This window comes from Myripristis murdjan, chromosome 5 (assembly GCF_902150065.1).
Source record: "Myripristis murdjan chromosome 5, fMyrMur1.1, whole genome shotgun sequence".
Lineage (NCBI taxonomy): Eukaryota > Metazoa > Chordata > Actinopteri > Holocentriformes > Holocentridae > Myripristis > Myripristis murdjan.
In genome coordinates, this window is record NC_043984.1 from 13,488,362 (window position 1) to 13,630,995 (window position 142,634).

Consider the following 142,634-nt stretch of genomic DNA (forward strand, 5'->3'; position numbering starts at 1 on the left):
TGAAATAACAGCACAAGATCGTAATATATTGAGCCTGGAGAGAAATATGTTAGGCATTGAGGTGTATTGATTTCCCCTCTGCAGTGGCTCCTCAATGTGCAAATCGCATTTAGGCTACATATTAAGGCTTTAGGTTCAATAATAAACATGAGAAGGGATCGTTATGTTTCATGGAGCAATGAGCAATTTCAAAGAGTTGGAAGACTCGTGCATGGTTATCCTTCGCAATTAAGCCTAAATTGGCTGTGAAGCAAGTCGAGCCCTTCGGGATATTCATAGTGCAGACATGTTTCCATCCCAGTTACCCTGAGGAACAGTAAACAGCGTTAACTAACTAACACCAACTCTCCCGCCCTCTCTGAGTGTTTACAAGCCAGCTGGCTAGTGGCCACTACACCTTGAAAGAGATCCCAGAGAACAACACAAGTGGGTGTGACTGTGTACATGCACATGTGTGTGGATGGATACAGTTTTCACTTCCTCCTTGGCCAACTCCCTGTCCTCACTCCACAACAATAGCATCACAGCCCAAGGACAGAGCTGAAACTGGCCATTCAGCTTTACTGTTAGCATATCAATTCCACCTCAATTACAGAGAGGGGATTAGGTCTGTAGAATATTCAGAGGTTTGTATTTATTTATTTAGTCATTTATTTATATATTTATTTCAGTAATGCTTAACTTCATAATGGCCTGGTCCCAGTTATTAACCCATGGGAAAGTGTTATTACTGATGAACTCCCTATGTTATGTGCTCACAATGGTGAAATAACACTTTTAATAAAGCCATTCAAATTGAGTGTCACACCACTGTAGGTGCATATGTATTACCTATGCATTAATTACAAGTAAGTGGTTGTAATTGTAAGTACACAGTAATATTGCGTAGTTATAATGCTACAGTATCTAGTTATTGTGTATTTAGTTAATACACAAGTTTGTTCATTGGGATAAGGCTACTATTAAGTTTGCTTTTTTAGTATTTGAAGACATTCATTCTAAAAAGGAGACAATCCACCATCATATGAAGAAACTGATAGTTTCACCTTCAAAGTGATTCAACAAATTATGGTATTTTTTTTTAAAGGATAATAAAAATCTTTGTTTGAGGAAAAGACAACACATTACCAGACTGTCTGTATTTTAAAACACAAAATAAAACCTCACAAAATGTTTTATATGCTTTGCTTTTGCCTTTGCTTGTTGGTCACTGGCTCTTTTCTTTTGTTTCCTTGGCGATCCGCTGCTTTTGTAAGCCATATGACCTCTGTCTGTGTTTATTTGCATTTCTGTTTTATGTGCATTTCTTCGAAATTGTATTTGGAACTTGAACACATTTCACTAATAATATTGCTATAACTTTATAAAGGGGACTCACACTTTTATGATAACACCAGTCTGTACATCTGTGTTCAAATCTGCTTCATCATGGCCTCCACTCCAGTGGTACTTTGAACGCAAAATATCACATATTCCCAGGACAGTGAAAATATGGATGTTTAAGAGGTCCCAAACAAAGAGTGATGTGATGGTTCAACTGCGGTAACATCATTTTCAAGGAATGATGTTACCGCAAGGAAAACTAGATGGAAAATTTACTGAGAAAAGCTTGCAAGTGAGTTTTGAATCATATTAAGACTACATGATGTTAAATCCATGTGATATCCAATCCAATATGCCAAACAAGATACATCACTTAAAAAATGGATTTCACTTCAATGGATTTCACTCATTTCATCATAACACACAATGTTTGGATATTAAAATATTTAAACAATATTAAATATCAACATCAGTTCACCGATACACTGACATGTTATAGTTGTTTAGCTGCTGTGACGTGCGTCAAAGTAAACTCTTGTTTTCTTCTGGAATACTTCTTGTCTACAGTTGTTTGCATCTATTCCTCTAGAATGAATGGATATTGTCCTCTGGTATTTTTCTCCCTCGATCCTCAGCCTTCATTGTTTCTTTCTTTGGCCTCCGTTGCTACTTCATCTCACAGAAATATGTGAAATGACCACAGCTTTCTTAGCAATGCATTACATGGTGGTGGCACGAAATGAGTTAAAATTATGTGCCGGTGCCACAAAAAAAAAATGTCATTGCAAAGTCAGTTAGGTCGTACTACATAACTACAAAACACCTCCAGCGAATGCTAGCAAGCTAACAGAGTTATGTTCAGGCACCAAAACTACTTGGTTAAGGTTAAGCAAAGGTCATGTTTCATTTTAGTAAGTTACCATTAGAAAACTAATGTTTAAGGCAGGAGTTTGGTCAGGGTTAGGCACCAAAACTACTTGGTTAATGCTACTCGTGTTTTACTCCTTCCCTATGCTGATCTGTGTTTCATCTGCCCTCACCTTGTCGATAAGATAATAATAATAATACAATAACAATATGTGAGCCATACCCATCTTTGGAAGGGTACACTGTTTTTGACAGAATTCATTCAGCATTACGTTTGCCAGCTCAGTGGGTCATAAAGTTTGGTAAATTAATGGTAATGAGTGGCAATGAGTTGGTATTACATATAATGTCAGGAAAAGATGTTTTGAAATGCAAGGATTACAACTCACTTGCACTAGCTAACTTAGCCAGCTTGTGTGAGAGTATCAGAATGAACGTTTTAGTTGGTAAACCAACACATAAACCTAATTCACTTATTTATTATTATCATACAAACTGGAGGAGTATTGTCTTTAAGTTAAACTTTACTAAAATGTCCTATTTTTATTTTTATTTTTTGGCCTTAGGCTGCATTTGTTAGCCCCTTGCAGGGTGTGGCTTAAAGGGAGATTCTGATTGGACGTCACTGTAAAAACCCAATATTATGATTTAACAGGAAGTGCAACCTCGTAGTGTCATGTTGAAGTGCAGTTTTTAGACAATATTTACCCCCACAGAGCTTTATTTCAAAGGCAAGCAAAGTAACAAGGAAAAGTAGAATTTGGTTATTTGAATGAAAAGACAGATATAACTTAATATTCCATGCGGTTGGAGCAGAGAGGTAGTGTGAAAAGGTTGGGCGAGCACAAGGGCCATTTCCAAGGCCACTGATGGCATGACTAATCATAGGAGTATTAGTTTACTGGTCATATCTGGTCTTTGGTCTCTCTCCTTTTTCTCACACTTCTCCTTTTTCTGTGGTCCTCACGGATTTCCCTTTTGCCCCCGTTTTTTTCAGACGCACCAAAGGTTTGGCTGTTTTTTATGATGGTGTAGTTATTGTGATGATGATGATTTATGTCCTAATACTCTTCTCTCTCATTTATTTCTGCTCCCTGGGTTCCCATAAATCAGAGCAGATAGAGCCAAGCTTGGCTTCATGCCACTCGTGCCACAGCAGACGCTCCTCTGGGGAAATGGAAGGGCCAAAAAGCACAGGGACATAAAAGGCAAATCAAAGATATCTGAATATTATCAGCATCGAGTCATTTCCCTCTACATTTAGTTCAGAGACATTGACTGATGATCCAAGATATTTCATGCTCCTCTCTGTAATCATGAACTATAACATAGAAAAATAACCAAAGAAGAAGAAATCTGCAACTATTTATTGCCTGCTTGGCAAAGGGGAAGCTGTCACTTAAGTTTCTGCAGTGAGATTTTTGGGACTAGAATAAGCCCTGTTAACACCACAGAGACCAGTATGACTGAGCTGTCTGAGCGCTTCTGTCAGAAGTCTGTTTACTGGAGCCAGATGGCAGCCAGGGACGGAGAGAGAGAGAGAGAGAGAGAGAGAGAGAGAGAGAGAGAGAGAGAGAGAGAGAGAGGGGAGAGAGAGAGAGAGAGAGAGAGAGAGAGAGAGAGAGAGAGAGAGAGATGAATAGGAGAGGATGAAAAAGTGGGTGGTTTGGGGGTTCCCCTGGCATTCTGAATTAAGTTTAACACAAACACACACACACACACATATACACACACAGAGAATGCACAGATGCTGAAGTATTCAGGGCCGACTCCAAGTCCAATTCCTGGCCCCGCTCCAACGTTAACATGGTACAGTCCACAGCCACGTGTGGCACCATAGCGTAAAGTCCTCCTGCCAACTTTCTTCCTCTGTGGTAAAGCTGGTGTGTGGCACCGTAGAGCCAAGCCAGCATCATACCATCCCTGCCAGCTCCGTCTCTTCTTCTGCTGAGGTGTGGTGACAAGGCCAGTCTGGGACGCAGGAGGGCCCCTCACTTGACTGAATTATCTCATCAGGGTCCCTTTATTAGGAACTCAGCAGGCTTATTATTTTTATTATTAACGGCCTGTGTTTTCATCCTCAGGATGCCAGGCTTCAGCGCACACAGCTGTTTCTCCTCAACTCTCGTGTTTTCTTAACTTAAGAGGTGCTTTTGCAAAATGCCGTTCAGATATTTTTCTTCAGCATCCCCCCTCTCTGCCTATCTTTTCAACGGTCTGGCTTTCTCTTTTTTTGCCTCGTTAGGCTGGATTAGGCCAAGTTTAACAACCATGTCTCCAGGCTGGACTGACAGGCTGGTAAAATTATGTGAAGTACAACGAGCCAGATAATCATTAAAGTATGAAATAATAAATCCAAGTTAGTCTGCTTTGTTTCAAGCAACTTATTAGTTCTAAAGGGAAATCAATGGGGTTGAACATTCAAAGTGACATTAAGAAAGCATACCTTTCCCACTCGTATATTAGTGGAAGCCTTTGTCTCTGAACTCTCTCTCGAACTAGACAGACATTAATTACATCACGATGATAAAATATACACTGTGATTAAAACAATAAATGGTCATCTGAGCGAGGAGGTAAAAGAATGTATGGGTTATGAGCAATAAAGTATTTTAAATAGACACGCTTTCTTTCTCAGTGCATGTGAATTTGGTCGGATCGCACTGGCAAGATTTGGCCAGCATTCTTTTGCCTGTGATTCACACAACCCGAGTGTTTTTTAGGAGGGGGTCATCACGTGTATAGACATCAGGCAGTGAGCTAATAACCCTGCAGTGAAAGTGTGATCAATAGCACAGCTCAGGTTTCCCAGCTCTATCACATAGAGAGAGTGTGGCGGCGGCAGCAGCTGTTTAGAGGCACATCGATTGATATGAAGTGCGAGAGTGGAGAGGCATTCCTTAGTGAAGTTTCAAACATGGCCGTGAAATGTCACTTCTCATAGTTTATCTTTATGGCCGCTCTGGTCAAGGACAGAGGGAAACAATTTATTTTTCTTGAAATAAGACTGGGCACTCCACCATCAGCAGAAAATGTTGTTTTTTTATATATTTTTCGACCCATAAGAGCTGAGGGGTTGTGACAGCATGGGCCAAAATTGTCACAATATAACTGAGAGAGCAACAGATCCATCCAGGGTCCCCCCACAGGAACTGAGACCAAAAAAAAGAGCTCTGATTATTTTTATTTAAACCAGAAGGAGTTTATTTTATAGAACTGAACAGGCCTAAAGCAACATCTGAGGCATTCATTGTCGATTTCTTCTAACTTAAACAGTCCCTTTTGTGATCCACAAACAGTACTTCATCATCAAAATCTCTAAATGCTGTTTACGATGTTATAATCATTTAGCTGTTGCATGTTCGTGAAAACATGTTGGGATTATTATTGGGATAATATGAGTACGCTGAAATACAAGTCCAATACATTTTAAGTAGCTTTATAGTTAGAAAACACATTGTCCCACATTGTAGGACAATGTCACATATTCTGTATCTGCTGGTTGCAACACTGCTTGTGCTGTGCTTGTGCATCATTTTATTCACATTTCCCCATAATTTAGCTGAACATATTTGGTATCTCTGGAAACCTTGGGCTCTCCACTAGAATTTGAAATAGAGTTCTGTGGGTTTGAACCAAGCTTTGTCGCACAGCATGCATTTGTAATGATGAACCCTCTGATGGGCCCAGCGGGGCTGAAGATGTTAGACAGGTAAGGTGCTGTTCAAAAACACAGTGAAAAAATTTATAAGACATGCCACATCATTTTTGACATTTTCAGATGTACAGCACAGCCCAGTCGAGCGTCCCAGGTCCATGAGCTGACTGACAGTATGTGCAGATCACAGTAAAGACAGACATAAGCTGAAACATTTCTCACAAATTCAGACCATGAAGTGGAGCTCAATCTGGGGTCCCATGTTCAGGAGCAGAAAACATGATTCACACATTGAGACACGCAGACACTCTTGAAGCAAGGCAGACACTTTTATGGCTCCCAAAAGTCCTATTATCACAATCCTCCAGCCTGAATAGGCTTATACTCTCCTATAGCTTTGTCACCGAGCCCAGTGAGTCAGGGCACTATCAGCTATTCCACCATGCTTACATCGCTCCCAAATGTTCCAGCTTGTCAAAATCACCATGTGGTGGTTTCGATGGAGGAAGGTTTCACTACCAGCTTAGCCCATATGCGAACGGATCAGTTTTTCCTGTAGCCAGAGCTAAAATTGCAAGGGTGAAAACAGAGGATGACAACCATTTCTGGTGCAGGGAGATGAAAGGGAGATAAGAAAAGACAGATTGGCTCAGTACAACTCAGTGATGGTTGGAGAAACGTTCTGTTTTGCTCTAGTGAAAAAGAGTTGTTGTACTCTTCTGTAAATAAGCTGCAGCTGTCTAAAACTAACTGTTGCAACTTACGCAGCTGAACTTACAGCAGAATTCATACTGACAATTATATGACTTTGCCCCAAATTGTATCAGCATGTTTAATAAAGTATTTTAACTTCTGATACACGGAGTTGTGTGTCTTGGATGTTTTTCAGAATGAGACAGACTTTAACCATTGAGTCATGCATTACTTTTTGCTCACCACAGCTTAATTGTAAGATTAGACTTGGTAAAACCAGAAAGGGGGATGGTCAAAATGGACAAGAAAAAAAAACACTCATCATCCATCAGGCTAGGTCCCAAGGCAGTTAACTTGCTTCCCATCCTGGCAGTTTATCAATAAAGTGATCACCTCAATAGAAAGGACCCCACTTTTTAAGAGCCTCTTTACTTGTCAGATAATTAAATCAGCCAATAGAATCTGCTCCTGATCGGACACTTGAATTATTGATAAGCTACTGGAATCTTGGGAGGGACTCTGGGGGTTATCAATAATAGATACACTCCATCTGGATTTGGGATGTGCACATGTGTGTGTGTTCAAGAGGTCTGTGGTCTTATTAAAATGAAAAGAGTTTAACTGAGCATTCATCATTCTTACCATCCATCCATCCATCCATCTATGAATCCACGCTCTTGGGGCCTTCAGTATTCCCAGAGTGGCAGTGAAGATCACTTCAAGAAGAGCGGCAGCCATGACTGTCAACGCAGTCTGACTTTGATTCCTTTGAATTTTTTACTCAGTTGTGCGCCGACTTATTAAAACCGAGCCTCGTGCCCCTCACTACCCAGCCTGAGTAATAACAGGGTAATGCAGTAAGTCAAACAGTCTTGTTCTAATTAGGTGTGGTTGTGAGCAGCGTTCCAGCGCCTGTCGACTGCTCACAGACATGACCATAAACACGTTGGGGCTCGGCGCTCGGCGAATTCGCGGCGCAGCCCACGGGACAGGGATGGATCCAATAAGGCCTATTCTCTCGCCACCACTGAGAAGAGGGAGAGGGAAAGCGCCAACAATCACAAGGGAAGGTCAGCTCGAAAACAAAAGAGAGGGAGACAACGCAGAGGGAGGTGGAGACATGGACGGTGCAGAGGGACAAAGCAGTACGTCTGCTGGGTACATTTTGTTTTTTAATACTCCTGATGAGGGCAAAGGTGATATTTGCTCGATATCTGACGCCCCTGGACGAAACCTAACACTTTGAGAGCCCTCTTCTGCAGGTGGCGTAATACACAGAGATGACAGAAACTGCAGCGAGTTCGGTGTAAACGGAGCTCAGTTTTGGCCACCGACTACAGAACCTGTGGTATCTTGTTGACTGTTGTGGTTTTGGTTTTCATGTGGTCTGCAGATTGACAAAATGATGTACTGGCCTCAAACCTTGAACTGACAAGATGATAAACTGTCCTCAGCCAATGTATGGCTTATAACCATAAACATTTGTCATAAAGTTACATCCTTGTATTACAGTGCTTGAAGGAAGTATCGAGTCTTCTGTACGGCAAATAAAGACGTCTTAATTATCTCCGTATAAGCTAAACATCGACACCCGTGAGAGTAACTTTATTCAGATTTTCAAGCAGCCAAAGTTCAGGTAAGACGCGGGTAAAATCGATAACTGTTCAGTCAAAACCTAAAGAGGAACACCTAACTTTTTGTGCCCTAATATAACCCCAGAATAACATCTGAGCTGCTACTTGGCCATGGGAAAGAAACGCCTTCAATTTTAAAACTTTGCAGAGGAGACTAGCTGAGTCCTTAGAGGTTGTTGATGACTGAGACTTCCTTGCTTCCTTCTCCTCAGCACTCAAGTCTTTGTGGGAGGAGTTTTCACACACTTCACCCTGACAAGACAATGTGCAACAAGATGAGGCCATAGTGAAAATCCACTGCCTGCAGCTACCAAGCTGACGGGAGAGGAAATGAACACATCGCTTGTTTTTTTTCACACCTTTACCTTTACCCCCGTGCAACCCACCCCTGCCTCCACTCTCTCTGTCTCTGTCTCTCTCTCTCTCTCTTTCTCTCTTATTCATGCACCCCAGGCATCGAGCAGCTAATCCAAAAAGGTCACCTGTGTTGTAGCCTCACTCTCTCGCCCCTCCCTTCTCTTTTCTCTCTCTAAAATCAGAAAAAAAGAGAAAACAAGCCTAGGGGAGTTTCATTCCTGATCACCTGGGGGCAGAAAACTCTCAGGGAGTCAAACAGGTGTCTAGTTTTCTCATCACAGTTTTCTCCCACATTATTTCCTCATTAGGTGAGCACCTTTCATTCACACAACAAGGTGAAAGGGCAAAAGGGCTGTTGGAATGGCTGAAAAATGTAGGCCTTTGTTTATACTTTAAAAGCCTGATCTTCTTGTGAAATCTTGTGGAATGAGCATAATGTCTTAAAATGCAAATTCCTTTGGACCAAAAGGTGTATCCACCCAGCCAGTCTGTTTGAGTCTCGCTCAGTGAGGGACTTTCTCACTGCTGTTTAAATGGCAGTTTGTATTTTGCCTATTCATTTTGATAAATCAGTTCCTGTGACAAGAGAAGCTTGCCTACTAAAGACAACACCAGAAATTAATTTGGGCAAACTGAGCACATCATGATATCAGTCAGAGGGATGGGACAGTCTTACCTATAGATCATTTTTCACAGCAGCCATATGAATAGCAGGGTGTTATTAATTGCATTAATTGAGGTTCTATTCAGTTTAAGTGCACCACAGTGTTTCCAATGAGTGAGCACAACAATGACCCCTGGCTCTGTTAGACCTAAATGGAGGAGAACTTAATTAATGCCATTAGTAAAACCTGCCATTCGTGTGATAATGGCTGGCGTGAAGAAGGTCTGTAACAGCCCTACTTTGTGATTTTTTTTTTTTTTTTTTTTTTTCATCTTCCAGACTTCCAAGTTGACTTCATTAAGCCATGGACCCCATTTGAAGTGATTTTGGCCTTACAGGACCCTGATATTTATATTTCTCATTTTGGTGAGGGCCCTCTGGAAGCCACTCAAGGACCCCTGGCAGATAAAAAAAATATATATATTGTTGCATAAAAACCTTGTCTAGGGAAGCTTTTAGTCAAGCACATCCTCCAATAATAAAGATCTGAACCTTCCTCCATTTGTGTGTTATCCAGCTATCGGCTTACATCATTCCTCTCAAATCATTGATTTGCACTGATCAATTCTGTGGCTTTGTGTAAGCTTTGGATGGCAAGGACTAAAGGTCAGAGGTTATGGCACAGAGGAAGCCACACTCCCCCCATTTTATGCACAATTAATCAATGTTAAAGACTGGACCAGAGCTAGACCAGACTGGTAAAGCAGCAACAGCAATTTGTCCTATTAGGCTTTGCTATCAATAATCAATGAAAAGATGTGTTCCTAATAATGCATATTGATCAGCTATTCTCCACTGCTTCAAGACTATTACACCTACAATAGTTTTGTCTATACAGTGAAGAAGAAAATTCATGTCTCAAAAAATGAGCTCTCAGGGTGTGTCTCATCCTTTGAAAAAAACAAAAACAAACCAAAAAATACAGGATGTGTTTAACACCCTTGTTAAAAATGTGTATTTTCATAGTTTTTCAGACAGAAGTACAATGCAGCATAACAGCATGACTTCAATTAGCCAATGGGACATGATCATAAATTCATCTGAAGCAATTTTTTGGGGATTGTTTATTTCAAAACAACATGTGGGTGAAATTGTGCAAACTTTCAGCCACAAGTCAGATATAGATTGTGAAGGGCAGAACATGACAGAAAACAATATTTTCACATTTAAACCTCAAAATGCTGACTGGGAAATAAGCCACACATAGCAGCCTGTTGGATTTAAACTTATCAACATCCCCGTGTAAATGAAGTGTGTCTCATGGTAGTGTACATGAACTTCTATATTGATATTATTTTTGACAGATCCCCCACTCGTGGAGCCATTTTGTTGTCCTTTGACCTAAGTACAGTATGACCTGCTGGAGTGATGAAACGAGTCCAGAGCAGTTGCTCCATTGTATTTGTGTGGTTTTCCCTCATTCTGAGACCCAAATCTGTTTCAGATTGAGAGGCAGCGGGGTTTCTGTAACTCGGGACGGCAGGAGAAGGTATCTGAGATTCTTCCCTTTCATAAAAAAACAATACAACCCAACTCCTCCTGCTTAAAATCTCGAGAACCCCTCACTCCTATTCTCTCCCGCTCTCGCCCATTCTCTCTCGCAGGCTCTGTTACCTATACTTCCTTTTACTCTCCCGTCTTTCGCCCCGTCTTTGTCTGGTGGAGATGTGCCGTGTAATAAAAGCAGCTCTTGAAGGACAGGAACAGGCCAGGAGCTGCTGGAGGGAGATTTTGAGACGTGTCTCCGGTGACGAGGACGATCTGACAGTCTTGCCAAGAGCAGGTGAAATCCAGAGAAGAGCTTCCCTGGGTTTTTTTTTTCTTTTTAACCTCAATGTCTCCCTAATTCTCTCATACATGATTCCCATTTCACATACCTGAAAATGAATTTCCATTTCTTTCCTTCTATCTGTCTTTCTTTCCTTCTTTTCTTTTCTTTTCTTTCTGTCTTCCTCCCCCCGATCATCTTACTCTTTATCCCCCTACAAGTAATTTCCTTTCTCTGCCAAAGAATCTATGATTAAATCTCTCTTGCCTTCCACTACAAAACTAAAAATCACACAGACATGCACATACAGGTCATGTAATGAACTCGGCTTCCTCCACTCTTCCAGCCATGGGAATCCAGCACAATATAGACAGTGATGACATCATCTATATTACCCTCGCAGGTCAAGTACAATCCCTTATCATTATAACAGCGGACACATAAACCAACAATAAATCTTTTTATAGCTCTGGGGTGAAGTGGTCATGAACTCTTGCAACATAAACCACATCAAAAAAAAAAAAAAAAAAGAAAAGAAAAAGAAATGACAAAATGAAAAACTTGTTTGAAAATACAACAACAAATAATAGAAGTTATTTAATTGAGCTAATGACAGTTGTGTTTTGAATAGCGAGACAGGGAATCCCCTAATCTGACTGCTTCATGTTGCCACAACATAAAACAGACAGTCGGTTGTGTTTGTGAATAAGGGCTGTTTTTGTTTTGTTTTGTTTTGTTTTGTTTTGTTTTTCCCAGAAGCAGATGCTATGCGATTTTTTTTTTTTTTTAACTTGGCAATACTTTACACTGTTTTATGGTATGTTGATCAAGATGGTATCAAATAGAGGAATAGCCGCTTCTTCACACACAGCCCAACTGCCACAGGGTAGTATCTAAGCGTAATTATAAAATGGTGCATATTTGTGGAAACTGAATCTTTGTGAGAAAAAATTATTTTCACCGATATAAACGATGAGAACCATGGAAGAAAATGTGACTGAAATCGTTACACTATTTTTATATTCAGTGCTGTGAGGGCATAAGGGAACTTTCCTTTTGGCACCTGGAGCCTTCCTTTATTTTATTACCACAGTAATTCTCCTGAATTACTCACGGTGATTGCAAAGTCATAAATCTGCTTTTTCGGTGCCCAGGAGTTGACTGCACTGATTATGTTTTAAGGTGGCGAATACACTGTTACCTTATTATATAAAGTTTTGTTCCCTTACTGCAAAAGGATTTTTTGGTTTTGGTTTGTTTTATATTAAATTTTTGCATCATTGTCATGTCTGCATTTTTCCATTGGCAACATCACTGCAAAGCCATGATGCACAATTTCAGCAGAGTGGACGCTTGGTAGCAGTCCGCTTGAACCTGGAAACCTGGACAGCTTCTCTAATCACCACAGGCCACCTGCCAAAATAGGTGGGGCATGTGACATTTGATGAAAAGTCATATTTTAGTTGAATTCCAATATTACATTTCTGCTTATTTTCACCAGCACCAGCTTTTAAAACAAACCAAATGCTCCTCATTGAACACTGTTGTCCAACCTAAAAAAAATGATGTGCCATTGGCCAGAGGCTGGACCTTTCCCCTGTTATTCTCACAAATCATCACCTCGAGGAAGAGCATTCAGAGACACATCATCATCATCTTCATCAGCAGCAGCAGCAGCAATAGAACCAGCAGTAGCAGCAGCAGCATCCAGCTATATTGTTTTATTTCTGACCAGCACGTACTGTCAAACATAACAATAGGCCGTGCTGTTGTGAAACTATTTCGCATTATTTCCCGAGTCTCACGGAGAGTTCAGAAATGCAATACTTTTGACACGCCTCGTCCCTTTAAAAGAGAGCGAGAGACAAAACCAAAGAGAGAGAGAAAAAAAACAAACAAAACAATAAAACTGATGCACTCTGCCACGCCGTGGGAACTTGTAAAGCTATGTGTGAACGTATCTCTCTCACCTCTAGGCCTGCATGCAGGAAATGGAAGTTGAAAATGTGTGTATGTGGTGGTTGGGGGAGGGGGGTGGGGCAGAAAGCAAAAGGTTGTGGAATTCTCTCAGGAGATCATCCATCATATGAGAGTTGGAGAATGGATGAGGGTTTGCTTTATTTGCATTCATAAGGGGATTATAAATCTCCTGAGGTGAGAACAAGTGCCAATCATGTGAGCCGTGCAGCTGGGATTCAGGCTCCTTGTAGTTCTGTGTTTTGAAGACAGACAAGGGGTTTATGGCGCTCACCGACTTCCATATTTTTGCACATTTTGTTTTAAGTGCCATGTTGTCACAGATAACAATTCGCACTGATGTAACAGACACGACCCTGTTTTGTTGTTGCAGTGCTGTCCAACTGTTTCTGACTCACCTACCGTGTAAAACAGGGGGCAGAAATGTGAACTATTTTTCACACCGGGTTGACACAGGCACTGTTGTGTTTGTATGCATGGGAAAACAAGCAAAAGTATTAAATGAATACCTGCCCTGAGGACATTTAGTTTGCCATATCCGCAAAGACATTCCTGTAAATTTTTAATGCTGTATCAGGGTGTCAGTAGACCACACTTTCTCACGATTTAACACTGAACCCAAAGGCTGACACAGAGGATAAATTTGATAGGCTTGTACATTTCATAAACAAAACAGAGGATGGTGATGCCTTATGTGATGACAGCTGCTATGTGAATAAAACTTGTCTACTGTATTAATGACTACTGTCTACTTATGCAATACAGTGGCTTATGTATTATGTTGAAGTCCATAATATGCCCATAATCCAGGTGGGCAGCAGGATGAGTGAATGTACTGAAGGTCGAATGAAAAATATTTGCAGTGGGGCAAATTGGAATGTAATCTTTTTGCATAAAAAGCTAAGAAAAAGTAATGGAAAAACAAGTTCGGTATTTTTTAGTTGAGCTACATTATTCAATTCTTGTTTCCTTATCTAAATGCAGCCATTGTGGAAATTCCATTTCATCCATGATGGCAAATCCTGCGTGCTAATACTGGGTTAGGGGACTTCTCCGTTGTATCATTACATGTAGAGTCTCTAATGCTGTTGCTCATGCTGTACAAACATTAGCAGTCATTTTATACAGTATATCAAACCTGTGGGGCAGCTTCTGCAGGCTGGGGTTTCATCCCGCTGTGGAATCAGCCCTGTCTGAGGCTTATGGCCTCAAACATCTGTTGTAATTTCTGTCAAATCGAACTTTTATTACCTGGTCATTAAAGCTGCAGCAATGGCAAAAACAGATGGGTTCTTGCTGACCTTACAACTGCTTCTTTTTTATGGTGTTGGTGAAAATTGAACCAAAGGAAGCCGTGCGCTTTATAAAATTAAGGCAATCATTCCCACATTCCTGAGACATGGGGGGCACAGAGGAGGGCGAAGAGGAGTCCAGTGCAGCGGTGAAGGAGGGATATGTATGTGTGTGTGTGTGTGTGTGTGTGTGTGTGTGTGTGTGCGCGCGTATGTGCATGCAAGTGTTTATGTCTTCATGTATGTGTGAAGACACGTCTTCCAGGAGTAAACACATGTACAGGATTGTGGAATGGATTGCATGTAACAGCTTTACAACAGCTTGAATACAAAAAGTCACCATTGCTTTAAAAATACAGTAATCACATTACAGGCTGTACATTTGAAATATTAGGCGATTACTTACATATTTGAAAAGAGCAAAGCAATTAGACTGGACACAAAAATGAGTACTGACGGTGGTGAGTCAGCGGTCGAACGTTTTTGTGTTTGTTTGTCTGTTTGATTTTCTATGAATTTTGACAGGAAAAGTCAACAAAACTAAATGAAAGTAATCCAGTTACATTCCAGCAAATGACACTGCTTGTTACATATTTATGCAACTAATCAGTGATCTGTAATACATTACATTTGGAAAATAACCCTCCCGCTCCTTTGCATTTGTGTGTTTCTGAGAGGCCTCTTAGCTGTGAGGTTAGGGGCCAGGGTCAGTTAACACACGGCATATACCCACCCGGGTGGGAGCCGTCTCCCCAGGAGGGAGGGCTGCTCCACCACTGGTCCCAGTGGGGAGGAGTGGAGGGATGCTGGGTTTGTTTATTAGAAATGGAGAGAGGGAAGAATGGCCTGAATAAGACTGGAAAACTGGTTAGAACTATTCAGCTTATTATTACACTTATAATTCTCCTGAAGCCTCAGCTTTCATTTTACTGGAGTACGTCCTTTGGTTTACACTATTAACTTTTATTTCAAGACATGAGAGAAGTGAGTGTATCCAAATCTGGAATTTATGTCAAAGCATACACTCTGGTTTCACCTCCGGAGGCGAATACTGTAGCTTTTAAGTCAATTAGAAGGGTCATTTGTTAATCATCCCCAACTTTGAGTTCCCAGCTAATTATTTTGTAAGGGCTGGGTCAAAACAGGCATTCAGGAAGTTTTTTTTTTTTGTTTTTTTTGTTTTGTTTTTTTTTGGGGGGGGCAGAAAAATGTAACATGAAAAAAATTCCATTATGACATTAAAAGAAAAATCCACCCCTGGATATTCTGACACTGATGTCCACCGCATTCCAGAGTTATTTTCTAAAGAGGCGTTGCAGTGTACTTTTCTGGTGTAGTCACTTTCCGAGCACATGTTTGTAGCCACATCTGAACCTGTTTCAGGTTGTTATTTCCCAGAATGACTTTGAACAACCTCCAGAAAAGGGACATGAATGCTGCATTCATGTCCCTTTGAACTCATTAAAAATGAAACCCACCTTGAACTGAACAGTCATCCGACTTGGATTGCAAAGTTGGAAACTTGAGTCTTATTTCACAGTTCTGGGTTCTCTGATTTCAGTTCACGTGATGTCAGATTATGCAAACATGTAAGAACTATTATTTATTGATCATTTGTATCTCCATTAATTGTTACCTTGGCTACTAATCTTCCTCGGGTTAACATCAAAACATTAATATAAGCTACAAATGCCTACCTTTACACTATTCTTACTGGATATGATGCAATTAAAGTAACAGACGAATATTTGGCACTAATAATAGCAAATAATAGTGATATACTTGCTCTGTACTTGTGAGATGTGCAATGACAATAAAGTTCAGTCTAATCTAATTTAATCTAATCTAATCTAATGCAGTATTTATTCTACTTGCAGACATCCATTTTCCCATACTGACACTGTGAACACAATGTTGTCACAGGGTGGAAATTATGGAGAAATAATGTAGTTAATTAATATGATCATGGCTGTTCCCCTTACCCCAAACACTAATGGCTTTTTAAGGAAAATGCATCACTTTACAACAAAATGGGCCCAGAAATGTGTGGTACTGTATATCACCAATTAAATGTTTTTAATTATAGGTAAATTATACTGAGGTGGATTTTTCCTTCAATGATTTATGCTTAGATTTTTTTTTTTCTAGTGGGCTAATGAAAGCCAATGTCATACTTGTTAACTAATGTTAGCTACCAAAACTACTTGGTTAAGCTTTGGGAAAGGTTGTGGTTAAGGTTAAGAAGAGGTTGTGGTTAAGGTTAAGAAGGTTATCGGTAAGGTTAGGGAATGTTATCCTGTAAGCTGACGTGAGCAGGTTCATGTTAGTTTGCTAATGAGGTTACAAACACTAGTCTCTTGGACACTTGGACTTGAAGTCTGTGGGTCTCACCTGTCCAGCACCCGACCTACCTCCCTACGTGAACTCTGTTGCTCCCTTTGGACTACGTTACTGCTTCCTCAGACAACGGTGTTCTTTTCACGCGTAGGCAAGGCAAAACGTGACACTGAAACGGTTTGCTATGGTGTACCGGCGGGTCTGTTACACACTTTGGGCTGATGCTGGGCTGGCTAGTGTTACTTTTACCTTAGTAATGTTGCTGACAAGAACTGTAACTTGAATAAATTTTAGCTGATGTTGCTTCACTTTGACTTTAGGAAAACATTCCAGTCCTCACCCCACTTCTTAAGAAAAAGGGAAGTATCGGGGGAAGTGATTAGCTGAAATAGAAAGTAAAGTGTGAAAGAAAGAGAAAATAAAAGGGTGAATGTGGATGGAGCTGTTGAGTTTTGTCTGGTACTGGGGTTAAGGCTTGAGGGACGCAGGCTTATATGTTTTTTGGGGGGATGGCTGGGGAGCAAGGTGTGTGATTGTGAAGGTATGTGTTGACTGGAGGTGAAACCACGGGGCAGATGGGGTGTGTAGGCTTAGGCAATCTAAGGCTTAGTTTTTGGGGGCTGGAGGGGGGAGGGCATCCAAACGCAGATGTGGTGGTTATTGCACCCTTGCTTCCTTTCACATGCCGTTAAGGCCCTGCAAGGTGTAACATTACATTCATCTTGCCTTGTGTTTATGTTCTCTCTCCTCCCTTTTCCGAGTTCTCTCAATATCGCCCAGCATGGGACTAATAATGCTTATGTGAGACTCAAATTCAATATCTGACACACAACAAATGTTCAGCCTAAAACTAAGCGGTACTTCGCATGGTGTTTTCCGTTGATGGAGTTACAGTTGCTGATCGTTCCTCCTCCTGTCAGCTAAAAAAAAGCTCAACTGATTTAAGTTCCCTCAAATCAGAACCTTTAAGAAGCAAAACCAGAAACAACATTTTCCCGTATAAAGTAAGGAGATATGTCAATGAGACAGTGTGACAGCGACTGTGTCAGTGGGTACCGCCAGCTGGCAAGAGGGTAGACAGACAGCCAACTGAGGCCATCAGAGGAAGACAGAGACAATGGCAGCTTTTATTTCTCCACCGCACATTCCAACGGAAGAATGGAGCTGGCGTTTGAACCAGAGGCAGACTAGCTGATCGTGTCTGGGTCACGGTACTTCCCACAACCATTGTCATTTAGTACTAGAATGCTGTAACGTCACTGCGAGGGATTTTTCCGACAGGTCTGTGTCCCTTAATGCTATTTGCCTTCTCCGTGCCTCCTTTTGTTTTGAGAGCCATTGACTGAAAAGTGCAGGGGAGGAATCAATAACACATGACCACATTGCTGGGATATGTTACAATGAGCCTCATTTCATTGGCAAGGTGTGGGGCTGAACAGTTTTACCCAGATGGTGTTGTCAGTTTTTGAGGGGTGGAGAACAGTGGGATTAATAACTTTCTCTTCACGTGTGCCGACCCTGTTTATCATCAATAACCATGTCATAGAAACTGACCATCCAGTTAGAGTTCATAGTTCTCGATATAAAATGTGACACATAAAAACAAACTGCCTATATTATTAGTAACATTTGAAATTCTTGTCTTTTGTGGGTTCCAAGGAAGTTGCATAAAACTTTAAAACTGTAAAAAGAAACTATTGGCAGTGTAACTTGCATTTCTGGATGCATTTTCTTGTTTGGTGGTGTATCAGTATTATTCTGCACTTTTTCCTACTCGGGTAACTGGCCAAACATATGACATGATAGAATGTTGAAATATTTCCAGGCCAGCTACAATGGAGTTGGATAGCAGGACATTTTTCGACTATCTAAAAAATGCTACATGAAAGAAAAAGGTTTTTTTGTTGTTTTTTTTTTTGTGAGTGTCAGTCCCTCTGAATCAAAGAGCAAGGGCTTCTTCCAAGATTCACTATTTTGCAACAATCATAAGGCAGAAATCCACTGCAGAGGAGGAATGGATGCCAATTTTTCCACTGGCAGTGGCTTCAGTAGATCATAATGTACTGCAGCCACAAAACATGTCGCGCTTTGCGTAAAGGGCACAAAAGGTTTTTTTTTTTTTTTTTTTTTTTCATTCATTTACTGGAAAACTCTCTTGCTGCTTACATGCTATCACCATCACTACTGCTATTTCTCTCACCACTGACATGCAATCCAAGTTCAGGCCCTTCTCCGGGTTGTTGAAAGTCATTCTGGGAAATGTAGGGAAGGGAACTGGAAGTAGACATAGATGAAGCAAATTGAGGCAAAATGTGTGCACCAAAAAAAAAGTGAATTACCACAGTTGATTGTAATTTAACTAGAGTGATGCACTGAAATCACATGCTGAGAATATATAATAATTTATGGATTACAGAGTGTTAGAGGATGGAACTAAATTCAGAAGCACCCTATTACATTTGGTTGCAGTTGCAACCAAACGACACAGTTGGTGAAATAGATGCTACAAGCATACTTGACTGTATAAGCCATTTTAAGATCCCCATTAGCTACATACAAGGGTATGCCAGTTAATCCTCCAAGGGTCAAGACATAAAATGCACGCAGTAAAAATAAACACTAGGGTATGTCCAAAAAAAAAGAAAAAAATAATTTTAAAAAATGCAGTCATGCAATTTTAGGCACAAAAATGAAGTGGCGACCTATATACAAGCACAGACACATAGCATGATGGAGGTTGGAGTCCCTATCCCATCACTTATAAGCTTGTATAAGCCTGTAGTTTGTTGTGAATTATGGATCACAGCTAAGTGAACTGTTGGCAGCTGGGAGGTGATTTACCCCATCCTTTTTGACTTGACTATGTTAACTTTATGATACATTAAAAAAAATCTTTTCACATTTTTATGTGAATGCCATATGAAGAACAAATAATTTATTTTATCTAATTATTTATTTATCTTTACTTTTGTGCATGCAGGGATGCAGCCTCTAGCAGCACTTGTGGCTCCCAGCGCCCTCACATATCTATGTGTGCGTGGCAGAGCAGGTGCTGAGGTGGTTAGGGACAGCATCCTGTTGGCCCTGCACCAGAGGACCTGCTTCCTCCTGAACCTGGGTCCTAGTTCCAGCACACTCTTTCTCAAGTTACTGAACACACACAGACACAATGAAACTTACAATTGCAGTCACATAAATGCTTATTGCTCTAAACAAACAGACAGGGAGTGGACATGTCACCTGGGAATATCCCACTAAGGAAATGGTTATGTCTGCTCTGGGATAGGCCTACATATCAAATATTGTCTATCTTTAGTTTCATGCAAGTTTGGCAACTGTTAGACCACACAGCCTAATGAGCTGCTTTGGTAACCTTTTAACAACTTCCTCTTACACACCATAGCAGGTGATCTGCTCTAGGCACTGGGTTAACAGTAAGAATATGAAAATATCTGGATTTATTCATGACACTTTATAGTGGCCATATTCCAGTGTATTCATGTGAAAATAACCTACTGTAAGTACACAGTATACCTGTGGAAATGTTTGGTGAAACTCCCTAATACATGCTTAAAAATATGGAATGGCTTCATTAAAATGATGCTGCTATGATCAAGCACCTATGCAGTAATATTAGGTGCACAGAGTAGGTTACACCGCATCTATAGGCTAATATACACTGGAATAAGGCCATAGAGAAGTACCGTATATTTTAATTCCAGATTATATTTTAGCATAATGTAGCTAGAATTGTCAGATTGTCAGATAAATGGCACCTGCCACATAAAAACACGGTATAAAGGTCAATAGGAACTTATGAATCCACTCAAATAAGACGTCTTCATTTAGAGAAAAAGGAAAAAGGAGGGGGTGTTTTGAATTTGATTTGTAGAGACATATGAAAAGGATCATGCCCCATCTCAGTCACACACACACACACACACACACACACACACACGAGCCAACACAAGCAGCCATGATTCTTGATCAAACTGTCAATAGCCCGGGGTTATTTATCACTGAATGATAAATCCTCGTATCTGAAGTGCAGAAAGAGTCGACACCTACAGAGGGCCGGGCTCAATAGTGGATGGGTCGTTGTGTAAACAGGCGGAGAGAGAAAACCCCTTGGCCAAACAAAGATCTCAAGGGGAGATAGGGAGATAAAGTGGGGGATTCAGATAAGCTTCAGTAGTTCTGTTAAGTGAATAATGGAGGAGCGGCTAAGATAAAGGCTCTCGAGGAAGAAGGCGCACACACGCACGCACGCACGTACGCACGCACATACACACATTGTGAACACCCTCAGGAGGAGGAACCAGAAATTTTCGGTCATTTACTTAACATCACTTCCCCACCGCCGTGAAAGCAAACAGGCTGCTGAAGGTGCGGGAGGCAGCTCGGCTGACTGTCTGCAGAAAGCTGTCACCACTCGGAGCGCCACGGCTGATCCGTCCGCAGGAGCCGCGCTGAGCACCGCGCACTGAGCACGGCGCCCGGCCACACATGTCCCGGGACACTTTCTGAAGCCTGCGGAGACACTTCTTGGCATGGAGACACCACTGTTCTGACTGTTCTGATATTCGGATTTTTTTTCGCATCTTCTTCACCCTAAATAATGGTAAGTGCAATCTCTGCGCTCTCCTCCTCGACTTGGTTTCTGAAGTCTTGTTGCAAATTGTTTTGTCCCGTTCGCAATCGCTGAACTCACAAGGCTGCCTATGATGAAGTTGGCGAAATTTGCACCATTTAGGCCACCAAACTGCCTGCAGTTCATTATTAGCAATGTGAAGAGAAATATTTGCATTTCAATGGACTTCAAATGGGAAATTGTCAAACAGCAGGCTACCAATTCACTTGAGATACTATTAAAGGAATACACGTCAGCTCTAATGAACATTTAGATTGTATTCGTCACCGTTTTCAGTTTCATCAGGTTACCTCTGCATCTACTTTGATGTGTCAGTCAAGATGAGTCTATAATGAAAAATGCATAAATAAACAAATGAAGCCTGTATTTGTTTTAGAGTAGATGATCTCAACCGAGGACAAACAAGCATTAATTCAGCGAGTGGGCCAAATACTGTTTAAATGTCTTTTAGTTTTGTTTAATTATCAAAACCACGATTGCCATGGGCTAAAATTATTTAATTATTAAGCTAAGACCATACATAAAGACTTAAAAAGCCTATCATACAGAAACACAATGTTTTTCTTTATTAAATTACTTTGTTAATCAATACGCAAACTACAGTAGCCTTTTCATGAGCGAGCTGAATTCGCAGTCATCCGCCTTGTTTTTTTCTATCACCACTGTCATATAGACTAAAGAAAACCATCTAGTTGACTGAGGATTATATCTGTCATTTCCCACTGCACCATTCAGCTCATTTGCATTTCATTAGGTTATCCGTTATTATTATTATTATTATTATTATAAGTGGTTATATGCATGCAGCTTTAGATGGCATCTTCCTCTTAGGCTTATCAAATTCACAGGCCTTCAAAGAGCAGCAAATCAGTTATCCATGTCCATGTGAGCACTGCATCTGTATAGTGTGTTGGGGGGAGAGTGTGTGAAGCACCTTTACCATTTTGAGTTTCTCTAAGATTGAGGCCTTTTGTTTTTCTTGGTGCTGCTTGAGTCCTTTCTACACTTTTGCTTGGCTTAAGTACAGAAGATTACACCCAAAATCACTGAGACCCCCTTAGCAGCTATAGGAGCCCTAATTAAGTAATTTAAGCAAGCCCAGCTAAGCATTTTTCAAAGGCTGGTATTCATATTTTTCAAGGACCCCTTCATGGCTCCAGACTAGAAACGAACTCCTGTGTTTAGCCAGCCATTTGAATGACCTTTAAACACTTCTGTCATTACAGCTTCACAGTTGGAGGAGCAAGGCTGAATCAATCACTCTCATTTTGCCAAAATACTAACATAAATAAGCAGAAAATATTATTAATTAATTTTATTTTTTTTTTTAAATCTGACACCAGACATCATAAGACATGTGGTTATAATTATGATTATATGGTTAGATTTTAGTCATGATATTTAAAACAGTGTGAAATATTTGAAAGCTTTACCACCAATGCTTATTTTTCCGTTTTAACTTAAATTAGCATTAAATGGATGAGTAAATTATGATTTTTCCACCTTTACCAGTGAATGGACCTGACTAAATGAGTTGGGTAGGTGCACTTTTTTTTCCATTTTAATTCAGCCATAGTATCATCATTGTTGCCCAGGCATAGAAGCTGTATTCCTCCATTTTGAAACTGAACTGCACCTAAATGTGTTTCCCATATCCCAGCTCTCAAAATGTCACGCTCATTTCTGCCTTTCAGAAAAGGAATTGAATGTATATCTCTCTTTGTCAGTGTCAATTTTCTGAAATAAACCTGCAAGGGAAACAGCCAGCCAAAATGGCATTCTTATTTTAGATAGTTGCTGTATCAGATTCTTGTCTGTGACAGATTGTAAATCTTCATAAATCTCCTTTATACCTGTATTTTAACCCCCACAAATAACATCCAGTGGTTTTGAGAGGTGGGGAGGGAGGGGGGGCAGTGGAGGGGTCAGACCACATACCGAAGGCCGTGTGTGCTTGGGCGTGTTTGATTTAACACTCTGTTTCGTCTCCTAATAACATTAGGCCCCATTTCTGGACTCCCTCTCCGCGGCTGGCCCAGGACCCTCTCTCCCTCTCCTCAGCCTTCATGGTTCCTATTACTGGCTCTAATAAATTGTGAATAAGCGGCAGCCCAAAAAGTCCCGGGCTGTGGAGAATTCCCCATCCTGTAGCGCAAGGCACCCCCTCTTAAGAAAACACAAATTAATTCCAAACCCCTCTGTAGCCAAAAGTTTGTGGAATGATAAATATTTTCATAGGAAGCTCTGCTCTTCCTGACTTTATCTGCACCAATTTCATTATATTTCTTGCCTGACTTTAAACCCTTGGTGACTTTGCTCACTCCCATCTCACCCTCTCTCTCCCATGTCCCTCTTTCCTTCTCTCTCTCTCTGTCTCTCTGGGCGTCAGCATTGACCTCAAGGCTGCAGAAGGCCTGTGTCCACCCATCCCTCATCTGTATGATGAAAATGTAGTCAAATATCTTTTAAGTCTAAAATGACAATATAGTCCTATCACCAAGAGCTACAGTGTATGCAGTGCAGTGTGTTGTTCCCAGTTTCATTTAAAAAGTAATTTAAATCAGTTTTATTTATTGAATTGACGTGAACTATAAGTAGCAAAGTAAGTAAGTTTTAGTTCAACGCAGTCCGAAGGCGACTGTTTATTTGATGGCATTTACACAATGTCTGCTCTTGGCTACAAGTTATGATAAAGCAGCTATGTGCAGAGCAAATTATACAGTGGACTGCAACTCAAACCAAAGCCAAATAAATTCACAAATTTCCGCTTCTGAGGCTAGTTTAAGCTTTTCTTGCTCATGGAGCTGGTTCTGTGCACTGTGTACAACTTCAGAAGCAGCAATCATGAAAGTAGCCTAATAGCCGCAGCTGTCTGCCCAAAAGAGAGACTCAACCAAACCAAACCCCCCAGAGATTCTTCAACTATTCTTTGAACATTTTTCTTTGTTGAAGTTTTTAGCAAGAGGGTAACAGTGCAGCGAAGACAATAGAGCAAGGAAAAGTAGTTTTTTGCAGTGAGTGGCAAGTGGTGACAGTTTTACTGATTTAGGATTATTAACTTAGAAATATTGTTTTGCTTCCTCTCTTGCTGCTGATTTTTTTTTTTTTTTATTGCATTCGCTCTAACTGCAAACTTTGTCATCCCCCGTGAACTTTTAGTCTACCCTCCCACACAATTACCTGTAAACTCATAGTTGTGTTTCAGAGGTCTAATTGTCATAAAGGCCCATTCTAATCCACTGATACCAGAGGCAATGGGGCTATTGTGTTGCGAGACCAAGGAAGTGCGAGTCAGGAAAAACAGTGTTTGTAATGCGTGTGTGTGTGTGTGTGTGTCTGAGTCTGTGCCTGTGTCTGAGCATGTGTGTGCTTGCATCTGTCTAGTGGAACGCATGCGTGTGTGTGTGTGTGTGTGTGTGAGAGAGAGTCTGTTTATGCATATTAGATCAGGACTTGGGGGGGGATGGCAGTGGGTCTCTTGGTGTCTTGGCTCTATCTGCTTGACCAGTTTGAGGCTGAAGTTATCACACTTCCCCCAAATGCTAAACACCCCTCCCCGCAAGCCCTAGAGATCACCCATGGAGGCCTAGTCGTGATCCAGTTCTCCTTACTACTGTGTGTGTGTGAGCGCGAGTGTGTGTGAGTGTGTGTGTAGGTGTGTGCACGTCTGTTAAACCCTGGGCCGTCAGCAGACAACAGCTGTCTCTCTGCCTATATCCGCTTTCCTTATCTCATCTTGAGAGCACTGAAGCCACACACATAGTAGCATATAGCCTACAGTGACCATATTTCATTTTTCCCCCCTTTCTCTTAATAACAGTTTGGGTACTTTCCACCAAAAAGAGAATTTAATCATTCTCAATGGCTTTGGGAGTATTTTTGTAGGTGTTGAAGTTTTTCTCCCAGCATCCGCTTCGTCTTTGAACCCGTTTCTGTGTGTGAAACGTATTTCCATTACATTTCCATCTTTTAACGCCAAGTCATATTTCATAATAATATCTCGTTTCATGTCTCTCACATTGCACATTCTTATCTCTCCAAAAAGATATAAATCACTCTTTCTCTTGGTCTTTCTTCTCCCTCTCTCTCCTTCTCTCTCTCTCTCTCTCTCTCTCTCTTTCTCTCTCTCACAGACACACACACACACACACACACACACACACACACACAGACAGTTAATACCAGTAAAGACGTAATTGGACCTCGATCTGTCTGTAACGTGTGTGAGCTACTAGTGGGCTCTGTCTGGCCAGCTGTTAGCAGCTAGGGCGTCCATTCACTGTCATCCGCTGGGGAGACGGATGGAGGGCAAACCTTTTTGTCCTAATGACCAATAAAGAAGCAAGACTGAGTGTGTGTATGTGTGTGTATGAATGCAGGCGCATGTGTGAGTTCATTAGAGAAGGTATGTGCACTCATGCAGTAAGGCGTGGGTCTGTGGGTGTGTGTGCAAGCGTGTGTGCAGCCACCCTCCCCATCCATGGACCAGATGTTTTTACCTGGGAAACAGACCACCATCTGACTGGGGTCAGCCCAGTCCTCCAACCCCACAGCCGCTGCTCCAGGCTGCTGGGAGGTCTGCCAGCTGTCCCTCTGACCCCCGTCCCGGGCACTGCAACTGGGGGAGACAGGGTCTGAGCATGGGGGTAGGTGGTCCCGCTACCAGAGTGGAATCTGGCAATATTATTGGGGGGGGGGGGGGGGGGGATTAATGGGGATATGATGAGAGTTTGAGTGCAGGGATAACTATGAAAGCAAGTCAGGAGGAAAGATATGGAAAGCATGAAGAGCTGACTGAGATAAAAAAAAAAAAAATGCAGATTGTTGCAGAGAAGTCATTCAGAAGGGGTGGGCAAGAGAGCGTGTGCTAGTGCAAAAACAGAGAGATAGAGACTGGTGTGATTGAATGAAGAGGTTTTGATTACTGAGGGATGGGGCTGGTGGGAGTATTAGTGAGGTGGGGGGCATCTGGCATAAAAGCAGCCTTGTTGCCGGGAGTCAGTCAAGTGGAAAGGAAAGGCCACCAAGTCCGGGGGCTAAAGTTACACCACACAGAGACAGCAACAGGTTCACAGCTTCTACAGCTTCAGACTGTCGGAGATTCTCTTATAATTTCTTATGTATTTTTTAATGATTTTGTTTTTGTGGTGCCACTGAAAAGTCACATGTTCTTAGATTGGACATCATTTTTAAGCATAAGATATGTGTTTTCTTTTATTTATGAGTAAGAAGTTGCAGACACTCATTCTCTATAGTGGAATTTAAACCTCCCAACCTTCTTCTTCTTCTTCTTCTTCTTCTTCTTCTTCTTCTTCTTCTTCTTCTTCTTCTTCACCACATGCTTTACTGAAATACATTTTTATCACAGATTCTTCTTTGGTCTTACCCATGTATTTGGATATTTCCTAAGCCCTAGGCTTTGTTTACAAGTTCCTAGTGGCTGGATAACTGGAATCAATGCCGATTTTTACTGTACAAGCACAAACACAAGCATATTTCTTAACCTGGTTACTCAAGTAACCTGGATTTGATATCAAACACATTACTGTCATGTTGAAACATCTGATATTTGGTTCTAACCCTCTGGGCAAATGTGTGACTTACACAGAGACTTATTATATTAGAAGTAACCCACAACTGTTCAGTCATTTTTGGCTGAGGGATCATTCTACCTGTGGACAGGAATCTTCGGCTACTGGTTTACTTGTGGCAACAGGCCTCAGCTGTTGGAAATCAGAGGTGCATGTAAACAGCGAACAAGACCATAACCACGGTGTTGCCAGCAGCTTACTTTGCATGCAGACATGATTGGCATTTTCAAGGCACATTAGCTAAATTCTGCTTGCATAGTATCATCCTGTCTCATACTGAATTTCACTGCATGAGTATGTGGAGACTGGACAAAGACACCCCCCCTTACACACACATGCATTCAAACACCCACACACACACACAAAACGTGCACACACACACATTAGCACTGTGCTTCCCTCTTAATGAATTTCCTGGTTGCTGAGGTCATGATGGGTTGTGATTATCAGTCCTGAACATCTGTTACCAGACCACCGGCACGTCTCCACACAGCTCCAGCTGTATTCCTCTCTCTTATAATACTTTCTGCTTTCCTACCTATCTCTTGTTATGTAGACACTTTTCTCTGTGATGCCTTGTATTTATTAAAGCCATGTTGATAGGTAGGGCTGATGATGACTGACATTGTACCCAAACAACAGATGATGGCAATTTTACTTAACATTGCAAGTTTCAGCTCTGCACACAGCTGGGAAATTTTGTCAGTCAGCATTTATGAGCTGCACGGTGCAAACAGGGTGAAGCTTTGATCTGTAAGTGAGTGTGTATGTGTGTGATGTGGTTTAACCATGCTAGTGTCGGTGTCAATAGTTAAGTCTACATTTGATAACAGTATTGTGCTAGACACTAAGCTTTTGGATAGCATTTGTGGGGCCAATAGGACTGTCACATTTGCTTTATAATTAAGTTAAAGAGGGAAATTAACCCTATAAAGACATTTGTATCATACATGATACACGTTATCAAATAACACATTCCATTTCAGTTTAATCAATACTTGACCAAAATACTGTTGTATACCTTTGGACACTTCCCCTGTTCACCCTGGACCATACCGTTGGCACTTCAAGTATTGTCATATATGATACAACAGAAAAATCGTATGTAATAACATATTTTTTGAAAAATCTTTTCCTTTTTTTTACATTTTGTTATAGGACTAAATAAAGGGTTCAATTTCAAAAAATTGGAATTTTCTGCCAATTCTTTCATAGTTCAGGCTTTATAGGGTTAAGGGCAACAACAATAATTAACCTGCTCACCTGCTTGAATTCAAGCCAGTCATCCATTTGGTACGTTAGAATATTAACATGGGGAAAAAGACACAACATATGAAAATTCAGTGGTTATATACAGAGACCTATATCTGTCCTACTGAGTTGACATGCTGTGTTTCAAAGGCAGCCAAGCAGTGGCTGGCAGATGGCACTGATTTCCACCATGAAGCCCCTGATAGTGACACACAAACTCAAATACTGGGCCCTTGTTCTGTGGTCTTTGTTAGGGACTGAGAGGGTTTGTGCGCAGCAGTGAATCCCACCCTCCTCCCCTGCCCCATGCACTTAGGCCCAAATTGAGGGCTCCAGGTGGGCTTCCATATGGCTCTATTAGTGAGTAGCAAGTCACCTCGTCAAGCCCGGCCATCAGTCACCGACTGAGAACCAAAATGTTACAATGAGAGGTCAAACCGTCGGAGGGTCGCTGCAGTGTGTAACCAGACTCTGACAGACAGCCTCAGACACACAAAGATGCACACGCAGCACTCCTATTGATACTGTAAACACACATGTAGGCATATGGGCAGGTGCACATCAACACACGCACACACATACACACACACACACACATACCTCAGCTACATTCAAATGTTGTTGAAAAATGTAAATGAGATGAAACATTAAACAAAACAGCACATTCAGCAAACCTGTGGCCAGCACATTCAGTACCAGGCAGCACCTGCATTTGAAAAGGAGCTTGTCTATTGTCTGTATCAATCTAAGGCAGAACACATTCACCAAAAAGTCCATATGTTTTTGATCATTTGCTCTTATTCTCTATGCTAACTCTTTACATTTCACCATGTTGACGTATAGTAGTTGACTTATAGTAGCAGTAGTCATAAATATTAAAAAAAGACTTAAAAATAATTCAAGATCATATATCCAAGTTTGTTTGTTTGTTTGTTTGTTTTTTGTTTGTTTGTTTGTTTGTTTTTTTCATAATTTCATCATCCACCATCTTCACTTTATTTGTAAACTGGCAAACCTGACCCTAAATAGCTCAAAACAATGTGATATTTTCATATTTATTTATATCATTTTGTGTAAATTTTACCCAAATCTCACACAAAACCACCAGACCTGGCCAGTTATCGTTTAAGATTGCTTAGTATTTATCTGTAAGGTGCTACAAGTTCTCATTTTCTCATTTTGAAGGTAGTACCAGAAACACATGGATCAGTTTGGTGTCTATGTGCTCATCACTCAACAGGTACGCTGAGTGATGGTCCGTTCTCCCCCAAACTCGGTGTATTCCTTCAACTATCAAATGACAGTGCAACTTTAAGCGCAAAACTCAGCGCAGTGACGCAAACCGTCAGCACAAAGAGGAGAATCTGATACCCGTGAAAGAAACAGTGGGCTAGCAGAACCGCGGGACCCAGGTGATGCTGGTGGGACTGGCCTTGTGGCCTTGCTGCCCCTGTGGCCCTGCTGGGTTTGTTTTAGCTTCAGTTACAGCCCTCAGCCCTCCACATCTCTGCCGCGCTGCGCTCATCTTCCCTCCGGTGTCCTGCGGTTCCCATGGCCTTGTGCACCCTCCTCCCAGGCCTCACCCTGAACCAGGAAGTGCCTTCACTATCACAGCTAGTGTTTGTGTTTGTGTGTGTGTGTATGTGTGTAACTGTGTGTGTGTGTGTGTGTGTGTGTGTGTGTGTGTGTGTGTGTGTGTGTGTGTGTGCCGGACTGTCACAGGGATGCAGCTGAAGTCAGGAAGACTCTGATCCCTGGGAAGTAGGAGGCAAAGCAAAGCACAGCGCTGCCTCAGCCCTCTGTTTCCTCTGTGCTGAGGGATCACCGCCGCTCTCTGCAGCATCACAGCCGGCCTGTGATGAAGGTCACATGAGGCTCCCTGATGGGAAAAAAAGGCCTTCAGGCAGGTTTAAGGGTCAGGTCTGAAGTGGAAAATGTCTTAGGAAAGCCCATAACGAACAGGAATGCTAGTAACACCATTTTATACTAGGAGTTCATATTTCAAATTCAGCTCAAGCAAATAAAGAAGTGTTTCAGAAGAGTACGATTTGGGATTAGTTCAACAATGAAGTTTGGAATATATATCTTCACAAGGCAGAGATTCCTCATTATTAAAGGTGTTTTATGCAAAATTGTGGGGCAAGTGATGTGAGGACTGTTTAGACTCAGCTGACGTAAACGTGACACAAACAATAAAATTACCAGGGAGTCTGGCTGACATTGAGAACCATGTAGATTCAACCATCAAATTGTGCTTATTCCATGTTTTCTCTCAGTTAAGTCTAAAGTTGCTTTTCAGTTTTTTTCTTTGCTTGTTTTGTTCTCTTTTTTCTTTCTTTCTTTCTCTCTTTATTTTGGCAGTTGAGCCTGAGCAGTCCTCACTTCAAATGACCCTCAGCAATCTTGCAGAGTGCACCTTTAATTCATTTTTTTACTGCTGTGTCATTCCCTCTCCATTTACATGACATGTGCCTGTTGGTGACCATAGATCACCTCTTAAATGTCACACTGACAGTTCCTCCTGTTTGTGTTTACTTTGCGGCCTTTAACAAAGACACGTGAGCAGGTTCTCTTGGCTGGAACACATAGGCTAAGAACACATGCATAAATTCAATTCCAAAAAAAAAAAGAAAAACAAACAATTCAGCCGGTTTTGGAAAACCAGTAGAGCAGCTGGTGGCGAGGTGACATAATAAGCGATGTGTGTCCTCCGCCGTGTGGTGCCGTGTCGCTCAAAGACTCTGCTGTTACACGACACAGGAGCAGTATGTAAAATACCATACGTGGAGTCAGGTTTTATGGCCTGTGACAGCCGTGATGGGAAAGACAGGCTGTCACAATCACAGGCACTTCACTCTCTCTTTCTCCCTCCCAGACAGCTTTTTCTTTTCCCCAATCACCTTCATCTCCCCACTGCTGTAAACCCTGTTGCCCCAATAATTCATGACTGTCGTCTGTCTCTGTCGTCATGTTGTCAGCGAGGTCAGGGGTCAAGCAGTTAGCTGCAGCACTGCCAGATTGGGATTGCCAGAGGCACAAATGAGAGAGAGAGAGAGAGGGAGAGAGAGAGAGAGAGAGAGAGAGAGAGAGAGAGAGAGAGAGAGAGAGAGAGAGAGAGAGATTAATGCAATTGTTTTGTTGTGGTAATTTATTGTCTTAATGTGGTAGAAGTGTGAGTCATGACTTTTTTCCTACTTTTATTTATTTGGAATAGGCTACATTTGAAATGCTTTGAATCGACTGACTTACAATTTTTCAAAGAAAGATTTTTTTCAATGATGTGTGTTTAGAATGAATTCTATCATGTGTGTTTTTCTGCTTTTCAGAAGAAAAAGGATAGTCTTACATTATTGCATATGTGTTTATTTAATGAATATAAAGTAAAGTACTGGGTTGAATTGTTGTCTCAAATCGCTGTCTACAAACTTAAATCGAAAGGAATTGTTTCAAAAGAGAAAAATTGTCCTTAAATAAGATCGCCCGCTAGTGAATCTAAGTGAATCTCTGTCAAGCCAAAGCTTCACATCTGCAGTTGGAGAGACTGACCACGTCCAGCTGCCTGCTCAGACTGATTCATATAACATTGACCTTTTGACCTCCGGCCTAATGACCTGCCACTGCCTTTTCTCTCTTTCCTGCTCACTCTTTTCCTTTCTCATGTTTTAGCTCCCATTCTCTCTCTGTATATTTTTTAAACATTTATATTCTTGTTTTCACCCCTCCCACTCATCTTGCTTTTCTGATACCTGCATGCATTGTGCAAACTTGTGAAATCTGTACGCTGAATAACCCACGCACCATTGCCATTGTGATTTCAGATTCCATGGTACTAAGAGTTGGAAATCGAATTGCAACATCTTCTCACCATTCTTTAAAGGATTGATTCCTCCAAGCAGCCAGATACAATCTGACATTGTTTATCTATCTAACTCGATGGGTGACGTTTTCTGTGGAACAATGTCACCCATCGAGTTCCTACTAACAGGCAGTTGACGTGTGTCTGTCAGCAAGTTCATAATGATCACCCTCTTACATAAACCTCATTGCGTATCTATCCAACATTTACCCTGCTCTCTCTCCCTCTCTCCCCCTCTCTCTGTGTGTCTTTCTCTCTGCTTCCCTCTCTCCCCTTAAACCCATTTAACTCCTCTTCAACTGTGTGTGGAGAGATTATCCACTCCCTCTCTCCCCATCCTGCTGCAACAGGACCTGCGGCATGTCACCATGTGTCAGTCACCTGCATACCTCTGTCCTGATGCAGTGTATCCGCTATTGTTTCCACAGGAGAGCTGACGGCTTGAGAGGAACCTGACTAACAGCACTGTCACAGGATAAAGAGGATATAGCTCTCTCCACAGAGGCAGGTGAGAGCACAGACCTTCGAGTAGAGAGAGGGAAGTGCTTCAGAGGTCAAGACTTTTGCACTACAGACAGAAAAGTGGCGGTTACCTTAGCTAAATCTTGGGGATTAAGGGATAATGTTAAATAAACAAGCCAAAAACCATTATAGTAGAAATATGTGATACCAACCTGAACGCTGTGGTAATGCAGGCTGCCAGGATTGTGCATCCACACGCGGGGAGTGAAGGCTATTTACTGTCAAGTTGACTATGATACATTCTAGACATTTTGTCTCTCATGTCAAGAAAAAATATCAAAACTTGAAATGAGACAGTCGGTAATCCGGTGCTGCATTATAGCAGTTTTCACACATAAAGGCCATTCAGGTGATCAGGTTGATCAGTCTGAAATGTGAACGAGACAGCAGTGAGCCTCCCACAGAAGATTAGATACATTTTGTCATTTAATGATGTGTCAGTACTGGAGAAGCAGCTCTTTCTGATTGATTTGCATGACTAAATGACACTTTTTAACTGGTTTGACTGTTCAAGTTATCATATTTTCTGACAATGACCTTTTGTTGCTTCATTCACAGGGCGCCTTTGTCTCTTTCTCATTTTCACCTTAGCTACAGCAGGTGAGCTTTTGCATGTCACTGAAACTGATACTGGACTGCATGTACTTGTCATTGTATAGTAATCAAATGATGAAATCAATATTTAGGCAGCGCTGATGCCTGTTGATCAAAATCTTGAGGGAACTGCAACATCTCTTAAGGTCATTGTGACTGACCGAGAGCCATTCATTTTGTGAAGATAAAAGTTTGTTGTTTTGTGCATGGCATAAACCAGCGAAGAACCAAACCATGCAACCTCATTTCACCAGATTCATCATTTGTATGGACCTTGCACTGTTAGTTTATTATTACTGATATATCTATGTAAGAGACATGTTTCCACGTCTCCAACAGCACTGCGAGCTGAGCATTTTTTTTTCTCTTGTGCTCAGAGCCTTAAGCTAAAATGTTGTAACAAGGTTATTTTTCTTTGCTACAAATATTATTTCTTTGAGCAAAATGGTACCACAATTCAAACAGGGTTTGTACTGTCAAGCAGTAAAAATCCACAATATCACAGATTGCTTTTATTATTGCATAAAAATGGAAGAATCTTGGCTTTGGTTTGATTGCCTTTTTAAGTAACTCTTGACATTTATTTTAACCTCTTTAGAGCAGTGGCGTATTGGGATAGGTCCTATAAGAGTTTACTAAGTGTTAGTAAGTGTTAAAGACTTCCTCACCTCAAAGCTTGTCATTTTCTTGCTTCCCTCCTCAAGATCAGCTGACAGGAGAAGTGTCATGGCTGCGCACGGACAGACTCAGTACAGCCCTGCCCTGCAGCCCGCAGGACCATACACACCTTACACTCACCACACACAGGGCTACAGCATGCCATCATACAGTAAGTATACACACATGTACATGTCATTTTGAAAGTTGTTTTATGCATTGTTTTATGTTATGCAGTTCACATCAATTTTGCATTGTGTGGAAAAAAAGTGGGATGAGATAATCCCTCTTGTTTCCAATGCTAATCAACTTGTTTCCCACAGCAAGTGTCATTTTCCTGATGCTGATGGTCTGATCTGCATTATTCTGCCATGTTTCAACATTTTTCCAGGAAAAAAAAAAAGTGACACTGCATTGGAACAAGTTGGATTATCTTATCCCACTGACAAAATTTTGCACTTGGTTTAATAAAAACAAGTTTTAAAACTGAATATGTGGCTAAATTACCTCTTAAAATGGAGATCTTCTCAAGGTGCAGAGCTAGAGTTCAGCCTAAATTATGGCTGAAAGATCAGTTATGTCAGATTCAGGAGAGTGCTATCCACAGTGACTCATACATTCTGCCCTCTTTCTGCATATCCAGACATTAAAACAGAGGAAGGTCTGGGTCACTCTCTGGGATACTCGAACTTCAGCAGCACTCCTCCCAGCCAGGCTCTCTACAGCTACTCCACACACGGTCAGTCTCAAACACAACATCTCTCACACACCATTTTTAACTTTGTCTTTCCTGAGGAGTTTAGGAGCATCCTCTTCTCTCCTCTCCTCCTCTCTCCTTCTTTCTTCTCCTCTCCCCTCCTCTCCTCCACACCTGTTCTCTATTAGCTGCGGTCTGGACTCCTGGCGTCAGACGTCTCCCCACCCCTCCCCTTTTCTGGGGGTCAGGCCCCCTTTCTCCTCTCAGACCAACAACACAGCATGCGTGCATATGCGTGTATGAGAAAGAGAAGGATAGAGGGAGCAAACATATAACACACAGACAGAGAGAAGAAGAGACAGAGAGATGGCAGAAGAGAGAGAAGACAAGATTAAGGGAGAGAACAAGAGCCAAAGATGGGCAAGGGGTCTCGCCGAAAAACAAATGCTTCGCGCATGATGTGGTATGCTTGTGAGTGTGTGCAGCTTGCTGCCCACGCATGGCTGTGTGTGTGTGTGTGTGTGTGTGTGTGTGTGTGTGTTTCTGCAATACACATTCCTCAGTCGTTCGGCGCCCAAAGCATGACTCGCTCAGTGTGACTTTATGGCTTTCAAAGCAGCGTGAAATTGACCTTCTGTGCGAGAGGGGAGAGGTTAAGGTGCGTTTTAAGGAGGGTAGTGGGTTTAATGTTTGGGGAGGAGGGAACTGTTTCTACTACAGGGATGAGAAAGACGAGAAAAACTGCAGTGAGTGTGTTTACATGTAAAGGAGAGGTAGCTCAGAGTATTTTAGTGAATATAATTTATACTGGCTGCAGTACAGAATAGGTATTTACATGTCCTAGCATCCCATCTGGTATGTGTTAATCGCAACTATTATAATCACCAATAATTCTATCATTTTGGCAATAATCAGAATACAAGCTTTATCTCTTATTTATTGTAAAGGGTTATTGCATCTAAATCCTGTCTGCTCACTGTTAAACACACTCACTATGAGTCTAACTCTTCCAAGTGGAAAGCCTTCAGTGATCCCACTCACATCTGCTAAACCAATGAGAAGTTTTTCACAGAGTGTAGTTTGAGCCTTAAAGACATTGTTCCCAACCGAAAAAATAATTTGTTTGAATTTTTTATGCATAAATCGTTAAGCTTTACATCCTGCGAACTTCAAACGGCAACAAACTGCCACAACAACCAAATGTTTGTAGGATTTGAGAATGTTTCCATCTCATCCATTTGTACTGTACACAGTGCGCACGCACCACAATAAAACGCTGAAACACATCCACCGTATGTACAACTGAAACCAAATGGGCGGCTATGGGAGCCCGTTGGTGTTTACTTGAAAGACCTTCTGTATTTTTTTCCCTCGTTGCTTTGAAGATTGTTGTGTTGTCCTGGGAGATTTCAGTGTGGTTCCTCTGTTGAGTCATTATTCTCCTGTTTGTCATTCACTGTGGAATGGAGGGCCACGGAGACGAGGGGAGGACTCCGAAGAGGAGTGAGGGAGCAGTTAGAGTGCAGAGAGATGAAGTAACTGATAGAGACAGGATATAAATCCAAACTTTACAGATTATAGCTCAGCAGGGCGCTAACACTGCACTTGAATAGAGTGCAATTGTATGCACACATGGTTTTTGTAATGCACCACCACTGTGCTCTCGATATTAGAAAAGTAACAGAGGGACATATGGATCAATGGCCAGGGAAACAACTTGGACCCGAATTTGAATGTTGAAGAAAGTGCATGTAGGGTAGATATGGGTAATGCAAAGTAAGGTCAGTCCCAGAAAAGCATGCTGAATTTAATTTCCATCAACTGTCTGTAAATTATCAGAATTTTACAGCACTAATTGTTTTGTCATATGCAGTAAAATACACTCAATGGGAAACTGTTTTTTTTTTCTTTTTCTTTTTTTGCAAATGCTGGTTAACCCAGATTTGATTGAAGAATGGTGAAGAAACAACAAATAAATTAAATACATTTTAAAATTCAGTTTCCCTTTTTTAAATATTTTTTAATTTATTTTATGTGAGTACACTTTTATTTTATAGGAATACTATTCTAATAATTATTATTTTATTTTTTAATTTAGTTGTTATTTTATCATCTTAATTATTTTATTTTATTTTATTTCATTTCATGTTATTTTGCTTTATTTTGTTTTATTTTAGTTGACCAAGAACAAAAAAGAGCAAAACCTAGAGCAAAAATCATGTTTGCAATGACAGCTTGGCTAAAAAGCAAGAAATAACTTTTATAGGTAAGAGGATAAGGGGCTTGATGATTAAAAACAAATAAACGCTAAAAGGGAGCTAATTCAACAGACAGACGAGCCGTGCGCAGAGACATTAGAGCAAGATGAAGAGTGAGACAGGCGCTCTGCAGGGAGAAAGCGCCTGGAGGAAGACATTCCTGCCTTGGCTTGATAAGACTGAGAAGTTTCCCTGAAAGCCACGGCAGCAGCGGCAGCAGACTTTTCCCACCTGTATTGTTGTTTCAGCCATAAATCAGAGCCCGAGCTCCTGCAGCACTGCCCTGCCACAGAGGGGGGAGGCAGGGTTCACTGCCCATTAACTTCTCACATACAACTTCACAGATAGTGAAATCAGATGTGGAAATGTTGTGAAATTGCATTAGTTATGCCTGAGGTTGATTTCTCAATACAAGACAGATTTCATAGTCCTCAGTCTTTACAATTGTTTTTAACCGTGTTCATGTGATCGTGCCTTTAGGTGTAACATTTGCCCGCTTGTCATTTCTCAGGTGGAGGAATTTCATCTGGAATTTTTCAAGGCAGCAACGCAATCACCAGTTCGACCCCATTCAACCCAACTCAACAAGTCAGTATCCCACCCTCAGCTGGAAGGCTCACTGCAGCGATGTAAACAATCTATGGCTCAATCTAGACAGAGCGCTTTCATTCGGAAACCTGTTGCTTTAGTGCGATGTGATGTGCATCCTGTTACACACCCCGCTCGCATGATCTTGAAATATCACTTTTTCTGCCGTTGTGCTTTTGTTGCCGTGTTTGTGTTGAACGTAGATTTTTCTACATGCCTGTCTTAATTTAATCAAGAATTTTCAGTGTAGTCCAGCTGTTTCTTAATATGTGAATAGTTGCCAAAATAGGATAACCAATTCTGGAAAGAAAAATCTGTCATTCATCATTCGGTATCTTAAAATATTGAGTATCCAGTCTGTGGAGCTGAAATCATCTTGTAATTTAGCTACTATCCTTTAGAGAGGATCACAATTTAATCGTATCAGCCATATCTCAAGGGAAGCTTTTTCTCAGATGGTTCATATCTCATTTTGGAACGAGGCTCTTCATATTTCGGTATGACTGATAACTAACACAGCGCTCACCCTTCTTGTCGTCAGGACTTTTCAGCGTATTCCAGCTACAGCCCGACTCAGTATTCACCGTATTACAACTCCCATCACTACAACAGCCCCTACCTTACCAGTAGCAACATCAGCCCTGCCGCCATCACCGCTCCCTTAGCCTATCAGCACCCAGAATACCCGGCCATGCTGCCCAATCACAGCCCAGAGTCACACACAGGTAAAAAAAAAAAAATGGCACAGTTGCCTTTGCTTATTGCTCAGAAAGTATTTGAAAGCATATTTCATTAGCAGCTGGAATTTATGTGCGTGTGTGTGTGTGTGTGTGTGTGTCCTAGGAGAATACCATCCACCCCCTAGCCCCCCCACACCAGGTAAAGAGGAGGGAGTCCCAGCCCGAAGGGGGTCAGATGGGAAGCTGAGGGGGAGGAAAAGAGTCAGCGACCCTGCCCCACCTCTGGATTCTGATATAGAGGTACACACACACACACACACACACGCACACATACACACAGGCATACACACACACACACAGTTTTGAAATTATCACTATTTCTTTCTTAAATATACACTAATTATTTTCCTCTGTCTGCCTCCCACACACACGCACACACACACACACACACACACACACAAAGTCTCATAAGATTAACAATGACATATGTGTTATTTCACTGCAGCGAGTGTTTATCTGGGACCTGGATGAAACCATCATCATTTTCCATTCTCTCCTCACGGGAACTTTCTCCACACGATTTGGCAAGGTACGCTGTTGAAGCCTCTCCCTTTTGTCATTTACTGTACGAGTAGGTGCAGTATGTCAGCACACACACACACACACACACACACACACACACACACACAAATAACTTGCAATATGGTAGGTATAACGAGCACCATTCGGATAACCCTTGATCGCGGCTGGTCGAGTGCTTATTTGACTAACAGTCACAGGGTTGACTCTCTGAGCTGCGTTCATGACCTTTGGGTCTCCTCCGCCAGCATTTTCACACGCTGGCTGTTTTGCCTTCCTGCCCTCTTGTTTCTTTATATAATGCACCGGGGTTGTTTGGCTACCCCGGCGTCCCGCGGCGTGATTGACAGCCGACTGGACCTTTACGTAACGGGCAAGCGGCTGACAAGGGAAGGACAGCGGTGCATTTCTTGTTTTTGGCTCGGCTCCGTGTTTTGAATTCTCACGGTCCCCCCGGTGGGTTGACACAAGGCTGATGGGAGTTTGAGAGCTGTAACCCTCCGTTTCTGATCGGTTCAGCTCCACCAGGCCATGCATGCCGTTGTTTCTTTTTCTTTCTGTTCTGCCGTGGAGGGGCAAGTTAGGGAACGACTGAGACAGAGAGAGAGAGAGAGAGAGACTGAGAAAGAGAGAGAGAGAGACTGAGAAAGAGAATGGATGTGTTGAAATGTGACTGACGTGCCAAAATTCCTGATTCCTCCCACCACCCAAACACCCCGCTGCTGGAACCGAGCAGCTCCGTCGGACAGACTCTGACTTCAAAACTCAGACACGCAGCTGAGGAGTTGAATGAGTGACAGCAGAAAAACAGATTAAAACTCTAAAGCGTCAAGACTTCTTACAAGCTGGCAATGTTTTTTTTCCCACTCCCTCTCAAGTTTGCAGCTAATTCGTTGACATCCTAGTGTAACAACCTTAATTCTGATTGTAACTCTATATTTTTTTTTTTTCTGGCAAAGGGTGTTTTGGCAAAGGTTTCGTTTTCCAATCAATCTTCTCTTCACCTCTCTCTTTTTTCTCCATCTCGCTCTCTCTTTGCTCTGGTCTAGTTTCAACAATCCTCGGTCTTCCCGTGACAGCCTGCCTGCTAAGCTTTTGTCGTAAACAAATGTTTGGACCTATAGGTAAAGGCAAGTCTGGGCCCAGGGAGCAGGAAAGACTAATGGCCGTGTTGAAAGACAGTTGTTTTCACCGGCTTGAGGAGCCAGAGGTGAACGGAGATCCACATGAGGAGTTGATTCCCCCTGTAACAGCTCTTCCATTATCTCATCTATCATACTGTAGGCTTCAGCACCCTGCTCTCTCTTCTCGTGTTGTGAATTTTGTTCGCTGGCTCAACCGTTCATACCAAACTTCCCCTGCATACGGTTAAAATTGGGAATTGAATGGCTTGGGTGTGTTTTCTGTTTTGTTTTCCTTCCTCTTTTTTGCCATTCTTCTCTAATTCCTCACGGGGGATTATCATAAAGCTGCCGGACCTTTGCTTTTATCAGTCTGTGTAGAAATGAGGAAGGTGATTACACATAATTATCTCAATTATTAGACAAGGAGAGCTTCCCCTTTTCAGAACTCCACCCCGCCTTAAGCTTTTAACCATTCCCTCCCCCTCGCTACTTGCGCCTCTTTTCTTCTTGCCCCTTTGTTTTTGCTTCATTACCTAATTGCCATCATTTACCCTCCTCAGTGTGTCATCAAATCCATTTCTGCCATTCTGAGCGAGCAGTTGCCGCTGGAGAGGACGGGCAGGCTTGTCATTTCAGATGCACTCACTCAACATTCACCTTTGGCTGACACCTCCGCTTCTCCTGTCTCCCTGCCAAAGAAAAGCCAGCCCTGCCATCAAAACAATACACAACACACACTGTATATAAGCACACACACCTGCCTTTGTACTCAGAACAACAACAACATTACACCCGCTCTGGTCTGCAGATTATGATTTAGGATCCACATAGTGATGATTTATAATTTGATTATTAAAAAAAGAGTGTAAATAAAGTCGGTTAGAGGTGATGCAATCCAATACCTGGGTATTTGTTTGGTTTTTGGGAATGAGAGATAAAAGGAGAGAGGAAAAGGGGTAGGGTGGCATGCGGTGTAGAGAGAAACTAACAGGGAAAAAAACACTGGAAAAAAGAAGGAACAAGTATAAGGATGAGGACGAGTGCAAAATACTGGAGATATCTTTCTCTTTATGCAATTAATCAGGTGAAATGAGGTGAAAGCACTCATTTATCAGTTTCAGCTGAAGTGTGTGTAGCTCAGGCTGTTCCTAATACTTTGTCCCCTGGGTTTAATTTAAGAGTAGAGAGGGAAGAAAAACAAGAGTTGATGTGGAGAGAGATTAGTAAAATGGCAGGCAAGCAAATGAGCAAAAAAGAAAAAAAAAAGTTAAAAAAAAAAAAAAAAAACTGACAGGATAAGGCATTGCAGAAGTTATGAGTGAGAGATAAGAAATCAGACTTCCCTCTACCTGGAACCTGTTTGTGTCAATCCAGTTGATGAGTTGGCAGAGGAGCTGAATGGGAGGCTGTTCATGCAGACAGGCAGGCAGACACACTGACAGCATGAAAATAACGACATGAATAATGATGTTCAATAATAAACTCTTGGTTTGAAATACCAAACGTCTTGGGCCATCACTCTCAGCCCTCATACTGTACATTTCATTTTTTTTTTTTTTTTTTTTTTTTTTTTTGCCTGTAATCGCCTGAAGGTGCACCCCTGAAGTGATGGAGCTGTTTTTATTACATAATCTTTATTAACTAGGTCAGACTGTTGTTTTTCTTTAATATTTCATGTTTACGAGCATCATGTTGGTTGCGGAGATTTAAATTGTATCACTGAAGATCAACAGTTTCTGTATTCAAATGTAGATGTGTTTCATTAGGACAGACTTGTAAACATGCAAATACAGAGTAGCGCGCTGCAGACACAGGCGCGAATTAGACAATATTTAACCCTCAGAGAAAAGCTGATGTTCATTCCCTGTTCTTGAATTACAGTGTAATTTCATGTTGTCTCCAAAAGGTTGTCATACTGACAATCTTCTTCTGTCCATGAAAGATAATATAATAACTGTGTGTTGTGGTTTTAAAAGCAAGTTATTCATGCCATGGTGTGTTTCGTGTGTTAGGACTCTTCAAAGGCGGTGTCTCTGGGTCTGTGGATGGAGGAGATGATCTTCAATCTGGCCGACTCCAGACTCTTCTTCAATGACCTGGAGGTGAGGCTTTTGAAATTTCTCTGATTACGTTTGCAAGGGGAGTTTCAAAAGATGTAAAGAAAAAGGCCATTTTAAAATGTGTTGTGGTCATTGTTGCCACTGAAACAATTCATAGTACATTCTGCTTGTAGCCCACTGAGCCTCTTCCATCTCATTTTTTGTTGTAATTGTGAAACTTTGCATCCAAATTTTTTTTTCCACCGAGGTGAAAATATCAGCAACGAGGGCCTATCCAATAGTGTAAGTTGGCAGATATTTGACCAAAAACCTTCCCCACAGCAGCCCAGCAAGAGGCTTGACATTTTGAGGCTGGCATGAGGCACAGTGGTAGCCATTGTAGAAATCCCCTCACCCTGCATCTATCATGCATTAGTTCTTAGTCCAGCATTTTCCAAACAATTTGTCTTGGGCCTTGAGCAATGGTGCTATTAAAAGAAGGGTTTGTTGGCTACTGGCATCTGCACTCATATACTATTAGACCCAACTTGCGGCTTAATAATCCTCCGTAGTTTAACACAGATGCGACGCCCAAAAAGTGATGACTCTTCGAAGAAAATCCAAAGGGGTGATTATTAAAAAGCAGTTTTACTACCTGTCAGTGATCAAACAATGCATACGTTTTTCATCCTGCATTCCTCGGCCTTGTTCTGACAAAGGAAAGGATTATAGACAGACTGAGAGAGAGAACAAGTACACTTTGTGCCGTAATTATAGGTGTGTGTCTGAGTCTCAGAGAGGAAAATTAGTCAAATGGGCGGAGGAACAGTCGGAGAGGAGGGAAAGAGGCCAACAAAGCCATTTGCAAACCCGGCTTTATCCCCTCTTTTGTTGTCAGGGCTCAGTAAATCTCCAAAGCAGGAGGCCACAACGGGCTGACAACTCATGTTAAGTCTTGCGGTACAATTATCTTGTCCTTGCCATGTCAGTAGCTACATCGGTGGCTGTGAGTGTTATCGTTGCCGTCATTACTGTAATACCACCAGAAGATCACATAATTATATTGTAATTGCCATGCATGACCGCCAGATTGATCTAAGTCAGAATTTCCAGTGGAAACTTTCCTGTTTCAAAGGCCCTGATATAAGCATATTTACCACGGCTGTATTCCACTTCATTGCCAGCCCTTAGAATTAAATTACTGTAACCGAGGATAGGCGCTGAGTGGGACCGCTGCGAGAAGCGCTGCACTAACGGGGCCAGTTGCATCGTGGGGGCAATAGTTACGGCTCTGAAGGGGCTAGATGGCACCTGAGTGGGCGGCGGGTCACAGCCTTTGGGAATTGAGATATGCAAGGATGGAGGGATATAAAGACGGAGGAATGATGAGGTAGCGTCTCTCTCTGTCTCAAAACGGCTGAAAGGTGATAGTCGGGCCTGTCTGTCCCAGGCCGCTGTGTGACAAGCAGCGTGAGTTATAGCGGGATTCAGTGTTTGCACATGTATGTGTGTGTGCGTGAGTATGTGTGTGTGTGTGTTTGTGGGTTGTAGGATTTAGAGGCTTGAAGCTGGGCTCGGTGGATGGAGATGGAGAAGGAGAGAAATGAGACTAACAGATATAGAGATCAAAGTCTTGTTTTTTTTTTTTTTTTCAGGAGGCAGTGACCTTTGTTGAATTAGTAATATTCATTTAACATTTATTTATCATCAAAAATCATAGAAGTTGCCCTCATTCGCAATGATATTGCTACAGTCAAAGCAAGTAACAAGAAAAGAAAGAAAGAAAGGGAAACAAACAAAGACAAACACTAACTGAAACAGAGCAATTTGAGATCATGGTTTTAAACTGCCCAGTGGCTATTTAAGTGTCTTCAGGTTGTATGTATCACCTTAAAACAGCATTTTTACACCGTATGTGCAGTTTGCCGTTTTTCTTTTACTCCCCACAATATCCAGTTGTAGCATATTTGTTTTCATGTTTCTGATCTCACTGCATATTGCTGAAGGTGTTTTGGCTGTAGCCACATGCTTAAGCTGCAGTGCGGTTGAAATCCCTGTGGTTGGATTGCTTGCATTACCATCCAGCAGAGAGGAATAACACGCACACCACTGTGCATGTCAAAGGACAATTCTCAACACAAAGGACCTTTCTTGGGAGGATTTTTTTAAAAACTAAAACGTCAGACACGTTATAAAAAATGAAGAAATACTATGCATCTTTAATTTTTCCATATGGTTACACTGGCACTACCGAGCCGTGGTACCTGGTTTACTATATCCTCTCCTCCCTGGCGCCTTTCTGTCGCATGTCCTGACACCTTATTTCCTCCTTTCCTTGTCTTATTTTAGCTGTGTTTTTTAAATTTCCTCAGCTGCTATCATTCCCGGAGGCTTCCTTAAAGCGAGGAAACCTGCCTGCACAGGGCTCCGCTCTGAAATGGATCTCCCTGCGCTGCTTGATATATCCGCTTTCCTTTTCATTTCCCAGGAATGTGACCAGGTTCATATTGATGACGTGGCATCAGACGACAACGGGCAGGACCTGAGGTAAGGCCTCTACTGTTTTACTGTACTTCGAGCTCGGCAGAGAGAGTCTGACAGTTCTATTATGCCTCGTGAACCAGACTTGCCCCTGGGTTTTAGTGTAGAGGATAAAGCGGGGAGATGAGACTGAACAAAGCGGGAACCCTGTGTGTGTGTGTGTGTGTGTGTGTGTGTGTGTGTGTGTGTGTGTGTGTGTGTGTGCGTGTGTGTGTGTGTGTGTGTGTGTGTGTGTGTGTGTTTGTGTGTGTGTGTGTGTGTGTGTGTATAAGCATGTCTTTTTTCACTCACCTCCCCCACCCATATAATATGTCATAGAATTACCCATAACTCCTTCATTTCTCATCAAAATATCTCTTTATCATTCTCCCTGGCTCCCGCAGTCCAGACATTTTATTGCACAAACTTGTTGAAGCACTTTAGGATCCTTTTAAGAGTGATTTGAGAAAGAGCCAGATTTTGTACCAAAGAACCTTTGTGAGTCTTTATTTTATTGCTCTTTACTTTGGCCTTTTTCATTCTCAAAAGATATTTTTACATTTATGCTACGGGAATGCTCCGTGATTTTTCATTGACAAAGCTACATACTTTCACAGCTCAAAAGCAGTGGTATGACTTTCAGTCCCACAGTGTTGCTTGTCCATGGCATTTTTGTGGTTGCACTGGCACGACTCCCTAGCTTTTTCATTAATGGCTTGAGCGCTGTTTTCTTGCGTTCTGAAAATGCTGCCCGCAGCTCTTCCTGGTTCACATGAATGAGCCAAAAAATGTATACATAGATGAAAGCCTCGTATTTCGTATTTCAGTATTTATTCCCTTCCACATCGCTGAAACACGGTTGATTCTCGTGCTAAGAAGAGGAACAGAATAGGAAACATGTATTAATGCCCTCATGTTTTGATCCATATCCTGATTATTTTTTGTGTTGTGACTCTGCAGCACCTACAACTTCGGGACGGACGGGTTCCAGAGCCCAGCGGGTGCCGGCTCCCTGTGCCTGGGGTCAGGGGTCCACGGGGGAGTGGACTGGATGAGGAAACTGGCTTTCCGATATCGCAGAGTAAAGGAGATCTACAACACATACAAGAATAACGTTGGGGGTAGGCCATCTTTTCATTTCATTCCACTCCATACAGACAATTATTTTGATTAGCCTAGACATCAGACATCTAACGATATTTCATTATCCAGTTGCTCGGAAATTTGTCATGTGTCCCAAATGCCACATTACCACATGATCACAAATGAGCACAATAATCACAAAACTTCATACCCTCAGTATATCATAACAGAAATCAATGGACCAAATCAGCGCTTTAAATACATTACAGAGAAATACATATGCACAAACATAGTAAACTCTCATACATTGATTACATTCATAGGCTGCAGCTTTTACTGAACCTTTTGTTCAAAATTTGAATGGATTCTAAAAAAAACTCTTGTGTGTTTCTGCCTGTGAGATGGGAAAGTTAGGTCCTCCGTAATGGTAGAGGCTGGTAACACATGGGAGCTGTCACCAGCAGTGTTATCCGCCAATAGCCTCAGTTCGTCCTCTTTTTGACAAGTGAGATGAGAGAAAAATGACAACAGTAAGGTGGCGATCAAATTGACAAGTAGAGTAATTTGCACATGCGTCCCCGCTGTCAGGCCTCACAAGCTGGGATTGAAATTTAATACAGTTCATTGTTAAACCACAATTGTTCAACTGGGTTTTTGCTGGTATTTTCTTTTGAACAAGAATTGCTAGTTGAGCGTATTTTTATTTTTCGTAGAATTTTGTTTTTCAGAGCCCATCAAGAGAATACAGTGAGGATATGATGATTAACACCTGCTCCTTCCATGAAAAATTCATTTCAAATCCACAATGCCTTACTGAGGTATTGATCATCTATCAAATTAGTTGAAAGGGAGGAGATGGGGAGGAGATGAGTTTGTTTGTAATGTCAACCAAGATGGTGAGTCAGAGTTTGTTGTCCAGAGAATCCAATCTGAGCTGCACTGTGTTGGCTGAGCGTAGGCACTGCTGATTACAGCTGGCTGCTTTAACTGTGCTGGAAACCATGTGTTTGAGGTTTTGGCTGGAGGTTGTCGTGTGAGAATTGTCCATCCAGAGACTGCAGACAGCCTCGCTGTCAAAACATGGTTTTGCAGCGTCTCATTACATGAGAACATTAGTGCAGTGGAACTATACGAGTTCAGGTCATCTCTCTATGGTTAGAAAAACTGTCCAACATGCTTGTGCTTCTCCCTGATTGGCAGGTTTGCTGGGCAGCCCTAAGCGGGAGGAGTGGTTACAGCTGAGGAGAGAAATGGAGGTGCTGACAGACCTGTGGCTGACTCAAGCGCTCAAGGCCCTGGCTCTGATCAACTCAAGGTCAGTTTGTGCTATCATAACTTCATTTACAACAGCAGGTCAATTCACAGTAGCTGCACTGCAAGAAGTACCAGTCTTAACACGCCATTTAGTCTCATGTTCAGTTTTAGTCTTGTTGTTCTTAAAATGTGGGGGGAAAAATGCACCAGTGAGATGAGATACCGATAATCCCTTTTTCCCCAGTGTTCCCTTGTTTGAGGAATATTTCTGGGAACAGATATAAATGTATTGAAGCAAGGCAGAATAAAGCAGGTCAGCTCACTAGTATGAAGTGGAATTATCTCATCCCACGAGCAGATTTTTTCACTGGTTTGAAGAAAAACAAAATTTTAAGACTTAATACGAGACTAAATGAGTTGCTAAGATGGAAATTGCTTGCGATGGCTGTCTGAATAAATGAACATTTAAAGGAAAAAAATCATTTTACCTGCACATGTAACAAGTATTATTTTTATTATGCTTTTGTTCCACATTATCCACTATGAATTGCCAGTGTCAGCCGCTGCTGTAACATGTATCATTTGAGGTGCCATATAAATGTACAACAGTATGAATCACTGCTGTCCCTGCAGGCCGAACTGTGTGAATGTGCTGGTGACCACCACTCAGCTCATCCCAGCCCTCTCCAAGGTGTTGTTATACGGCCTGGGCTCAGCCTTCCCTATAGAGAACATCTACAGCGCAACCAAGACAGGTGAGGAAAAACCCTGGGGAGGAAGGAAAGAAAGAGGGGGGAGAGTAATAACTCAGCCGTGGTCTCCTTCTCTCCACGCAGATCTGCTAAGTCTTTATTTAAAGGTAGTATTTTTCCATATCCAACCTGTTGTGTGTTTTTAAAGGCAAAGAGAGCTGTTTCGAGCGCATTTCCCAGAGGTTTGGCCGGAGAGCAGTGTATGTGGTGATAGGAGACGGAGTGGAGGAAGAGACTGTGGCCAAGAAGGTGAAAACTCAATTCGTCTTTCTTTTATGATTCTGTCTGTTGAAAAATGGACCTCAACCAATCAGTTAACCTTATGACACGCTCACTTTCTGCAGCCTCTGTGGCTGATACAGTGGTTTTTAAAGCCGCCTTTGCATGGAAATGGTGGCATTTCTCTTTGAAGATGCACCCCAAAACCATCAAACACAACCTTCTGAGGCTTTACAATGTCGGGCAATTTTGCTAACATTTACGAACAGCAGTATTTTTTTTGCATTATGCATTTATACATCACAGACCACCATGTTATCCACATATATTTTGTTGCATTTTACAATCTCCATCTAAACCACAGGTAATAGCGTGCATCTGCGCTGCATCAACAAGTTGCCCAAGTATGACTGCCTTAAGAATGTGTGTTTTACATTAAATCTGTTCTTTTTTTTTTTTTTTTTTTTTTCAGAAGAACATGCCGTTCTGGAGGGTGTCGTGTCGGGCCGATCTGGAGGCTCTGAGCCATGCACTGGAGCTGGACTACCTCTAGAGGGTGCCAGCTGTCACACTCTGCTCCTCCATTGTGAGAGGCAGAACTCCTCAGTGGAGCTACTGGGTGAGGCCCCCCCTCAGAGACTGATCCAGAGTCAGCACTGCTATTTCCCAGTATTTTTTTTTTTTTTTTTTTTCTTTCCAGTTTTTGGGGCAGGGCATCTGATCACTAATCAGCACTCAGGGGGACAGCTTCACACCAAGGCCAAAGGAACTGTGAGGATCTTGAAGCAAGGCTATAATATACCCGCGATACATAACATACAGCCAAACGTAATGGACCAAAACAAAGGACCAAAGTAAAATAAGGGACCAAAGATTCTTAACTGACCCCAGGGAACTGATTTTTTACTGGACATATTTTTTCTTTTTCTTTTTTTTTTTCTTTTTCTTTTTCAGTTCAGTCCACAAAGACTCTATGTGAGGTGTCCCACTTTTGTACACAAAAGAGTGTTGCACTGATACCAAAGTCCTGGGAATGAACACACTCAAACACAGATGAAAAGCTCAGAGAAGCTCAGACTGCCTGCTGTGTCCTCTGTCGCTAAATAATTACTTTTTCCACTGAACCATACCATTTTAGAGCGTAATTACATACAAAACAAGGTCTAATCTAAAGTTGTCAAGCTATTTGATATCTAGGCTAGATTAATATGGAATAACATTTCCCTCACAGTTATGGGCTATTGAAAATAGTCTGATTGTGTTTTACCTACAAAATGTTAGCTATTTATTGATTGGTTTAAATTTTCAAATGATTGAGGCATACACATTTTGAGAGCTTAGCATAATAAAATAGCCTACAAAGACCAAATATTGTTCTTGTAAAAATGTTTTGATAACACGTTGTCTTGGAAATGCTGTATTATAAGCTAGTGCTTGAATCCTTCCTTTTGACTCTGGGTTGTATATGTCATGTTTTTAATTCTCCTGTCTTTTTATTTTTTTCTGTCCATGATTGTCTGAATAACCTCTTTGTAATATAGATGAATGGAAAGGTTGCGCATGTGCCTATTACACTGCCTGTCAGCTTAGCTACAATGTGTATATAATGCTTTATTGTTTGTTTTGACAGACAGTTAAAATAGATGAATAAAGATAAATTAATTGCAGTCTGGGAAAGCAGAGTTGATTTTTATTACATTATGTGTGTTCACTGAAATCAGACATGAAAAACAACAGATGTTGATATGAATGGATGCATGAACAAAAATATAATATAAAGCTTCTCTCTCATAATCTACACATTATTATCAAATTCATGATAAGAGTGAAGGGAGCTATCGAGAGACAATTTGACAAAATGTAAAAAGGCCAAGGCTCCCTCTTCTGGCCATAAAATGAACTGCATTAACTTGAACCTTAGACTGGACTATTAATATAACTGTGAGCATGTTTGATTTTTCAGGCAAAGCCAGAGACAAAATTACCTTTATCAAAATCATTGTTATAGATTAAGATTATGTTTAAAATTAAATTACAAGGAAATTACCACATAAACCAAAAAGGATGCAAGAAAATGAGATTAGATAAGCGACTGAAGAAAAAACAAAAACAGAAAATTAGCCCCAAAAAAGTTTGAATGACACGAAAATGACCACAAAATTTTAAATATATACAGTATTTATAATTAAATTACAAGAAAATTACCATGAAATGACTACGAAATTACTATAAATAAATTAAAAATAATAATAATAATAAAATTCACACATCATTCTGGAGTGTATTCTGCTGGAATATCATTAAGTGTAGTATTCTGTATGCCTAAGTGTATTAAACATCATCAAATACTTTGATGATGTTTAATCAACTATTTAGCAATGTAGGAAATGTTGCATATACAGTTCAAGTTACAGTAAGATGATCGATATCCTCACTGCTTTTACATTTCTGAACTATATTTGAAACATGATGTCTAGCATCTTAAGAGTTTGTGGATAAATTTGGAAGCATTTGAATGAAGATTTTAGGAGATTTAGACAGTAATTGATTATGCATATTCTAGATATAGAGTGATGGACTTCTTAATTGACCATGGGCTGCAGTGAGGCAAACTTTTATTACACTTTGTGGTAATTTTAATGATTTTTTTTTTTTTTTAAGTTTGGATAACAGTTGGAGTGAAAATGAGTGTTAATGCTTTGAAACCACACCCTTTGTTGCTAACTATGTTCAAATTTTCCACAAACTCGTGGGAAAATTTTCATTGAAATCCATGCAGATTCTGAGATGTAAACATTTGACTGTTATAGTGCCACCTATAGTTTGAATGTGGGGTGCTTTAGTACATATACTCAGGGCACACATGTCAACATGTGGTTTGAGTTTTATATACTATATTGATTCGACAAACAGGCGATGAATACAAAACAAATAGGAATATCAAAAATCCTTTGTCAGCTTTTTGTTTTGAGAGGCCAGAGATTATGCACCGCAAATTTGGCGATGATCATACTCATCCCCCCCAAGCACAGGTTCATTCCAGCCCACTGCGTTTGGAAAAAACTTGTACTGATGTGAGTTTTTACAATGTGCAATGTGAAATTGTTTAAAGCTGATGTCATTTTTATTGCCTGAGTTGTGGCTGAGATTTGGCACCTGTGTTGTGGGTTTGGTGGCTGTAGCTGCTACAGTTTTGGAGATCCAGATACAGTAAGTGGAGAAATAAGACAGAAAGAAAGAAAGAAAGAAGAATAACCCAAGCAATCACCACCATTCGATGACACATTTATTTTTCAAGTAAATCATGTTTGTGCAATCAAATACAATTTTTCAGGAGCAATGTTGACTTCAAATAATCAAATACATTAAATATATTAAATAAATAAACTTTACATTCACATTTCATTCATGCACACATTACATACACGCACTGAAGAAGTGATCCTTTATGGATATAAACTGTGGATGGTTTACAGTTTTCCTCCACAACTGTTGCTGCAATCTTGTTGCCACACATTGCATTCTATGTAAAGACTTGGTACAATATAATTAAAATAATGCTCCAGATGAGATACAATACTAACACAGTGGGAAAATACTTGGTTGAGACAACTGAGCTGCCAAAACCCATGTTGGATTAAGCGTTGATGACTGAAATCATCTTGAAGCCTCTAATGACGGAGTTGACATTCGACAAATATAGGCTGGCCTGCAGCATCTTCGTTCCCACCTTCGTGGGGGTGAAAGTGATGCGCTGCTCCACTTTTTTCCCTGGCTGCAGAGGGAGCATCCTGTGAGGAAGGAAGACAGGGAGAGGATATAAATAAAGTGTTTGCAAAGTGATGCAATGCTGACAAGAGGTTGCACAGGTAGGCAGGAATATACTGCAGAAAACAATGTCTGGCTGGCGCTGGCTACTCTCAGGGTAATATGTGCTGCAAATGTGGCAAACAGCTACATGTGTAAAATAGTGCTTAGAAGATTTTAACCTGGTGGGAATGTCAGTCGGATGGAGTTTATTGCATCAGGACTTTTTAGATTGTGAGAGGAAAGTTGTCAGCCATAGAAAAGGACACCAATTAGACATTAAATAATTCCCCAGTTTGCATATATTATATTTTCCTTGAAAACAAATACCATCCAGTTGCTAAACAGGCAGCTTAAAACAACACCTAAAGTATGTGCAAATATTTTTAGCTCGGGTGTGGGCCTGCGCTTAAGCTTGTTGTCTATACTCTGTTTATCTCTTCACACCCACATTGTGTCTTCCACCCAGACACTGTAAGTATTTCATCTACATTCACTGAAAAAGCACATACTGTACTGTGGCACTCCTTTATTTGAACATTCTTTCACCCATTCAATTCAATAAAGTGACTGGCTGCCAGTGAGCTTCGTCACCTGTGATCTTACACAGGCGCCTGCTGCATAAAATATTCAACCAGAATATAAAGCACGAACATATGAAAAAGCCAAACATTCTCACCTGAAATGAATCTTGCCCTGGATCAGCCCGGCCCCAGCCACCATCAGAGACCCGCTCACGGGCACAGAGAATGGGTTGGTGAACATCACCACAGCTGTGTGCTCCTTGTGATTTATGGCAGAGTCTCCATTTGCAATCTGTAACAATAGTGTACAAAATAAGATGTTGAAAGTAACGTTTTTTCAAATCCAGAGTGTATAACAAGTTAAAAACTGTGTCTGGTGTCGATCTCTTAAATCCAAGGAGCCTCATACATATTATCAGTTTTTGCTAAGCACCTGTAAGGGTCATAAGCGCACTTTTCTCAAATTGGAGGTGACTTTGTCATCCAAAAGGTAGTGAAAAATGAGATCCATCACAATGCAGATGCTGAAAACCATCACAGTTTTAGAAAAAGCTGTGGATTATGGCTATGAAGCATATTTACAACAAGCCCATCTGAGCAAATGTGCTGGTCTAAAACTGTTGGTCTAAAACTGGATGTACTGGTGTACTGGTCTCTGTGAACAGTGATCACAATGCTTATACGGTACCTGTATGGTGAGCTCTGGGCTAGCGATGTTGAACTCCTCTGAGGCCAGGACTCGCTTCTGGCTGGCATTATCTTCCAGGACCACCGCCAGGTTGACCAAGTCGTCTCCCACCACACCCTCATACTGGGCCGGGGTGATCTGGTGGCGCAGCACTTTGGCTGGAAAGAGAAGAGAGAGAATAAAATTTACAATGAAATCAGATTATAATAAAATGACGTAAATGTAAATCAAAGCATTATTTCAGATGCTGTCACTTTGTTTAATTCCGAAAATCTGAGTGAATTACCCTCCATGGGTGCCAGTCTCATGGTGCTGTGGGCCTCCCAGAAGGTGTCTGAGGGACTGTGGTTGTATTCCTTGGCCTGAGCGTTGAGATGCTCCTTGATCACCTTGGCAACATTCTCATTGTTGATGATTTTCACCGTGAAGCGGATGGGCTCTCCGGCGACAGCAGCTTTGTCCAGGGTCAGAGAGACTGACAAACCCTGGGATGAACCTGTGGAAGGAGAACAAAGATAATAAAAAAAAGAGGAAGAGAATGAGATGCGAGTTTGATGGAATTAAAGTGAACAGGTAAAAGTGTAGTGAAATCCATCAAGTCTTACCTCTCCTTAATGTCGAGTCATCTGACATTGTAGAACTTCTTGATCTAAGTGATGGATTGGGACCTGTAAAGATATAAAAAAGGATTATGAGCAGCTGAGAACGCAAAAAAAAAAAAAAAAATGCAGGAATGCATCCATAAAGGCCTTACGCCAAGCCGTTTCTTTAACTTTTCTCAGGTTAGCGAGCAAATAAATGAATGTACACTCGTATGTGGATCGTACTTTTGATGTGCTTGTAGTCTGCTGTGATGTTCTGGAGTCGGGGGTGGCCCACAGCCTTGGTGCAGATGAGGGCTCCCACCCTCTCGGTGTCTTTGCTGTAGCTGAGCACCTGGCCTTGCCTCACGATGACTGTGTGGACATCAGCGTTCACCTCAGCATAGACAAAGGGAACGTCATAGGCCAGGTCAATGCGACGATATTTGACAGCTTTGACTGGGGCAGGACCGCAGCAGAACACTCCTATTAAAATAGAGAGAAATATGCAGAGGACAGAGGCAAGAGCAGCAGGGATAAAAGGAGGAAAGAGGAGAGCAAGGAAGGCAGTTATGGCAATGTTGAGCAAAAGGCATCATGGGGAAATATGTAAGTCTTGACCAATGTCCAAAAAAGTGAGAATCATTGTTCAAAAAGATAATTATCTTTCACAAACCTCTACTTCTCTCCTGGGGTGTTGGGTCCAGAACCTGCCAGCCATCCATGCCAGATCCCAGATCCTTGCGGGTCATCCAACACTCCACCCAAACATGGAAGTTCCTGTCAGTGAGTGCCAAAGTAAATTTTACATGTTAGAAATGACTCCCTTCCCCATTAGTTGACAAATAAAACAAAAGAATCAGTGGTCAGTGTCTTTTAATAACACAAAAATAGCATAAGTCACATCACTACTGACCATATGCTGTCTTTACTGTGATGCAGCTTCTGCCCCGTTTCGCTGTAGTACTCTTCAATCACCAGGTTCCCATTGGTGTCATGAGCCGAGTTGAAGTTGGTGACGACGCGGCAAGGAATGCCAAGAACCCGCATAACTAAAAGATGGAATTCAACCACAGCAGACGTGCAAAGACGTACAGAGGAAAAAGTGAGTCAAAGATGCTGCAATCACGTATGGTGAGAGTCTTAATGCTTAAAGAAATTTGGAGGGTTTGGTCCTGATAATTGAGGATTCTGACAAACCTCACACTATACAAGCTTCCATTGTATGATTAGACAATTAACGTTAAAATTAGAGCTCACATCTGTGGTTTTAAATCATTATGGCTCAATTACCTGTGCACATGACGGCAGCAAACACCCAGCATTGTCCATACTTGACTGGGCTGAAGCCAGACCGGGCCCATTGTCTCAAGATGTCTCCACTCCCGGTCCACATGGAGGGACTAACGCCTTGTTTGAAGTCACCTGACCAGTTCCCTTTGAGCACGCCACGGTCGTCCTCACAGTTGATCTACAAAAAAAAAGAAAGGTTTCTTTTTCCATTTCCCCTGGCAAATCATTCAGTCATAATGGCAGGTTTGGCATCTGATTGCTTGATTCACAAAGAGACATAATAAGCACCTATAACCTGGTACTGCTACAATAATTACAATGTCCTAGTCTCCATGGGTATATTTACTGTAGGTGTGTATTTACATTCTTTTTTCTGTACAGCACACTGCGACCCAGTTCAAGCCACAACCTGTTTTAACAGCACCGACTCTCAATATGTCATGAGAAGTAAATAGAGGTGTTACTGAAATAGAATAGCAAGAGATTTATCACCAATGTGAAGTCATTTGGTGAGTCTTGTGGGAATGAAACCTGTGCACACTCACCATGGCAGACACAACGCGGCTAAGGTAGACAGGGTCAGCTCGCATGATGTAGTCTTTTCTTCTGTTCCTCATGTGCTGGGGACTGACTTGGAGCAGCTTCAGACAGATCTCCAGAACATCAGGCTCAAACTTTACAGGCAGACAGAGGGAAACTAACATTTAATGAAGTACTTTTTGGATTTATATTTTGTAGTTAATATCATCTTCATTTAGATCAGTCTAATAGAACAAAAAAATAATCATTTTCCAAAGATCTTCCACAATGGCATTACCTGCATATAAAACTACCTACAATTACTCCTCACCATTGTTTTTAGTGTGAGAGATGAGAGAGATAAATTCATAGACATTGTATGCACACCTGATCAAAAGACCATGGTCTGGACACACAGTTCATCGCTGTCCCCATGTACAGTAAGCCTGAATCATTCTGGATGAATTCCTCTCTTTGGTCCTCAAAGGGCACAAACACTGCATCCTCTGCAACAACAGCAACAAAAAACATTTCGTTCACCTTAATGGTTTGCATAGAGTTACTCTACATTTTAAGATGAATAACCATCGCAGTCCATCATGTTTTGTTTTGATTTTTTTTTTTTTTTAAACAGCAAATGTGCTTCACAAATATGTTCAATCACTGATCTTACATATGGAAGTGCATGACTTCTAATCTATCAACAAAAATTTCCAACATTCCAACTTATGAACAGCACTTAGCTAAATATAAATCACTCATCTGGAAATCTGAAATAGTCTTAAATGGTTCCTTGGCTAAAGGCCCCAAGTGCTGCATACACATTTTTCCTTTGTTTTATGAATGTGATGCCAGACATTTGCTAAGATGAATTCTTACCTTTTAGGTATGCCTCAAAAAGCCAGTCACACAGTACATCACTATGGTGGAAAACAGCATACCATATAAGGAACTAATGTGTGATGAAACGTGCTGAGTTAATGCAATCCATCATCATTAACACATTCAACCATGCAATCCATATAAGTGAATGACATCTCTCATTTTGTTTCTTGAGATTCATAAGCATTGTGAAAGCACCAATGCACCAACTTATATCCTGCTGCTGTCTATTTCAAAGAGTTAACCCATGCACTCCTGTGCCACCACTCACCACGACACCAGGGGTTACACAGCAGGATGAAGTGGCCGACCACGCTGCTCCTCTGGCCGCTCTGAGAGAACACATACAGCTCAAGTCTGTAGGTGCCTACTGACGCCGAGGCAGGACTGGAGATGTAAAAGGAGGGCGACAGGGGGCTCAGGCCCTCTGGGCTGAAGTAAGCAGTCCACTTGGAGGGAGAGGCCTCCTTGGAGAAGGTGACAGGCATTATCACATAAAGGCGGCCTGGAGAAAAAGTGAGGAAAAAAGTGGCAAAAAATGATTAACATACTAATGATTGTAGATGGGAATTCAGATGCATACAAAACTGATTCAATCACTAACAAAACTTGAAAAATTTGCCTAATGATTTTATATTAGCGGTGCTCTAAGTTAGATAAGTCGTGGATGGAGATCAGCCCTCCTCTATTTTAAATTCTTTCTAAATATGGTCCCAGAGATGACAAAACGTTCTTCCACTGTCTAGTAAGTATCCAGAACAATACCTAGCAAAACTCTGATGATGATACTGTCAGTCTTGGGGCTGAATGGTCTGCCCTTTAGCAGCAGGCTGACCCTGAATGGAGCGCCTCGTCGCACCACCAGGGTTTTGCTGCTGCTGAAGCCGTCTGTCTTGTGGGCCTCCTGGTTGGCAGACTGTTCCAGGTGGACATATTGGATATTCAAATCTGCAAACAACCAAAAAGACAATATGGTTATCAGCTGGCACTGTTTAAACCGTCAGACTAAACTCAGAGGCCACTTTATTAGGTCCACCTGCACAATCTAATACAATACAATCCAACTGTTCTGCCATAAAATTTCCTTTTCTGATGCCTATAATGCTCAGGTTTTCTTTTTGTCACAGTAATAGAGCTGTTTCTTTCAATTCTATCTTTGGCACTGAGCTCATAGTCAGTGGTGCTGTTGTACTGGACTAAATTTTATTGAGAGGTGTTTCCAGTATTCTGTCCTCCTCATCTATATAAATAAAGGAGGACATAAAATTGGAAACACCTCTTAATATAATGTAGTCCAGTACAAGACCTCTGTGGACTACAACCTCAATAATAAACATAGAATTAAATGTAAACATTCTCCACAATGTCAACAAAAACTGGACATCATAAACCTTCTTAAATTTATGGCAGAGCTGTTGCATTGAGCTGCATTAGATTGTACAGGCGGACCCAATAAAGTGGCCACTGAGTGGATATGCAATGAATAGAAAGTATAAAAGAGTGCAAAAGATAAACAAGAAAATAAAACAAGAATAAAGGATTCATAGTCAAACACAAATCTCACCTTCCATTTGTTTGAGTCTCTTTGAAAGGTTCGCTGTAAAGTGATATGATTCCACACTCAGCCACTGTAACTATATACATGTTCCTTGCCCCGCCCAGTCAAAAAAAAAAAAAGACTTTTTATGCGTCAGTGAAAGTTCATGAACTGGTTTGTCAGTGAATAGGTAACAGTAGGAAATAGCCTGAAGCAATGACGAACAAAGAAACATGTACAAAACCATACTTTCCATAAAGACAGACATGCAAAACCACCCTTTCTGCTAAATGTGCAGTATACTGAAGTCATAGTCCAGTTTCATCCTGGTGGCCCAGTGATCTGAGGTGCAAACCATGTGACCACAATGTCTTTTTTTCCAATCTCACTCTAATTGTCTCTAACTGACAGAAGATAATCCTTAGAAAAAAGTGCAGTTTCATGTGCTGTATAGATCAATCAGTTTCATAACTTGTGTGAGTAATCAGTCTCACGCAGATATGCACTGTGACGCTACTCTGTTGGGTGTATTCCCTCTAGTACAGTAAAAGACATAGTGTTACAGCACAACTTGTCTGCCATTGCGCAACTGAAGAGGCCAGCAGCAGTAGCAGTAATACAGTCAAACGTTATGTTTTTCTGCTCAGACTAATTAATACATTAACTTGATGCACTCATACTTGTCAACAAATGAAATGGAAAATGTATTTTGTTGTTTTGTTGTATGTATTTGTTGTTTCTTTATTCTAAAGTCATTGACAATCATTTCATATTGAAAATCCGTTATATGACATGGACTTTCCACCATCTACAGAGAAAACTCTTTTTTTTTTTTTTTTTAAATAAATATGTGTGTGTGTGTGTGTGTGTGTGTGTGTGTGTGTGTGTGTGTGTGTGTGTGTGTGTAGCAAATGAAGCTGCAATAACACCCTTTAAAATCTTAAAGAGTCAGGTGAATATCTTCAATAATCCTCTATGAATCTCTCAAAGAATAATTTCATCATCAATATTCATCAGGTCTCCACAAAATGTGATGCAACTGGGTATTTTTCCCCCTTGGCGATGCATGTTGTATGTTTAAGAGAAACATTTTTAGCAGAATGAGGGTGTCTGAAGAAATTAAATTTGTAGGTTCTTGGCCACAGGACCCACTTCTGTAATTGCTATTAGGAATGAGAGCAAGTTTATTTTGTGACGCCATTATAAGGGGAGTTTGATCAGATTTATCAAAACAGTCTCTGCTGTTCCGACCTTGGTAGAGCACAACTGTGGGTGGTTCAGAGAAAAAGACTTTTTGTAATGATGTATCTGTCCCAAAAATATGTGTGAAAATTTTCTTTGGCACATTTAATAGTAGCAGGTAAAAAAATGTAAAGTTGGGTACAATCTCTTGAACAACATTGTAAGCAGAGCTGAGCATCTTGGTCTTTTGTAATTTACCAGCATAATGGTATGTATATTTAGGAGCAATAGTCAATTTTTTTTTTTTTTTCTGTAGAAAGATATGAAGTTATATCCTTATACAAAAAAAAAAAAAAAATCAGAAAGTGAGAAGGAACAGCTTGGGGCAGTCAGGTTTGTTGTCTGCAGTTGCGTTAGTGAACAACATCCCCAACTCTAAAGCAGCACATCGCTCAGTACATTTAGAGCCTGAGGATGGTGTGGCATAATTAATCTGTAATTCAGCAAACTATCACATAGGTGGGAAACGAAACATACACACACACACGGCTTGTCCTTTTTTTTCTCTCTCTCTCTCTCTTTCATTCACACGCACATACACCCAGCTCCCCTCCCTTCAATTCACTGCCTACCAGTCTGACAACATGCCATTTGACAGTTAGCTCTGCCCCACAGTGAAGACGTGGGAGATTTCAACAGCTTTAAGTTTAAGCTGATGTTTATACAGTTGGTATGGAGAATAAAACACAGCCTGCACAGCTCCTGAAGAAGTGGTGGCACTCTCGCCTATATAAACTGACAGCTACAGGGTGGGATGCATTTTTAAGGAATGAATATTGAGAGTGACAAGACGGACAGGCTGCTGAGGAGCTGGCTGACAGCCAAATGCAGAAATAAACCCCAAATGGAACAAAATCAGGATGTGGGGAAAAGTAGATGTGCACTTACAGTCAAAACCAAACTAATTGGGGCACTGAGCTCATGCTGCTTTAATATCGTTAAATATATAGGTTTAAAAAAAGGTGGGATTTATTTAATGAGCTTGCAGCTGTGTCTGTCTATATGTAAACAGTAACAGCATACACATACATAACCTTTATTGCTTGAATTATATTATAATCATCTGACAGGCACTGAAATGAAAATGTTTCTTTCATCCATCACAGGCAATTTGATGTTGTCACAAGACAGTGTTTTCCTTAGAGAGCTAAAACCTAAAAAAATTAAAATCAGCAGAGACAAAGGAAAATGGCCATTCTGCAGAGTTAAAAACGAATAGTGATTTCTGGAGAAACTTGATTTAAATGAAGACATCCTCATTGAGAAAATATTTACACAGATTTCATGTTATATGCAGATAATATCACAAGGTCACAAGCAACATAAAGACAAGACACTGGAAGGCAGTGATGAGGCTGATAGACACTGCATTGAACTTTTTATTTTTTGATTATCAAGGCCAACCGTTCTTCAGTAGCAATCACAAATAATCCAACAAGATAATAATAATCATGTAATAATAATCATGTAAAAATGACATGAAAACAAGTGATGTCATATATGCAAATCAAACAAAATCCAAGGAATATGACTAACAGTTGACAAAGCTGACGTGTTTCTAGCACGGCAACAAGCCACGCCGTGATAAAAAACGCATTTTCATTTTAGCTGGGAGTGAAATTCTGTGGAAAAGCACAGCTGTGCATGGGAATTTCAGCACCACCACAAAAAGGTTATGAATCCAAGACAAATAAAAAACAATGTTACAACACACTTTCAACACTTTAACAGCTTTAATGCCAAAACGCACTTGACCCAAACACAGTCAGTGACCACTTTATTGGCTCCACCTGCACAATCTAATACAATCCAATGCAACTATTCTGCCATCAAGTTTAAAGTTTCTTGTTGTCACAATAAGAGAAGTGTTCATTCACTTATATGTTTGGCATTGAGCTCATAGTTTGTGCGGCTGTTGTACTGGACTGCATTTTATTGAGGTGTTTCCAATATTCTGTCCCCCTCATAAATAGGAAGAGGAAGGACAAAAAAATTGAAACACCTCTCAATTTAATGTAGTCCAGTATAGGAACTCTTCAAACTGCAACCTGAATAATAAACATAGAATTAAATTTATACATTCTCAACAATGTCAACAAAAACTGAAGACTATAAAAGGTAGAATATATGGCAGAGCTGTTGCATTGTAGTAGATTGTACAGCTGGACCTGATAAAGTGGACACTGAGTGGATATGTGAGGTATAATGCTTGATTATTGCATATATTAGGCAAAGTCATCGTTACAACTCGCTCATATCCTGAAGCACTTGGAAGTCCTTATCACACTGTGAAAGCCTGGTTTGCACAGTGAAGTGTGGCACTTTATATTAACAGCTGTTTGCTCTTCTAAATTGCGTCAAATCAAATTAATTTTTGCACAGGTGAACCACGATCAATACCTACAGATATTTCAAGTATGACCGAGGGAAACAGGATGTATCTGAGGTTAATTTGGAGTGTCATAGCAAAGGGCCTGAACACTTACACAAAACAAATAATCATTTTTTAATTTTTTAAAAAATGTTTTCTTTAGTCATATCTACTTCCCAGGGTGTACCCTGGTCTCATGTCCCTGCCATTGTGACTGTTGGTCCAGGGAAAGTGTAGACTACCATGTGCCACATTCAACATCCTTTTCCCATGACAGCGAGGATTTTAACGGACAGCACCATGTGAGCATTCACATGACTTCCCCACCCTTTTATGGGTTGAGTACCACCTACCACACTTTTCAATGACACATTAATTCATAATATAAATTTGCAAACTACATTCTGGCAATAGAATATATTAACATTCAAAATATTTGAAATAAAATCACTTAAAATCATTAAAAAAATAATGGGATTATTTTCTTAAGGGTGCTATAGAGAGCTGGTCCGTACAGAAAATATATATAGCCTATATAAATTCAAGGGTTCATTCTTGTGCAACAGTTCTTGGCTTATTAAAAATGAGGAAGTCTGAGATATCATGCCACACGTTGCTGTCATGGTACAGATAGTTCATCGAGGACTGCAGAGAGGGCTGCAGGGTGTGCGGGTGGTACTCAAACAGCCACAGGACGATTCCCCACACCAGGGTGGCAAACATCGGGAAAGGGTCGTGCTTAGGCTGGGGGATATATCCTTTCTCTACTGCCAGCCGAGACAGGGCAAACAGGATCCTAGACAGCAAGTACATGTTGATCTAGAAAGAAAAAGAAAAATCAAAATATAATCATCTGCAGCAGATTGGTGGATCTAAGGAATATCAGAAGAGGGGTGCTTGTGATTACTCTGAGGAATATACTCTTTGTTTTTAGAAAAGAGTAAATCCGAGGCAAGAGGACATTCGCAAACTGCAGACACATCATACCTGGCTGTTGATGTTGTTGTTCTCCCCAAACACTAACCATCCTCCAATGCACGCAGCCAGGAAGGACTGAGATGGCAGACTCTTCCCTTGGATCTTCTCCTGTAACGCTTGCAGTCCTTTGTACGTAAACACAAAGTACGCCAGGTTTCGGGAGTGGGTGTATGTGGCATTCAAAATGGCTTTTAGTTTGTCCTTCAAACTAGGGTCAGAAGAGAATAAAAGGTTGCTTTTTTTTGCAGAATATACAGGTGTTGAGTGCACTGTAATCTTAAAATGCGATAGAGTTCAATTTCTCACCTGCCACTTCTAAACAGGAATGTCATTACAAGGGCATGGGGGGCTCTGATTTTGGCCCCATATCTAGGAAAGAAAAACAGGAGATAATACACATAATGCAATCACAACATAAGGATGATGGCAAGTCAAAAACATAGCCAGGACCCCAATAGGCTACTGGATGAATAATATCTCTGTAAAGCGCCTTGAGATAACTTTAGTTATGATTTGACGCTACACAAATACATTTTAATATGGGATGAAGAGCCAAAAATATCCAATAATGTTGTGTACATGACTTTAGCTCAGTAACAGTGGCAGCAGTGTCCAGACAGCCAAAATAGCTCCATTGGCATGACACTCAAATTAGCTTAGCATTTACTTTGCAGTGTAATGCCTCTGCTACCGCCGGCTAACGTAACGGCTGATCGGCTAACGTTAGCTGCCGTAGTTTATACTGAACGTGCTGACTCACACGGCTCCGTTTCTGAATCCTTTCAAAACTGCCAAAGCTGCTTTGTACTTCTCCTGCTGCAGCACATTATTAATGGTATACAGGAGAGTTTTCATCAGCTCTGCACCTGCCATGTCTGAGGACAGCTGAGAGGACACAGATAAATGCTACACCGAGGGGAAGTGTTGCAGCGACTATCAGCCGTATGGCATCATAACAGAAACAATGGTTCCTATGTGGGCTCAAAATAGTGCTTTCATTAGTCCTGCTGGTGCAAATGCAATGCTGGCATAATAAATTGAATCATAAAGAAACAGGGACGCTATATCTATTGCTTCTTTAAATAGATTTTTGCCTTCTTTAATATATTTAATTTTGACTGGATCGTGATATTTTTGTGCTGCCATGTGCTTTCATGAACGGCTTTGATTTCACAACATGTAAATCAGGGCCAGGTGATTTCACCTCACCTTCAGGCAGAGAGAAGGCACTAATCAGTGAAATCGTCTGGTGCAGGTTTTGGCTGAAAACCTGCAGCCTCTTGGTCCCCTATGGCTCAACACCCCTGATGTAAATGATGCAATTTTCCACTTATTATGAGAAAGCATCCAATCATGATAGCATCTGCCGCACGTCACTTTGTGCTATGATTGACGATCAAGCCAAAGTTCTGTGGAAGACGTCTTCTCTCTGCTGTGTTGTTGGCACATCTCTGTTTCAACACCTGTGTGTGTCATACTGGTTTTGGCTGGCTGTCACCCAAGACTCAGCTGATGGTAACACTTCACTTGCTTGGCGCCCCTAGCACAAGTCACTGGTTTTCCATCCCACTAGCTGGTTAATTTGATTCACCTGGCATTGCAGATGTAAGTCAATTCATGATTCAGTGGTTACCATCCAAAACAAGCAGGGCTTTTTTTTTTTTTTTTTTTTTTTTAACAGCAGTCATTTTGTCCTGAAACAACAGGTAAACACAGGTGACATTAAGTGTAGCAGAGCCTGTGTAGTGTGCCAGGACGAACAACACCGGGTCTCTTGCTCTGTTAGACCTAAACCCCACAGAAACTCCACTAATGCCACCAGTAATACCTGTGCTTACCTGTTATTACATGTCAAAATGCCTACTGTGAAAGGGCATAATACCAAGGAGACAAACATGAATAAAACTTAATAAAAACAATCAAATACATACAACTCGCTCAAGATTTGCCATTTGTGTGTAAAACAAACAAACAAAAAAACAGAAATAATTTATGACAAGTGTCCAGAAGCCCGTTGTTTTATTACTGTATTTTCTCAATCAGTTCCATTTTCACATGAAACCCATCCTGTTAACATTGCAGTGACCACAAATAAATAGTAATCAACTATTATCTTCTATTTATCAAAAAGTAAACGCCTCAACAAAGGAGAAAGTGATTCTTGATTCACAATTCAATCAGTAGAACTACAAGTATTATATTGCATATTTCTATACATTTAATTCCCCCAAAATAAGTCAATACCAATATTGATTAGACTGTATGATTTATAATCTGTTAAATATGCAACAGTCAGAATTTTAATCACAAATCTTTACTTTTTCTTTTCTTCTCATAACAATCGCGTCACAAGCCTCCACACCTGTAGCTTAAACACTGAAGAGAGAGACAGAAGTAAATGTCTTGTGGTGAATTACTAGTGGGGGAGAAATTACCACTAGTGTTGTTGGGAAAAACGTGAATGAGTGAGATGAGGTCCATCTTTTGACGGCATCAAAGTGTCCAGTGAGCCAGTCTAGTCACAGACTGAGGGTCAATAAGCCTGAAAGCTTTTTTAGTTTGAGATACAGCAGAACTGGATCCAGATCTGTGATCTAAATAATCAATAATCAATAATCAATACAGGTCAACCTTATACTCTGTAGAGTGGATGACATGTCATTGACCTACTAGAGCCAATACAGATCAGATATCAAGTACAGCCACATTGAACATACATGGGCTAATCAATAACTGAAATTTGTTAACAGGATCCTTCGCAATTTTACAGGAAACCTGAAGCTGAAATTGTAATTATGACTTTTCAAAGATCAGGGACACACAATGAAATTGTACACTTGGTGTTCAGACAGCGACAAATCATTCAACAGTACTACTTCACAATGTACGCTTTCATATTTAGTCATAACATTTTTCATATGCAAGTCTACAAATTAATATTACTGACAGGCCGGTTAAAGGAACATTTTAGAAACCAAGTGAGATGACGTAGGACAGCAAGGTTAAGACTGTAAAGCTGACTTCTTCATTGCGGCTTTAGTGAGTAAAATAAAGAAAGAAGGAACAACTGCCAACTCCATGGTGATTTCCTAATGTTTAGGACTTTGTCCTAAAGTTTCCAATATGAATTAGAGACAGTGTTTTATGGACTGGTCATTTTGTTCAATTTAGCACTTTGGGAAAAGACATGAAATACACTGTACAAACGTTAATGGTAAATACCCTATAAAACTAGGGCCACTTCACCATTATTTCAATCAAATCTTAAGCCTACTCCCCAGAGTGGTCCTGGGCTTGGGTGAATTACATGTTCATGTTCAAGATCATTTCCACCTTTTTCTACTTGGTAAGTATAATATTTACATAAACTGCATTTGTTATTTAACACATAAAACACTTAAGATACCTTTGAGTCATCAATCTTGGATGATATTATCTCTTTACATCTACCAGATGTTGCTACCATTCAGTGGGAATCGGTGGGTCTAATTATTCATCTAGTGAATTATTATTTTCTATCACACAGTTCATCCCAATGCTCCCACTTCATCAGTAACATGTCTCGCTTGTCATAGACTGTGGAAATCTTCGATGTGTCATTATTGATAGAGGTGGTCATGATCCACTTTGGGAAGTTAAGGTCAAATCAAATCACAACAAATTATTTCACTAAATATATTTGTCATTATGCAAATATTCATATTGGGGATTTCAGTGGTTAATTCCTCTTATTTTCAACCTGAACTGAATTTTCCTAATTTTTCATCATCACAGTTGTGTTAAAAATTTCCATCACTTACTTACCAGTGGAGCTTTTATAACTCCAGGTCACAAGCAGCACTGCACTCCAACACACACATCAAGCTGGTTGATGTCCAACAGCTGAATCCAAAAATGATGAAAACTATTATCCAAATACCTGAAACTTATATACATTGTGGTTTTAGATATGCTATTTTAACTAGCATGAGCTAATTTGCAAGAAGACTGTTGATGCTGTGCTCATGTTCTCCAAATATGAATTTAAGTTGTTGACTGTGAAAATCCAGCCAAATCAGCCCACTAGCAATAACCAGTGGGTTGATCCAATGCATACTGGGATAGGCTCCAGCACCCCATAACCCTGATTAGGGAAAAACAAGTATGTAGTAAAAGAAATGTGACATCTGCCATCCCCCATCACAAACTGTAACACTATGCCAACATAGTGGCACATATAGTAGCAAATCCACTGAAGTTGCCAATCAAAGGTATGAAAAATCTCAATTACCTGTTATATTCATACTAGTACAACCGACTACACTCAAAAAATGTGGGAAATATCTGCTGTAGTTTGGTTATTGTTGATTCTAAGTATTTAAATACAAAGAATTTTGGACATGGGCATTCCACTACCAGTAAAACTTAAAGGATGCTTTCAAACTGCAGCAGCCTAATCTTCTACCACTTGAACACAGCACAAGACCAACAAAGTAATTATGTAATTATGTTCCAATAGATAAAAGTAACTGCGGTGTGAGTGTTACTGAGCTGAGCAAGGTGTTGTAATTACTTTTGTATTCAGCTGTTGGAGATAACACGCTGGCCCTGTGTGTGCTGAACAGCAGTGCTCCCTGGAGGTATGAAAGGCTCTACAGTGAATGGGCTTATTTTGAACACAACTGTCTGTCATGATGGCAAAAACTCCCAAAAACACAGTGGAGGCTGAAAATAAATGGAATTATCAATTAAATTAAAAATAAATGTTGACAGTTACTAAATCCACATCAAAAGAATGATAAAACAAACATTTGCTTGGGTGTATTATGGGCAGAAACATTTTTTTCTAGAAAACTACTGCAGATAAAAATATAGCCTCTCTTAATAACAATCACCACTGTCTCACTGCTCATATGATCATGTGCAAACTAGTTAAAGATTTCAACTCATTATAAAAGAAAACCAACATGTCAAAAAAGTGAATTTATCACTGCAATCAGTATTATATTTATCAAAATTAATCGAAACTGTGTATGTGCTACCAGACTCGAATTCATTCATCCATCCATTCTTTCAGCAGAAGGTTAAAAAAATCTACGTTGAGTCTGACACACCAAAAACCATAGATGTGCTTTTTATGATGCTTTTAGGTGTGAAGATTTCTTGTATCACCAGTCAAAACGCACAAGTATGGTCTTTCTTTTTGAAACTTTTTGAGTGCATAGGTCAGACAAGGCAGCTCTGCCGACATTAGTGAAGAACTACTGCACAGAAACACGGGACAACGTGTAGAAAACATCACGCTAACAATGTACAGTGCACACATGATTAGGTGCGACACACATCCTTTTCGTCTCCATCGCCTCTTTGTGGGCTGAGCAGGAGCTAAGTAAGGCAAGCTGGATTAGAGTGGGACTGATCATATGGGTGAAAGGTGATTCAGAAGGAGGAAGTGACATGGATCTCTTGTGGCTGTGAGAATGTGACGGAGCATAAAGACTTGTGTGTCTATCCACCAGTTTAGCATCAGTTCTAGGAGAATGTTTTGAAGGAGTGCTGTTGGCTGAAACCTAAATGACAGAGTGCTGTGTTACTCCTGCCCAAAGCCCTCCGTCTCCTCGATGGCAAACATCAGCTTCTCCTTCAGCTGCTCGTAGCTCTTGTAAGGAGGGAGGTCCAGACGATTAAAGCTAGATTGGACAAATGAGACAAAAAATGAGGCACTTAGCTGCTGTTATTACATTATTATATTAGTATATTTATACTTGCTAACTGACTTCATACAATGCTGACAATAATTTTGCATGTCACTCTGTTACAAATTACGCTGGTGATATCTAAGGGAATATTCACTTATTTTCTTGCTGCAGTAAATGTAACCCACTCCAGACAAGAGCATCTGTTAAAAGCCTAAATTGTAGCCTATAATTACATAGAGTGCACTGACTAAGCAACACCCTTTTTCCCCACACTTAACAAGTAAGACACAGATTAAAACAAAAGCAATTACAAGGATTAAACACACCTTCAGAAATCAATTAGTCACGAGCATTATATAACTTCAAATGCTAAATTTAAGGCTAACAATAAAGAGAGTCTCATGACTATCTTAATCACAGATGAAGAAAAGGTCTTGCTCAGCAATATGTAATCCTGAGTAGATTCAGAAAAAAAAACATCTTGTCTGATGCCTCAAGCATATGTATAATGTAAAGAAAATAAAACAAACAATTGGCCTTACCATGTGTGACTTCTTGGAAGCCAATTCTCTTTGCCCACTTTCTCAATGCAGAACTTTTGGGGACCATTGCTCCCTGGATAAATCATGGATAAACATGAATGAGGAAAAAGCAACAACAAAACAAGAGGCCACGCTAATGCAACATACAGCAGTGTGTGTGTATGTTTGTGTCATCCAGTTTGCGTACCCATGAGGTCGGCAAAGCCACCCATTGGAAGCCGACAGGTTCCTGTGACAAACTGCAGCAGTCTCATCCTCTTCTCGTTGTCCATCTCCTTCACAAACTGTCAAGAGATCATTCCATGGTCACACCTCCCGTTTCTCCTCTCAGTGTTACAGGGGAATAACACTGAAATTCTATTATTATCTCTCCTACCATTCTGCAAAAGCAGACAGTCTTCTAAAATCCCTAGGTTTTTTCACTTGCTTTGAGAGGAATGTTTGTGGACCCCATGGAGACTCTCAGTTACATTGACAGCTAAAGAGGATCCTACTGAAATTCTGAGCTCAAGGAAAAAGAAATCCTATGGCATCATGTACCTGAGACACCTTGCACAAAAACCTTAGAGCATAGCTTTCCCCTTACCTATGTTAAACACACTATTGTCATAACATTAAAAAGTTTAATATAAATACTGAAAAGTGGCTATGCATTAAATGCTCGTTTCATTTTAAATGCCCTTTGTCATTTCAGCAGTGCAATCTAATGAAGCCAAGGGATTTCATTTTCCATGACTGAGACTCAAAACTGAAAAACATATTACTAATTCTCTATTAAGTATCAAATTTATAGTGAAAATCCCCTCTCAGAAGAGCAACAGTGCTTAGATTGAATATGATGAAGGGAGCGAGTGAGCAAACACTGTTTTGATATTGCTGCCTGCTATTAAAAAGACTGGTCGACACTACTGGCACATTTTCAGTTTGATTGAACAGTGCAGTGTGTGTGTGTGTGTGTGTGTGTGTATGTGTGTGTTTAGCACTGACCTGCCAGAACCACAGGATCTGCTTGCTGCTGCGGGCGTAATGTCTGTAGATGGTGTTCCTCTGCCAGTCTACTAAGTCTATCTCCTGCATGCCACACAACATCACCTACAGGCAGGGAGAGCACAGCGACAGGAAAACATGTGTCCCAAAATGTCATTTTGTTGTCTTTGCTGCTGAGCAAGTTCCTCGCACATGGGACGTCAAGCAGAGTTTGTTGAAGCAAGAGTGTTCTGGGATTCATTTCTTAGATACAGTCTGCTAAAGGGGTGCATAACTTACTACATATGAACATTTCTGTGACTGGTTCCACTTAAACCTGAGAATTTAAAGACTGAAAAAAAAATGTGTTCTTCTTGAAGTACCTCTAATTCCTTGGCATCAAAGTACTGAAGGTACTGCTGGGGCAGAACTTCGTTGAAGCCCTCAAAGAATGCCTGAGTCTGTTCCTCCACGCCTCTGGACAGTCTCCACTCTGCCACTAACCTGATACCCACAGAAACAAAATAAATTCGTGAATTTAAAAACTATGTACATCTAAGAGGTCAATGCTCCATATAGAAGTGGTTAAAGTTAATCTTTCAGAGTGCTAAATCAACTGATTCATAGCATAAAACCTTAAGGCAAATTTGCCATGAACATCAACACTGTTACTTTTCTTTCAAAGACAACTTCTAGTTTTAATGACAAGTTGTTTAAATGCCTTAGAAGCATGAGGTACTTCTCCATCACACATAATTATTATTGGAAAAACAGGAAAATTTGGTCCACATGCAGAGTTGTCTGAGCTCTGCTCTCATTTCCATTGGTTGCTTGTATTAATGATGGCCCAGGAATTTGAGTGTATTCTATTGTAACATTCATCATGAGGCAGTTTGGTTTATAAGCGCCGGTTAAGCACTTCGTATATAAGAATGAATGTAAACATATCAGGAAAAGTAGGTGGGTGACAGGCAACACATGATGTAGCTGCACCTGATGTATTCCTCTTTATTTTCCTCAGTTACTTGGATATTCCCTCCATCTGGCTTCAGCTCGTGGGTGGTAACCTCCCCCAGGATCTCCTTGTCTACTGAGAAGAACATCTCCAGACCACACTCCTCTATGTTATTATCCCTGCAGGCAAAAGAGAGCCAACATCATTATCATCGTCATGGTAACAGCACCAAAATAACCCCTCCAACAAAAGTAGTTACTTGAAGGGGTCATTTTGTGACAATAGACAATGACAAAAGACATTACAGTCAAGACTACTCCAACTAGCATTACTCATGCCAGACATACATAACTACACAGATTGCTCTGATTCTGTGAATGTTGTTGACGTGTGTGGGGAAAAATATTGCTATGCTTATGACGCTGTAGACGTAAACTGTACCTTATGACTTGAACTGTGGAATGGTAGGGACCTATGGATGCTGATTAACTTCTGAATGTTAGGATATAGTATGCTTAATTCTATAGAAAGAGAGGACCCACGGACTAATGGTCATTGCCTTCATCATGTGCTTCACGAGGAAACTGCTTATTGTTTGAGTTGTTTGTATAAAAACCCTGCATTTCCTCAGCTTGACTGAAAGCTGCATTTCATTTCAGAGGTGTACTTTTCCTGCGCTGCATGCAAAATAAACAGTTCGCTGTAATATCTTTTGACTGATTCTTCTGAGTTCTTGCCCACATGTTAAATTAAAATTTATTATAATAAAAAATTTCTTAAAACAACAATACCATCTATCTAAATGGCTTGTAATTTTTTTCTGTGAACTTTTCACTTGAGTTGTTAATACCCCTGTAACAAATACCCCTATATGTGTGAATAAAGAGATTATCATCAATAATACCATGGATAGAGTTGGGGCTCATTACTAAAAGTACAATAAATAAAGACTAAAAGAAAAGAAAAAGAAAAAGAAAATAAACTCCCATTCATATCGTATTAACACTCTGTTATTGACAATAACCTCCATTATCAGCATCACCATTATAACTATCATTCATATTGTCAAATCAAATCACGATTGACCTACTTGATCCAGATGAGGGAGTTGTAGAACTCTGGATCGATGGACTCCAGATCTTTGAGAGCCAGGGGTTTGTTCAGGATACGTTTGTAGAAGGGCAGAGAGAAACCTGTGTCGATGAATTTGCCATGGAACAAGGCCTGGAACATGTCAAGAACAATCAAATGTAACGCAATGCAAAAAAACAACAACAAAATATTCTCAGGAGTATGACTGATTGCTTGCAAAATCCACTATGTCAAGGAAAACTTCAGGTGCTCCAGAAATACAAGGCCTATCTAAAAGGCTACAGTTAAACTTGGCATTCCAATGCCATGTTTGAGACTTGATCATGAGGATCAAATTTCAAAGATGATTTAAGATGAAATCCGCTAATCTCAATTATACATTTTGCATAGGTTAATTATTTAAATGCTTGTCCTTGTACTCCCCAAATCTGTTGTCACTGTGTGCATGTTGCAGCTGGATTGTATTCAGACATGTTGAATTCTGATCCCAATGTGAGCATTTTCAAATCTGAAGATAATTTCTAGAAGTAAAGATTTTAAGATTTATAGATGTGAACCATACCCACTGATTTGATTGACTTTGTGGGCCCAATTTTTCATATAGTCTGACTTAATTCAAACATTAATGGCAGTATGAGTAATAAGGAGACAAACAGGGCAGCATACCATGGCAATGAAGCGTCCTATGAACTTGAAGTATTTCAGGTGATCGGGGTTAATGTAGGAGGCAGGGTTGATCTGTAGACAGTAGTTGTCCTTGCCAGCATACTCAAACAGACAGTACATGGGGTTTAGCACCTCATGAGAAAGTAAGAAGAACCATTCCCTTAAAAAAAAAAAAAAAAAAAAAAAGGGTTTGTGGAAACTTGTTGAGCAAGGCTTAAAAGCTCGCTGATCGGGAGTGTGATGCATTATTACACATTGTTTGTAGGGTGGTGTCAAAAAAAGCTACAATGGCAACTAGGCTTAAGAGTCATCTAGAGAAAATAGTTTCAATCAACCTCACCTGGCCACACCTCCATAGTCCAAGCCTTCCTCTCCTGGGAAAATAATCCACAGTCTCCGTCTCAGATCTTGTGGGTGGAAGCTCATGATCTTTGAATGAAGACAAACAATAGAAATGGTTCAAGAAGTCAAGCAATAACAGGAAAACACAGCCAGGCAAAAAATGTATTAAAGAAGATAATAAATTCATAGGATTGTGAGGCAACTCACCTGTTGGAATGAATCCTCAAACAAGGTTTTGCGGGTGACTGTAATCTTAATGTGCTGAGGCATTGACAGTTGCTGAAAGAAAGAAACAACCACATGAAGAATACAAATACTTACATTGAGGGCTAAAACTTCAGCAACTGCTGTTCTTCCTATGAATCTTAATGGTGACCAAGGATAATCAAGGAAAACTTATACACCAGAAAAGGGTACAGTCTCATTAAGTTTATATATATGGTGAGAGATAAACTTTTAATTTACTCATTCCCCATTTGGTTTGTTGTTGTCCCCTATATTCAGCACCTACACTCTAGCTGGAACCACTCCCACCCCTTTCAAACGCTCAGCCTCAACTAGCTCCCCCAAGGATCGGTCTGTGGTGCAAAATATGGTGAGAAGTAGCAAGTCATAAGGACAAAAAATAAAATAAAACAAACCCTAACCCCAAAAAACTGACTTCTTTGTTGAGCTATTATGAATGGAGGACTTAGGTGTAGATACTGTATACTGTCTTGTATGTTTTGTCAAAAATCAGAGCAACAGAGAGACGAAGAAAGAATGTAATAGAAAGAATGTAATAGAAGACTACAATCCCATTCCAAATTGTATTACAAGGAACATCAAAGTATTTTGACACCTGGCCCCCAATTTACCAAGGCCTTTCATTTCATATATGCAAGAACTTTTAGCATGTGCAAAACCAGCAACATAATCCCTGATTGGTCAACTGATAGAAATTTCAAATGACACCTACCTGACACCAGAACCTGAAGTACTGCACTTTGGCTTTGAAGTCCCTGACATAGGTGATCTGGGGCCCATTCTCACTGTGGGAAAACACCATAGCGACAATTACATTCACTGTTTACTCACATAGTACATTTATGCACATGTGCATGCACTATATCTGCCTGTTTCAAAATTCCAGGATTTGAAATATGCAACTATGATTTGATGCTTTGTGTTCCAAAGCAAGCACTTGGCGCAGAAACTGAGACAGCAAGGGTCAGCTGTGTCCAAGACAAAGGCCTTCAGGGAAAATAATGTCTGTTTAAATGACTGAAGCTTTGAGTCAGGTGGCCCTTGACTTCAGGATTTGTATATCTAAAGGTGCTTGAGTACAACCTCTGACCAAGGAGCAGTGTTGCCAGTAACAGATGACCTAAAGTCAGCACTTGCACTTTGGAGTGTGATTAATATGAGCCTGTTAACATAGACACTTTACCACTGACTTACAGTGAGGATTTCCCTGTGCGAGGGTCAATGTAGGTTGTGGTTCTCCTAATGTGGTCGACAAAGTAGGGAATACCATCCACTGTGAACCTCATCTCCCAACCCTCTGGCAGGGGCTTGTCATTCAACAGCCTAAATGTTACACATGCAAAAATCAAAACCCATTTTTAAAAGAAAGAGACAAAAACACAGAGAATTTATAGCCTAGAAACATATGTAAGTAGATGACAACAACATCAGAAGAGGGCTCTGCACGGGAACTTTTCCATACTCCTTGTCAGTCAATAATTTGTGAAAATAAAGAGTATTTAGGCAAAGAGACAGTGTTACCCACCCTTGTGTCCTTGGGTCCTCCCACTGTGTTGTCCGAGTCGTGTGGTGAACGAAATACACTCTGCCATTGGTGTCTGTTCTTTTCTCTGGAGAAAAGGAAAAAAAGTGTACATATACATATTTAATACACACACACACATTCCTCAATACTAAAACTGAAAAAGAGTATTGAAGGCAAGCTATGTAATTTCAAATGATACTTACCCCAGCCATGTGGCAATGGTCCCAGTGGGTCAAACTCTTTATTTGTAGTGGGTGCAAACTGGTCTTGGAGCTTAACATTAGAGAGAATGAGGCACATGTTAATAAAGTCTTTCAAACAGCTAACCTGTGACACTGACTTCATCTACTGTAGGTTGCAGCATAGCATATCAGTGTACTTAAACAATCATCATGAAATCATTCATCCATTCATCTTCTAAACTGCTTATCCTCACTAGGGTCGCGGGGGGGTGCTGGAGCCTATCCCAGCGCACATAGGGCGAAGGCAGTGAAACACCCTGGACAGGTCGCCAGTCCATCACAGGGCAGACAGACAAACACTGACATTCACACACACAGTCATACCTAGGGGCAATTTAGCTTCTCCAATTCACCTAACCTGCATGTCTTTGGACGGTGGGAGGAAACCGGAGTGCCCGGAGGAAACCCACGCAGACACGGAAAGGACCTTGGGTGGGAATCGAACCCAGGACCTTCTCACTGTGAGGCGACAGTGCTAACCACTGCACCACCGTGCTGCCCTCATCATGAAATAACATCATCAATAACAAATGGAACATCACCTTAATCTCTAATTTCTTTGGGCGTTACCATTTTATAGCTGCTAAGCCATGTGATCGGTCCAAAACATGCTGCAAAGCTATCCATAAGAGGATTTCACTCAACAGTCAAATTTTCAATAGACTTCAATAACACTGAGCATTTTGTGTTTTATTCTCCAGATTAAGACATGTATGTGTATGGATACATTTTAAAAAACCTTTTATCTAAAATAGTGAGGTACGCACCCCATAAATGAACCTCTGGTTAAACTGCTGCATGGCTCCCTGTAGCTGGCTACGCTGGTGCTGCCACTCCTCATAGTTGCGCACTGACTCCTGTGTGGGCCGTTGCCACGTGGTGGTGCGAGTGATGTGGTCCACATAGTACACCCTGCCCATGGGGTCCACCCTGCGCTCCCACCTACAAAGAGAATTAAAAGGAGGCAGAACTGAGCTGACAGTGTCACATTCCAACCACAAGTGAGTTCAAGCTGTTCTTGCATTCTAATAAATCCAACACTGACATATAGATTTTTTAGTAGTAGAACAACAGAATGTAGCCCTACAACATCTGTAAAAATGGTTATAAAAAAAAAAAAAACCACCACCTCTCAAATTTTGTCTCTGCAGTATTATAATGTAAGCACACAGTCCAGTAAACTGGAGCTACGGCTAAATTTTTGGGCATATAAGAGGAATTAGGTGTTTTGGTACCCAGCAGGCAGAGCCTCAGGCCTGTCCCAGGTAGTCCTTTTCTCAATGTGATCCACAAAGTACACACGGCCATTTTGGTCCACCCTTTGTTCCCACCTGCAGAGAACACAGGAATGAGTGAGCAAAATACAAACAGGATTCAGACTGAGGACATTTTCAATGCATGTAGATTAAGAGTATTTTAGCCTACGAGCAGGGCTGGGTGATATGGCTAAATTAAAATGCCACATCATCTTTGACTGAATACCTCAATGTTGATATTATGATGATAGGCATGACTGTTGATACTTTCATGAGACATTTACAGACATGATAGTTTTCGATAAACATAATGTGGGTAAACACATTAATATAGATATGATGACCAAGAAAGTATAAGCAAATAATTAAACAGATAAACAGTTTACGAGACTCATAACATAACAGCATCACAGCACCGATACAATATCAATACTGAGAATGGAAACCATGAAAACCTAACATTCTTCAACATACCTAAAACCTAAAAGCAAAATATAACAACATTCAAAGACATTTGGAAGAATGTGATTTGATATAAATGTAAAGCAGCTATAGCCAGTGGCTACAGAACCAAGTCTAGTGCATTGCCCCTTACCCTGGTGGCAAGGGACCATTGTTCACAGGAGTGACTCTGGGAGCGACAGGGCCTGGGGCTGCTGAGGCAGAGGTGGAAGCCCCAGGTTTGGGGCCACTAGCTGTTTGTGACGGTCCTGCTGCTGCTCCACCTGAGGCCTCCTGTGAATCTGAACATCCACTGGCAGACGCCTGAGAGGAGCCATCTGAAGCTGGGCCTTCGCTCACCTCACTAGGCGAGGAACTGCTAGAGGAGGCTGGAAAGAAATAAACAAGTAGAGAAAAGTATATTAGCTTTAATTGTAGTCCCCAGCAAATTTCATTTTTGTTTCTGAAATACAATCAGCAGTATACGTAAAATTACTTTGTTATAGATATCACTCTAGGGCACCAGGATATTTTTCACCTTATGTCTATAGTTTTTTGAAAAGAGTAAAAAATATTTGCAAACATATTCAAATATTCATGCCCTTTCAAAGCTCCTCTATTATGTTTATCATTTATTTGCTGTTATCTCTCCAGTGCTTTTCCTACTTGGTGAGGCAGCTGGTCTGCGGGGAGTAGGAGGTGGGGGGCGTGCTGGTCTAGGAGGACGTGAGGCCTTGGAGCCCCCTGGAGATGGCGCAGGAGACCCTGTACCATTGACAGCATGACCATTTGGTACAATGACCCACTCATCTGAATCGCTGGAGGGAGACGTGTCTCTGCTTGACCTGGGGATGAAGATAAAAGTCTGATAATTTTTGTAGGAAGAGTTTAAGATGTTTACATTTAGTTATGAGAACCAAATAGGAAATCTCCCAAAAATTTCTAGACAGATATAATTTCTTCTTAGTACATGTGTGACCCAAGGTAAGCACAAAAAATAGGTCAAACATAAAAAAATTGTACCAGACCTGTTACTAGAGTCTCCATTCTGTCTTGCATTCCCATTTGGAACAATGGCTAGAATGACAGAACAAAATGAAAATACACATTAATGCTTTCTTTATTCAAACAATAAGAAGACAAAGAAGAAATGGCAGTTTGTGCTCCGATTTAGCAATCAAGCCGCCAGGTACACTCTGCTATATAAAGAATTTAAGACCCATCATTTACATAAAATGAACCAGGCTGCAACTGCTACAAACTGCTGGTGGAAAACACTGGCTGCCAAAGTTTGCTGCATCATGTCTCCAAACAGTGATGAGCCTCAAGCTTTCACTTAATTATTTTTTTCAGCTCCTTAGTATAACATTTGGTTGTTAGTGCCTTTTTTTTTTTTTTTTTTTATACTTCACTTTCACACAAAATGTGTCAATCAAACAGAATATGAAGAGGCTGGTATGAATCTCTCAGTTACAAATCCACAGAATTCTTCTTGTCTGAGCTGGCCTGTTTTCATTTTTCAGATTTTTTCCCTCATTAGTCATTCATGAGGATGGGTATCAGGAACTCGTGCCATTAGGGTAACAGTTCCTGATCTGGTTAGAACCCAAATAAGAGTAACTGAGAAAGCAAAAGATACTGTGATCATTTCATAACTGTCTACTTAATTTCAGGTCATTCAAACAGTCACAGTCCTTTGTAGCCCAGCATAATGATGTTTTCTAGCAAGAACATAGCAATGATGGTGCAATTAATGTCATCTGTTCACATTCTGTGGATTTCAATCATAGCGCAGAGGAGAAAAAAGGCAAAGACACCAGAATGCTAAAAAATGTGTCCTCACCTACTTGAGCTGACTGAATTGATATCTCTAATGACTGATATTTTTTATGAAGCTGCAGCCATTGCTTGCTTCTGTTGTTGTGTAATCTATCCAACTGCCAATGCCTTGGTAACACATTCAATTCTAAAATACTATTAGATATATATGCCTAGCCATTTAAGGTAAAAAGTGTTACATGATGTGCACTGTACAACTGATTATAGAAGCAAATGTTACAGTACCTGTTGTAAGCAAATATTTTAAATTAATGAATAATGACAGCAATAATCCATATTCTAATATGGATCAATCATTTTTTAAAAGTGAGAGGCAAATTTTCAAAATAGTGGCCATCTCCGTTTGGTGTAAAACTCTATAGATCTTTTTCACAGGGGCCATTCTGACATGAAACAGCAGGTAAACACAGGTTTTACTAATGACATTAATTAAGATACTGTTCCATATAACTGTAGCAGAGCCACGGTCCTGGAGTTGTGCATGCTGGCTCACTGGAAAGGCTCTAATACTAGTAAATGGAGCATAACCTTAATTAATGTCATTTGTATCACCTGTGTTGATGTGATATTTCTTGTCAAAATAGCTGCTGAGAAAAAGGTCCTTTGTCCTGTATTGGCATGACAACTAATTATGGAAAATGAATTCTGATCATTATTATTCATCTACTCTTGAGAACAAACACTTTGGTAAAAGCTTGGTTTAAGGTTGAAAAGAAAAAAAAAACATCTGAAATCACAAATGTTTCAAGGGTGGTAATGCCTTGTGATGGGTGATCAAGCATTACACAGATCACTACCTCACAGTCACACAGTATTAAATCAAAGGAGCAGAGTATTGGTATTGGTGTTGGAGTAAGTATTGGCATCCCTGAGAATCCTAATGACACCCTTCTCATTCATGTTCTGAATTTGTTACTAATGACATTTATGTTTTCATGCTTTGTGTGTGGTTGCTCACCGTGTTCTCTCTCTGCAGAGGAGAAGGTTTCTGGGTCGACCTGCAGGCCATCCAGGCAAACTGACAGGTCGCCAACCAGATCCCGGGGATCCTTATCAGAGCAGAGCTGGAGCGTCTGCACCACCTCACACACTATGGAGCATTGCATAGTGTACAGCACAAAGAAAGAACATGTTTATTTGCAAAGCTGACAGGTGAACTTGACCTCCAAACCTAACACTGTTGTGTGCAAGGAGGCCCTCATTTAAGCGTGAAGCAAGACAATTCATAAAAGCAAGCACAAAAAAGGCAACAGCATACTTAAACTCATTGTTACTGACATTAAAAAGTTGCTATATTTTGTCAGTGTGTTACAGTGCTGTCCTTGGAAACAACTGTTAGAGGTAAACTAGCAATTAATAGTGGACTTTAATAGACATTTATGGTCCACTGAGGGATGTAAAGGCTAGTCTCCATTTAAGTCACTTTGTCTTTCATAGCAACCATGGCTGTTGTACACTGTTCACTGTGACACAACCGTCTCTCTTAAAATACAGAGTTCTGTTGGTGATCTTTGCCTTCTTGACATCTACCACTGTGTTTTCATGTGACTATGAAATCACAGGGCTCAAACTGTGCAAACACTATTGCAGCTGAATTTTATGATTATGGGCCAAAGTGGTTCATTGTTGCCATGATGATATAGTCTTAAATACTAAGCATCAGGCTGTGTAAGTTGTTAGTATGAAATTCCAGTAAAGTTGCACTGCACAAGGCAAATTTTTTGCTCTAAGCAAATGAAAGGCAATTGTGACATACTGTCATGTCACATGGTTAGCACATGTTGACCAGGTCTGAGAGGAGCCACTGTACACAGGAGTTTACATACACTTTAAGCAAAGAGAACATCATAGTCTAAGGTTAGGTTGTGTCTCATGGAACAGTAAAATAATGTAGGCTTTTAGGTTTGTCAAAGCCCAATAAAACTTTCCCATGACAAACAGAAGCAGACGGCCAGTCTTACATAACAAGTGTGGTGTACAATGTGTACAAAGTCTGCCACATACAGATGCTGCTGACAGATATAAAAGAGCAAACACTGAAAGTGAGACTATGTGGACAGAATTTAATATCACTGTGAACTGAAATAGCCCATGTGGTGGATGCTCTATCGAGAGTTCCTCATGGTTTTATGAGGGCAACAAACCTCTAATTCTGGAGGGCATTACTAGTGGTCAGCCCCTTGGGAAACAGACAAACTCTCATGACAAAATCATTTAAGAGTGGGCTATAACCTCTAACATTGGCCTAGTGTTAAACCAAGGTTAGAGTCCTCCAGTCTTGAGAAGTGGGAAGGTAAATGAATCCATTTTTTTTGCATGTCTTCAGAATTCTGAAAAAGGGCAAACAGAGAGGAGAAAACTCACGCTTCAAGTCATTAGCCTTGAGAGTCTCGCCGATCTCTAGCGTGGCTATTCCCAACAGGATATCTGCCTTCAGGGTCTGGTGGCTCCAAACACGGAAGATCAGCTTGCTGAAGGGGGTCACAATTCTGCAGAAAGTGGAGAAAATACTGAGATGTGGGCCAACAGCATAGTTATAAACTGAGAACGATTTGAGATTGCTTAGGAAAAAAATGCTACTGTGATCTCTGCTCAAGTTGCACATCCACAGTGCAAATGAATGGGGAGGGCTTTTCAGGCAAAAATGCTTTTCAGTATTCACGTGGAACTATTTGACAAATTTTCAATTTCAGTTTAGTGTCTAAGCTAACCCCCTCACAACAAGCTGTGGATGGTCTCATAATTTTCCCCAGCAAATGTAATTATAAAATTTGTCATTTTGTCCATTTTTACTGAGCCATCAGTATTTCAAAGATTTCAATGGTAACTTGAACTATTGGGTAAATTCCGCACAACTAACAAGTATTTCTATTGTCAACCAGCACATCACCAAACAATTAATAAAATATTAATAAAACTCTTCCCATCTATGAGAAACACAACTTTAGAACTTACACTGTGAGAGCTTGCTTCCATTTGGGGCTGTGTGTATTGTTGCACTTCTCAGTCTTCTTGGACTGGCCATCTACAGCTACCTCAACATACGGACTGGGGCCAAACCAGTTCTTTTTGTTTTCCTTCAGTTTGGCTGAGAGCACTGGAGAAGAGAAAACACCAAACATCTGCAGTATCAGTACAGGTAATCTTCTATATCTCCCAAGAGGTTTGATGGCAATGAGTGAATTAGGTATGATTTGATATAAGTGTTACTACTTGCTATTGTAATTATCCTAAACCTGTGTGACAGTTTCTAAACTATTTCCTGAAGCCTCCTGCTGCAGAGAGGCCCATTTCAAAACAATGCATTGCACATTGGCCCTGTTTCCTGATTCCTGGCATTAACATGTGTCCTGGGTGATCACCGATAAGTAAATGTGTAAATGCATCCAATGCATCTTGAGATCCGATCGCTCAGGCCACATTTGGAGGTCGCCCAGGACGTTTTTGTCCACATAGCATTCGAAGGGTAAAGCGAGGTGCCCCAGGCCGCACTGAATGATGACTACCTACTCAACTGACGTCCCTTGTGTAAGCACTGGTCTAGCCCAGCACCCCGTGCTTTAATCTCGACAACAGCCCGACCCGTCAGTTTTCCAATACAAAAAAAATATCCTGCCTGATTCTGCTGAGCACAGCCCAACTGTCAGCTGATGAGCCTAATGCAAACTGAAGGTTGGCTATAAAGCAGCTGTTGAGTGAATAAATACACAGGGTGTCTACCTGATGCTTGTTTCACCAAAGCCTCCTTTTGTTTACTTCGTCTGTAAAGTCTGACAGCCCTGCTCGAATAATTAAATAATCTGAACCTGAACCAATGTGCTAGGTCAAGCCTGACAGGGTTCAGGTTGAGAATTGCAAGCTCTAGTATTCAGAGTGCCTGACATGCACTTGCTGCGTCCATGACATTTTAATAATGTGAAACTATTTATCCACAATATTATATTTCTTAAATAAAATATATCCAGTCAGGGGTCTGAAGGTTTCAGACAGATCTACATTATCATCATAATCACATTTATTTATATTGCACTTGTTAAAAAACTATTGTGCTTCACAACAAAGTGGGATGGAAATTAAAGAAAGGCAGTGCACTTTGGTAGAAAACGACAGTAATAACTTACAGACGTGAAATATATGATAAGTAGCCTAAATGATGGTGCATTTAAATGAGGATCAAGTGAGCAGGGATGTCTCATTTTGTTAAATGCCTGTTGCCTTGATTAAAAATAGTCCAACGCATTTGGACTCGGCAAACAGAAATGATGCAGGCTAGCCTACATGGTGAGATCTAATCACAAGCGGTCACTCGAGACGCATGTGGAGAAACATTCTAATGCCAAGTGTTAGCTGTCCACTTATGATTGGATCACCCAAGATGCATGTTAGTGTCGGGTAGAAACAGGGCCATAATGTAAGAATAAAACAATAACATCATCAATCAACATTCACCTATGCTGGAATGACAAAGAGTTGAACTTAAGTTTAATAGTTTGCCATAATTATTTTCTGTTGGTAGCTCCACTGCTATTGCAATGATAACTCACCTGTGACTTGTAGCTGGGCCTTCATGATAAAGCCATAACACTGTAGCCTTGTTTGACTACACCAAAAAGACCTGCAACAACTGGAATCAATAACATAGCATGTCAACACAGGGACACTCTATGCATGTAACCTACTTTCAGACGGATTAGGCTAAGGTTGCAAGAGTCAGTGGGACATTTAGCCTGGCTTTAAATAGAGTGGCAGGTAAAAAAAACATTGAAAGGACTATTCAATATTATAGTGATGAAGGGCGTCTTTAGGTGCAGATATGATGACACTGAAAATATAATGGCAGACAGGATGGTGTTCTTGCAGTGTATGTAATTCTAACAGCAACATATTTGATGCTATAAGATGCTGGCACAAACACAGATCACACCTAATTGGCCTCTGCAATAAAACAAATCTCGCTCTCACCCTTAGGATTTAGATTAGACCCCATGCTACTACGCTGGTAGCATTCCACTCATACACACAATATCACCCAATGTAAACAGACCAATAGTCCTTTATTTACTTCCCATCAGACTAAGCTGCTTCAAGATAAATTAGGCTGCCAGGACCAACGTGATTATGCTCAAATATTCCTTATTAACCAGGATGTGATCTAAAATGACGTGTAAGTCATATAGTGCATGTGCCTATTAAGTCAAAGAAATGGCAAACTGTCATTTTATAGAACTACAAGAAGCAGCACTTAAGTGGCATGCATAACCCCTCAGATCAAAAATAAGCCGTAAGGAGAAACACGGTTTAACTTCTCACGCAATTGTTGAAGGCACGCATTACTGTTTAGCTCTATCAGGTATTAGCAATACTAAACCTAATTTTAACACCACTACAAGCTACTAAGGCTGACCTACCAAGAAGTATGTTTCAGCACAATGGGAATCCAGATGTCAGTTACTTATATTCTTCTAGGTTAGCCTTAGACTGTTGTCTAAACGCACAATCACAGGCTCGGTATTAGTTCTGCCTTTTGACTGTTCTCTACATCCATCCTATGTATTTATGTTGCCTGGTGACTTGGCTTAACTGAGGCTATTTCAGGAAACCACCAAGCACCTTCCATAACAGAAAATCCCAGCCTTTATTTAAATTGAGTTACGCAAAAGCTACCAGGGTGACATTTTACCAGTAGTTTTAGCTTGAAACGAATGGCTTAAATGCCAGACAAAAATGGTTTTACTTGCTATAAACAGAAGGAGTGAAGTACCAAACTTCTGACAAGTGTTAACCCCCCTGACATCAGGTGCTGCTGCTCCTTAGCTAGCTGATCTGTTAGCACAACAAACGAGTTAACGTTAGCTGGACGGGGTGTTAACGTGGGGAAGCTAATGTTAACGTTAGCCTGCTGGCGTTTTAATATTAAAATAACATCAAATAATATCCTTTGATAGAAATGATTTGAGTATTGTGCTAAACGTCTGTTTCTTAATTAGTGACAGATACTGCAAAGTTGTGACACCTGGACCAACTGCGTTAGCCGAGCACCGGCTGCCCTGCTAACTTTAGCTAGCCGTCATCAACTAATGTTAGCAATGCTAACAGCACACCGCTACTTAAACGTTATGTTTGATGTTCCCGTCGGGAAAATGTTCCCACCTGTATGCTCAGGGGAACACTAAATTATGTTAGCCATACCTGAGGGGAGCAGAATGTGATATATGTCCACCTCCCACCAGCACAGACTTTAGTCCCAGCTTTGCCAAGCTTGTTGACAGGTTGGGTGCTGGCTTGCTGCAAGTGAGCAGCACCGTAGGTACGACACTCACTTCCGGTCACACCGGGATTTCAGAATACGACAGTGATTTAACAAAATAGCTAGTAACTGATAGCTGATAGCTAGTAGCAACATGTAAGTGATATTGCCCATAGTGGTGGAATTGAGTTTCATCATTCCGCTCAATTCCATTTCTGTGATATTGCCATATAATACATTACATTGATGAGATGGTAAAAATCATGGTCTAAACCTGGCCCATGTCCTGTGGGTTATAACAATGAAATAAAATAAAATCGAATCTGAATCAAATCAAATCAAATCAAATCAAATGTATTTGTAAAGCACATTCAAAAACAACCAAAGTTGACCAAAATGCTGTACAAAAAAAATATTGAAAGACAGCAAGCTAGCAATAACAAGTAAATAAGTAAAAAAATAAAAAAGAAAGAAAGAAAGAAAGAAAGAAAGAAAAGAAAAACATACATACATATGTATATACACACATACGTACCACAAAAATCATAAAAGCACAGGAGAATCAAAGTGAGATATAAAACCTTAAGGACACTCATCTATGAGATGGTAAAATCATGGTCTTAACCTGGCCCGTGTCCTGTGGGTTATAACAATGAAATAAAATAAAATCGGATCTGAATCATATACACATACGCATGGCTATACACTACTATAAGTATATATGACCATAAGTAATGACAATTTTCATACATAAGATCATAATAACATGTTCATGTTGATAGTATTTTGCACTGGAAACCGTTTTTCGATCCTCCCACTTCCGTCCGGATGCACAGTCTCGTGACAGCTGCTGCCAGTGCTAGTTAATTAGCCAGTAATATTTCTTTCTGCTCGGAAAATACAGGTTAGCCAGCTAAATGAAAAGACTTTTGCAAACTCAACACAGCCACCACTGAAACAAAATGTTGTCTCGTTTGTTAAAGGAGCACCAGGCGAAGCAAAACGAGCGGAAAGAGCTCCAAGGTGAGTGAGAGAGAGGAGATTAGTGCAGCGCTAGCCGATGCTAAAAACAAAGCTAAGATACATGACCAAGCTGAGGCGGCTGTCTGCTCACTAGTATGTGATAACTCAATGATTTTTTTTTTCTGTTTTTGCTGTTTGTGTTGATTTTCGCTGCACAGAGAGACGCAGGCGTGAAGCCATTGCTGCAGCCACCTGCCTGACAGAAGCCCTGGTAGACCACCTCAACGTGGGGTATGAAGAAATCATGCTCCCTGTACTGTTTTTCCTCTATCTCGTTGCATATGCAAATATATATATAGGAGGCCATTCAGTGGATCCCTACCACCCACAAGTCAGTGGCACAGTAACGCAACAACTACGATAAGTGCGTAATGGTACACTTTGTGTGAAGCACCAAAAAATAAAAAGTATAAATAAGTCTACATAAAATGGTCCACAAGCTGTATCTTTACACTGCCACCCTCACAACACATAGCAGCTTTTCACCATAAATCAGCACTTAGGTATAAATAATGAAGCCCATGCCTGGCACAGAGAATAAGGCACATGCTGTGACACAACAGTTGGTGAAGTAGGATTTTTAATGTTGTGAAAGTTGTGATGAAACCCAGACAATCAGCTTAAACTATAAGAATCGGATGCCGAGGCTGTTGTTGTGCTGTTCCTTCATGGTAAAAAATAAAAATGGTTTATAGCAAAAATCCCCCCAGTGGCTCAGGGAGATTTAGACTAGGTACAATATGTTTGGGGCAAAGGCTCCTGTTTCATCACCATTACACTTTAATGTATTAAGTTTTAGTCCCGATGTTATACGTCTTTGTCAGGACTGCTTTGGCGAATAGAAAATGAATGACCCCGACTTTGCCCCGCAAAATCCAGATTGACTGCAACACACTAGAGTTTATAAGGTTACATCATTAAAGAGTAACTTATTTTTAAACTAGAGGAGCACACTCAGCAGATCAGGAACCACATGGCAGCCCGTGTGTCAAGCAGGTGTGCATGAGAGTAGTGGAATGAAGGGGAGGCAATATGCAAGTACGTTATCACAATACTATAACTGATAAGTGAATTTAACAAAGGCATTTCAGCAGCTGGCTGACATTATTTAATGTTTTCAAATGCCGACAGTGCTGTAATGCTTGTTTGAATTGAACAATGCCGACAAATGAATCCACCAACTAATATGCCCTGGCATGTAAGTTAACTTTTGAATCTCTGGCAAGAAGATATGATTGTAACCATGTTTGATTGTGTGCCAACAGGAAATTATTGTTTTTTCCTGATGGAAAGAAATGGGAAAACTGCCCTGTTAAGAGGGGTAAGGAGTTAGAACTCAGTTGTGGTATAAAACAGGTTTTTCAGATCAAATCAAATCAAATGTATGTGTAAAGCACATTTAAAAACAACCAAAGTTGACCAAAATGCTGTACAAAAAATATTGAAAGACAGCAAGCTAGCAGCAATAACAAGTAAATAAGTAAAGGAACAGAAAAACATACATACTATATAAACATAAGCACCACAAAAATCATAAAAGCACAGGAGAATCAAAGTGAGATGTAAAACCTTAATGACACTCACAAGCCTGGGAAAACATATGCTTCTTAAGTTTCGTCTGAAAAATGTCAACAGAAGGGGTGCACTTAATTGAATATGGTAGGCTATTCCAGAGATTTCGGGCAGCTACAGCGAATGCCCGATCGTCCTTCCCCTTCAGCCTAGAGTGCAGGACAGCCAAGAGCAGCTGGTCCAAGGATGTGAGTGGTCTGGGGTTGGAAAGGGGCCAGAGGAGCTCAGAGATGTGCTGGGGTGCCAAGCCATGTAGGGCCTAAAAACAAATAAAAGAGTTTTAAATACCATCCTGAACGTAACTGGTAGCCAGTGGAGGGATGCCAGTATTGGTGTGATGCTCTCATGCTTCTTCCTGCCAGTCACTAATCAAGCAGCGGCGTTCTGCACCAGCTGCAGGCAGGATATGGATGACTGGCTCATTCCCAGATAACGAGAGTTGCAATAATTTAGCCGAGGGGAAAGTAAGACATTGGTTACGAAAGTTTTCAAAAGTTTTAAATCATCGCAACCACAAGAGATCCTTGATCATACATAACTGTGCTCAAAAAACTATTAGCCTGATAGGCCTGGTATTATGCGAGACTAGCTGCAGATGCATACACATACACACAGACAGATACACACGCACACAGACAAATACTCACAACTCATAGGCAGAGATAATACAACAGTTTGCAGAATTACTCTATAGTGCCATCTAGGGGTGAATAAATTGGTAATCTGGAATTCCAAGATGTTCATATTTTACAGCCAGCTAAGCTTTGTCACATCTAAACCCAACAGACTACCCCTCATCACACACACAAAATAACTTCTTACACCCTGATTATTTCAGATTTATAAATTCCAATTACTGTAGTGACCAGGGATTATTTTCTGTCACTGCAATGGTTTGGACTTCAGAGAAAGGCGGTAGAATTAACTTTGTTTGATAGGCACTATTTTAACACCTCTTATTTGCTAAAGATAATTATGTGAAGTTTCCCAGCACTTAGCTCTCAGGTAAATATTAGTAGAATACCACTTTTGGACTTTACTCTTACGTGCCAGTGTGATTTGACCAGTCATATGACACTGAGAAAAGGCAAGAATGTTTAATCACTGGAAACCCAAACAGAAGTGTATTTAAATAAAATAGCAGGTAACATATGTTGTGCACATCTTTTGTTTAATGTTCAGCACTACAGCTCATAATATGATAATTAAACTGGGACGGAGACCATAGTTTTTGAGGTAAGCTCATAACTCCTGATCACTGGTTATTGGCTACTTTTTCTGTTTTTTTGGCTACATAGTAAAGGCCTACTTGTGGAAAACACTGAAAAAATGTTCTTATTACTTCAAATTTGACTATCATTAGGGTAATAAATCTTATTCTAAAGTAGGCTTCACATTTTGGAAAAGTAATAAGTAAAAAGTAATAAGAGGATAACCGTCCAACAACAAAAATGCTCTCTTGTGTACCAAGTGGTATTAAGGAAGGTACAATAGAATATATGTTGAAAGTTGTTCTTTGGAAAACCCTAGAGGTCATAGCTGTTTTATTCACAAGTAAAGGTTAACTTACCTGAAAAAGTTCAATTACAAGATTTCTGCCATAACCCCATGTAGTAACCCCTTGTAGTGTCATTTTAGCTAAGCAAAAAAGAAACTATGTGATGAACATAGTATTATAATATGTATATTGCAAGTTAGTAGTAACTAACTTTGCTTAATATCTAGCCTGCGAGTCCAATCAAAGTTACTGTGTAGTTAGCAAAGCTGTAGCAACGGAGCGTCTTAATGACATTAAATTTGTCAAATAGAAATCTTAAATATGGGCTATTGAAATTATGCTTATGTTGGTTATTGTATTTGATTGTTTCTATCTTAACTTAAGTTGACCAGTTTAAGCATATAAAGGAAGACTGCACAGACTATTACAAACCTGGTCTGCATTCCCACATTTTAACTTTTGGTTTGCCAGTAGAATGACATATGAATACAGGATTTGTTCAGCCCTGCAACTTGTCATTTTTGATTTCTGTTTCGCTGTAGAGTCGCCCAAGCATACGTAAACCAGCGCAAGCTTGACCATGAGGTGAAGACTCTCCAAGTTCAAGCTAGCCAGTTTTCCAAGCAGACTGCACAATGGATCAGTATGGTGGAGGGCTTCAATCAGGCCCTAAAGGTACGCTGTGCTTTGTCAAATAGTAAGTCTGAAATGTCAGTTTGTTCTCTGCCAGAAATAAAGACAGGACTTTGCAATAACTGTGAACATAGCTTTGCTGTTCTTGTCAATAAGTGGAGGTTGATAAAGCATCAAACAATATCCGGTTCCACATGTGAAATATTCTACAGCTGTAATCATATTGGCCTACAAATCTACAATATACACTGGTAAGGAGGAAAAAAGAAAAGGGGATCAGAGGGCATGTCGTGATTGTCACAACAATTATTATATTTGCTTAAGAGCGAGAGCAGTGAGTCACTGCAGTCAAACCTCACCACTGCTTCATCAGTTTCACTAAAAGGAGCTTAGTTACCTTCACGGATCTTGTCACAAGTGCCTAGATCCAAGCGGATTTGACAGGTGTTCAGCTGTGGATTTCTACCCCCTCTGACTAGCCGGATGAAATTGCAGCCATCCAGCTTACATCATCTTCACATGTCATTGGTTTCGGGGGAAAGATTGACTTGACATTTTTAAAGCCTGCCCATTGCTTCTTGCAGTAAAAATGCTTTAGCAGCAATGGAAGAAATTGGTGTGAAAATTTTATGGTGTACCCACTGGTTCAGCTTTAGATCATAGGTGATATATGTAGCGTTAATCACTCTCACTGTTGCGATATTCTCTTTTGTACAGGAAATTGGGGATGTGGAGAACTGGGCTCGCAGTATAGAGATGGATATGAGGACTATAGCCACCGCTTTGGAGTATGTACACAAGGGTCAGCTTCAATCTGCTTCCACATAGATTTTTTCAGTACAGACATCTGATTGATTGCTTGATTCAAAGCTGAAACTAACTACACTGGAATGCACCAGAATTTAGCAGAAATCTGGTCCAACAGACCCGTTCCAGCAAAGACGGAGGACCTCGCCAAGAACTGTGTTTTTATGCCGCTCTGAATGGGCTCATTCTGATTTTTGTTGCAGAAAAATGTACTACATGTTGTATTTGAAAAAGAATGCCACATCCGCAGTTCTGTTTCTCTTCTACACTTCTCAAATCCTTAATGAAGACACAGACTTGTTTCTCCTTGACTAATGACATTAACCAGGTCATTAACCACAGTTGTGCTGGAGTTCTGCTACAATCATGTTGGTGAATTCAGTAAAATAGACCTGGCATTTATGTGGAGGTGGGAATGTCTTATCACAATTAGCTATTCTAAGTGAACGAAGGACACTCCTCTGTGAAAGTTTGACATGTAGAAATTGGATTTATTTGCTTGTAATAGTTTTAAGGGGCCACAGACATCTCGCCATCTGTCTGCTTTTCTGTGGTAAACCTTTCTAATAGCTTATAAAACAAGCCCATTCTTCAGCGTCCAATCCCTGGATTATGTATGTCTGCATGTAATGTTGCCTACACTGTATTTCTTAGACAACTTGTCTTTGTATGTGTCTTTATTTTATAAACCTTTTGTTTGTCGCAGCATTGTTTATAGTAAAGTCATAGTAAAATTGCACTGCTGTTTTTATGCATTTGTCAAGCAACAAAATTATAAATTAGTCAAGTTTATTTGTATAGCCTTAAATCACTGTTTAACTCTCAAAGAGCTTCACAACTGAGGACAAGAAAAAACACCCAATAAAATCCCCATTAACAACAGGCACATTAGCAACATCTGGGTCGAACATCTACACCTTATGTGGGACATCAGCAGCAACATGTCGACTTTTCTAGTAAGATGGTCCCCAGTGATAGGATATATCTCAATTTTCTGGTTTAACTTTTGACCTGTTTAATTCTCACATCACTTGGCTTGAGATTAAATCAGAATTTATCTAAGAATTGAGAGGTGTACTGTTAAATATAACAAAGATGGGAGGATATTTACATGGTTTGTGAGGAGGGAGAATCCATGGACTGTGTGAAGTTGGTGGAGAGGGAAAGTTATGTCACAAGACACACAGCAGCTGAGCTCTACCACACAGCACACCTATTTGCTAACTAGCTACATCTGTCAGTCAGTAGCATACATAATAAACCAATGTCAAGAGCCAATTAACAACCTTCTTTTTTGAAATTCAAACTTTGGTGCTGAGACTGTGTGGGATGGCAGTTGGCTTGTGTTTTCCTGTTCACCAACACTGGTGTTTGTTTTCTTCTGTTTTGCCCACGTGTTTTGCTGTACTGATCATATACATTAATAAGCTACTTGTACTCATGTCCAATACCATAAACATGGCTGGTTAACATTCTCCAGCTCTCTGGTGTGAACTGACTTAGTTAGAGGACTTTCATTGTAAATATGGAGGGCCAGTAACAGAGATTACAGCATAGTTTGTAAGCACATTTTCAGTTTTAAAACTGATGTAACACCTCTCTGGACTGAATGAGCCAATGAGATTATACACGTTTCTGAGCGCACACAGGGCTTTAGCATATGGGATTATAGTAAGTTTGTTTAACACTCTTAAAACTTAAAGAATGTAATGTTTAATTACAAGGACACAACAATGAAAAAAATATTAAATTACTAGATATTAGCCTGTATGTCTTCTGAACCTCCAGGTTGGGATTCTCAAGGAAGGTTTCTTGGAAGACCCTCTATGAAAGGAAATCCTAAACTGTGTAGCAGATTAATTGTGAAAAATAAAATTTTAATTTCTTTGATGGTTCTACATGCACATTAAACAGAAATTTCTATATTTAGACTTTTTTTGTAATTCCACCACCTTTGTCTTATATACACACACATGCACACACACGCATACACACACACAAAAACCAAATGCTTACGGATTGGGGATTACCAGTTGCGGACTCGCCTTAAGGGATAAACCATAAGGATAAAGCCTTTCCCTGACCAGTCTTGGGGTAAGCAGGACGACGAGTCTGAGAGGGAAAGTGAAAAAGAGGGAAAACTTGTGGAGATCCAGCACATCTCAAAAAAGGTGGAAAAGGTAGGATACCAGTTCTCATAACAATTCACTTAAAGAACTTGTCAGCAGTTGAACTGATGAACGAATAAGTATGATCAGATCTTTTTAAAAAGAACTGCTGTTCAACTGGAGGCTTTGTCTCAAATTTCATTGTCTTAAAATCATGTCTAGGGTGTAACTTGTTCACAGGTTAATCTTTATAACATTGGCAATAGTCACAATGTACTATTATTACAGTACTTGTTATCACCAGCAGTAATGCCAAAAAATGAATCAGTCATGTTTGTGTAATGAGAAACTTACTGCAAAAAGCAAATTAGGTTTTGACTGCTGAAACCTCAATACACTGCCTTTCGATCAATGGGGGTTTGTATAATTTTCAGTGCTGAATGATATTAAGCAGTATATCCATTTCTAATGTTTTCACTTTTTTCTTTATCAGCACTAAAGTTGTAAAGTTTTATGTTGGTATTTGTTAAATGTTCTGACCCTAAAGCACAGCTGGAGGCAACAACATGGACACTGACTTAAGCCTGCAGGTCATTCCAATATTTTGAATAATAATTTATATTGAACTATCTTTTTCTGTGTCTCTCACTAATAAGCCTGAAAACTAATAGGTTTTCAGCTTTGAGAGGCTTATGCAGCTCTGACATGGGCATTAAATTTATGCTTTAAACAATACTTCCCTCCCTCCTTCAACTCCAACTCTCTCACCAATGCCTTTCTTTGTTCTGTAAGAGCATTAGCCAAAGATTTCTCATGTGCCTGAAGCACTGTTGTACTACAGTCACGTCTTCCAATAAAAGGCCATCAGTGAAACAAACATGCTTAACAAAGAATGCAACAGTAGAATGACTCAGTAAAACCCTACAATATTGGGAAATACAGAAAAGATTAGCCAATTAATTTTCCTGAAATTAGTCTGGCTAATGTATTTTGACTTTCTCACATATTTCGAGGTTCTGTGTAATTTATGTGTGGTTCTTGCATGCAGTTATTAATATCCAACTTAAGCTCATTTTATAACATGCAGCATTGTCTCCAAATATTACAGAACTTTAATGTTTACATGTCACACATGAATGAGAATCGGAGTCATTTTTCCAGAAAATCAGCATTGGCAATGTGCCCTGTCAAGACCCGATAACATTTGGTTACTGTGTTTTTTCAGCAAACACAAATTCCCAGAGGTCATCAACTCCCCATCTCTCTGGAGTCAATATGGACACACAGTTTCTCTATGACCGTTTAGGGTAAGAAAATACACCGCTTTTCTGTGCAGTAATGTCAGAGCTGTAGCCTAACTTTTGAATTTCCAATCCTACAAAGCAGGTCAACATTTCTGTGAATGGCTGAATTGTATTTGTAAATTGTAATAGGTTGTCATTTGCTGAAAATATCAGAACCTTTTTGAAAGAATGTCAGGCTATTTTTCCAAGCTCTGAATTGGTTTCCACACCTCTACTTTCAGTTGTCCTTTCTTTTCTCCAACAGAGATAATGCATGCCTGTACATCACTGCTACAGCTGTGGTGTTGTGTATGCTTGTGTGGTTGTACCTGGACAGCCTGGAGATCGAGAACTTCAATGACAAGTATGTCTTTGTGACGGGCTGTGACTCTGGGTTTGGAAACCTGCTGTGCAAGAGGCTCGACCGAAAAGGTTTCCGTGTTCTGGCCGGCTGCCTAACAGAAAAAGGAGCAGATGATCTCAAAAGGGTGGCTGGGCCCTATTTGAAGACTGTTCTCCTGGATGTGACCAGTCAGGACAGCATCCAAAAAGCTATGGAGTGGACCAAGAAGGAGGTTGGCGAAAGGGGTGAGAGATGATCTACAAGAGGAAATTTTATCCAACAAATGCAAAAAAGATTTAGCCATTGCATGTGTTACAAGGCAATTTTCTTTGGGGGAAAAAAAAATCATAAAATATATTCTCTTTTAGTCAATTCTTGTCTTACATTTTTAGGACTGTGGGGTATTGTGAACAACGCCGGACGCTCATTACCCATGGGCCCCTCCGAGTGGATGAAAGTGGAGGATTTCCACAGCACATTAAAAGTCAATATGAATGGAGTGATTGCCATGACGATGACCTTCTTGCCGCTCATCAAGCAAGCTCGCGGGCGTATTGTGAATGTAGCATCAGTGCTGGGGAGGGTTGCTGCAAACGGTGGTGGATATTGCATCTCCAAGTTTGCTGTGGAATCTTTCTCTGACTGCCTCAGGTAGGTTGACACTACTTCAAAAACATCAAACAGGAGTATAGCGGCACAGTAAAATGTTCACTACCACACTTGACAAAACATAGATTGAACCGAGAGTATCATCTACATCCTGATTATACGGAGAAACACTTTATCCAGGTTGAAATGCAGTCCAACAAACAGTGCATATTGCAGGAATTCAAGTGGCAGTCACCAGTTTTAGGGCACCAAAATTAACAGGGTTCACCCTCATGGACACGCTTTCCAAAATGCAATGGCAATCTGCCCAAAAGATTGTGAGATATCAGATTTGACATTTTGGACAAAGAGTAGTACTAGAGGAAAGGTGATGATGACACTAAACTCAATCGGGTTCATTCCATGGGAAGCATGAATACGTTCAGTAATTTACTTGTCAGTTTGTCCACTACATTTAGAGATATGTTGTGTACAAGTCAAATGTTTGTCTTGAGAGTGATGCTAGAGGAAAGGGGCCCCACAATCAAGAGGAATCTTCCTCTGGGGAGAGTGAATGCACTCACCAAATATCATGCCAATCCACTAAATACATTTCATTTTATCTTCTGTGCAATGTTGACATTTTGGCCTGAGGGTGGCACCAGAGGAAAAGTCATGGTGCCACCAGACTTGACAGGGTTCATCCTCTGGGATGCATGAATGTGCACCACAAATTTCATTGCAGTCTGCCTAATACATTTCAAGATATATGTTCCCTTGGATTAAAGTCTTGAACAGACAGATGGACTGAACTACATGACCATCTTTAGGCCCTGCCTGCAAGTGGGATAAAAACATTACTGTCCCATGAAATAAATTTGTTATGGAGGCTTCAGATTAAAACTTTCAGTAAACACACATATTGAAAATAAATGGTTAAAACACTTTGCCTAAAACACATCACACACAGCAAATGGCAGTAGTACACAAAAACAATTTTCTACAATTCCCATTTCTTCTAACTATTGGCTGATAGGACAGTCACATGCTCAAAGTAGTGCAATAAAAACTCCCTCATTGTCACTGCTGTAGATTTTTAGGCACACTGAAGCAGAGAATACTGCCCATCACCAAATGTTTCCCTAACGTGTTTCACATCAGTAACTTTACCGACTATTTTCTCCAGGCTTCCTTGTCACTTTTCATCTCTTCAACCTAAACTGCCAAACCAGTTTTCAGTGCAAGCAATTGAAACAGGTTGAAATGTGTGGCATAAAACCTACAGTATTTCACGCTGTGCTGTTAATGCGGAGCACAAATGTACAGTGTGGTAACTATACCTCATGCCAAGCATTTCTAACATTTTCTCTCTTCAGGAGGGACATAAGCTACTTTGGGATCAAGGTGTGCATTATAGAGCCGGGCTTTTTCAAGACCGCGGTGACCAGCCTGGAGCCCCTCGAGAGAGAGCTGCATCGCTTGTGGAATCAGCTCACACCAGAAGTACAAGCCAGCTACGGAGACAAGTACCTTGATAAGTGTAAGCAGAATGCAGTGCACTGCCGATGGAGAGAGATGACTCTGATTACCATTTCAATGGATTAAACTACTTTATAATGCACACCTGCTGTCAACCAGCAGATCTTATGGAATTGGCTGCACTGGTTTATGTGGCGTGGTCCTGCGTGTGGTTTGTCTTTCTCACTTCACATCCATAATCAGACTTAAAAAAGCGTATATAGTATCTATAAAACAAAACAATACAAAACAAAACAAAACAAAAAAAATCTTTTTCAAGAGCCAAGAAAATCCTGGAAAAAAGGAAAAAGTCCTGGAGTGCCAATCGCATATTTTGGAAATTACACTTTTAAGGTTATAATGACCTTAATCAGTTACTTTTCCATAATATTCACCTGTTTAATAACAAACAAATGTAGCCTACAATTCTATTTTTTTTTTTTTTTTTTTTTTTTTTTTTCATGTATTATGTCAGCATCACATTACTTTTGTATCCTGGAAAATAGCATCTTTTTGTGGTTATTTCACAGCATATCAGTAGGCTATATCTAACTGTACCCTATTGATTTACAGCTTTGAATGATCCTTCACCATGGCACGTCCTCAGTGTTCTGTTTCAACAAGAAATACACCACAATGCTCTCAAAATTCATTACTCAATACAGATATATTTGTTTGCAAAAAACATATGCCCCCAAATATATTCATTTGTATAAGCCATGTTTTTCCATACATACCACTTACCGCAGTGGCATGAGTTCAAATCTGAGACCAGGCCACTTGCTGCATGTCATCCCCTCTCTCTCCCTTTCTTGTCTCTCTCAGCTGTATCTATCAAATAAAGCAGAAATGCCAAAAAATAATCTAAAAAAATTATTCTATTAGGCTAATAGACAGTGGCCCCCAAGCAATGGCATTTATCTGTCTTTAACAATAAAAATTTCAAATACTGTATACATTTTTGAGATTAATTTAGGTAGCTGATCACATCAAAATGCAATGATGTTTCATGCACAGACTTTATACTGTCTGATTGTCCTTTGCAGACATCAAGGTGCAGCGTCTGATCATGAACGCTGTCTGTGACTCTGACCTCGCCAAAGTGACCAACTGCATGGAGCACGCGCTGACGTCTGCCTACCCACGAACCCGATACAGTGCTGGCTGGGATGCCAAGCTCATCTGGATTCCTCTGTCTTACATGCCTTCCTGGGTGGTGGATGTTGGGCTGAAGCTGGTGCTGCCACGTCCTTTAAAGAGTGTGTAAGGAATTAAAAATTTGAGCATTTTGCGTCATTTTGATGGAAAATGGAAGCTGGCTTACAAAAATTAACCCATTTGTCATTAAATATATTCCTTATCTACATTTGCCATGCCATGAAGGTTGAATGTCACAGTTCTATCTGCATGCGCAAAATTTGCCATGTAAAAGGAAATCACATTTTTTGTTTGCTTTAGATACACAGATCATGTGGAATCCTGGATATTTGAACTGTGTTATTTGTTAACACTACCTGTGCCTTTGTGCCTTTTAACAATGTTATTTATGTTCGCTGATACAGAGCAATGTTCTTAACCAGCACATGCAAAACAAACAGGATTTTACTATCAGGAAAAAATGTTGTTTTGTTTTTTGCTTTGTTTTTTTTCTTCAGGAATTGTAATGCTTTGATCAACTTATTGTTGGACACCAATAAAAAAATGAAAGGTTTTTTTTGCCTGTGTAGCAGTGTCTATATTTTGTGTTGTATAAATCCTGATAGGGGCAAAACAATTCAGATTAAAGAAAAGAATTTCTCTGAAGAAAAATAATTTCTGTCAGTTAGTTATAGCTGTTAGTCTTTAGTTAGTTATTTAGTTAGTAAGTCCTCAATTGCTGGAAGATCTTTTTTTCAATTTATTATTTTTTAAATTTATTTCCCATAAAGTCAGGCTCTGCCCTTGAGCCCTGAAGCTGAGAGATTACTTGCACCTCATGATGCTGAGGAGTGTTGAGGAACCTGACAACACTGAGGAGTCTGTTCATCCACTGCCGGGTCTCCACTAGCTAAAACATCAGCTGATTCTTTAATACCAAAGCCAGTCACCTTATTAGTATAGGCAGCTGGTTTACAGTGTCAGTCTCTGTGTTGCCTATCAGTGGTAATCTTTTGGCCTGTGTTAATTCATTACGAGCTGAAGGAATAAAGCATTAGGTTCATGCTTTCAGCTCATAATTTCAGGCATTTCTCAGCTGTGGTTCAACTGGTTTCACAAGGTGGTGCTAGAAATTCACACATGGTGGTGAACCCGCACTGTTAATCAGCTTAGGAAGAACTCAACAAGAAGGCATGCTTTGTCACCACCTGTGGCTGGTTCATGCATTATTCTGATAAATTATGTCTCTGTAATGATTTACAGATTTTTGTCCTATTTAAAAACATACTGAACAGTTATACGCTACTGGAATGATATGTAAACATTTTTGGGTTTTTTTGTTTTTGTTTTTGTTTTTGGTTTAGTTTTTTTTTTTTTGCCCTTGATTGGATAAGAAATATATGGTAGATTTTACCCTTTAATGTCACCCAAGCTTTTTAGTACAAGTCTGCAGTGTATTGTGTTTATTCCAAATATTTTTCAATAAGTTAAAATGTAAAATGGTTGTTTATGGTTATTATGGTTATAATGGTTATCATTTTGTAGCGTGTACAGTTGTCAAGAACAAGCTGTCATGCCTATTTTGTTTGTGTTACTTGTGTTGTTTATAAAGGAGGTGATTTGGATTTTACTATATAATAAACATTTGACAGAATGCAGAGCTTCATCCAGTGTCCCTAGTAAACTGAGTGGTTAAAGATTATTGGTTCAGAGCATGTGTCAGAGCATCTGTGTTGGTACACAAGAGGGCAAAACCTTAGTCATAAATGTCACTGGGTGTGGTAGAGACTGACAGAGTGATCTAATGCTTTGCAGCAAAACTGTGATCACATTGATAATACTAATTTATGTGGAAGCAAGATCCTAAACTTTCCAGCATGTGTTTCTTAGTTTTGCCCGCAGTACATTTCAGACTAATGATTGGCTACTGTATCTAATCTGCCAGTCCGGTGACAGAAGGTGGTGCTCTTGCAATTTAGCAAAGTGCCTTTTTATGCCGCCTTCAAACGCTCATCGTAAACGCGCAATTTCTAATTCCAAAGACCTAAACACAAATCGTCGTTGCTTGTAAATAATACACGAATTGGCCCACACAAATGACTGCCAGTTTGTGTGGGTCCAAAGTGATATAAATGCCACTCACTGATCATTGTTTTTATTGTGCTGATGTGACGTGCTGGTGTTTTGTTAAGTGTTTTTTTTTTTTTCTGTTTTAATTTAATTTTCCTGGAAGGTGACCTTAGGTGTACAGAAAGGCGACAATCAAATAAAACGTCTTATATCACTTTTACTATTGTTATCATTGCCTTTACCTAGCGTGGAGTTACTTTGTGCTGCAAGAAGTTATAAAGAAACAGTGGATACGAGTCATATTAGAAAATGTGCACTAACTCGCCCCGTTCACCTGTTGGTTGGTAGGTCATTCAAGTGAGTGGAACCTCTAAATAGCGATATTTCCGACACCACTTGAAGGCAGCAGTACTTCACGGTGTCATTTGGAAGAGTTCAACAGAGTCATCAGCCACGCAGGAGCTGCTGCTCAAGTATTAGACCGTGAAAAAAATTATATTAATAACACCCGACGTTATCTTCCCTCTCACGGAAACTATCAAAGGACTTCCCCATGCACTGCCTGAGAGCAGTGCGCCTGACAAGCTCCCTGGCTGTGGAGCTGCTCGTCAAAGCGGCTAAGAGGAGGCTTTTCATCATCCAGCCAGCACAATGTCTAAGCACAAAACCCTCAGCCAGGTACCGGAGACCGCCTCCTACACACACGGACCGTCTGCACCTCTACATGTAAGTGTCTGACCCACATGTACTGAGCAGCTCTGCGCTGACGTGGTGAGGCTTTCATATCCCCACGCTGCATTTTTCAGATTGCATTTAAGTCATGTGTAGGTTTGACAAAAGGCCAGGGAATGCACTTCTGTAGGAATAACATTCATTTGAAATGTACTGTAAACAGTGGGAGTGTATTTTAATCCTGCCAGCATATTCTAAATGTTGTCTATTTCAGCCTTTCAAAAAAGGTGCAAGGTTGATGGATCATCAGACACACAGCTGATCTGTTATTGTGTGTGCCTGTTAATTGACATTGAGGTCTGTGTGGAACTAGGATTGGGCAGTATATTGATATTGGATGGATACTATGATATGAGATAAAATATCTGGGATTTTGGATGCTGTAACATGATATGGCATAAGTGTTGTCTTTTTTTAACTTACCAGACTGCTTCTGCTGTTCTAATTTGCCTTTTCCCACTCAGTTTTTATATAAACATTACTGTTGATTATTTATAAAAATGTCATTGTGTAAATATTCTGAGAAAACACCAATAGTCATCTGTATTTGGTAAAAAAAAAAAAAAAATCATGATCAATCAATGTCCATGATCAATCAAGTCCATATCACCCAAGTACAATCATCATACTGCTGTGATTGTATGCATCAGAGGGTTAAATCTAGCATTTATGAAGTGGATTTGAGAAGATGTCAACATATCAATGTATATATTGTGTATTGTGATATAGCCTACAAATATTGTGATATTATTTGTAGGCCATATCGCCCAGCACTATGTGGCACTAACTATATCGTATGAGCTCCTTGTTTTGTAAGGAAGTAACCCCAGACTGAGCTCTTTCAAGAGTGTACTCGTCACTTTCCCAGGAGTGTGCGTTCAAAGTCCCTCTGCACCGGAGTGGAAGACATGCTTTTCTACACCATCACAGAGGGAAAAGAGCACATCCCCATCTCATCCTTCATCTCAGTGAGTAGCTGCAGAGTTCAGCCGCTGTCAAAGGATCTATCTATCTGTCTATCTATCCTACAGTACTGACCTGCTTTGCTTGAGTACAGTTGGCATTCCAGATCCGGTGATGAATTGCTGCAGTTGTGACCCAACCTGAGCATAAACATCATTACTGACTGCACATTATTGTTCACATCATTCATTTTGCTCCTATCTCAGTACTGCCATGTGATCCAACTTCCCGTGCAGGCCCTGAAGAAGACTGGCCTTCACCCGTCTGACCCTCGTCTCAGGGACTGCATGGAGAAGCTCCGGCAGGCGGTGAGGGACTCCATCGGTGAAGTCATGATGGACAAGGAGCTTTTCCACAGGTGGGACAGCGGAGGGTATGGAGAGATGGTTATGAGTGAATGAATGAACCGATCAGTTGGTTGATACATGAACTCATTAACAAATGAGAAAAGAAGAGAAGCAACACTAGACTACACTGCTGTGATACTGATGTATTATTGTTTGAGTTCCTGTGTTTTCCACCCTTATAAAAACTCACAAAAGGGGAATCACATAGTGGGCCCTTGTTGGCAGGAGACATAAAGTAGGTGTTGGTTGTTGTACCTCGTCTCACTTGCCTCACTGCTGCCTGTTGCTGGGACTCCTGCTCATCTACTGAACAGTGCCTCTCTAAATTAACTCGTGTCTCAACGCCAAAGACCCATGATGTTTTGTTTTCCATGTGCCACCAGGTGCAGGCATGACACCGGAGCTATTTTTAGTCTTAGTGCCCTACGCTCCATGTTAATGAAGGATTTACTGTATGTGCTTTGCCATTCTGTCTCTCTCTGTGTCTCATGTTGTTTTGCAGACCCAGCTCTCCTCCCCTCGCCTGTCTTTCAATTGTACTTTCTTGTATTTCTGTCTGATTATAACTCAGTCATGTCATGTTTAAGATCAGTCGGGTCACTGAGCAGGATGTGGAGGAAGCTCAGGCTATTTTCGTGGTTTCTGTAGTAACTGAAAAACTGGCAAATTTAACATATTTGTGTTGTAGCTCAGTAAAGTTATGGGAGATGATGACAGCCTCTTAATGAAAAATATGCAAACCTCAAGAGTTAATGTGATTTTTTTTCCATTTAATTAATCATTTTCTTCTATTTAAAATAATTGACTTGACTGCTCACATTTTTAGTTACCTGTGAGCAAATTGAAAAAAAAAAGGAATAATAACTGCTTACAATAAATAACATTTTTGCAGGCAGTAGATGTAAATAGGCAAAACAAGCAACAAGTCAGTCAAATCAGCCGTTCAAAAAAAATCCTGTTTATCTGTATTCTGATAGAAATGCTAGTCATAGAGAGTTATGTTGTGGAACAGTCATTGAACTTGATTAGCAAATCCCTGCAGGCGTCCTGCGGTTCAGTGGTCAGTGCTTTGCAGGCTATGTCAGGACATTTCAACATTATTCACCATGCTTTTGCTTAAGGGCCCCTCTGTCAGATTGATGGCAAGCAGCTGCTCTTTTCCACAGTCACATACACACTTACCTAATTTAGGTACACACACATATGCACACACAGCCTGCCTGCCTGCCTGTTTGCATGTGTGACTTTGATCGTTATCCGATTTCTCTTGCAGGCTGTTGTTTGCCCTCTAGACTGTAAGGAGGGATGTTGTAAAAGAAGCACTTTGTAAAAGACAACTGAGCTCAGTTTTGAGAGGATGCAAACTCTAATTTCAATGAAAACACACATAGTGCTAATTATATCTACTTGTTCAATCCCATTATCTGCACATGGTGTTATTTACTGAAGCAAGGCTCCTGGGAACACATGAGAAAAAGATCTCTGTCAGTCAGTAAATTCAGTGGCATCTCCAGTGAGCAGTGGCACTTTGTTATATCAGAAATTGTCATAAGTAAATGGACTGTTTCAAATTTAAAATGCACATGTGTGTTTGTGTGTGTGTATGTGTGTTTAAGACAAATAACATCCTTCTCAGTAAGTGCTCCCAGCTAACTCTGCTCTCTCTTCTTTTCTCAGATGTGTTGGTGGAAACATTGTTCTACTGATCCAGGCCTTTCGAAAGAAATTCATCATCCCTGAGTTTGATGTTTTTGCCAAGAAAATCAATGAAATCTTCAACACTGTGCAAAAGCAAACTGATGGGCAGGTAAGCCTTTGTTGTTTGTCCTCTGGAAAATCAGAAAAAAATATTTAAAATTATTATTTTTTTCATATGATTACTATTTTTATGTAGACCCAGTTCACACACATAACGTGAGAATTGGGTCGGCCCAATGATCAGACACTTTTCTGTTGTTCTCCTGTGTGTCCTGGCTTCAGGTAGCAGACTACATCCCTCATCTGTCCAAATTTAGCCCAGAGCTGTGGGGCGTGTCTCTGTGTACAGTGGATGGCCAGAGGTCTGTACTCTGATTACTGTTTAAGTTGTTGTGTTTCTCCTGAACGCTACTTTGTATTGTCACAGAACAGAGGGAGATTATTTCAGGGTGGAACTGATACAGGGTTACTCCTGAAATGTCAATAAGAGTGCAAAAATGCCCTTGAAACAGTTACACAGCCTCAAAGAGCCTCTCTGTATATGTGATGGAAGTTTAAAAATAATGAAATGGCACAATTTGATAGTTTATTTGCCCATATGCATTAAAATCTTTATTTTGTAGTTCAATAAAATTGCCTCAAATAGGACCCAAATGCTCATAAAAATTTAATCAAGGAGCAAAAGAAAGAAAATTTTATTTCTTACCCTGCCTTGCTTATACCACAGATGCACTTCTCAAGCAGATAATCTACATGTGTCTAGATATGCTTGTCATTTGTAATGATTTGTAATGATGTTAATTGTTTTGTACATTACATTTTGTGCACTCACGTCTCTCTCAGTGAGGACGGAGACATGTTTCCAGCTTCACGTCAAAGCTTCACTTTGTTCCTGCAGGCACTCCATAGGGGACACCAAGCAGCCGTTCTGCCTGCAGTCCTGTGTGAAACCCCTGGAGTACGCCATCGCCGTTCATGAGGCAGGAACGGAGAAGGTTCACCGCTACGTGGGCATGGAGCCCAGCGGACTCAAGTTCAACAAGCTCTCTCTGGATGAAGAAGGTGAGCAAGACCTCGTCAAGATACACCAAATGAGTTGGCAAATGCCTGCACCCCCCTTATGCAAACCTTTATGCCTTTTCATACAGATCTCAAACAGTCTCTCAAACAGTTTGTCTCTTTATCTGACCATTGCCCTTTTCTCTCAGATAAACCCCACAACCCCATGGTGAATGCTGGAGCCATGGTGATCAGCTCACTTATCAAGGTAAACAGTGGCTCATGTACTGGATGACCTAGTTTGATGGCCTTGTGCCAGTCAGCATGAAAATCAGGCCCTTCAGTGTTTGCTTTTATGATTCATTATGGTGCTTCAGCTTTCATATTTAGAAAACATTATTAATTAGTTCCCACTGGTGATGGAGTTGCTGGAATATCATCACATTTTGCTGTATTCTAGACAGTGAGTAGATTTTCATTGAGTTTTCCAAAAGGGTCGCTTCAGGTGTTTGCACCATCCCTTTAGTATGCACATTCTTTAATTTCATGGTTGTTATCAGTAGCTTTTGGGTCAGCTTTATTATTATATTATCATATTATTACCATTACACAATTATGTTTGAGTGACTTAAAGAATAAACCCAGTAATGGAAATCAAGACTGTTTTGACCTTTTCCAAATCTTGTGAACTTAAAACCAGCACAAAAATGTGAGGAGTGAATTTAAATTTTGAAATCTTAGAAATACGCCACTGTGGTCATGGAAAGTCTTGGAAATTAAGGCACAGAGGCACAGAATGAAATCCAGATGGTTGATTTTTCTGTTTTTAGAAGTTTCATGAACACCTGAAGATTTAAAGTAAAACACACAAATATGAAATAAGAAACTAAAATAAGAAGCCAGTGAGGCTTTGATCGCATGCACAGGCCACACCTGTGCAGAATCCACTTTCAAAGGGCAAATAAAACGTTTGCTTCTGTTGGCTATTACAGATTTTCCTCTTGCTGTGGAGTTCAGGTTTGGTGCACTGTAACCAGTCATCTTGACCAGCAGCAAAGAAGTGACCTCGCTTGGCTGTAATTTTCAGACATTAACTTGTCGTGAGGAAAGTGTTATTTTAAAAGTGTCTACCCAACTGATCGTCTGCCTCCTGCCCTTTGCAGTCCTTCTCCTTTTCCTCCTCATCAGCAAAAAATCTCAAACTCCCTCTGTGATGTTTAGAAAACATTTTCCAGTGGTAAAACCGACCACCACTCAAGTGGACAACAAGAGCAGCAGCCTGATTTCCATGTGTGTCCCATCCTGGACCTCCCACATGCAGCACACCAGGACGCATATTTCACTTCAGCATATGCTCAAAGGGACAGTCACATCCGAGCGAAAGCAGGCTCATGTTCATCACCTACTGGGGAAACAATTTGTATGCTGGTGTGCTGAATGTGTGAGGTCCAGCATGGGACACACATGGATCATCAATTTGCTGGTTTGTTGTTGACTTGCATGGCGGTTGTTGGTTTTGCCGAAAGCAAAATGCAAAATCACTCTGCCGAAGCGAGCAAATATTGGATGTTTTCTTTACTGGAAGTGAATCGGAGGCAAATGAGCACTTCACTCATGTATGACTGCATGTTTAACAGGGTTACTGTCACCATGGAGGGGAGGCAGCGTCCTGACAGACAGCGGCTCTCTTTGAATGTGTGTGTGTGTGTGTGTGTGTGTGTGAGATAAGGGAGAAAAAGAAAGATAGTGGCAAGGCTGGCTGATAGGCACTACTTTTTTGAAAAGACTGTGCAGTTCACATGGCATTAGATAAAATAAAGATTATGAGGTTTGATTGGTTTAAGCTATATTATTTTGTTTTTGCTGTAAAGGTAATATGGAGGATAATACAGCTGTCTGTTGATGTGATTACCATATTCATTACATTTACATGACCAGGCCTGACCTCTGCCTGGGCTCCGTGCTTTATGGTGACCAGCTGTCTTTCTTCTTGATGTATTAGCTGGTAATAGGATACTGACTTATGTAATCAGTGGTAAATGTGTCAATTCACGTTCTGCAGCTAGCACATTCACATGTGTACTATTACTGTCATGTTATTTCATTCATTTATTTTTACAATAATACACAGTATTTTTGCATTAATTGTTCCATGTCTCTCTCATTTTGTCATCAGCCTGGTTCAAACAAGGCAGAGAAGTTTGACTATGTGAGTTGCATGATCTACCATGTCCCAGATTTTTTTTCCTTTTCTCTCTATGTGAACAGTGCTGTGGAATTATACATGAGATTTGTCCTCATTTCCCCAGGTTATGGAGTTTGTGAAGAAGATTGCAGGCCACGAGTATGTGGGCTTCAGCAATGCCACGTCAGTACACTGTAAAATAATGAATAAGATATCATTTACATGTCCTCTTTCTCCACATCAGAGTCAACACAGCTACAGTGTTTGGTGCGTGTCCGCTGCACCACTATTGATGTTTCTTCCTTCCCATCTCAGGTTCCAGTCAGAAAAAGAAACTGGCGACAGAAATTTTGCAATCGGATACTACATGAAAGAGAAGAAGGTCAGTGAGAAACCGTTTTGCTCGAGTGCTGAAAAACCGTACAGTTAAAGCAGAAAAGATGTGCTGTGAACAGCTGCTCGAGATGATCATGAATCCTTTATGTGTTTTTCCGGTGCCTGTGCTCGGGTACACGCTCCCTTGCCCGGCTAAGTCTCACTGAGAGTGTTTTCCACATTGATGTTGTGATATTTTTCAGGTCGAGCATTCCTTTTAAGATTATACTCACAGTAGATAGTATAAACTCATATTCCAATTTTTATAAACCTTTTGCTGCTAGGTATCTAGGGATATGCAGTATTAAACAGGACACAAAGCTGTGTAAGGATGCACCAACGCTTTTCTTGTTCAGTGTGAATTCTCTTTCGATAGAAAAAAAAAACAGAATATTCTTTTTTCTTGTGCATGGGAATATTTGTGTTCAGGTTGCATGAAAAACACATAATAAACATATTATAGCCCATCACTTTTGTGGGATTAGCTCATGTATCTGGTCAGTCAAATGGGCCCATTCAGTGTAATAATCATCTTCATATTTCATTCCCCAGTGTTTTCCTGACGGAGCAGATATGATTGATGCATTAGACTTCTATTTTCAGGTAAACTGCACTCCTGTCTTTAATGATGAATCATTAATCATCAAATTTTGGGAAAAAAAATGAAACTGTTTCAAGTCTTCCTAACCTGACACCCTTTGTTGTTGGCCTTTGTCTGGCCTGTCACTGATGGAATAATTTATTAAATTTAGTAATTTTTCATTTTCAGTCAAAAATTAACCCTTTGTTTCACCTAGCTTTGCTCCATCGAAGTGACCTGTGAATCAGGAAGCATCATGGCTGCCACTCTGGCCAACGGAGGGATCTGTCCCATCACTGGCGAGCACGTTCTGTGCGCCGAAGCGGTCCGCAACACCCTGAGCCTCATGCACTCGTGTGGCATGTACGACTTCTCTGGCCAGATGGCGTTTCACGTGAGTGACACCGGGGGATTGCTAGAAGTACATCACTTGTGCGGCACAGAAAAGAACAGTGGTGGAAAAAGTATAAATACACAAATACTCCAGTAAAATTGAAGTCCTGCATTCGGTAGTTTGGTTATGAAAATAAAAGTGGTCATTGGGGAGAGTGATTTCTTGCAGAGTTGATGCTTTAACCTTTAAAAAATATTTTGAAGTTGTAGCTCAAACTGCACCATATACTGTTGGCTAGTTTACTCTCCAACAATGCATCATATGTGTTTTGCGAAAGCTTTTTCTGCAAAGTAACTAGTAACTTCAAATTTCAGACAATGATGTTGCAGATGTGGCAGAGTAACAAAGACAATATTTGTCTCTAATATTGAATAAAAGTATAAAGTATAAGTGTAGTACACAAGTAAATGTATTTAGTGATGTTCCACCTCCGGAAAAGAGACCCAGCTCACACATCAGAAAGGTGATTTCAGTTGGGATGTGGGATGTCTTTGGATTAAAAAAAAAAAAAAAAAAAAAAAAAAACGCTCCTCCATCTGGCTTCTTGACCTAAATCACATATTTTCTTGTCTCTGAAGGTGGGTTTACCTGCTAAATCAGGGGTGTCTGGCGCAGTGCTGTTGGTGGTCCCCAACGTCATGGGAGTGATGTGCTGGTCTCCTCCACTGGACAGGGTTGGAAACAGTGTCCGAGGGATACGCTTCTGTCAGGCAAGAGCAGGACTTGCAATGTATCTTTTGCTCCTTTGCATGTGATTTCAGGGTGTTTTGTTTAGAGCCAAAAATTCTATCGTAGGTTTCCTTGAAGAGGAACAATACTTAAAGGAATACTCCACCTTTTGGTCAAAATACCTTTTTTCCGCCTGACCCAGACTAGGACACGATGTTCGATGCCATTTTCACCTCTGTGCCTCCAGTGGTTCAGTTCCTGTGGGTAGCATTTTGTGTTAGCTTTGCATAAAGACTTGAAGTCTATGGTAGTCATTAGCCTAGCTCCCTCAAAGAGAAAAAATAAACCTTACAGCAACTCCGAAGCTGTCTTATATACACAGTGTATAGTGTAAATAAGACAAATACACATTGTAATAAAACATCTAGGTTTGTTCCATTTGATGGCAAATTGATGACAAGACATTTTAGGAGAAAATCAGAATTCATTGTGCCAAACCAAAGAAGATACCCATGACCAATGTAGTTTTTGACCTTTTGTGTGCACACTATAAACTTATACAGTTTATACAACATGTTCTTCCAGCAGCCATAAGCAGGGCAACACCATATTACACACACAGATATAAACAGAACAGCTTTCAGAATATTCCAATATAAGGCTTTGCAAATGTATTTTGAGGTGGGAAATGCATTCAGCATGTTTATTAGGCCTCAAGGATACATACAGTGTGCATTGGTGAGAAATTTTGGATCTAAAAAAAAAAACAAGCATGTTTACCTTTAGCCATGTACATATGTTGCTGTCCTCAGGAGTTGGTGTCGCACTTCAATTTCCACAACTATGACAACTTGAGGCACTTTGTGAAGAAGCAGGACCCTCGCAGGCAGGACGGGGACGACAGGGTTAGTCGTGTCATGAGTTAGTTACTTGTGTTTGTTTTGCTCAGTCTGTTGAATGTGATTTGTCCTTTTTTAAATGTCGATGTCACCCTCCTGTGTTTATAGAACGAGTCTGTTTTCAACTTGATGTTCGCTGCCTACAGTGGAGACGTGTCGGCCCTGAGAAGGTGCGTCAGCGAGCTTCATTATTCTGTGTTCCAGTTAACAAGTGGCCTTCTCTGTATCATCAGAACTGCTCTGACTTTTAATATTGGTTCTGAGTTTTAAGGCATTGAAATTGTAGAGGAGGATATTAAAAATCTTCAAAATGTTTGACTTTTACAGGATAAGTTACATTTTCCTCTTAATAATGGGCATTTGTGCTGATCAAATTATTTGAGCGTGGTCTGATTTTGTTTAGGCGATCAGACAGCATGTGCAAATGTTTATAATTTATTATAAAGTTCTAAGTTCCAATTGGTTTATCCAAGTTTAAACCTGTTGTAAACTACCTCCTTATCCCTCTTATTATCCTATCCTATTATTTGGGCTCAGTGTGAGCCTGTTTGTCTGTCTGTTTGTTTGTTTGTTTACTTTGGGGTTATTTAAACAGCTATTTAGGTAGTCAGCAAAAAACATGAAGTACATGACATAAACTTGAGTAACAATTTTTTTATCATAATCATTTTCTGGAGGTTTAAATTACTGGGGTCAAACTGACGTCAATTGATAAAAACATGTTATTAAATTTGAAGTTAACAGGAGGGTTAATTTGATGTATTTCCTTTTGAAACAGGCTGTTGGACTGGGATTTAACAAGGGGAAGTGAAAGTGAAAAGTAATGGGTGATCAGTCAGGAAGAGAAGGGCAGCTATATTTATATTTGATGGTAGGGGTGTTTCACTGGTAGAAATTTTTATTTTCTATTTTTGGTTCAGCATGACATCACTGTTGAGGATCCACTGTTTTCACAAGGATGTAGAAGCAATGCTATTTTGATATATAAATAATCAAAATTTAATAAAGTCTTCGGACATTATAGTTAAATAGGTTAATATTCATGTAAAAATAGCAAACAAGTTTTTCATACAACTATTTTGTTAAGCAGCTGTTTAAGAACCACATTGCTAATTTGCAGTAAAATAACAGATTTTTATCACTAATGATTAGTAATAGATTTCTTGAATATTTTTTATTACATTGATTTCATTTCATTTCTTTTATATTGTGTGTCATGCACTTTTAACTTGCTCAACGCTGATGGGTTTGCAAGACACCAAACAGAACAGAACCAGTGTGCACACATCACTTTATATTTCATTATAAAACTTATACTGCTCAGTATTAAATAAAATATTCTGCCTTTTCCCCCAAGTTTGGTAAATAAAATCTGCTATAAAAAAAGGTTCCTTTCATGATCATCCAGCCAAAAAAATAAATAAAAAATCAGCTTGTATGGAGGACATTTTACTAAAAAGTACATCTCCTACGTCCTCGGAGACAGGACAGTGTAGCAAAAAAAAAAAAAAAAAAAAAAAATCATTCAATCTTAATTTCACCCAGCTCACACAAAAAAACAGGCTCTATCCTCCACTGGAGTGGCAGTGTGTTAAACAATAAGCCACTCCACTCATCATTTACTGTCATTTTGGAGCAGCTAGTCTAGCTGGTTTCATGTTGTGCCTTACAATACCTCTTAGCTGCTCTATCAATCACTGTAAACCACAAGTGGCTTATCGCTGAAATAGAGCATGTGGTACAATGAAATGTATTTTATTCACTGAAGAATCTCCCACCTAGGCCTAACCTAACCCCATCCATCAGATGTTCAAAGTATGAAAAGACAATGGTAGGCTGATAACCCTCCTTTCTTTCAATCCTTCAGGTTTGCGCTCTCATCGATGGACATGGGTTTGAGAGACTATGATTCCCGAACCGCGCTGCACATCGCTGCAGCAGAGGGTGAGCTTCACTGCTTCATGTAAACAGTGAGCAGTGCTCCTGACCAGCTTGACATGGAGCCTAAGCAGTCAGGCAGCAAATCTTTATGGCCACATGGCAAAAATAAACGCAATCACTCAAACACACAGCCCAGATCTTCCCAAAGGGGAAGAGCAGCAAAAACAACAGTAATCATAAAATCATTCTATTCTATTTAACTAAACAATTTTACAATTTGATATATATGCTTGCATATACTTGAAATAACCAGCCCTTCGTCTTTATACACTACTGCTGGGAGCAATCCAAAGCCAGTCATTACAGGCTGTCAGCACACTCTCCAAGGTTACAGTGAGCTTGACAGCAGCACAGTGGAGGTACTGCATGCTCTCTTTAAGACAGCTGCCAGTAGATGAGGCTTACAGGGAGCAGTAGAGCCTGCCCTGCCTTGGCACAGTGGATCCTAAAAGCTTTGGACTTGGCAGAAGTACTCTTACAGCCACATTAAGTTTTTTTTTTTTTTTTTTTTTTTTTTTATTCAGATGGAAGAAGACATTAGTTCAGCAGGTTGTTTTAAAAGTCCTGTTGAACAAGTGCTTGTTGTCTCTGAAGATATTTTTGGTGAGCTGAATATTTGTCTCCCAAGTTCCACAGCTCAACATGGGGCTGAATAGTCACTGCTCGTTTGCTTTCCAGAATAGTAAGCATTAATGTGCTGAAGACATTAAGACACTTTGGCATTTCCATCTCTTCTTGTTGAACTGTGTATTTCTGAACCATCTGTGCTTTGTAGGCGAGTTATCAAGCCTGAGAGTGCCATTCTGTAGAAATAGAAATGTATTTCATGCCAGCAAAGTTTTTCCACATGCACATGACATGGTTTTGTGTGTGCCTGATATATAAATGAGCACTCAAAGTGCAAATAGGTCTAACATATACAGTAATAAATGATAATGCTAACCCAGAGCAATCCCACCAGCCTTTTTCTGAAATGTGATGTGTTGAAAATCTGTAAATGCTGAGAGGGACAAATCATTTATAATGTCTGCAATATGCCTCAAGTCTACATTTTGACAAATTTACGGCCCACTAGCCCTCGATATCCTGAAAAATAAAGTCCTGCGTTGCTGACAGAAGGCAAGGCTTTGATCATTCATCCTGTGTTGTTGGCCAAATTAAAACCTGATTAAGTAATTTACAGAATCAACACAATGATTCAACTAAATATATCTTTATTCACTAAAACAACAGGCAAATTAATCTAAATTTAGACTTTGCTTATTTTATGAAATCATGTTTAATGGACTACCGCTATAATAATGAGTGCAGCCATGCAATGAATACAACCTCGCCCAGACAAATGTGTGATACATCAAGATAATGATAATACTTGGCATCATTAAAGCCTTGAAGAATAAGAGACCCACTGCTATAAAAGGTCTCTGTGTGTTTGCTGTGTGCTTTCAGGTCATATAGATGTGGTGCGATTCCTTACTGAAACCTGCAAAGTTAATCCATTGGTAAAGGACAGGTGAGATATACGTCTCTAACTCTGTTTTTGCTATTTTCTATCACTAGGAGCACTCATTTTTACACTGCTCTGCACTATTTTGTATTAATGATGAAACTACATCAAAGAGCATTACCACACCATACTTCTAGTCCCACCTTGCTTGCCAAGACGCCTTTTCAGATAGCATCAATATCTTTCACAACTATCTTTTATAAGCTCCTTCTCAGGAGAATAATACATATTTGAGAAATATTGATGTAGCTTTCTAGGCCATATATCTCTTGAAAAGGGGGTTATTTATTTATTCATTTATTTATCTGTTTGTTTATTTATTTATTTAATCTAAGTGGGTGCACTGTACCTGGTTAAGTTTGAATAAAAGTAAAATATGTCACCTTGAGACTGAAGTCATGATTCATTCTCAGAATCAGAAGTACCATAACAAAAATAAAATAATAAAAGCACCTATAAATAAATGATAAGTACTGTGAAATAAAAGTAAACACAAAGATAGAGGAACCCTTAAAGTGTTAAATGAATAAGTTAATACACAATGAATTCATACCAGAGTTCATAATAAATGTGCGTCCCTGAAAATAAGAGTGCCATCTCTCTTTGGTGGCCTGCCCACTCATCATGCCTCTCTGTGCAGGTGGGGGAACCTGCCAGTGGATGATGCCATGCAGTTTGGCCACGACGCAGTGGTGAAGGTGCTCAAAGACTACCAGCTGGTCTGCAAGCAGCACGCTGAGACCGAGTTTCCCCCTAACATCGAAACCGTTGAGCGCATGGTGTGATCCTCATCCTCAGAGTCTCCAAGATGGAAAATATCAAGGGCATGTGTGTGATCTTTCTCCATTTTTAGTGAGATATCAGGGTCCATTCATAAACAAGCACAGTGCCAATCTGGGAGTAAAATTTGGCCATATGGCCGGTGGTTCCATGTGCACAAACTTTCTAGGACCTCTGGTCAGGTTGCATGACTGTACAAAGTTAACTATGCAAACTGGTCTCAGATAAGATAAGCTCAAACTGTATCGATCTCCATCAGGGGAAAAACAGTTTGCTGCAACAGCGAAGGTAATAGGATTCAGCAGTGCAAAGTAAAACAGCATATGATGTCCCGAGGTGGGAAGTTTCCCAGTTCCCAGCTGTTTTGAATGCAGCTTAAAGCAATGTGACTTGAATGTAAAATAGAACAGAAGCAATATGAAGAGTGAAGGAACAGTAAAGCAAAAACAATAAAAACAATAAAGTAGGATAGAACAATTGTTGGTTTATGTGAGCGTGTGCTCCCAACAATTCTGGCTCAGTTTCATATTTTTGCTACTAGAGAGGATAACTCATTTGGATGCAGAACTCTACTCAGAGGTTCAGCTTATGGTTCATGTGAATGGGGCTGAGGATGTCAGCTCAGAGTTGATATGTTTGCATTTGTAAAGTATGTACCTACGTTAAATAAATTCAGAAGGTCTCTATTTATACCAAAATGTTTGTTATGTGTTGTCATTGACTGCTATACAAAATAGGTCAAATGTACTGAGTTACTTTGCTGCATGGAGGCTAAGTGTACTGTTATGTTAGATACAGAGCACAGTACAGTGAATCTGCTGGTATTTTCCATTTTGCGGTGCTAAATTTATTCTAATCTGCCATATTGTAGAGAAGAAAAAATATGAAGACAGGAGCTATAAAAAAAAAAAACCTGCATTCTTCACTGTATGCATTTTTCAGCTGTAAATAAAGGAACTGTCTTCCTGATACTGAAGTATATTGCTATAGATCCTCCCATATTATTATGCACTTTTGTAGCTTTCACTACCACTTAGAATAATCAAGAGTAATTTTAGTAAATATCATCATCATCCACTGAATAACAGGGGAACAGGCAAACATGACCATGAGTGGAGAGCCAGTAGAAGTTGGCTGATAGTGCCAGGAGGTGCCGTGTTATTTTTAACCCATGATCTGTGGAAGGAGAAAGGATATTATGAAGAGACAGTGTTGCATCATATTGTTAGTACTTATTTATACTATTTATACTTATACTATTTTAACACTAACATCAAATTTAACTACATTTGTTATATTTTACACTTAGCTTTGCTTCCATGGATAAAACTGATGTACACTGAGTTGCGACACCACACCCACCACATTTAAAAAGACTTGTCTGTAGAGGCAGGATTCATCAGTATAGAAACATTGTCCCAAGTGGCCTGGTTCGTCCAGTTGATGGAGGCAGAGATGTGGGTGAAGACACTGGTCTTCGTCTGCTGGTTGCAGTCATGTGCAGCTGCTGGAAGTAGTATCTGTCATCCACCTTACCGTTCAGAGAGCCACCAGAGTCACCAGCAGGGTAGAGTATCCACTGTTATGTCTGTCCCTATAGCTTGAAACTACCTCCAGCAACAGTGCATTAGTGTTGCAACCTCCGAGCATCCACCAGGTGGCATTGTGCGGCCATGAATCCGTGCCAACAGTTGAACTGAGCAACGGGGAGACCAACAGGGAGAAAGAGCATGTGGGTAGACTATGAAGGTGTAGGACTGACGTGGCGTCCTGACAGACTACCACCACCAGCACAAACCATGGTGGTCTTGACTGATGCTCCCCACCGTCCTCCACTGGAGCAGGTCTTGTACAATGGGCAGAAAGCACTGATGAAACTGAATATCTTTCCCCCAAACCCACATTCAATTTCACACATTTTAGTTACTTCAAACGCAGCCTTTTTTGCTGCCCTCTTTGAATTCAAAGTGCCAAGTAGGGTTCAGTCAAGCCGGGTTTTTGAAGGCTGATAACAATATTTTTAAACTGATGTTTTGCAATGACAGATATTTTAGATATATAGATAGATACTTCATTGATGCCGGAGGAATTTAGGCATCCAGTAGTTCAGTGCATATAATACGATAAATGCACCACCTCAGAAATTAGAAATACACACCATGTTTGTGGCCTACAGTAAATTAGCCTGAGCATGAAACAATGGCCTGTGCAGTACACATTAGCCTGAGGCAATTATTTAGCCTGTAGCCTTTTGTGCCATTATGGAATATCTGTAGATTTGACCATTTTCATAGCAGGACATTACAAATTTCCCCAGAATTTTGCTCTCGTCCAGGTGGAAAAACCTCTGAAATAAAAGTTAGAGCATGATGGCACTCTAAAACTCTGCATTGTAATCCAGACTAATGAAATTCTTATTCTCCCTAGACCTGTGCAATATTAGTCACTTGATGATGTCACGGCTGCTTCATCCTGAAATACAACAGCCAGTTTATCATTATAGTACCACCCTGAGCCAAGCCGAGTTTCTCACAGTCAAATACAACCTCCAAATCCTGGTTGATTAGCTGCCAAAGTGGCTGGTAGAGTAGACAAACTCCCCAGCCGCAGCCAGAATTCATCCGCATTTGGCTCAGAGCTGGGTGTTAATTTCCCACCCAGACAATGGTGAAGATTTATTCAACCCACTAGAGGTGCGTACCCATCCGGTGATGTAGCAGGGGTTGTTGTGGGGCAGGATCTGGCCGGAGGGAGGCATGGAGCCCAGCTGCACGAAGGAGTTCAGGATGGCCTCAGTGGACAAACACAGCAAGGCAATGTCATACCTGAGGTGGAGATCCATGGATCAAACAGGAGGCACCAAAAATAACCACAGCAGTACAGTACTGCACTCTTTGAGAGCACATTTACAGGCAGAAATATTTGTATTCACAATACGCCACCCATTTGAGTGTGTTGAAATTCTGAGGTGAATATGTTTCATTAGAAGACTGCAATTAATCAGGTGGAACTATTTGGAAAATGGTTTGTAATTAGTCATGCAAGTGGACTGTTTCTCATTAAAATAAGGAACATACCCTTCTGTCAGGGATATTAGAGATACAGTGACCTTTGATTTAATTCCACAAGGGACGGAAGGGGAAAAACCATTGTTGGGTATTCATTTTGTGCTGATTAGCTCCTGTTCTAATTAGTAATTAGTCTGACTGCGCTCACAGAAGATCTCAAAGGGATGTGGTGCTGGGATTATTAAATAATTAAAGACCTGCTATGTCCGTTTGGTAATAAAAAAAAAAAAAAGAGACATATATAGAGATCATTTGCAAGTTTTTTTTTTAGAATTTGCTTCAAAACTCCCATCCAAAAATATTCTCTTTAGCCCGTGTTAACCAACATCATAATAATCCTAATCAAGAATATTTGATATTATTAATGCAGGCAGACAGGAACTTTGCAGCTTTAAAAACAATCTTTCAGGAATCCGTTTTTAGATATGGGCTCAAGAAGGTACAGCGAGAATTTTTGACATTTCAAAGGTTCACATTTGTTTCTGTAAAAGCTAGCAAGTGAAAGAACAAGTGTTGAGGCTCCTCTAACCCTTTGGAGATGTGGTTGGAGTTCCAGCTGGGGTGGATTTACACCTGGCTCACACTGATGTACTGCTCCTTTCCCTCTCACTGGGAAATGTCGTGATCGCCTACCACCACCTACCGCTATCACCATGTCCTTCTACTTCTACACATGCACATACGTTGAAAAGTTAGAAATTATATTTGATTTCTATGCTGTGAGGATGTAAACCATCATTTCAGGTAGGTAGGTAGGTAGGTAGGTAGGTAGATACACAAAATATACCTCTCAACACTAGGAGAGAAATATCTATCTTTATGAAAATAAATACAACAAATATCTATAGACCTTTACCTTTGAACATTTGCATATACTACATCTATAATTAAATATATCTGCAAAATATCTATAGAATAGTATATAGAACAGAATATGTATATATGGAATAGATGTCATGTAATATAATCATAATGTATGATTTAGTATATAATTTCCATGTGGCAGTCCACGATACCCAGGACTGGGTGGCAGAGACTGTCAGACTTTGTCCAACCTTATGGAATACATTTATATAACATATATTCAACTTCAAGTATATATAGAATATAAATAGATAAAATAATACATTTGTAGATTTGAAGAGACACCGGGGTGACGAGGTGAAAACTGTCTGTCAATGTCCCTATAGACATATGCCCTACAGACCCTCTTAAATATTGTGTGAGGTAATTTTCACACTTCAGCATGTCTTGCAGGTGAAAAAACTGTCTCCTTTGCTGGAGGTGGTTGATTTGAATAGAACAATGTAACAGGTTTACCTGCCAGGGCCAGGATGTGAGTCCCCACCTCCCACGGCTCTTTGCTCTACATCCCTCAGGAAGAATGCCTGGGGATCCTCCTCTGCCAGGGCTGAAAAGAGACATTGTGTAAGAGTGTGTTTGCTTTTGCATGGGTGTGCTGTCAGTATCAACATAATTGACTGTTTGACGTATTGTTCATTGCAGAGATCCCCTCAAATTTGCCAGTTCTGCCCCCCTGACACACATCTCCTCTGACTCTGCTGGGCCAAACCAGGAGGCAAGTACGGTAATGAGGAATGGCACTAACTTACCCAAAGCTGCAACAGCTGCCAGTGGCAGTATTCAGAGCATGTCTGCAGGGTGTCTGGGACGTACATCAGGGCTGATACACACCACTGCCTTTATTTACTCTCAATGTATACTTTGAATTCTGTAGGTGTAGGGATTGTACAGAATCAAGTGATGTACGCTGACTATCACTGACTGTTCCTGTACATACCGCTTAGATGTGTACTACCCACACGCTTATCTCCAGGCTTTACAGCTGTTTACATGCGTTTAATGTTCAAAAGATTCCTAATTTACATTCATGCTTCATCTGACATCAAGTTGATCTGCTTTTGATATCAGTTCTTCCCTCTTTGAGCAACACAGGCAGATATATTGCCTAAATTACATTTTATTGCCTGAGGCTGAATGTAAATCATTTTTAAGTACATTAGGGGTTTTCAGGGTTGTAAGTTTTGATTTGGAGGCAATTTGTTCCACTTGTTGAGAGGTAGACTTTTTTGTTGTGAACAGGGGTTTGGAAAACCACTTGTTGAAGTGTGTGGGAGTTAATCACTTCAACCCTTTCTGTCCCATCAGTAGGTTTGTCACCGCTGCGCAGCTGAGCTTTGTACAAACCCACAGAAATGTATTTTATATTCTAGCAGAGATCCTAAAGTCTCCAAAGATAACAGATATGTCCCGCTGAATTACAGGAAAATGTGCAGAAAATGAGGCACAAAACATGTAGACATTTTCTATTTGATGTAATGGTGCAGTCATAAAATGATGGCAACTGTGGTTTGAATGTTTCACTCAGTACACACATAATGAAGCTTCAGTGAAGTGCTGCCACCAACAGATACAGAATATGTTTGTGACACTGCTGTGCAATATGAAGAAAAATGTTTGGTTTTTTTTCTTACTTTGAATTGACTTAGAAGAAATCTAAGGGAGAATCAGGGTTCAAGGTTAACTGTGCGAATGTAAATTTTTCCAAAGTAATATAACGCCACTGACAGCACATGTATGAAATATGATGTGTGTGGAAATGAACATGCTTGAAGAATGCCTGAGATATCAATGGCACGTGTCAGTAGTGTACCTCAAAAAGCCCTAATAACTACTGTATATATGTTTTATTTTATCCTCGGGCTACCATCTGTTTATTTAACATATATTGATAAACAGATTTAGTGTACTTTGATTCATTCATTCAAACCTTGAAGCCTCAAAAATCATCGAGGTTTCGCTGATTTGCAATGAAGACGAAATACAGAGAAACACACCAAGTTAAACAAATTAAAAGAGGACAATATTCAGTGAATACAATTGTACACTGAGGTGAAGTGGTTTGAGATCATTAATTGTTAATCTTCAGGTGACAAATTATTTTAATTCTGTCAAAATATCTACTCAGTGTGCCACCCTCACTTGATTTTTACTATTTTGGTTTGCTTCCGAACACATAATTTTCTTAATAAAAGCTTTGTTAAAGGAATTACATTTTTACAATATATTTTATGGTGCTCGTAGATCTTTGCACACATTATAATTGCTACCAATCCGCAGTAACAGTGGAATGTGCTGCTCTTGGGCATTTTTAAAGCTTTTTCTTCCATGATTTGTCAGCTCAATTTGATGTTATGAAAACACTACATTTATCACAGTCTAATCATATTTTGCTTTGCCCATTACAATACAGCAATGTCCATTACTTTACTTAGTTTTTAATGGTCCCTATTTGAGTCAGTTACTTACGCACTTATTAAAATCTACCTCACACAAATCCCCTGATGTGAAGAAAATGGCCACTGAAACTGCTGCTTGGCTCTGCAGAGCTTTATTGTACAAAACCATTCACCACATTTCACCTACAATTACTACTTTATTTATATTTTATATTTGTATGTATGTATGTCATGTATGTTCACTTTATTTATTGAGCCTATTGCCAATGCCTGTAACACAAATTACAACACAATAATGAAATCGGACAAATGTAATTGAATAATACAGTTTATTTCCGTAGATACAATTGGAAAGCAAGATGAGATGTTTTCTCATCTCCATGGAGATCCTCCTTCGTCTCAACCCATGATCTGAAATGGCAAGGACAAATGAACCATTAATTACCCTCAAGGATTTGAGCACAATGTTTCATGAATGAACAGAAATGCATTTGCAAGTATTTTAGACATTTTGTACACTTTCAAACACCACAGCAGCAAGGCCTTCAGCAGTGAATGAATGAATGAATGTATTCCTCTGAATCCTCCAGTGCAGTATATGCAGTCTGATTTTCTATTTATTTATTTATTTGAATCCCAGCTAGTCACTACCAAGGCAACAACTACTCTTCACCGGGGTCCACACAGTACGAGTAGTTGCCGTCTTGCACATTTATAGAGCTCAAATAAGGCATGTTTGAACAATGATTTGAAAATTTAGACATATGAGCATTTTAAACATTAGATATTTTGAGGTGAAATTGTTTAGTGTTTGATACTGACTCCGTTCATCCAGCTGATGTAGGCAGAGGCCCTGGTGAAGACGGTGGGCTTCCTGTAGGCATTGCAGCCAGAGGACGATACAAAGCTGGTCACACCATGGACGACCCACTTGCCGTTGACGCTGCAGTTCAGAGGGCCACCAGAGTCACCCTGCAATTGGAGAAACCACATCGCTAGCAAAACTCAGAGTCAAAAATTCATCACCAATGACATCACCATTTACTTCGTTGGCAAATCCTCCCATTCCTCATGCACTTACTGTAACTCCCTCCTGGATGCTTCTCATCTTCCCTTCTAGTCTCACACTGCCGCGAGCAAGTTAATGTTGCAGAACATGAGGTTGCAAGACTTTGACACCTCATGCGGTTTAAGCACTGGACTGGATTATTGTAAGTGACTTATGTCCCTGCTGATGTAGCAAAGTAATCCTGCTTGTGTCCTCCAAAATATCTTCCCTGACAAGAAAAGGTCACACTTTAGCTTACTGTGAGACATTTGGAGACATTCAGTTTGTCACATTGGTCTGGGACTGAATTCTGACAAGTGTTTCTCTCCTGCATCCCCCGTGCTCTGCATCCCCAATGCCCTTCCTGCTGTCTTTACAGAGTGGTCTTGTGAGAGAGGCTATCCTCCAACTGGATGAACTGAGCAACCGCATCCACTTTGCTGGAGTGTCCCTCAAGACACTGAATCCCTATCAGCTTCAGTGGTGCTCTTTTGTAGCTGATCCAATGCATCCAGCTGAACAATTTTATCTAATTAAATGTTTAAAAGATGTCTACATGGCTACATTGTTGACATCTATGTCTTAGACTACATCCTCTGAGATATGTGACAAAAAGTATAAAACACTACTTTGTACATATGAAAACCTATTTATTGCCTATTTTACATAAATATGCAGCAATTTGTTTATTTCTTGGTCTAAATCTGAGCTGTGCATTGCCAAAAGAACCTGGGCTATATGAGAAGTAAGGCATAGAAGCAATTTTTTAATAGCATCTGCTGCTCAGTGGGGCTTTGGCCTACTGGGATCAATGAGGTATACTCATAAAACACTAGGAGTGAGCGTGGCTAGCACAGAATCTGTCAACTGTCTGTCTGTCTTTCAGAAAACAACACAAGAACCATGTTGTAGCCTCACCTGGCATCCAGAGTCGCTGCCACCTCCAGCGCAGACCATGGAGTTCTTGACAGTGCTGCCCCACCAGCCATAGCTGGAGCAGGTCTTGTGGTCAACAACGGGCAGGTAGGCCTGCTTCAGCTGGGCAGACAGGTTGCCACCAGCTAGGGACGACAGAAAAACATCAGGGTGGCGATTGTGGGGTCACAGGCTGCTGCTTACAGGCTGCATCCTTACATAATTACTGAGCCAGCACTGACGTCTATCTTGTAAGTGAAGGTGTTCAAACTCACTGGCGGTGCGTCCCCAGCCAGTGATGTAGCAGCGGTTGTTGTGGGGCAGGACCTGGCCAGAGGGAGGCAGAGAGGCCAGCTGGACGTAGTTGTTGAGAGAGGCCTCAGAAGACAGACGCAGAAGAGCAATGTCCCACCTGAGTGTCAGACCAACATTCCCCCAGGTGTGACAGATAAATATTTTTTCACACTCATACCTGCTCTTGAACTCTACTCTAATCTATATACCTGTGTGTGTGTGTGTGTGTGTGTGTGTGTGTGTGTGTGTGTGACCAGTTACGCACCCTCCAGCAACATTGTTGGAGTTCCAGTTGGGGTGGATGTAGACACGGCTGACACTCATGTACTGCTCCCTGCCCTCATGGCTGTTGATGTTGTGATCACCAAGAACAACACGCCAAGTCCTGGACCTGTGGAGACACAAAAAAAAAAATCCAACACATCTGAGACAAATGACCAATATTTCACTCCTCTTCACATATTTACACTATTTTGTCTGGCAGTTTTGCTGATACCTCGCTGATAGAAACGAGAGCTGACATGTGACAAGAGTAACAGGGTGAGTTTAAACCCAGGGGACTGAGGGTAAATGGTATCCACTATAGCCATCAAGCCTGAAGGACACCTAATACAGCAGAATGCATTGCTGTAAATGATAAAAACTGATTGATAGTGCTCCATCCACAGCTGCCTTAGTTTTGAGCTCAGCAGCTTCTAATCTTTTCGTGATGTCTGAAAGTCTCACCTGTCCACACAGTGAGCAGCGGTCATGACCCATCCTCTCCTGATCAGGGTTCCTCCACAAGTGTGGTAGAAAGAGCTGCCAGATTTGTACTGGAGAGAAATCTGAGAGGGTGAGAAAGCACAGCACAGAGCCACAAGGTTGTAAGAAACTTCAATTGATGAACTTTTTTTTTTTTTTTTTTTTTTTTTTTTTTGGAAACACAGCTTGGAAACCTTCCAAAACAGTGAGAGGCAAGGAGCAGCAGGGTAGAGGAAACAAATTAAACACAATTTCACTAGGCATAATGAAGTTATTTGACAGCCAATGCAAAATTGTCCTCTGTATTTCCCAAGAGACATCAGAGGAAAAAACATTTTAAGCTACTGTCTCAAGTTTAACAAATGTGGTTTGTACATCCACGTTTTTCACTAGTGCCAAATCAACCTGAAAAACCCAAAGTAAGACTGCAAAACATTTTTGAGCGATCAATTTTTTTTTATCATTACTGCAAATGGTAACAGTTCAGTTAAGTTGAATTTCATCACGTGTTTGCGAATAAACTGAATACTGATGCTGTATCAGTATTCAGTTTAAATAGCTGGATAGGACAGTACATCATACTGAAAGAGCACATGCAGATTCATCGTAGGTTTAATTAACCGCTTCAACCAATGCCTCTCCCATCAGTGGGTTTGTCATTGAAAGTACACATTGTGCAGCTGAGCTTTGTTCAAACCACAGAACTTTAATTTAAATTCTAGTGGAGATCCCAAGGTTTCCAAAGATGCCAAATATGTCCTGCTAAATTACAGGAAAATGTGTATAAAATGATGCAGCAGATATCTAGATATTTTCTGTTTGATGTGGTGGTGCAGACATAAAACAGTGGCATCACGGGTTGAACATTTCCCTCAATATAAATGCAATATAGTTTCAGTGAAGTGTTGCAACCAGCAAATAAAAAATATGTTAGTGGCATTGTTGCACAACATGGAGAACATTTTTTTCTAACTTTGTAGTTACTGAAGGAGAAATTTATGTGAAATCAGGATCCAAGGTGTAAACATATCTATTTACATCACCATTCAAATCATAAATTAGTAACTCGGGGAAAATGTAATACTAATGCAAACATACAAAATGCATCATACACTGCAAAAACGCAAAATCTTACCAAGACTATTTGTCTTATTTCAAGTAAAAATGTCTTATTTCTAGTCAAAATATCTCATTACACTTAAAATAAGACATGATCACCTCAGAAGTAACTGGTTTTTAGACAATTTTCACTTGTTTCAAGTGAAAATTCACTTGAAACAAGTGAAAATTTGCTTGTTTCATTGGCAAAATTTGCCAGTGGAAAAAGTGAAAATTCACTTGAAATAAGTGAAAATTAGCTAGAAATAAGAAACAAATTGTGCCAATGAAACAAGCAAATTTTCACTTGTTTCAAGCAAATTTTCACTTGAAACAAGAGACAGTTGTCTAAAAACAAGTTACTTCTGAGGTGATCATGTCTTATTTTAAGTGTAATGAGATATTTTGACTAGAAACAAGACATTTTTGACTTGAAACAAGACAAATAATCTTGGTAAGATTTTGAGTTTTTGCAGTGTAAACACAGTTGCAGCAATCCATCTCACAACTCTCCTCCAACAAGCTGACCTGAAGGTTCCTGTTTCAAACACAACTGATGAAAAACATGAAGGAAGACTGCTGTGTGGGCCTGCTTTGACTTTTGAAGTTTTGAATATATGTGTCTGAGGTTGTTGCAAAGTCAAACAGAGCACACAGTACTGTACCTGCCAGGGCCAGGAGTTGGGTCTGGCCACCTCACCTCCGACAACCCTCTCCTCAACACTGTCCTCCAGGTACCTGGGCTGGGGCTCCAGCTCAGCCAGCACTGTTCACAAAGGCAGAGCGGAGACATGGGTAGTATTACAGCTGGACATAAACGCATCATGTATTCCAGTCTGTTAGAGGTCCTCTGTGTACACACTGTAGAATGAAAAGGAAGAATCAAATAGAGCTGAAGGTCTTACCCAGGGCTGCGAGAGAGGTCAACAGAAGAAACCTGAGCATGTCTGCAGTCTGTCAAGACTTTCTGCACCGGAGAGCACTCCAACTACTCTTTTATACCCTCAGTGGTACTTCAGCTGATGGCTGTGTGTATGACTTGCTCAACAGCAGCAGACGCCCACCTGTTTCTGTCTCACAGTTATCATTATCTGGGGATGGGTGATGCATTCAGGGAACTGCTATCTAGCTAGCTGACTCAACAACTGAACCTTTCCACTTGTTTTAGTCACCTATGGCAATATTGCATAGTGAACTGATACCACAAAATTTCTTTTTTTTTTTTTTTTTTGATTGCTCATTGAGAAAATACTAAGGAGAAAACAAACTTTTCTCCTTATTTTGGAGACAATCCAACTTGTAAGAACATCTCTCACAGCTTCAGTGATAAATAAACTATTTTCTATGTTTAATGCCAGGCTTTATAGAGCACTTTTGCCCATTTTTGCCCATAATTTGTCTGATTTTTCCATTCAATTGCCACAGCTTCTCCTCACATTACTGCAGATTGGGCTTTGAAACAGTGGACACTTTGTCTCCTCCAAGTGTGCTTCAGAAATCTATATCTAAATGCAATCTACCCAGTGAAGTAAGTGCCTGTCCATTTACTGTCAGAAAGCCTTTTGAGTGTCTGAAAGGTCGGCAAGATCAGCCAAAGGAAATCTACACCAGGAACAGATCACAGAAAAATCTTCATACACAAAGATACTCCAGTAGGGAGTCAGTCTGGGAAGTTTATCCACACAATTTGTTAATTTGATTGGACTGTTTCAAAGTGATGGTATCATTGCAGCTCCCATTAACAAGACAAATGTATAGTTTAGAGGCTCTAAATTACACATTCGTTCTGTTTACTCGTGACTGTTGACTTGGACTGTGTTAACTGCCTTTGGACTCAGAATCTCTAGTTGAGGACTCTTTTGTGCGTGTGTGTGTGTGTGTGTGTGTAGTGACATGCTTTACCTCCCAGAGACATTGGCGCCTCTCACAGTTTTTTTTTACTGTATGCTGCATTACAAGTGAAAGCTTCCACCCACCTGCTCACAGTGTGCAGCATGCAAAGTTGCTGAAGGTAACTCCCCTGCTTTGCCTATGCAGATTTTATGATGGATTCAATTACGAGCTCAGCTTGATGCCTGATATGTAGGCGAACAGCTGAAGAAAAGACGGGGATGTCAGAGTTTAAAAGACGCCTGTCAAAGATGCAACGAGAATGTGAGCTAACATTAGCTGTGTTGTCATCAGCAGTTACATCAGGTGATATTATCACAATATAACCTAACCTGCATGACCTGAATGACTAACTCTCTAAATGCTATATTAATATATAATGCTATAATATAATATATTAAGAATTAATATGGACTGGGCTGGGACATGACTCAGACTCAACATTAGTGACTTGGACTTGAACACTGAGGAGTTACTGTGACACAATTAGAACAACTGTTCAGAGGTCATGTAAAGCATGTGCATTTTCACACCAGTTCACATGAGGGGGGCCTAGAGGCCTGACAAGAAAAGGCAAATGCATGGCTAATATGTTTGAAGGCAGTATCATCATCTACTGCCTTCAATCTGCCTTTATCACTAAACAAGTTTAACACTGTATCCAATGCTGGCATCCCGTGAGATGATCTGACATGATTTTGCTCTTCAGTAAAACTAAGGAACATTACAGAAACAGAGTGCTGTTATACTGAATATCAGCATGGCTATAGTTTGGTCATAGATAGAAGACAAGCACAGCTGTGCTGATATTCAGTATAACAGCACAAGCTTGAGTATGATATTGTGTTTATACAACATTTCTACAAACGGCAGTATTTATCAGTTACGGTAATAAGCTACAACAGATTATGAGATATTTTCGGCTCCACCAGCACAAATAGTCCTGTCAGAATTCAAGTTTCAGCTCAAATGAGCATAAATGATTTCCCGACTGCAGGCTAGTTTGCCTGGTGGTTTCCACTGTTGGATCTGCTCATACTTTGTTGTCCACAAACTTGCCTGTAAAGCAGCACTCCCTAAACCTCATTTTAATCATAGCTATATCCACAACCACAACCTGCGAGGCAGTGCTGCCACAGTGGGGCTGCAGAAAGTGTCGGTATTCACACTACTTCCCACCCCCTTGTCTTCCTTCCACCATTCATTCACTAGAAAGGACCACACCATCAGCAAAAGGCATTTAAATGATTTATTGATGAGATTATGATTGTTTGAGGCTTGAACTTGGTGCAACAGACTCCCCCCCACCCCCACCAAGGAAAAGAAAAGAGAAGAGAGTGAAGCAAGAAGAGAAGAGAAACAGGGCGGGAGAGAGGAGCGCAGAATATAACAGCAAAACAGTAGGAGATGGTAATCTGGATATTTATAGGACTGCCGGAAGAGGTGTGGTTCTGCTCCTGAAACTCCACTAGTAGCTTCAATAATTAACTCCAATGTTGTTATAGGTCATGGACAGTTAACAGTTATTGCAGAACACTTGTAAAGTTGATTGATAAAAAGTAGCAACATGTCAGAGTGCTGTTGAAATGAAAATCAGCACTCATGGAATGCCTCTTGTCTGGTCAAATCACTTGATCGGATCCAACTGTTGCACAACAGATTTTGAAACTATGATGAAACAGTAGGGAAACAAGCAAACGCATACTGCAGGTTGAGTACTAGGCCATGCTGTTCTGTACAGTTTTAAAACTGTCAAGACCACACCACCAAAGGTTTGTGCCCAAGACATGGTTGCTTCACTATTCAGTGTAATGAGTGGGGACATGCAGTGTGAGCAGGAATGGGCTCTGGGCAGGCATACTGTATTTTGTGTGTGGATCCACGTGGTGATTTAAAAAGGGGCACAGGCAGATTCATCAGAGGTCATGAATGGCTGCCTCCACCAGCACAGAAAATCACGTTCTTGTCAGTGCTGCTTTACCATCCAGAGCATGAGCAGAGACTGTGGCCGACCCCAAGCTGACAGCTGGCCTCCAACTAATGAGGAGCTAGAGGGGAGGGGAAAATGTAAAGCAAAGGTAAAGGGCTTATGGTGTATGGTGCTGACATGCTGCAATGATAATAAAGCAACAGTTTGTAATAGTTGGTAACAGCATGAAAGTACCTTGTTGTTTGTTGTTGGTTCATATTAAGTTCTTAGACCAAGGTATTCAAAGCTTCAGAAAATTAAGCTCACACTACAGTATATATGTCACATTAAGCCTTTGATAAGTATTCATGGAGATGACATAACTCTGATTGGACGATTGATTCTTTCTTTTCAATCTTCCCTGCTCAAAGCATCTGCTTCTCTGAAACCGTAAAAGCCACAGTGACCAAACTTTGCAGCTAGGTTGTGAATCTCACCAACAACTCAAGCAACAAAAATGATAGTAATTTTGCAGATAGTGGCGATATACAATGGTAACATATTCACATTTTGGCCCATAACTCCTGAATTGTAAGGAACATCTTTTTTTTTTTTTTTTTTTTTTACTGGATTCCCTGGTCCCAGACGCATCTATCAATGTAAGCAATTCCCATTCATTGTCGACCTGGAAAGATTTATTGCTATTTTTCCCAATATAGACACAATTTAGGCATGTTTCCATTGTGCTTGGTATAAATTTGGTTCAAATTTCCCCAAATCTTGCACAGACCATATACGGACCAGTGCAACTTAAGTTATTATTCAGATTTTTGATATTCAATAAGATAGCGTGCATGCAAATTAAAAATTTTAAAGTCAACATTTAGTTGAAGACTGCTTATTATGCTTTGACCTCGTCAGTTGCTGGTTATGGCTATATTTGTTTGGTCTTTTTTAAGTGTGGCAATGCACTGAGTTGCATATATTTTCTCAGGCATGACGACAGATGATGTCTTCATTCTTGATTTCAAGATTTTCAGTACTCTGATGTCTGCATTCACAAATATAGATGCAGCTAGGATCACTTGGAAATTTGTGATCTTTTTTTAGGGCCGGGATCTGTGTTTTGATTTAATTGCCAAGCTGTTGCAGCAATACTGAATTTCCAGGATGTGCAGATGGCTGACATTCTTCTGTTCTCTACTGCTGTTGCCATCCTGGTTACAAGACGTGCACATCCATGAACTGCTGAACACCAGATAAGGAACAGACAACTCAACTGCGACATGATGTGAGATGTGAGCAGATCTGTATGTGGCTGTTCTGTGACTAGGCTAATACGTATTAGTTTTGATATGCACTTTGTAATGGATTCTTGTCAAACAGTCATATCACTGTTGGTCATCAGATAAAATATACCGCAGATTCATCAGTAAGTGCTGTGCATTTACTGTGTATAATTTTGTATAACTGTAGGCACACAATTTTTGAGCTATGCAACTGAGAAGCATTAACGACAAGGGGATTGAAAAGACACAAGGCAAGAAAATGAATAAAACATGACAGAATTAAGTTCCCACTGGAAAGCTGCCTTTCTCTGACAGATCTAAATTTCTGATGTGTAGCATCTTTTTGTAAATGCCAAAGCCAGAAGTTGGGCCTGGTCTGGTCTGATCACCTTCCCTTATTTTCTACAACTCTTTTCTCATCACTGTCCTGCAGGTCCTGTCCCCAGTGTCCAGCACAGCAAAGCTGAATAGGTTGTCTGGAAAAGACAGGACCAAAAATTACTATAGACTGCACTGATTTGTATGTGAGTGCCAGTTTGTATCGATTATATTACCTGTTGTTAAGTCATAGAAACAGAGAGAGGGAAAAAAAGGGAACGAGGGCAAGACACTTACCTGGGGCTGACAAGAGCGGTGAGCGGGAGAAATTTCAGCAGTCTGCAGTCTGTCAAGAATTTCTGCAGATAACTAATTACTCTCACTCCTCTATAGCCTCAGGTAGCTCCTGCCTTTTCTAGCCTGAGGGTAAGCTTGTTTATCCAGGCGCACTCTACGACCTGTTGCAATTGGTCTCACTGATTCAAAACCACTCAGATCACTCAAAGTTCAAAAAGTTAATTTTACCACAATACATTTTTTCTCTGTTGTTTCACAATTGTTTCTTTCATAAAAAGCGTGATATACAAAGCAGTGCACATTTAGTATGTACGGCAAACTGCAGTGTTCAGTTTCCTCCTTCTTTCCTTTTATTGTCAAAGAATGTTGCTAGAAACATTGGCCTAGATCAGTGTGCGAGTGTCTGCTTTTATCGGTTTAGTAATTCCCTAGCACTGCCACACGGAAATTATGGTTAACATAATCTCCCCTTTATTAGACTCCATTTGCAATCAATTCTGAAGAATTTTCCAACCTCCAAACCCAACTTTACTCACACCCTCCCATCCATCTTTTGACCCCCTCCCTCCCCTCTCCAGTGACCTGTGTTGGTATGATTTTGACTGATTTGAATGTGTAGCAGAGTCTGGGTAAAATATTCACAATAATAGGCATGGAATGTTCACTATTGAGCCAAATTTTACAAGAAGTTGAAAGATATGATATTTTTACTGTTGACAATATCATGTTGTTTTCTTTTGTTTTGGTTGAGGGCCAGGATGGCCTTGAGGTTGAGGATGTGCTGAGCATACAGAAGGCAAGTCAGGTAGGTAGTCGGCCGCCAGAGAAATCAGAGGGAAAGAGAGATTGCAGAGCTGAAACACTGAAAAAACATAAATATGAAGAAAAGCAATGCCAACTAGAATGTGTCTCTTCAATTAGAACATGCAGTCAGTCTTTATCTGTCACAGCAGTTCCACAACATTCACTTATCCTGCATCTATCTTTCTTTGGTGTGACTGTGCCCACAAGAGTCTATTCCTCATCTGAAGAGCAGCACCAAAAAGGTATGGGGTAACATAAAACTCAAGGTTTATCAAACAATAGGTTTTTGACAGATGAAAGGCGAGCAAAATTTGAGTTTCCTCTAAGGATCAGAGCTGTAGCTGTGCAGGGGGAGTGCAGTAAAAATGAGACATCTCTTCACGCTTCTGTAAAAAAAAAATCTTTGGCATTTTGTATCAGCACAAAACAGAGACAGCGAAAGAGAGGCCAACAGAGACACAAAGCACTCCAGAATGGATGTCAGTGTTTACCCAAAGCTGTCACTCAAAATCAGGACAAGTCTGCATTTTGTTAGCTTTTGTAGAAGACAAAAAAAGAAGAAAAAAAAACACAGCATATGTCACTCTTGTGGTCCACATGCATTCTGCTTGTCTATACAGGGTGTGTTATCAGCTCTATTTTGGTCACATGAAGAATGCTGACAATGCAGATCTGCTGCACTGGACGTGGAAAGTAAACATGAAGTTTAAGGAACCTGATAGGGCATTTGTGTTTTGTTTGTCAGAATTTCATAATCTCTATTAATGGTATAGCAGATGATACATCCTCATCGAATCTGCATCATAATTTGTAATGTCATTGCGAAGCAGCTATTATGGAGATAATTCCAAAATCAATCAGACAGGATAATTCAATAACAATATAATGTAAAATAAATAATGTAGTTAGTAAAGGCCAAAAACTAATCTCCAAAGATATTAATATTGATTTCAATCATGTCCATTGGTGTAAGAGGTGACTAGGCAAATCAGATTATTGATGGACTACAAGGTTAATTCAGAGCAGTGTTTCTGGCAAGAAAGATCAGTCGGTCTGTTGGTTCCTAGGAAATTCCATACATTTCATAACTTTAACAAGTTTTGAACATTTTACAGGAAAATGCTAAAAATACTTTGCATGGACTGCACTGTCGGGAAGTGTAAGGTGAAATTTTGAAAGTCTTTAAATGTTTTGGATATGCTCTTCAATACCCAGAAGTCATCTGATGTGACATTTTCCAACCTGATTGGTCTGTGATTACTTCAGAGAGAGAGAGAGAGAGAGAGAGAGAGAGAGAGAGAGAGAGAGAGAGAGAGAGAGAGAGAGAGGATCCAAGGTTAGTGCATTTAGCCTGATCCTTCACTCCCTGCAGCTTAGGGCACAGTTTGTATTTCATGCTTAAGTTGCCTAATCACTTGTTGTAAGTATAGTTAGTTAATGTGGATGGGACTCTTTAATGCAGGCTGCATAACAACATGGTCTTTTACAAAAAAATAAAATAAAATAAAATAAATTAAAAATTCTTATATGTGCACAAATGTAGTGTAAATCCTAGTATATTGTTCATGTCTGGAGACTCACATTGCATCCTGACTCACCTCTGCCACTGGCTGTTGTAGTCAGCCAGTTGGAGGTAGGCCTACAAGGGAGAACATGGATAGTGAAGAACCAGAAATGCAGGCTTGAAATGACTGTACATGCACAATCACTAGTTAATTTAACAGAAACAAGAGTGTTACCAACTGTGTACAACTCAGTGGAGATGCTCCCCCATCCGTTGATGTTGCATGGGTTATTGGTTGGGGCAGGATGGGTTTAAAGGGAGGCACGGAGGCCTGCTGGATAGAGGAGGTCAGGGGGGCTTTAGAAGACAAATGCAGCAAGGTACTGTCATTCTTAAAGGTCAGAGAACTGGACTGATTTAAATTCAGAAGAGGTAGTGCTTCATGCCAACAACAAATTATGGTGAAGACAGAAAGATGTTCACCAAATGAGTCACTGACTTTTAAATCATGTTACAAACATAAAATAATTTAATTTAAAGACACCAAAGCTAATTAAAGACGGCAAGTAATATTTGCAATTATCTCTCTAACAGGCATTTTTAAGACACCTGCAACCTGCACACTGTGGCATTGACCCTTGCTATCCTGCTTTTAAAGCTGCTAAATGTCTTAAATGTGAGTAAAATTGGAAACAAATGGAGCTGCTGTTCCCAGCTTCCCAGAGACTAGCTGATGCAAGCGTATCAGCCAGAAAGGTGCTGGCTGTGAAACTGAAATGTTCAATTTATTCAATTTAGAGAACCACACGCAAAGTCCTGCAGCTGTATTAGTTTATTGATTTAGTTATTGTACAATGATAATTCAAGGGATGAAAGTGATAAACACATTGATAAAGCAAAGAAAGAAGACAAAAATACACATTCCAACACTCAAAATCCTATGCTAAAATGCTTGGTGACCCATCTTCTCCTGAGCAGTGTTCCTGCACAGAAGTGGAACACTATTAAAACATAACTAGCTTAATTAATGGATGTGACAGTCTTTATGACTGCCAGTTTACAAAATTCCCATCTATTTTGTTTGCATCAAATACCGATATGGCAAAGATGGCATCTTACATTTCACATTTGTTTGATTACATGCTACATGTTGCAAAGTGATATCTGCCAAGACCAGTTGTAGCCCACAACCCTTGCTTCGTCACAGACGATGCAAGAGACACATAGAAACAGACACAATTTCGGCATGTTTCCACTGTGTCAATTCTATCCTTTTCCTATTGCAAGGGAGATTTTTCATTGAGAGAGAATGAAGAAATACAACAACATAGTATGTGCAGTACAGTGTCAGTCTTTGCTGTTATTTCTTACCCACAGCTGTAGGAGCGGTCACAGCAGAAACATTTTTTGTCAGTGAAAACATTTACTCATAGAAAGAGTTATTCTCTCATTCTTTTATATCCTGAGGAGTCCTTTATTTGATTTGGACCCTGTGCTTAACTTGGCACCGACCAGGCATGCACCTGCTGCCTGTCTCACACTGTGTGTTATCACAGTTCGTGGCCACTTCTCAAAATAAAGTAGCTTTGATAGCGTTTCACTTAAATAACATTTGACTTAGTTAAATTTAAGTGGTTTAAGTGGATTATTATTATTGTTACTTTTGTTGTTATTTTTTGTGACACATACTTATATGACTCAAGTCGTGTCTGTATTCAGTTTGAGTAAAGGTATGTAATGACATAAACCCTGAAACCTTAAAAAATGAGTCAACACTTGAAATACTGAGTTTAATCAAGTTTATTTCTGTACAAACAGGACGAAGGTGGATACATGGCCGAGTTTGTCTCCATGTGTCAGAATCACACCCCTCCTCTCTTCAGTTCATGATCTGGAAAAAGAGAATAACCAAATTTGAAATAATCCAATATATGATACATGATTTAAATACAATTATGAAATTTATTTCATGCTACTGAATAAAGGATAGAAAAACCTATTTAGTGCTACAGCTACATAATATATGAGTTTAGCATCATGAACTTTCTCATGAAGTTAGGGGCTAAATGCATACTCCTACTCATGGTTTTATACTGGCCCAAGGAGTCTTTTTTATCTTTACATTTGCACATTGATCTAATATATTATAAGTGGATTTTTATATATCCCTCAAACTGACCGAGTTCATCCATCCGATGTAGGCAGAGACGCGGGTGAAGACAGTGGGCTTTTTGGGAGCGTTGCAGCCCAGGCCAGAAACAAAGCTGGCAATACCATGGACGTAGTACTTGCCATTGACATTGCAGTTCAGAGGGCCACCAGAGTCACCCTAGCATGAGAGAGAGAGATCATCACAGTATGTTTCCTCACTTCACTTCTGTCTTTCATTTCAATGCAAAAAGAAAAACAATACAATTTTAGTTACTCATCATGTGATTTCTTCACATCGGTTTCCATGCAGTACACTCACATTGCAGCCAGCCTCAGCGCCGCCACCAGCGCAGACCATGCTCTCCTTGACAGTGCTGCCCCACCAGCCATAGCTGGAGCAGGTCTTGTGGTCAACAACAGGCAGGTAGGCCTGCTTCAGCTGGGCAGACAGGTTGCCACCAGCTAGGAAGGGAGAAAAGAGAAGACACGTTGAGCACCACAGAAAGGATCTGAACTTAAATTTAAATTTTGACTTTGAAGATTATTGACCAGAGTGACTGATAAGTTATTGAACTCACTGGCGGTGCGTCCCCATCCGGTGATGTAGCAGGGGTTGTTGTGGGGCAGGATCTGGCCAGAGGGAGGCAGAGAGGCCAGCTGGACGTAGGAGTTCAGGGAGGCCTCAGAGGACAAACGCAGCAGGGCAATGTCCCATCTGTGGATGACACCATCCCACAGTGTCAGTAAAAACATTTATGTCAGCAGAAAAAAAGGCAATAGAGGGGACATAACATTTTTCAATTCTAAGGAATAATACAGTGACACGGTGGACTAACCCAGAGGCGACGTTGTTGGAATTCCATCTGGGGTGGATGTAAATAGTGCCGACGCTTATGTACTGCTCCCTGCCGCTGTTGCTGTTCAGGTCATGCTCGCCAAGAACGACACGATAAGTGCTGGGTCTGTGTTATTTTTAAAAAAAAAAGAAAAAGAAAAAGACATAAAGGAAAAAGCTCTAACTGAAGTTACAAAGACATATTATTCATAAACAACATGATTCACTTTGATATTGTACAATAGTGAACTGGATTCAAAAGCTTTTGCCCACAATATGCCCCCATTAGTTCTGGCTTCATTTATATGTCGATACTTAGGAGTGAAGTCAGTTTTTCTCACTTTTCTAATTACATGACCAATCCCTTGAAATGTGGAAGCTATAAACGATGGCATGAAAACTTTCTTCATGTTGGTTAGGTAAATGAGATCTGCCTTTTGTGCTAAGAAAATGTTGGACAAATATTATTTTTTAAATTTCATTTCTATTATTTTCAAAGTGATTAAGAGTTAATATACCTAGAATCCATTTGACCAATGAAAACTGGATCGGTGCTTTAATTAGGATGTTACCTGTCCACACAGTGAGCAGCAGTCATCACCCATCCTCTCCTGATCAGGCTGCCTCCACAGGTGTGGTAGAACCTGCTGCCAGACTTGTACTGAAGAGAGATCTGAGGGAAAAAAACAACAACACAAAAAACATTTTTTTTTTTTGTAGACATTGTCACAACAGTGCAAAAATAATTAGCTCAATTTGTGGGTTTGACACTTATTTGATACTCCCACACTGGTACGGTCCCCAAACACCATGCTTTCATGTACTGCTGAAACAACACATCCATTATTATGGACTGCCATCTGTTACCTGCCAGGGCCAGGAGTTGGGTGCAGCCACCTCGCCACCCACAACTCTCTGAAAATTGTCCTCCATGTACCTGGGCTGGGGCTCCAGCTCAGCCAGCACTGGGAGGAAGGTATAGACAGGAAACAGAAACAAGAGCACAGTTGGTGCATAGCTTCCCAGTAGCCTTTTTATGTTAATCAATTTTTTCAAAGTAAATGTGTCAGAGAGAAAGAGTATGTGTGGAAGCAGTAGCCTAGTGAATACATTATCAAAAGCTATCACATACTGAGTGATCTAAAAATGAGTGAGTGACTGACTGACTGACTGAGAGTGACTGAGCCTGATTGAGAAAGAGCAAGTGAATGAGACAGAAACAGATCAGTGAGTGTGTATACAGCACAGTGTATGCTGTCATTTCTTACCCATGGCTGCGAGAGTTGTCAACACCAGACACCTGAGCATGTTTGCAGTGTGTCAAAACGTTTCTGCGAGGTAAGAATGTGCCTCTCTTTCTTTTATATCTTAACTTGACCTTCAATTGATGCCGAAAGTGTGGCTGGTCTCAGCCTGTGGCAACAGCCAGGTATGCACCTGTGGTCTGTCTCACACACTGTTATCGCAGCCAGTTGCCACACACCCCCTGCTATGACCAATGCTAAATGGCTCAGACTGAAGAATGACACGTAGAGTGACAAATATATCACTGGATGATATAAGTCCCAATGAGTCACTCACACTTTTTCCAAGAATGAATTTCCTTGACTCCAGGCAATACATTAAGGGAAAAAAAACACAGCATATGCAATACCTGTCATCTGATATAAAAAGAAAAATTACAATCTTGTCTTTGGACCTGAGAACAGTCATTTTGTATTCTTACCCCAAATTTCTATATTGTTTCCAAAAAAAGAGAGAGACAATTTTGTTGTTTTTCTTCAGTATGAATTAGGCTGATGTAATAGTTTGCAAGTTCTTGCAAATATTTACATCCCAAACTAATCACGCCTTCATTTAAACAAGCATGAATTATTTGGGTGAGCATGGGAAAGAAGTGGCCTCTTTGAAGGAAGTAAATGAAAAAAACTCCTGGGTACTTGCTGCTTTCCAACCAATTGTCAATAGCATATACAAAGTTGCATAAAAAAACGTCCCCATCCTTCTTTATATGATACAGTACATTCAGCTTTTCTTGTAGCAGTTATCAACAAGAGATGTATGTCTTTTAGTTGATATGGCATAAGTCACAGGAAAATATTATTTTTAAAACGTTCAAACATTCAGTCAAGCTTCAGCAACTGTTGTCTGATTCTGTAACTGCAGAACAACTAGCATGTCACAGAAACCATATTCCTAAATCCTCTGAAAATATAACATTCTATAAGCTCGATATAGGGATAAATAATGGATTTTAATGTCAAACTGATTTATTACATGGCAGTATCCACAATGTTTTACATTTAATCAAATGATGATTAAATGTTGCACCTTTTTCGTTTGTTTTTTGCTTATTCCATGCTTATTTGTTTGGATATTTAAGGATATATGAGATTTTAAATCAATGCACCACAATATAATGCGTCATTGTATTAGTCGTTCCCTGCAAAAGTGCAACTCTAAGACTTCAGAAGTTTGTTTTTATTTATTTATCTATTTATTTATTCATTTATTTATTATTTGAGAAATATAGTTTGTGACTTGACTCTTGCACACTCTCTACCTCATTAGATTATTCTGGAATAAATAAAAACACTGATACAGGCCAACACTAGATGGGGCAAAAACATAACAAACATGCAGAACTGCTCTACTTGGCCATAGAGGGACATTCATTTTATAGAGCCTTTAAATCTATTTTTACTTGAGACAAGACAGTTGACATAAAGTCCTGGGATTAACATTTTTAAATACAACTACATCTCCATGCAAGTCCATTTGGACTAATCATGTTGCTGTGTTTTGTTTGCAGTAGTGCCACATTGCTCCAGAAAACACCTCATGACAAAACTGTACTGTGGCGAACATGATCATCCACATGTGCGTTTGGATGGATTTAAACTGTGTGAGAACTGAGTTCATGAAGATTTCTCTTCTCCGTTTTGCTCTGACCTCATTGACATTGAACACTGGGACTTCAGATGGATTAGTTTATGATTAACCTATAGTGAGTCTCCTGGTTAAAAAGAAAAAAATAATACCCCTTTTCACAGGCCATTTACCAGTTCTTAACTGGCCAGGCTACTGATAGTTCCAACAATAGGTTCTTGGACAATAGGGAGGTCTCTGATGTGGCTGTCTTTTATAAAAATTCTTAATTACACTGCGAGTCATTAAAACTGTCTGGATTTTGGATTATTACCTTATCAGCCTATTAAAGAGATAGCCACGCTGGCTGGTAATTGAGCCGGCCCCACGACACACAGAGAAAAGGTTCTAATGCTGCCTGACTTCCAGAGCAACAGGGACTCTGATATTTTCTCATGGACTTTCGACTTCTGGTCCCCACTTACCCCCTCTAAACTCTCCTCGTGTACAGTTTCACACTCAACCCCCCCAACTTCTCCTTGTAGAGGCATAAATCAAATGGTGAGATCAAAGAGGGGAAGTGCTGTGGATGTGTTAATTAAAGATGTTGGTTCTTGATACAGCTTCCCCCCATTAATGAACAGTTGATTTGGTTCCCATAAAGATGTCTCACACATGCAGGCAGGAAATTGAGGTTCCAAAAAAATTAATGGGATGCCTTGATTGGGCCTGTGATAGGACGTCGGAGAGGGTTATCACCGAGCAACTGTTGATTACACCAACGTGACTCTGTTTGAAAAGACCAAACTGTTTGCCGGAGCACAGCTAAGAGATTTAAACCTCATTAAAAATGAACTACTGTGGACATGCAGTAATTCAATCTAGTATACTCATTTAATTGTACTACAGTCTGATGCTGTTTGTGGTAACATCTGGATCCATTGTTTAGAATATGGGTGAATGTGAGGTTAGTTGATACAAGAACAATCGCTGAGTAATAACAAGCTATTTGACACAAGATGGGTAGCCAACATTTAGAAAACGCAGTTCTGGTGTTTCTCCCCATGGCCTTTTTTTTTTTTTTTTTTTTTTAACAAACTCTGAACTTACTCCAACAAAAGCGAACAAGATGATCCTCTTAAGGATTCCAGGGCTTCAGTGGTCACTGCCTTACAATGCAAACTCTTCTCTTGCTCTCTTTCATCACTGGGCCAACATTGCACAAGAGTCCTTGCAGAATGCCCAGAAAACATCTGATGACCAGATGTTCAAAGCAGGAGCCTGAACTACCAAATTTCAACAAGCGGATGTTTTTGATAGACCAAGTTGTTCCTCAGAAAGCCTCCATAGTGTTTTACTGGTCATAGCCTCACAATGAGAGCCCTTCTCTTGCTCTCATTCATCATAAGATAAACATTGCAGAAGAATCCCTACAGATTGTCCAGAAAAAAAGCAGACGTCCTGAAAATAAAACCCAAAGTCTGAACCCCTGCATTCACCAGAAGGCTTTTAACTATCTATCCATCTATCTATCTCCTCCAAACTGGTTCTTGAGTCTCTGCTTTACAATTAAAGCCCCTCTCTTGCTCTCTTCCTTCACTGGGCCAGCAGTACACAAGAGTCCTTGTGGATTGTCCAGAAGACCTCAGATAAGCAAAAAAAAAAAAAAAAAAATGGAGCAGCATGCTCTATTGGGCCTTTACTCTATACTAAAGGAAACCACACAATTAGACAGACAATAGGAATGCAGTAAAATATTAGGTGACATGAAGTGATACAGCCAAGACTTTAAGGTTACCAGCTAATACCTTACACCTCAACAAATTAGACATCAGAAAGAAAGGTAACGCTTAGGGAATAAGCACAACAGGATTAAGCCAATTTTATAATTAATGAACAAAAAGATTGTCCTTAATACCAAAATACTTTAATACTTCTCTTGATTTGAGTGTGATACTCATCCAGAAATTCCCTGATGTCCTCACAACAACAAGCTGGCACTGTTACTTAACCTGTCTGCTCTTTGTGGTTGTGGCATTACTTGTCGTAAATTACTTCTTTGATGTGCAATGTGTGACGATTTGCTGCACTAAATTATTGCACGCCATGGCACTAATCTACACACTGTCTGCGGGGACCCTCCATGTATTATTAGCACTTTTCCTTTCTAGCAGTGGAGATGTGCTGGGATGCATCAATGCTCCCATGCATCCTGCCGGGTGACAGCAGTGAAACTGATCCACTGGGTTGTTTGCAACCTTTAATTGCAATTATACCACAGTGGAAACAATCAATACTCCCTCCCGCTATCGCCAATCTCTGTCTGTCTTCTTCACCAGCTTGCTCCCTTTCACATTTCCTCCCTGTCTGCCACACTCTCTCTCCCCTTGCTCCTTCTTTCTCTATATCTGGCAAAAAAGGCACCCTATAGGCGGTGAGGGTGATATGGCCCATGGGGAGGGGGTGATGCAGGTGCAGTGATGTGCTGCTTGCTGCATGGTGGAGAAAGATGATCTGCTGTGGCTATGAGTGCCTCATTGATCCTGCGGTGTCCTCTTCATCCATCCCCGTCCTCCAGAGCTTGCGGCTGCTTTCACCTCTCGCTGCTTCCCTACTCCCACTCCCCCGGCCCACAGTGCCTTGGTCTCAGCTGTGTCGCTGGGCCCTGGCCCTCAGATGCAGCAGCGATAGGGTCTATTGGAGTGGAAAAGAAGCTGCTGCTCTGTGCGCCCCTAACTGTGCGACATCGAAGGAAGAGGAAAGGTGATTAAAAACTGGCCTGCCGTGTTGTTTCATTGTTGTTGCACTGAGTGCCTGCGATGGGGATTCATTGAAGGGCCTTAATAATATATTATAGGATCAGCCATCCCTAGTTTGATTGGAAAATGTTCATTGAAACAACTACTATGTAAAAAAAGAAGATATAAATAAAGTATCCCCCATCAAGAAATAAAAGCAATGTATCTAATTAACCTAAGATGAACTCCGTGAAGGAGATATTGAAAGCTACAATAAGCCATAGTGATAATATTAGTATTTTCCAGACATCTCTTCTAAGTCGTATTAAAATAACTACATCAAACAGTGAAGCAATTTGTGTAGTTGTTTTTTAAAGCATGCTTTCATTGCACTGCACAATCATACCTGTCGCTGGCTGCCAACCTAATTATTCCCTGAGGGGTGGGGGAAAAAATAACTATGTCAATTAGCACAGTTTAACAGAGAGAATGTCAATCAGTTTGAATAAGTGGGCTGTCATGATGGTAACTTGCTAATTTACAGGATAATGTCAGTGTATGAAAAGATGCTGTATTCTGTCATATCACTGGTATTTTTTTTTTTACATAATAATAAACCATAAAAGGTACCATGGATCTCAGACATGTTACTGTGAAGATTTAAAGGAACTGGACTCTGGTGTTTTGATGTCTTAGGCTAGTGTGAGTACACCAACCCAGTTCTGACACTAAACAAATTTGTGTTTTCTGTAAATGACGTGTATTCTGTCAATCACAGTTTACTACTGACATCTAGAAGTACAGAAAGCGAGAGAAAGCCAATCTGGAGCTTCAATGGTCCATGCAATATTACTTCTATATATGACCACAGTCTGCATTATAAACTTGCAAAGGTAAAGACCAGAGAATGTATTAGGACCTCAATAATGTAGAGTAGGAAATAACATTAAAATGGTGAATGTGTGGATGTCCGTATCACTGGTCTTGCTATAATAGACATCAACAAAAAAACCCACTGCACACGGTATAGAATATTATGTTGTCTTCTCCTGCACATACACTGGTGATTAAAAATATCTTTGGAATTTTTTATTTCCAGACCTTTACATTTGGATTTATGATACAATATAAAGTCATCTGCAACCAAAAAAGACATTTTATTTATGGGCCAGCCTTGAGGTGTAATGAGACAGTTAGTGGTGGCAAACTGTTATTAAACCTTTTGCCCTCACACAGGCTATTAAAGTGACTACTTTCTTTCAGTATTTACATCAACTCAGAAGAGGTTGTATTCTCATAAATGTCTCTAATGGTAAAAGGTCTGCAGGCTGGTGGAATAGTTAGAAAATACTACAAACCTCCACTGTAGTAAATTGTAAATGGACCATAATCTCTGAAACAATACATCACCTTGCTGTTGTGTGGTATAATACTGTAGGTTTTTAATCACCGGCACCACCGGAGCTATCTTCTTGCTTCACTGAAGATAAATGCAGAGCACTCTTAAGGGCACTGGAAGGCTTGATTCAGCCCTTGTCTCTGTATATCACTCTATGTCCTACAAAGATTATGAGTTACAGCTATTGATTAAGTATGTGGCCAATGTAGCCAGCCAGCTGCTTGGTAAATCATAAAAAAGGGATTGAGTCCATGTTTTGCAACACATCTATATCAAGAATATTTTCTAGGTTTCTCTTAGCGTTTCCTTTGAGCTAAAACAGGAGAATGTTCATTTATTTCTAGAATTTATTGAAATAATTACTCAACACCTACATGCACATTTTTTGAGGCAGAATTTGAAATTTTGTAAAAATCTATATCAAATTTTACCCCAAATCAATATGAGCTTATTCAAAATAATTACCCCTAAGAGCACTGTTCACGGCCAGCTTTAAAAAGTAATTGGTAGCGAGTAAATTTTCAATTATCTCTTCAGTGAAAACTAATTCCTTTTCACGTCACATTATAGGCTTTGTGCGCATTTTGTTAAACCCATATCTCATGCATGCAGTGCTCCAATACAGTTTGCTTATTCCTTCTTCGCAAGTACAGCACCAAATCATACAGTAGCAACAGAGCACCAACTGAATAAGCAGTAGAGAGAGAAAGAGAGAGAGAGAGGGGAAAAGAGAATAGAAGTGAATATTTAATTAGTTGATAATGGAAAGAAGTCATTAGGATTAATTCCTCCTTAAGGCTAATTTAAATGTTCTTTTCCATTGCTCAGGAGAATAGAAGTCTGTGCAAGGGACTGAGGTACTGTAGGGTTCCCATACTGTCCATGGGGCTTCAGCTACTGACAACAGCCAGTGATTCGAAATGCTTCCAAAATGATTCAGATCAACATGTTTTGCCAGTCAATAGCATGAGAAAAAAAGTGTTAAGACCGCCAGATTACTGCTTAAAATAGAAAAAGGCATTGTAGCTGTTGTTCTGCAAGTCCCTGGAGAAAAAAGGATGTGCTGGCTGGCCAAAACACTCACTACACCACAAAAAAACCTTATGCACATAATATTTCAGTGGTGCTGCCTTGTGCCTTCACTTGTTAAAATGTCTACCAAGTGAGCATGAAATACATGTAAAGGTTTCGCATTACCTATTCTCCAGATATGACACTCACCTTGGACAGGGCCTGAGGCTATGAGTGTGCTTATAGTTTGTGGATGATGATTTTAAATCTTTGCTGCCAGAGGAAGAGAATCAATCATTGAGTAGGGAGACCTGCTGCTGTATTGAACTGGAGACACAGATGGATAACCCATGTTCAGACACAATCAACTACTTAGAGAAGGTTAGAAATAAGCAGTGGCGGGATGACACCACCTCCTCATGCACAAATTGTATTCCACCGGCGTCTTTACCCGAGCCAAGCACACAACTGAGGACAATGATCCTAACGTAGCCTGAGAGAATGGCCAGACCTTTCAGAGACAGCTCTTATTGCCAACAATGGGCTGAGAGATGCTGACCAGGACTGTGTCAAACCTGAGGATCAAAGTGAGTAAGGCTAC

General features: G+C 40.3%; 9 protein-coding genes across 11 annotated transcripts; 4 read left to right on the forward strand and 5 right to left on the reverse strand.

The window, feature by feature from the left end:
- The first annotated feature begins 20,964 nt into the window (after positions 1-20,964).
- eya2 (EYA transcriptional coactivator and phosphatase 2) lies at positions 20,965-49,134 on the forward strand. 2 transcript variants are annotated; one of them, XM_030051104.1, is made up of 16 exons: positions 20,965-21,191; positions 32,348-32,427; positions 33,000-33,041; positions 33,740-33,864; positions 34,336-34,431; positions 37,159-37,235; positions 37,777-37,960; positions 38,079-38,215; positions 38,421-38,504; positions 41,631-41,720; positions 44,146-44,204; positions 45,138-45,298; positions 46,461-46,575; positions 47,148-47,269; positions 47,415-47,515; positions 47,958-49,134. In XM_030051104.1, the coding sequence occupies exons 4-16, from the start codon at positions 33,762-33,764 to the stop codon at positions 48,036-48,038; spliced, it is 1,410 nt and encodes a 469-aa protein (XP_029906964.1). In that variant the 5' UTR covers positions 20,965-21,191; positions 32,348-32,427; positions 33,000-33,041; positions 33,740-33,761; the 3' UTR covers positions 48,039-49,134. The 2 variants fall into 2 exon arrangements, with proteins under 2 accessions (XP_029906964.1, XP_029906965.1); XM_030051105.1 differs by having other exon boundaries at positions 33,745-33,864.
- A 1,817-nt stretch (positions 49,135-50,951) lies between these two features.
- Positions 50,952-57,404, reverse strand: tgm5l (transglutaminase 5, like). The gene is made up of 14 exons (XM_030051097.1): positions 57,344-57,404; positions 56,545-56,727; positions 56,051-56,284; positions 55,285-55,403; positions 54,924-55,052; positions 54,379-54,556; positions 54,002-54,137; positions 53,762-53,865; positions 53,332-53,571; positions 53,110-53,172; positions 52,791-53,000; positions 52,505-52,662; positions 51,972-52,108; positions 50,952-51,276 (listed from the first exon to the last, which is right to left on the reverse strand). The coding sequence occupies exons 1-14, from the start codon at positions 57,348-57,350 to the stop codon at positions 51,123-51,125; spliced, it is 2,052 nt and encodes a 683-aa protein (XP_029906957.1). The 5' UTR covers positions 57,351-57,404; the 3' UTR covers positions 50,952-51,122.
- A 2,504-nt stretch (positions 57,405-59,908) lies between these two features.
- pxmp4 (peroxisomal membrane protein 4) lies at positions 59,909-62,818 on the reverse strand. The gene is made up of 4 exons (XM_030051112.1): positions 62,668-62,818; positions 62,214-62,276; positions 61,917-62,115; positions 59,909-61,748 (listed from the first exon to the last, which is right to left on the reverse strand). Exons 1-4 carry the CDS (start codon positions 62,778-62,780, stop codon positions 61,479-61,481), a joined length of 645 nt encoding a protein of 214 aa, XP_029906972.1. The 5' UTR covers positions 62,781-62,818; the 3' UTR covers positions 59,909-61,478.
- Positions 62,819-63,904: 1,086 nt separating this feature from the next.
- On the reverse strand, positions 63,905-84,002 carry LOC115358938 (E3 ubiquitin-protein ligase Itchy). Its single transcript, XM_030051096.1, has 24 exons — positions 83,887-84,002; positions 82,242-82,321; positions 80,653-80,794; positions 80,062-80,186; positions 78,656-78,787; positions 76,887-76,935; positions 76,525-76,703; positions 76,013-76,247; positions 75,397-75,492; positions 74,929-75,103; positions 74,123-74,192; positions 73,920-74,004; positions 73,589-73,717; positions 73,107-73,179; positions 72,356-72,427; positions 72,147-72,235; positions 71,807-71,966; positions 71,139-71,272; positions 70,087-70,227; positions 69,477-69,597; positions 69,115-69,219; positions 68,315-68,411; positions 68,128-68,200; positions 63,905-67,576 (listed from the first exon to the last, which is right to left on the reverse strand). Exons 2-24 carry the CDS (start codon positions 82,264-82,266, stop codon positions 67,477-67,479), a joined length of 2,607 nt encoding a protein of 868 aa, XP_029906956.1. The 5' UTR covers positions 82,267-82,321; positions 83,887-84,002; the 3' UTR covers positions 63,905-67,476.
- Positions 84,003-84,755: 753 nt separating this feature from the next.
- bloc1s1 (biogenesis of lysosomal organelles complex-1, subunit 1) lies at positions 84,756-90,216 on the forward strand. Its single transcript, XM_030051113.1, has 4 exons — positions 84,756-84,967; positions 85,126-85,198; positions 88,580-88,712; positions 89,388-90,216. The coding sequence occupies exons 1-4, from the start codon at positions 84,907-84,909 to the stop codon at positions 89,496-89,498; spliced, it is 378 nt and encodes a 125-aa protein (XP_029906973.1). The 5' UTR covers positions 84,756-84,906; the 3' UTR covers positions 89,499-90,216.
- A 1,309-nt stretch (positions 90,217-91,525) lies between these two features.
- On the forward strand, positions 91,526-97,041 carry rdh5 (retinol dehydrogenase 5 (11-cis/9-cis)). The gene is made up of 6 exons (XM_030051109.1): positions 91,526-91,657; positions 92,811-92,892; positions 93,134-93,456; positions 93,604-93,862; positions 95,176-95,339; positions 96,364-97,041. Exons 2-6 carry the CDS (start codon positions 92,861-92,863, stop codon positions 96,582-96,584), a joined length of 999 nt encoding a protein of 332 aa, XP_029906969.1. The 5' UTR covers positions 91,526-91,657; positions 92,811-92,860; the 3' UTR covers positions 96,585-97,041.
- Positions 97,042-98,966: 1,925 nt separating this feature from the next.
- gls2b (glutaminase 2b (liver, mitochondrial)) lies at positions 98,967-113,279 on the forward strand. Of its 2 annotated transcripts, none has more exons than XM_030051098.1 (18): positions 98,967-99,250; positions 100,125-100,224; positions 100,456-100,577; positions 102,244-102,373; positions 102,547-102,626; positions 103,163-103,326; positions 103,473-103,531; positions 105,440-105,472; positions 105,573-105,631; positions 105,764-105,830; positions 106,376-106,426; positions 106,621-106,797; positions 107,376-107,507; positions 108,279-108,371; positions 108,474-108,535; positions 110,233-110,309; positions 111,756-111,819; positions 112,454-113,279. In XM_030051098.1, the coding sequence occupies exons 1-18, from the start codon at positions 99,078-99,080 to the stop codon at positions 112,596-112,598; spliced, it is 1,788 nt and encodes a 595-aa protein (XP_029906958.1). In that variant the 5' UTR covers positions 98,967-99,077; the 3' UTR covers positions 112,599-113,279. The 2 variants fall into 2 exon arrangements, with proteins under 2 accessions (XP_029906958.1, XP_029906959.1); XM_030051099.1 differs by having other exon boundaries at positions 98,967-99,202.
- Positions 113,280-119,725: 6,446 nt separating this feature from the next.
- Positions 119,726-123,971, reverse strand: LOC115358951 (elastase-1-like). Its single transcript, XM_030051114.1, has 7 exons — positions 123,926-123,971; positions 123,686-123,786; positions 121,905-122,005; positions 121,444-121,569; positions 121,160-121,296; positions 120,888-121,030; positions 119,726-119,893 (listed from the first exon to the last, which is right to left on the reverse strand). The coding sequence occupies exons 1-7, from the start codon at positions 123,963-123,965 to the stop codon at positions 119,726-119,728; spliced, it is 816 nt and encodes a 271-aa protein (XP_029906974.1). The 5' UTR covers positions 123,966-123,971.
- Positions 123,972-133,189: 9,218 nt separating this feature from the next.
- Positions 133,190-135,325, reverse strand: LOC115358948 (elastase-1-like). Its single transcript, XM_030051111.1, has 7 exons — positions 135,286-135,325; positions 134,885-134,982; positions 134,590-134,690; positions 134,019-134,144; positions 133,761-133,897; positions 133,502-133,644; positions 133,190-133,360 (listed from the first exon to the last, which is right to left on the reverse strand). Exons 1-7 carry the CDS (start codon positions 135,323-135,325, stop codon positions 133,190-133,192), a joined length of 816 nt encoding a protein of 271 aa, XP_029906971.1.
- Positions 135,326-142,634: the final 7,309 nt, after the last annotated feature.

Excerpts from the sequence above, each read along its gene's own strand:
- eya2 (XM_030051104.1), top strand. The coding sequence starts at position 33,762 with ATGGCTGCGCACGGACAGACTCAGTACAGCCCTGCCCTGCAGCCCGCA. Across the intron at positions 33,865-34,335 it reads CTACAGCATGCCATCATACA|ACATTAAAACAGAGGAAGGT; the intron begins GTAAGTATACAC and ends CTGCATATCCAG. Across the intron at positions 38,216-38,420 it reads CTCTGGATTCTGATATAGAG|CGAGTGTTTATCTGGGACCT; the intron begins GTACACACACAC and ends ATTTCACTGCAG.
- tgm5l (XM_030051097.1), bottom strand. Across the intron at positions 54,557-54,923 it reads GCCGCGTTGTGTCTGCCATG|ATCAACTGTGAGGACGACCG; the intron begins GTGAGTGTGCAC and ends TTTTTTTTGTAG. Across the intron at positions 53,001-53,109 it reads TGACTCGACATTAAGGAGAG|GTTCATCCCAGGGTTTGTCA; the intron begins GTAAGACTTGAT and ends CTCCTTCCACAG.
- pxmp4 (XM_030051112.1), bottom strand. The coding sequence starts at position 62,780 with ATGGCAGGTGCAGAGCTGATGAAAACTCTCCTGTATACCATTAATAAT. Across the intron at positions 62,277-62,667 it reads GGATTCAGAAACGGAGCCGT|ATATGGGGCCAAAATCAGAG; the intron begins GTGAGTCAGCAC and ends TTTCTTTCCTAG. Across the intron at positions 61,749-61,916 it reads ACAACAACATCAACAGCCAG|ATCAACATGTACTTGCTGTC; the intron begins GTATGATGTGTC and ends TTTTCTTTCTAG.
- LOC115358938 (XM_030051096.1), bottom strand. The coding sequence starts at position 82,266 with ATGAAGGCCCAGCTACAAGTCACAG. Across the intron at positions 76,248-76,524 it reads CAGACCAGCTGCCTCACCAA|CCTCCTCTAGCAGTTCCTCG; the intron begins GTAGGAAAAGCA and ends ATTTCTTTCCAG. Across the intron at positions 74,005-74,122 it reads ACCATTGCCACATGGCTGGG|AGAAAAGAACAGACACCAAT; the intron begins GTAAGTATCATT and ends CCTTTTCTCCAG.
- bloc1s1 (XM_030051113.1), top strand. The coding sequence starts at position 84,907 with ATGTTGTCTCGTTTGTTAAAGGAGCACCAGGCGAAGCAAAACGAGCGG. Across the intron at positions 85,199-88,579 it reads GTAGACCACCTCAACGTGGG|AGTCGCCCAAGCATACGTAA; the intron begins GTATGAAGAAAT and ends GTTTCGCTGTAG. Across the intron at positions 88,713-89,387 it reads GCTTCAATCAGGCCCTAAAG|GAAATTGGGGATGTGGAGAA; the intron begins GTACGCTGTGCT and ends TCTTTTGTACAG.
- rdh5 (XM_030051109.1), top strand. The coding sequence starts at position 92,861 with ATGGACACACAGTTTCTCTATGACCGTTTAGG. Across the intron at positions 92,893-93,133 it reads TTTCTCTATGACCGTTTAGG|AGATAATGCATGCCTGTACA; the intron begins GTAAGAAAATAC and ends TTTCTCCAACAG. Across the intron at positions 93,863-95,175 it reads TCTTTCTCTGACTGCCTCAG|GAGGGACATAAGCTACTTTG; the intron begins GTAGGTTGACAC and ends TTCTCTCTTCAG.
- gls2b (XM_030051098.1), top strand. The coding sequence starts at position 99,078 with ATGCACTGCCTGAGAGCAGTGCGCCTGACAAGCTCCCTGGCTGTGGAG. Across the intron at positions 102,374-102,546 it reads AAAAGCAAACTGATGGGCAG|GTAGCAGACTACATCCCTCA; the intron begins GTAAGCCTTTGT and ends TCCTGGCTTCAG. Across the intron at positions 105,632-105,763 it reads GTGGGCTTCAGCAATGCCAC|GTTCCAGTCAGAAAAAGAAA; the intron begins GTCAGTACACTG and ends TTCCCATCTCAG.
- LOC115358951 (XM_030051114.1), bottom strand. The coding sequence starts at position 123,965 with ATGCTCAGGTTTCTTCTGTTGACCTCTCTCGCAGCCCTGG. Across the intron at positions 123,787-123,925 it reads GACCTCTCTCGCAGCCCTGG|TGCTGGCTGAGCTGGAGCCC; the intron begins GTAAGACCTTCA and ends CTTTGTGAACAG. Across the intron at positions 121,570-121,904 it reads GCTGCTCACTGTGTGGACAG|GTCCAGGACTTGGCGTGTTG; the intron begins GTGAGACTTTCA and ends GTGTCTCCACAG.
- LOC115358948 (XM_030051111.1), bottom strand. The coding sequence starts at position 135,325 with ATGCTCAGGTGTCTGGTGTTGACAACTCTCGCAGCCATGG. Across the intron at positions 134,691-134,884 it reads CCAACTCCTGGCCCTGGCAG|ATCTCTCTTCAGTACAAGTC; the intron begins GTAACAGATGGC and ends TTTTTCCCTCAG. Across the intron at positions 133,645-133,760 it reads CGGATGGGGACGCACCGCCA|CTGGTGGCAACCTGTCTGCC; the intron begins GTGAGTTCAATA and ends CTCCCTTCCTAG.